This window comes from Centropristis striata, chromosome 21, assembly GCF_030273125.1.
Source record: "Centropristis striata isolate RG_2023a ecotype Rhode Island chromosome 21, C.striata_1.0, whole genome shotgun sequence".
Taxonomy (NCBI): domain Eukaryota; kingdom Metazoa; phylum Chordata; class Actinopteri; order Perciformes; family Serranidae; genus Centropristis; species Centropristis striata.
The window spans coordinates 13,815,680-13,959,858 of NC_081537.1; the positions used below are offsets into that span (position 1 = coordinate 13,815,680).

Here is a 144,179-nt window from a genome sequence, read left to right on the forward strand (position 1 = left end):
GACTTGTTCTTTGTATGTGCTGCTATTCTGCCAGGACTCCGTTGAAAAAGAGATTTTTAATCTCAATGGGAGCTTTCCTGGTTAAATAAAGGTTTTTAAAAAAAACAACAGACATTCTGCACGAATGCTTATACAACCACCCATTACCATCCAACTTATAATACACATTTTTGTGCAACCATCAGGTTTTCTGGTGCTGTTGTCTTAACCTAGAAACCATCATTCACTACAGAACGTGAAAACAATTGTCAAATACTTTAATCTTTATTATTCTCTATTTATTTATCTTTTGTTAAACAATATTTAAGTAATTATATTTAATGTGATTAAACTTCCACAGATAAGGGTGTAGATGTCTATTTTTCACCCAGGATGGGCTAGACTAAGCGATCAGAGAGAGCCAGAGACACAGGAGCTAAAAACACACAAGCACAGGTTTGACGACATAAAAAGTTATATGAGAAAAGTGATATATATGCCAAAACACCATATTTAATATGCTCTCCCCCGGTAAAGGTGGAGGCTCTTTACTCATCCCAATTTTCAGCAATATTTAGCTTTTTGAACGGTAGCACACCCACTAACGTCCCTAGCAAGTTGACCACCACTCACTGATACTACAGGGGCTTTATATTACTAGGAAACCAATTCTGGGTTTTTTCCTCTAAAGTTAAAATCACATTTTAATCAACACCAATCTCACTCATGGCCTCTCTGGAATCCAACTGAGGGAAATCCGTCGTAGTAATGGAGAACTTTAATCCCCCACTGATAGTTATAATAATAAGTGTATCAGTCCTGATGTAAATTGAGAAGAAATCAGGAATTATGCTCTCTATTGGTCAGTTGTAAATCATTTAGTGAGAACATTTCAATAAGTACTCCTTAAAGATTTCCAAAGTTGCTAACTGTTGCATTTAACAGTAAATAAAATAACTTTTCGCTTTTAAAGCTGCGCCCGTGTCTGTAAAAAGTAATTTTTTGTTTTAAATCTATTGACAACAAGCTTTAAAACACTGATTTCTTTAAAGATTATGTTCAAGATATAGTCTGCACCCACCTCAAATTTTCAAGTTGATGACGACAGCCAGACGGGACCACTGGTTTTAGGACATCCTCCATCTTATTTGGTCCAGTCTGCTTTGTTTTGTCCCCTGGAAGATAAAAGTTGGTCTTAAAGGTCCGCGTCCTGCCTTTGTCAGAGCTTCGACTGCTTCTTACGGTGATAAACAACTGTCTGAACCTTATCGACCGAAACAGGCATAAGTCACTCACACATTGATTCCCAAATGACATAGTAATTTTAAAAAGTATACTCAAAAAAGATATAGTTGTAGAGTATGTTGTAACAGTTGATCTTTGAGTTGAGATTATTTAATCACAAAAATTAAACTATTATGCAGGATTTTTTTAATGCCATTTAGGCCCGCTGATGTTAAATTAAATACTGTGTGTCTGTTAAGGGGCAATAATGTGAAACAGCACCAGCCTTCATATAGGAATGATCAAATTAAGTGATATGTCCCTTTAAGGCAAAAGCAACACAATACAAAGACAGAAAAACAATATTTGGCTTTTCATGAACTTTAAGTAAACCACATAACCCTGGGTATTTGTGATGTGAATCATACCTGATGGATTAGTACATTTTCTGAAGTGCACATATTGCACTGCTCCAAGTTAATCCCACTGAAACCCGTAAACAGTCTGGGAGAAGTGTGCGAGTTCACATCAGCAGCAGCAATACAGAGCCAAGGAGTTGCTGGGAGTGAAGCCAGAGTGCAACATTGATTAGCAACATTATCACCTTTATTCCTACTGATTCAGTGCACACACATACGAATAGACAGACATCCAAGGTTATTGCAGGGTTCTTTCAGTTCAATATTGGCTGCTGCACCCAGAGTGAACTAAATTTTTTCAAGGTGTTGGATTTCTCACATAAAAACAAGAGGCTTTTTTTTTTGTTTCCAAGTGAGTCAGGCACTATTGCTTTGTGTTATGAGAATCTGAAGGACTCACCTCAAAGCCAGGTTCATTTCTCCTGCTCCAGCTAATAAACACAGTGAAAGGAGTCTCCTAAAGAAGCAGGAGAATTGATTGACTCTCTCTGAAGCAATCAAATCTCCTAAAATATCTCATTTTTGATGTAGTGTTTATTAAATCTTTTGCTTTTGTTATCCTGCTGTTTTGTTGACGTTTTCGACTTGGTTATTATGACCTCGTCACATCTTTCAGCATAATAAGTAAACACACTCAAACAAAAAAAAAATCAAATTATGATGGCACTATTTGTCCTATTTGTCTTTTTTAAAGTTTTGATATCAGCAGAAAGAAGAGCTCCTTTTCACCAGGGAATAGTAGTGTAATTGTTGTGTTCAATACATTAGTAACACTTGCAGATGCCCTTCTCTAATTCACCATTTAGAAATAAATAATAAATAAATAATAACAGGAAATGTTTGACATTTCAAAAAATACATTATTTGCTTTCTGCCGGTAGTTATATAAAGTCAAATAAATGCATTTTCTAAAATGTCAAACTATTGATTTAATCTGTCTGTTAAAGGGATAATTATCCATAGTTACTGTATTGACAACAGTAGACGGCAGTTGATATACCTCCAGTTTGGAGACGCAGGCAAAAGTACTTCTGAAGTTTAAGAAGGAGCACTGAAGCAGTTAACTCTGCTCTCTTCAAAGCCACCAGACTCCTTTCACGATAACAGTAATTTTACCTTGCAGAACACAGGAGTTGTTGGTCTACAATTGCATCGATTGCTTGGTTTGTTTGTGTTACTGTGTTACTTTGGTGAATCCGAACTGAACCTTTTAAACACCAAAGTCAAACAATAGCAAAAAAAAATTCACTGATTGAAGCAGCTCCTCTGTGAGGTAAAAAATACAGTTTTTGTCAAAGGAGTTTTGTGGCTTTGAAGAGAGCACAGATAACGGTTTCAGTTCCCCCTGTGTAAACTTATACAGGGCTGTCTGACAGCAAGGTAAAGCAGTGAAAAAAGTAATAAATCAAACCTAAACTGATATTGATGTTTTTTAGGTGACTAAAGTTTATTTTCCGTGCCCGTACTCCTGCCTGCTTCTCCAAACTGGGGCTGTGCTGACAGCCATCTAGTTAATACAGTGACTATAGATAAGCACCTCATACAACCCTACTTGAAAAAAAAAAAGATGAAAACTTCAGTAAACCTGGCAACAAAGTAGACAAGCAACTTGATTTAAAAAAATGCAGCATATAACTTTTTTAATTAATTCTCTTGAGTTACATTTATCAATACTGAAGGCTGGGGAGAACATAAAACAGCATTTACCGCTACACTGGTGAAGATGAGATGATAAAATCAAGCTTTTTTAATTGGGTTTACTTCATAAAATATTGCTTAAGCATGAATTCAGGCTGAGTTGATGACGTCTTCCGGCTCACGCTCAGTCAAAACCTGGATCCTGATCAAAGCTCGGGACTGTTTTCCCTTCCAGAGCTGCCCATTCAGCGCCATCATCTCATATCCAGCTTGTTATTACTCAAGCTAATCTGCCCTGTATTAGCAGTTTCATTGTTTGCCTGCATGTCAGCCACATTGTGGGCTGCCGTGGCACCTGAGCCAGAAGGCAGGTGATTAATGCTCGCAGGACAGAGTGGATAATAAACAAACAAAGCAGCCCGTTTGCTGTTCGAGGAAGCGGTGGCTGGCTCCTGCCATCTGTCGTGGAAATAACTTTGCTGCTGTTTGGTGGCATCAATGTGACAGAAGGATTTATATGAAATGAGAAGTAGAGCTAGGTTACCTTTGAATAGGTGTGTGCTTTACATAATGCACAGCTACTCTCTGTGTGTTTATAGCATGTCAGTGACCCTGGGTGTGATGCACAGATGTGCTGCATCACAGCTACAAGTCAGGCAGATCATAACAGATATTCATGAATATTTTTGAAATTTCTCCACCAGCCAACTGAATCAGTTTCAAGGAGCTCCTTCAGTTTGTTTTTGTTTGTTTTAAATGTTTAATTTTCTACTCATCACTTATTGATTAGGTTTGGCCCGCAAGGCTCTACAGATTTAAGGGATAGTTTTACAGAATGTGAAGGCTGGACAGACAACGCCCCCTGGTGGTATGGGTGGTATACTATGAACACGACTGTCACTATTACTTTTTAACGTCTATTGCAGGGACGGGCAACTTAAATGCTGGAGGGGACCACAATTTTTTATTGACACTACCACAGGGCCACATATAGGACACTTAACCAGATATGATGAAACTGCAATTTTAAATATGTTTACAGTGCAGTAACTTAACATATTTTGTGCTGAAATGCATGTATAACAGTATAAATAGGAATACAAAAGGTGAGAACCAAATAAAAAATAACCACTTCCTGTGATTTTTTTTTTTTTTTTTTTTTCTGTGAAAGAACAGCAGACCAACATTAATTGCAAGAAGTAATTTTGTGCATTTTTACATTGCACTTTTAAGATTTCATGCTCAAATGCATGTAGTTGTACTGAGGGCCACTTCAAGTGAGGGTGCAGGCCGTATGCGGCCACCGGGCCTCCAGTTGCCCATCCCTGGTCTATTGTATTAGCTTAAAAAGAAGCATTGCCATAAGTAGGCTTCTAATTTTCTAAGGAATAAGATAACCTTTTCTTCCCAATTACACAGCAGTGCAATCAGGGATTGAAGAAGTACTACGATATTGAGGACCCTGAGGTCATGTCTGGAAATTTTGGGGGTAAATTTGTTGAAGGTTTCAGGAACTTTTAGAAGGGGTTATTCTATGATTAAAAAGGAACAAGCACTGAGTTATTACATTGACTAACTTTGGGGCATAATTATTTTCAGATCAGTGTGAAGGGTTTGAATCAGCATTCAGACTTTCGTGCCAGTAAAATGTAATTTAAAAGGTAATTTAAGTGATAAATAAAATGTTAAAACGATTATTTGAAGGTGATATGAAGGCTCTCCTTGGTACAAACTATGTTTCCAGCTTCCTATGGTCCCCAGTTCAATATTGTGTTAACATTTGGGTCAAACTAATCGGGAGGTGGGGAATGACCCCATACAATGGTCCTCTTGTTAATATGAAGTCTTTCAGCATCTTTTAACTCACCGTTTTCTTTTTTTCCCAGCTCACAACTATACTGTTTTGGTTTATTTAACAACTCAGAGCCTGAAGAAGCTGGACTGTGTTTCATTACTGGCTTGGGAAATCGTACACATCATTGTACTCTGTATGCCACGGCTGAAATGCCATCTTTGTATGTTCACAGGCAGTTAGGCCATAAGGTGAACCCGTTTTTCGTTTCATCTCGTTCCCATGTCTGGGCACTAAATAATTTTTGGTTCTTAAAAAAGATATTTTGGTTTTCAACGAGAAAAAAAAAGTTCTCCTCTTGATATCCTGCAGTATTTTTTTAATTCGTGTTTAAAGTCGGGACTATTTCTTGCTTAGCGTAACAATATTTTCGCTCCGAGAGGTGACGGTTTTGTAACGTGCGTCACATTCGACCAATCAGGTAGCCTGCGCAGATTTTATACATTTATGGCTCTTAAAAAAAAACTGCAGGATATTTTGAGGAGAACTTTTAACCTAATGTCCACAATGGCATTGTCTATGCAAAAATGCAAAAAAAAAAGAGTAGTGCCCAGACGTGGGAACGAAAATCACTTTCTAGCCACTTTTTCCTGGTTCACCTTATGGCCTAAGTCTCGTTGGTTAGTTTTTAATCTATAAATGTATTCTTGGGCTGCTTCCCTCTTACCTGTGAGCATACATGTGTCGAAACCAAACTAAACATAGTCTACGCTCACAAATAACTTCTCTTGGTCAGTGTGACTGCTCCATACAAGTCTCTACTGAGGCTCCTTCAGTGTGGTGGTAATGGCTGTATTTGTATTTAATTGTTTATGTTAACTGTGTTTAAATGTTGTAACTTGTCACTTTTTATGCTGCTTTCTTGGAAAAGAGATTTTTTTTAATCTCAACGAGTCTTTTCCTGGTTAAATAAAGGATATATGTATATACACAGTGAGAGTTAGCAACTATCTAACGAGCTGACCAGATATACTTATTAGCTGCTAACATTCAAAATTTTGCCCCCAGGAGTCGGTGGAAACGAAAAAGGGAGCTAAAAGAAGACATAATTATGACTTATATTTATTCAAGTGGACCCAAACACGACTCCAAATGATAATGTTGCTGCTCGGTGTCTTAATAAAGTAACCGTTCGCTAACAAATTGCCACCGAACTTCTTAACAGGTATGAAGTCACGTTACGTCAGTTACGGCTTGTTGACGTAACGTCACAGCTGATTCCAGCTGCCCCCATCTGGACAAAAAAAATATTGCAGCTTTAAATTATTAAAAATCCTGTTTTTTGTTTTATTTTAAATCTTGGCTCATGCAATGAGTCAGATATTGCTGCTGGAGTCATTGTATTCAAATTGTGTTCTAACATAATAGCTTTTCAAGCTTTTATTGAATTTTTATTTTATTTTTATGAGCAATCACACATTCCCACAGTGGACATTTTGACTCGTCTGACACAGATGTTACTCATAACATGGGCGCTCGCTGTGTGCAGTTCAGATGGACCGGTTCCAGGGCTCTGGTATTGTGCCCGCTGGCGCACTGGCACAGCTTTTAGGAGACCCCTGAATGAAATGGGGCCATCGTTTAGGTTATTAGTTCCACCTGTGCTTTACCTGCCAGGAAAAAGCTCTCAGAAGATGTTTGGAAAAAAATGCTCTGCCATGTTTTTTTTTTTTACTATTCTGCCAAACATTTCCATCTAAAAACAGGAGTAAAAACACACACCAATAAAAGAATGTGTTGTATTTCTACTGCAACAACTAGCAGCACTGGGAATATTTTTGTAATATTGACCCCAGTGGGCCTTTTTTCTTTTTACAGCAGGCATTTGGGATTCATGAAATTAGGACAAACACAGGTGTTACTAAGAACACTTAATGATGGCTATGCTCACTGAGCGCCCCAGTTAGTGATTGTTAATTTAATTATGTACACCTGTGCATCTCCAACTAGGTCACGTCTTCGGCGACAAAGCCCATGCTTACGATGTTTAAAAGAGACGTGAAACCAAACATTTTTCAAAATACTTTATTTAAAAGGGAATCCCGAGCGTTAATATCTCATCTCCCTACCACCGATGTTTACTGTTATGTGCCATGAATAATAAAAGCTGCAGATGCAGATCTTATGTATCACAAAAAAAGATGCATATTGCAACAAATTAATACACGATTGGTAAGCAAGATATTTTTGTGAACATCATGCAGAGAATTTCCTAATTCAGACATCACAGGCAGTCAAATTAACAGTATAGTTTACACATTACATACCATTACATCACATTTGTGGTATACATTTGTGATGCCTGCTACAGCTAAAAAGGCAGTTTATACTGCACAGATACTCTCTCATGCATACTCACACACACTTAATACTTTTAAAGTTGCACATTTAACCACTCACGCTCACACAGATGCACAAAAACATGTATGTCGAGACAAAAAGATTAGATTTGGTCCCTAACAACCAGTTTGATCAGAGGGCACACAGGCAGTTATTCATTAGAACCAGGAAGTATTCAGTACCAAACTTATTCATTTTTTCTGTTTGTTTTCTTTGGGATTTTGGAGTTTACTTTGTCACACCCACATCCACACATATCTACAATAAGAAATAAGAATACATTTGTTTTCATAATTATAGGAGTCAGATTCAAGAATACAATCTTTGTTTCAGATCTCCATGTTTCTTTTAAATGTCTACAAATTATAGGTATTGTTCTCTGAACTTAAACTTGTTTTTCTTCTTTTCTTTGTCAACCTCTAAGTGGAGACATTGTTGCTGCACAATTTAATCCCATTACACAGAGCTGGCTTTTTTCCCCCACATAAAAATCAATGAATAACTCCCTCAGTTTTAAAACCACAGGCAATTTTCATATACATACTCGCACAAAAATCGACACCGTCTGGTGTCCGACATAAAAACACATTCATTTATAGTATATTACATATTTATACTGTGAGGGTAACTGTTTTTACCATACAAGGAAAACATCTTGCCATCAAAAAGATTAACAATTGCACATAATGGTTGGCTAAAGTATTTCAGCAACACAGGGAAACATTAAAAATGGCATTGTTATTAAAATAGGTCAACATTTGAACAAAATTGTACATTTGCTTTTCTTTATCCTATACAAAATGAGGACACCATTTTCTTCTCGGAATACAAAATGTAAGAAAAGCTGTTGAGAACATAAAAACAGGCAGATTTGTGTACAAAAAGATTTGTTTTAAAACAGACCCTTGCTTTTCTTCAGATTCTTCTGCTTCCAGTTTGGCAGAGCGTTGAACTCCACTCGACTCATCTCAAGAAGTTTCTGGAAAAAATTGAGAAACATAAATGTTACACGAGGCCAAATATGTGGCAACGTTTTGGTCCAGGTGCTAAAGAATGGACTGCTTTTATATAGTGCTTTTCTAGCCAACCAGACAAAGCTCTTTACAATTTGCCTCTTATTCACCAACTCACACACATTCTTACACCTGTGGCAGCAGAGCTTCTATGCAAGGCCAACCTTGTGATTGATGAACAACCTTCTCTACGTCCTGAGCCAAGGCCATCATAACATGTTTTCCATTAAAAGTGCTGTATATTGTATTATAGACTGCATCTCTTAGTGTCCATGAAATGTTTGGCACTTTTAAAATCTGTGTATGTATATTTCTGCATTCATGTGGTGTCGGAATAATCTGAAAATTTAGTTCGCGGCTGGAAAAATTCAAAAGTCAGAATAACAACTTGGAGAGTTGAAAACGTTGGTTTAATTTGCAGACTTAACATCAAATTATACAGGAACATGGCAGACATAATAAATGCAGAGTTTATGTAAATTCCTGTATGGCATATACATTTTTGCTTGTAATTTTTAATATTGTATAAAGTTGTAACCGTGTTGCTGTCCACATGAATTAACCTACAATCCTGATTCCCCAAAAAGTTGGGACGCATTGGTTTGCAAATCCTTTGCAACTACATTCAATTGAATACAGTACAAAGACAAAACTGAGAGGCGGCAGTCCCACTAACAACACATAAACTTTAAGCCTTCAAGCAGTAAAGTGTCCCACCTTAAAGTCCGGCTCAGACAGGTAGTCCTCGAGGCGTAGAGGGTCCACTCCCTCTGGTGGAGGTTTCCTGGTCAGCTCCTCGATGGAGTACTGCTGCTTGCTGAGCTGAGACAGCGCCTCCTTTACTAACATCACCTTGTTCTTGGAGCTCTCCGTCTGTGCACACATATAATTTACAGCAGGTAAACAAATGACTTTATTATCATTAATGCTCACAGTTAACTGCATAAAAGCAGAATTTACATTGCTAAAAATAGAAATACAGTCATGGAAAAAAATATTAGACCATTGTTTTCTACAATTTCTTGTTCAATTTAATGCCTGGAACAACTAAAGGTACATTTTTTGGAGAAATATAATAATAACAACAAAAATAGCTCATAAGAGTGTAATTTAAGAGCTGATATCTAGCCATTTTCCATGGCTTTCTTGATAATAACCAAAATCATTATCAAGAAAAACATGGAAAATGGCTAGACATCAGTTAAATTAAACTCTTATGAGCTATTTTTGTTGTTATCATTATATTTGCCCAAACAAATGTACCTTTAGTTGTATCAGGCATTAACATGAACAAGAAATTCAAGAAAACAAGGGTGGACTAATCATTTTTTCCCATGACTGTATATCTTCACATATATGTTAACATTTAAAAATACAACAATGCTCTTACATACAACCATGTATACATTAACAAATGCCCTAAAACAACAATATACAACTCAAATACCCCCAAAATATGGACAAAAAAAACATACAAACAAAAATAACACAAAAATATCTACTCTATGTTTTTTTTATTCCCTGAATTCACACTAAATATGATTCTGCATGCCAGTTTTAAATAGACATATCTGTGCGATGGCATTTTAACTGAACAGATCTGGTTGAGTGAGATGATTTGGATTCTTTCTGAGTGGACACGGAGCGTACGTGTCTCCTCTCTATGCTGTGATACTGGGACAGCTCTCCCTACCCCAACACTGACTTTTATAGTAAAAACTGAGACATCACACTGACAAAAAAATAAGTAAGCACCTTTGAAGTGATACTGGTGTCCCTCTCCCAGTATGGGAAGATGTTGGTGAAGGTGAGAGGTTCACAGCCTGCGAGGACCAGGTACGCCAGCGGGGGGCGCCGAGGGTTTTTCTCTGTGTAAAAGATATGTAAAACAAGCATTTGAGTCCAGGTAAAAACAAGTTTTCCCTTAATTTGTGTGCAAAGTCAACACTTAAGGATACAGTGAAACTAGTTAGTTTGGTCCTAAAACTGTGTCAAAGTTAAGTTGGACCATGAAGACCTCAGGTTCATTTTACCTACTGTAGTGTAAAGTCCACACCAAAATAACCAAAATATTATTGTAGAAAAGTATATAAAAATAGCTAAAAGTTATGACCAAACTACAACAAAAAGGTTTATAAACTATGTCAAAGCATTATGATGAAGTGATAACTATCTGATCTTAATCAGTCGGTATAATTCACTCCTCATCCTTCAAGTTATTACATCTTGCAAAATGTTGTGCAACTGCTTTTATACAGAGGACTTTAACCTTATTAAGGGCTAGTTGTCAGATTTAAGTTGTAACTTAAAGGCCTACTGTGGAACTGTTTCAGCTGGTGATACTCTTAAAATGTTATTCGAGCATAAACCCAAGATAGAAATTACATTCCAACTAGTCTACATTTGAAGTTATGCTTTTGCAACCCATCTACTATATAATATTTATCTATTCCTGCTGTATGGGAACAGGTAATGTGTGCTCAAATGACTGATGGCATTATAACAAAAGCAACATTTTTGAAGACTACTTCAAAAAGTGTTTAGCGGCAAAATTGTCCTGATCAGTTACTGCAGACAAACTAGTGGTGCATTGGTTGTCTGTGACCTCTGACCTTTGCAGTACTGCAGCACAGTCTCCATGGCACACTTCCTCTCGTTGTTCCAGCGGATCTTTGCAGAGCCGGTGCACAGTGTGTCTTCAGGCTGCCAGCCCTGCCACAGGTACACCTCCATACGGTTATCCAGCAGGAACAGAGCTGCAGAAATAAAACAGCAGAGCATTTACATGTATCTTTAACTTGTTTTTTACAACGGCTATTTAAACTTTGTCGTGGCAACTTTGACAACTGCACTAAGTTAATGGGTGAGCTGGCCAAACACAAAGCACTCAATACTCAGTTCAGCAAGTTTTATTAGCACATTCTTATTCCATACACCGCACAATTCCGAATGGCTCTTTTACAATACAACAAAGTCCCGTACACCGCTCGACTTATATCTGTTGTATTTCCCAACATTGATTCTTCAGCAAGACTCAATGCGGCCCTATCTTCCTGCCCTATACAACACATCAGGACAGAGCCCCCTGATCTACATGTTCCCCTCAGTCATGGTGTTATCAGAGTCAAGGCCCTAGTGAGTTCCCATAAGGCCTTGTGTCTTGAATATCAAGTAGGTCGCCGCCTACTTCTTGTACCACCATGACAGGAAGAACCAAATTTCCTTCACAACTTATTCTAAAATAACATATCAGAAATAGTTTTACATTGACCTATGGTTTCATAGAAAGCATCAAACAAATAATAAACATACTGAACTGTAGCATTGCTACAGGTGTGTGTGGTACCTGGCTGCTGTGCGGAGTAGAGGTTGTCCTGCAGGAATGGCATGGCCATCACTCCCTCCGTCGCCCTGGCTGGATACAGCTTCTCCTCCCCTTCAAACACCCCCGAGCTGGCGCTCAGCCGGAACAGCCGGGGTGTGTAGTTGTACTTCCCTGGATCTGAAGACAACACACACACACACACACACATCTTGTCACACATCAGCTCATAAAACCGTCAATAATTAACTTTCGGTAACCCTTTATAAATACCATCATTAATACATGTAAATTTATAGTTTATTAAACTTGAGTTATTTTACTGTTAACAATCACATGATAATTCATTTTTACTTATCATCATAAATGCTATTATGTAGGTTATTTTACAGTTTGTTGTTGCACACATTGTAACATTTTATTTAAAGTTTTTAGTTTTTTTAGTTTAATTTTAGTTAAAGTCATAAAGTCACAAGTGATGATTTTAACACCTTTTTAAATGGTAAATAACAAGTTTGTAAAGAAGCTATAAATATTATTTAGGTAGATCAGTGCACAAATAATCACTTGTTTATAGATCACAAATATAATATAATAAGTGGTCTATAAAGCATCCCATTACATTATTTTTGCCCTAATAAATATTTTAAGTGTTTGTTGCAACTTTATAATAGCTGTCCAAATAATGTTTATAGATTATTTACAAACTAGTTATTAATAATAAACAAAGTGTTACACATATTATCCATATATCTATAATTTAATGTTTAAATGTCTAAGATTTCTTAAAGGGTTATACATAATTTGGTAAACATTAACAAATGCTTAACACAATATATAAAATGTTATAATGTGTGTAACAATACAACAAATTAGAGCTATTTATTACTAATAATGAGGAAACATCATTAATGAACATTTCATTGTTTGTTAACAGTAAAATAACTTTTAACACAAGTTGTATTAACTATAATTTAATTAACTTAATTTATTAATGTATACAGGATGATTATTATAAAGTGTTACTGATGTTTCTCTCCATTTCCAGCTGATATTTGGGAGGTTACTGAGTGTTTTCATGTGAATGTGAGGCCGTACCTTGCAGCATACAGTCGTACGCCTTCTTCTCCTGCGAGCCCAGAGCCTTCAAAAACTCTGCAGGTTCAGATCCTTCCTCCACCTCCTCAACTTTCACACTGCTGCTGCTGCTCAGACCCAACTCTGAAGGACACCTTGAAAAACAACACAACGTAGAAAAACTGTCGGTCCGCATACTGTATTTCCTTCTACTGCACCTATTTATCCTCCTGCCTATTCCTTACCTCTGGGTGAGTTTGTCAGCAGCTCTTTTGGCCACCTGCCTGGCACTGGCATGTGCTTTACAGCCTTGCCACAAGTACAAAACGCCTTTCTGAGCGTTAAGAAGCACCAAGTTACCACGAGAGCGCAGACTGGCACGCTGGCAATCCACCTCCACCAGTGAGGCCTCCACCTCCGCCTCGCCACGGACACAGAACAACCTCCAGCCCCCTGCAGAGGTGAACCAGACGTGTTTAACACCACAGTAATGTATTTATGTGACTTTACAAAGTGTGTGGTAATACTTAGTTTGAGTCAGCATGGTGTACAGTGAAGCCTCTTCATTTTATCAGCAACAATAAATTATTTTTTTTTACCTGTGTTTTTGGCACTGTCCTCTCTGCTGCCCTTGTGGATGATCAACCCTCCCTGGAAGAGCTGGAGGAAGCACGGAGGCTCTTTTCCCTGAGTCACCAACACCTGACAGCCAATCACATACAAACAGATGAAGAAAGACACTTTGAACACACAACCATTTATGTGTTCATATTAGGGTTGTCACGATACTAAAATGTTCAACTCGATACCGATACTCAGGAAAATATTCAATACTCGATACCATTTTCGATACCACAAGGATAAAAACAAAGACCCCAAAATTTAACAGAAACATTTTTATTAACAAGAAAAGTGTAACATGTAAAAATTAACAGAACCACAGGTTAAATATTTATAATAAAAAACTGTTGTGCAAAAAGAAACTGCAACTATGATAACAAGCTTCAGATACTCGATACTTTTGAAAATGAGTATCGTATCCGGATACAACGTTTTAGTATCGATACTTTTTTGAGTATCGATGATTGATTGGTGAATAGATAAGGAAACACTAGCTAAATATAACAGATGCCGTAAATTGCCAGTAATCAGAGTTTGACAGTTTTCAGCTTGATTGGCCAAGACTGGTGATGGCTGATCAGTCTCAGATACAGTAATAAACTACTGTCACAGCCACACAAAGAGTGAGGCCAACTTTACAGCTTTCTCGCTAGATTTTGAGACTTTTCAGCACCTCTTACTGTCTGAATTTCTAAAAAGAAACTAAGAAAATTTACGGACTGATTAGAGACTTAGAGGCTCCTCTTTCCCTCTCTTTTTGCACTATACACAGTCAGGAGTCAGTGAGGCAGGAAGGAGGATGCCACTTGCCGCTGGAGTAGGCGTTAAGATAAACACACCTTTTACATTCTTTTAAGTACATACAGTGCCTACATACACAGTTTAGTGTTTTATTTTATCTGATTCTTCTGATATGTAACTGGAAAACATTCGATGTAAATAAATGACATTAGGTGTGTTGTTATATAGCTCTGTTGCACCTGTTCTCTTTTGGGAAAGTCAAAGTAAAAGCATAACCATTCATTTATTCAAATTAATTTTTCCGGGAGAGGGTCGGGTAACCTGGTTTTGTTTGGGAGCAATGTATGTTTAATTGTCAATTTCAACTCTTAGAAAAAATGAAAATTGAAATCAGCAGGTCAGGAGTTTTAAAAAATGGGGGAAAAAATCAGCCTAGAAAATTCCCATTAAAATATGACATTTAACTTTGTGTGGCTGTGATGAACTGATACCCACTTGTGAGCCCCTGTGGCTGCCCAGCTCCACTGTCATTAGAGCCGACGTCCCTTTCTCACTGACGCTGGAGCGACCGCCTTGCCAGAAAAAACAAGCCGTCCTCTCTCTTCCTGGAGCTCCCGCACTCAGCTCCCCAGGTTTCTGTCTCTTCCCCACTGATAAAACAAGACAGAAGGCACAGATGCTGTGTTTCAGTTGCACTCCATCACGACTTACAAGTGAAGTCAGGCGGATACGAATGCCATTAATCTTCTCCTAGGTCTTACTACTTCTTTTACATGATACTTAAACCTCCCATTAACATGTGCACTGTTTATTCTTCAGGCTTCCCCTGTGCCAAACACATGACTCACCGAGTGTGGTGATAGAGTACTTCCAACGGATGATGTAGGCGTCGGCCTCGTGCAGTTGGCCCAGGCTCTCCTCAGGCAGTTCCTCCTCACCGTGCTCTTTGATGTGCCAGGCGTCCACAGCTACTGTGGCCAGCTCTGCCTGTCTTCCATCGTCCGCCCTCACGATGCCGTGACCCCGCTGGACATTCACCCCCTCCAGAACTGTCTTCACCGGCTCTGGCTCGTTGTCCAGCAGGGCCTTGGCGTCACATGGCTGCAGGTCCAAGTCAAATGAGGGGCGTTCAATGGAGTGGATAGGACTCTAAACCAAAAAAAAAATCAAAAAAATATTGGACAGTTTTGTTACTTTACAGAAGCGGTGTTCTTGTTTCCCTTGATGAGATTGTCAGATACCTACGGATCAACAACCAAAACAGACATATGATAGAGTCCCTGCTAAAAATAAAAATGTACAGGTGCATTTCAATAAATTAGAATATCATAGAAAAGTTTATTTATGTCAGTTATTAATTCAAAAAGTGGAAATAACACATTATATAGATCCATTACACACAGAATGAAACATTTCATGGCTTAATTTATTTAATTTCTTCTAACTATAATGATTGTGGCTTACATCTAATGAAGGCCTAAAATTCAATGTCTCAAAAAAATTGAATATTACAAAAGACCAATTTTAAAAAGTACATTTTAAAGTTAATATGTTCAATATGGAAATGTTGGCCTCTGAACAGTATGTCCATCTATATGACTCAATACTTGGTTGGGGCTATTTGACTTGAACTACTGAAAATGGACTTTTCCATCATATTCTAAAGTAATGAGATGCAGCTGTAAACACCCATAGTTTGATCTCATTTACCTTGCTTTCCTCTGCTTGAAGTGCCTCCTCCTTTTTCCTCTCAGCCCAGTCCAGGAACTTCTCTCTGAACAAGGACGTTTCATTGTGCTCAGACAGCCGGCCAAACAGAGTCCAGCTCGGACGACCCTCCCCCTGCCTGGAAATCACACACACAATCACACAGGGAAATCATGTAAAAACCTCTGTGCAGCTGTACTGGCAGCATAAAACCACTAGGGGCTACAATAACACAGCTAATAGTTGAACAACCTATACTTTCCATTCATGCCCACTTTAGATCAGATAAAACTGCATTTATCAGTGCCCAAAAGTGCAGCACAGTGTACTTGCATAATCGTGTTTAATGCTATGAAAAGGTGATAGTATTAACACATGATACTCACTGAGGCACCTCCGTATCTGTGCAGGAAGCATCTAAAGGGTTGACTCTGCAGTTGCTGTAGTCGTAGCTGCCGCTGTAAAGCTGTTTGCCCAGTTTCACAGCAACTTTTCTGTCACCCAAGGGCACGTCTTTTCCGTGCCATACGTACACTTCGCCGCCAAAATCAAACACTAAGACCTGGTGTGGCATTTTGACAACAGGGGAAGTGGGACAGAAGATGGATTACAGTTATTACAACATGCAGAACTACAGAAACAATATGTGTTTAAATGTCTGTTTGGACTGTTTAAGGTGCTTTATGAACTTCTCTAACTGTACCAGGTGAAAAATGGATCAAAATAGTTTTCCATTATTGTCAAAACTACCCAGACAGATGAGGTTATTACTCCATTAGTGGTGTCACCTCTTTAGAGTCGAGCAAGGAGACACTCGGGATGGAGGCCCAGGCATCTTCATGAGGTACAAGTTTGTCTCCCTGAAGTCTGTACACCCCGATAGAGTCTAACACCCCACTCTCATACAGCTCGTCCTCCTCCGGCTCTCCTGCCCCTGTAACACACACACACACACACACACACACACACACAGACACACCACACACACACACACACACACACACACACACACACAGACACAGACACAGAGCACAAAGAGCAGAGTAAGCATATGTGTAGGGTGCCAGGGGGGCTGAGTGGTAAAATCCCTGAAATGCTGAGGTGTTCTTGTGTATGGAAGTCCATTTAATGCCAATGTAATAAAAACCAGTATATTTTGAGAACGTTTCTCATTTTTCAAGATACTAAGACATTATTTTGAGATAGTGAATCATATTTTGAACTCATTATTTTAAGACAGTCAGTCATATTTCTTACTTGTTTATTTTGATATAGTAGGTCATATTTTAAACTCATTATTTTGAGGTAGTAAGTCATATTTTTTTGTCATTATTTTTTGATAGTAAGTCATATTTTTAACTCACCACATTGATAGTAAGTCATATTTTTAACTCATTATTTGGAGATAGTAAGTCATATTTTTAACTCATTATTTGGAGATAGCAAGCCGTGTTTTTTTTTGCAATATTAAGTTATTATTTTGAGAGTTGCTCAATATAATCACTTACAGGATCTTTTTTACCCATCTTATTTTTTTCTTTTACGGATAGAAATGGGCTTTTTATACTTAAGGAAAACAACAAATTTAAAAAGCACATTGTAAAAAAGTGTAAAGTGAAAGCTGCATTTGTCAGTGACTTTCAATAAAAATTCCCTAACAGCTAATTTTGTTTATACTGTATCAACCTGTGCTTGCGCTTGGTCTAAATAAAAACAGCTTGTGCTGATGTGACAGACAGAGGCTGCGTGTGTATGAACCTCTGTATTTGGTATGTCCTCCCAGGAGGCTCCAGAACTCTTTGGCCCATCTGCTGTCAGTGTTGATGCCCTCCTCCAGCACTGTCACCTGGGGCGCCTTACACCCGAGGTCCCTCTTGGCCTGAACAAACGCTGCCATCTCCGACGCCTGGTCACACAAAGAATACATGTCACATCTGTATTCAAGTGGAGAGATTATCATGCTGTTTTAAACCCTGTGTTGAGGATCTGTACCTTAGCTTTCTCAATGACGTTGGCGAACTCTCCGCTCCACATAAAGCAGTGCTTTGGTGTTATGAGGAGGAAGCAGTCGCCGCTGTTTAGCGAGTGGGCTGTGGGCTCCATCAGGCGCACCTGGACGTGCCTCCGACCTACAGACAATGGCAGAGCAGTTTATACTTCCAGATTACAGCAACCTTAATCTGAAACAGGAATAATCGCTGATAAAGATCTGTCTAGGGATGGGCGTTTGGAAGGATCTTGCCAACTCGATAATCTATCTAACATTAGCAATCAATTAATTGATTAATCACTGTGTTTTTATACATACTCCAGAATGTGTAATATACTAACTGTATACTGTATAACTGTACAAAAGCCTGTTTTGATAATGGACGCTTTTATTTTGAAAGGACAAATAGAGACTTCCTGTTGATTATAAAACTAACTCAAGTGAGATTAAACTGTAAAGATAACGTCAAGGAGTTCAATGTTTAACTTTTAGCCCCAGAAGAGGCCTGAGGTTAGTTTTCACACTAATCTTGCATATCAAAGTGTGTTTTGTGCTTAAATGAGTTTTGGATAAAATTAAACCTAATAATTAATGCCAGCAAGGTTTGATACAGTAAGCTAGTTTTGCTTTATCCAACTTAATTCTCAGCTCATTGGCTTATTCATGTACGGCCACAATTGAACGTTCGGCCATGTTTCAGTTGATTAATTACTGATAGTAAGTGAGTCATAGATAAAATAAAAAAAATACACAGATCGATTAAAAATTCCACGTGATCGACCAAATTCTTCATGACCATTAATCGATCATCGATTAATTATTCCCATCCCTAGGTCTGTCATTCTTAAGAAATTCACCTAAGAGTTTGCCTTAACAGTACTTTTAAAATTGAATTTGAATTATTTTTAAAACATTATATATATATTTAATAAAAGAAAGAAAGAGACATTTATGAAAGGGAGACAAATTAACAAGCCCTGGTAAGTGTAAATGCTTTTTTCTCTTCATCCTAAATGGCTATAGGTGAAAGATTGCCTCTCTCGCCTATATTCAACACATGTTTATGGAAAACAAACACAGTTCATTATGTGTTCTGACCTTTGATGCGAATGAGCATGAGCTTGTTGAAAGGCAGTGTACTGTTGTTGGTCACAACATCGGTGGATTTCACGCTGCGCAGGTTGACCTTGCGGAAGTTCTCCTTGCTGGCGAGACCCGCCAAGGCCACATCAGCCAGGTTGGTTTTGGAGTGTTTTGCCACTTTGAGGGAAAGGGGGAAAAAAAGACAGAATGAGACATGAAGACACAGTTGAACTGACACTGATGATTACTCTTCCTTAATCTAATCTTACATCTCACTAATTATAACAAATAAAGACAAAAATCTGATTCATAATATAGATCATAATATGTTTTATATGTTTAATGTTACTTGTGCTGCTGCAACACCTGAATTTCCCCCAATGGGAATCAAGAAAAGAAATATCTTATCTTGTCGTGAGAGAAAGGACATGTTTTCTAATTTTTTTGTGTGTGTGAGCCACACGAGACAGCCTTTATACAGCTGCGGTTCTCACTTCCTCTTCTTTGTCGCGTAACCTGTAAAAAGTCACTGAGGTCAGACTAGTCTGTGATGAGTATCTATAGAGAGGAACTGAATATAGGAAATACGTGAGCAGCAGATTAAAGTGAAAAGTGAAAATACAGTAAATGAATATCAAGTAAGTAACAAGTACAGCTGCTCGTCGCTTCAGAACAGTTTCAGTCCTTGAGTACAGCTGATTGGTATCCAGCTTCTGCCTTTGTTTTCATGCAAAGTGTTGACTGATAATAAACACCTTCATTTGTGTTTGAGGAAGGAAACCTGTTTTGTGGTAGATTGTTGTAGATTGGGACAGTTTTTTTTTTGTTTGCAATGTCCGCTAATGTCTGCTTTGGTGTCCTGAGAGTTCCTTCTGTCTGTATGTGCAGGACACAATAAATAAACAACATATATAACCACGTACTTGCAGTGGGTTAATAAGTGCGTAATCTGATGGGAAATTAAAGTGGCTTTATTTTTTTTTTAAATTTAAGTATTAAAATGGTAATGTTATTCTTTTGCAATTTTTTGCCTTTATGTTATTGTGAAAGACAGGAAGCACACTGCAACCTTCAGAAAACAAGTCTGCTTAAAAACAACAAAATCAGCCCATGAAGTTGGAATAAAATATTTTTTTACCTCTTTCCAGTGAATATCGACATATAATCGACATACTATGATATGACTTTTTTTCAGTTTTTGAACATCCCATAATATGTTTTTTTTCTGTAATTTCCGACCACATTATGCTTTAATATGTATCAACATACTATAATTGACACAACTGAAGCATTTTAAAATTTGACCATTGTCGACAAAAATCAACATGCTATAGTATGCCTTTTTTTCTCATTCATTTGGGACATCTCATAATTCTCAAAACTTTATTAATCAATCTCTTCCAAACAAATCTCAATAAAAATGAAACCGCAATTAACAGAGGATTGTGTCTGAAAACAAAGTTGTTCCAACTTTATGGGCAACCGTGTATTTTGATAGAGTCATCATACAGCGAAGTTTGGGGAAGGATGCTCCCGATTCAAGGCTGGTTTAAACAGATGATCTGACCAAATGAGTCTGTAGTGTGAGGTGTTTGATATTTATGACTAAATCTGGTGGTGTGAAAGGCAAAGTAATAGAATATTGAGCAGAAAACAGTAATTAAATAAATAAAAATCGGTTAAATCGTTAAGAAGTTCTAGTGTCCACCAGGCATAAGACTCTTAAGCCTAGCTATGGTGAGAACCACAGAGAGTCTGAGCAATCTTACTCCTCTCCACTTGGATCCTCTTGGTCTCCAGTGAGGCTACGTTGAGCCTCTGCTCGGTGTAGACCTGGCGGATGTCGTTGCGTGCAGCCAAAGCCCGCAGAGGGTTCCTGGAGCCCTGGTTCCTCCTGTTTGGTCGCACTGCTCGCTTGTGTTCTGCTACGGCCGAGGTGAGCCTGAAGACACACATACACAGCCGTTATTTCTAAGTCAAGTAACCACCTCAGAATGACATTAACACAAATTAGGACATTAATGACATAGGTCATTAAGATGGTCCAACTCATTTTATTATTATTATGATTATTATAAACTGACTTTGGTGTTTCGGTCTGGATCTGGCTGAGGTCCTCCTCCGTCAGAACCACGCCGGAGTCCTGGAGTGCCGACGGTGAAACGGATCTGTAGAAGTTGCCGAACGTCTCGTCATCATCCAGGGTCATCACCTCTTTCTCCATCTCTGCCGTCACCTCAACGGTGGATGTTTTGCTTTTGCTCACACCTGACACACCCACCGTGGCAGGAAACATGAAGGTTGGGACAGGAAGTGTTACACACAACGTTTCTCTTTCTAATGCTGATTTTGGAACAAGGTCAAATCTTTCTTTTAGAAAATGCATATCCATAATATTCAATATACACTTTGGTTATGGCAGAAAAAGGGAGTCAAGATTGAAATTAAACATGTGTGGAATAATAAATTGTAATGCATACATGTACAATAGATCCTGCATTTCACTATGTATGATTAAATATAATCTTATGTGTTAAACAAACAGGTACCTTTATTGTGGAGCTTGTCGAGGAAAGACTCAAGCTTGTCGAGTCTTTTATCTCCCTCTACCTTGACATCAGATCTGCTGGAGATTTCTGTGCAGCAAAAACAAATAGAGGCCTAGTTAATTGTGGTTCGCTTGTAAAAATACACGATTATTTTTGGGAATTAAAATAGCTTTTAAAAGACATTAAATGCTTTTGAAATTACTACAAATACAGAAATGAATCACCTGGACTTAGCAGGACATTGTAAAAACACACGGTCAAAAAAGTTCAAGCATCAAGATTGTTGTTCATAACATCTGCTGTCGTATCAGATTAATCACTTTATTGATTAACTGAATGACTCACACATAGACTGTAAGTTAAAGGGAATGTCTACTACCTTCATGAGGCTTCACAGGTGTGGCATTACATTTCTTTAGGTGTGTGAGAGGTGACTCTTCCTTTCCGGTATCTGTCACAAGACCTAGAGGAATAGAGATGGAAAATTATGGCGGCAACCTAATTGTCAAGAAATTATTTTGTCTAAAAAGTCAAGAGTTGCATGTTTAAAATGTCTTGATTTGTCTTCAGTCCAAAAGCGCAAAACATTCTGCTTACGTTCACGTATGAGGAAGACATTACAGAAACTAAAAATCTATTATAAAAGCATTTTGCAAGAAAAAAACTAGTATTACATTACATTTCTTACTGATTCATTTTCTTTCAATTGATCATTTTAGCTCTAAAGGGAATCATTCATCATGTGCATGACACACAGTATGTAACAACCCTGAAGATATCCTATCTCAGGTTGGCTGAGTGCCTCAAAGTGTATGCAAGATAAAAGTGACGCAATTGCTATATGTGGTGTTACAAGAGATCAATGATCATTTATCCATTTTCACAAAACTTGATTGGTTAGTTGCTGATTTTTTCCGAAGCAGAGACCTGAAAGGAACTTTAAGAAGTCATGTAGCAGCACAAAGAGTTTGCAAGACTGACTTGGCCTCTCACAGCAGAACAATAAGCATGCTCCACTCATGTCAAACCAAACTGAATAAACACACTGCAGCTTCACCTCTCTTGGCCATGCGTCCAGCCACGGTGAACTGGACCGAGTCGTTGGCTGCTCCTTTGCCTTTGTTCTTCCACTGCTCCTCCTTGTCTTTAAGGATCTTCATCCTGTCTGCCAGAGACACCTTGGGCGCCAAATCTACGTTGGATTTCTGTTGGAACAGTAATTCAAATGCATATTCAAATATATGCACTAATTTGCAGGACATAAATCTGAAAATTGGCTAAAGCAAATTGAAACGTCATCAATTTAGTTTGTTTGTATATTAGAACTGGGATATCTGCTTTTTTCATTTCATTAATCAGTAAATACTGTCAAAAGCCATTAAAAAAAATAATTTTCATCATGTTATTAGGAACAAAATGTTGTATAAATCAGGGTATAAATGATATATAGACAAAACAGTCTGCAAAAAACCTTCAGAATATAGTTAGGAATAAAACTGGTAAGTTTGGTGTCTGTTAGTGTAGCTTAAATTGAGATTTATGGTTCAGTTCTAATTTTGAGAAAACGGCCTTTAAAGACTTCATACATTCTTAATGGGAATTTCTGGTTGAAGACAAAATATTGAATCTAATTCATAGCAACAACAATATAAAACATGTAAAATACATAATATTGTGCAGGAAAGTGGGAGCTTTCTAATGGTGCCTGTGATGACGAGGTTTAGACTACGCTTGCGGTACTGTGCGCTGCAATAGAGCGGTAACTTTTAGTGTATTTAGGAGAAATCTGGTGCAAATCAGGTGCAAATGGATCAAATATAGTAAAATATACACCTAAATGTTTGTTTTGGATGTTTTCTTGCCACTATTCTGAGAGAAGACATGTTATGGGAGAAAAAATAGCCCAAAACCTCAAAATAGACCAGTGCATGAAAAAACAATGCTGCCTTAAGGAATGCAGGTCATGAACTCTACTGTTCATTTACTTCATAAAGGAACAGACAGTTACGAGGACACAGTGAAGTAATCAAGATAGAAGAGACTACTGGTGATTAATGAAAGATCCCATTGCTCTCTAAATATTCATACTACTACATCCAAAAAGTTCTAACAGTGTTATTCACACTCTATTTTTACAACAGCAAAAAAACATGAAGAATGTGAAGCCCTCACAATAAAACACCAAAACTGAACCAAGGTCATCCATCACCACTATCCATTAGTGTTTTCCTTACGTGATTTACTCCTGCTGCCATTTTTGCACCTGAACTCCACCATTAAAAATGAATTAGCAGCGGTTTACTGCCCCCCCTGGTCCCACTGGACCCCAGAGCTGTTTTTAAGTAATTAATGATATTCCACTCCTAAATATTTGAAGCGTTTTATGGCCCTTCCTGGGTTTTTACTGGCTGCCACCCCTTATTCCTTCGCTAATAATGAGCAATTCACTGTGTGTAATGTACCATGAGTTACACACAGTATCTCAACACTATGACTGCACAGGAGAAACACACAGAAAATACATTCTAAGCAGAAAGACTGCATGAAGAAAAGTTAGTGCACAAAACAAGCAGCAGATAACAGAAAAAACTCTACATAGTTGCTGCTTGCATGTATTTATGTGTATATTCTTGGATGTAACAACAAACAGCAGCAGGAGATGGAAGTAAATGACAAACAAATGATCTGGATTACCAAAAGCCAAACAGCTCGTTACAGTCAGAGAGGAATTTTCTTTGTGGATGAATGATGATCTGTGTGATCTGCTGACTGTCACACTGAAATTCAAAGCATCATCTTTACTGTAAGCTCTGCAGAGTCATCTTAAACATTCACAGATGTTGGCAGCTTTAAAGCAAAAAATATGTCTATGGTTAAAGCGGTGAACTGCAGCTGCACTGATGTCAATGTGGTATTAGAATGGGAGAATGCAAAATCAGCACTATATCCCCAAATTTATGACATTACATTAATAATAGCATAGGCTGAATGATTTGATGGGCTTCTCTGGCTTGGCTCTGTCCTGGTTTGATTCCTACCTGAAAGGAAGCTCATTCAGTGTATCCTGGCATGGACAGTTGTCAACTTCGCATTGCCTCACCACAGGGGTCCCCCACGGCTCAGTGCTGGGGCCCCTGCTATTCTCTATCTACACCACCTCTCTGGGTCAGATTATCTGCTCACACGGCTTTTCCTATCACTGCTATGCAGATGACACTCAGCTCTATCTGTCATTCCCTCCTGATGACCCCTTAGTCTCTGCACGGGTCTCTGACTGCCTCTCAGACATCGCCACATGGATGAAGGCACATCACCTCCACTGAACCTTTCAAAAACTGAACTGCTGGTCCTCCCTGCTAAACCTACAATCCACCATGACATCAACATCAAAATTTAGTCTTTGTGTCTTGCCCCCATCAAGGTGGTGAGAAACTTAGGGGTGATGATTGATGACCAATTCACCATTTCCTGTCATGTTGCCTCAGTTGCCCGGTCATGCCGCTTTGCAGTTTAGAACAGCAGAAATATCAGACCTTACCTAACTCAACATGCTACTCAACTCTTGACTAGGGATGGGTACCGAATTCGGTACTTTTATAGGTACCGACCGAATTCCGTCGGTACTACCGAGTACCGATTCATGTAAAATCAAACGGTACCATGTTTCGGTACCTAAACGGCGTTAACTTTAAACTGATCATTGATTTCAACCCGTTTTCATTTGACGTCTTTGATTAACAAGCGTGCTGACGATCGCACTATTTTTTTAAATGTATTTACCTCCTCGTCTGGTCCTGTCTGCTCACCGCGGCCACTAGCCACTAGCTGCTGCCCTCGTCCATCGTGGAACAGAGACCAACAGCCGGCTCTAGGTCTTCTAGCCGCCAGCTACTATCTCTCCAATGTCTCTACCCGGGCTTGGCCTTCGTCTGCCTCCAGATTAGACCTTCCTTACTCCGTTTGCTCTCTCCATTCATCCGTAGACTTTTCATTAGCAGCTAGCAGCTAGCTGCTGCATCTCTGGTCCTCCGCTAATACTCCGCTCTTCAACTCAGGAATATTACCTGCCACTTAACTCCAAACTGCCTCGCTGAAATTAAATCCCTCGGACTCCTGCGTCATCCTCGATATGTGCACAGAGCAGCCCGACTCAACTTTGTTTATTCCATCATGCTATGCCCTCAATACTGTCTGACCGGTGCTGCGCCGCACAGCTACGACGTCATCACAACAAATCACACGTGCACTTGCAACTTTTTTTTTTTCTCCTCCGTGCACCTGAGAGCGCTCCTCTGCATTCTTTGATAGCACTGCAACCTTCATGTTACAAAATGTACGTTCACTCAACAATAAAGCACTGCTCATCCTGGATTTTATATTGTTTTGATATATTTTTTAAAGTTTATATTTTGAGAAATAAATATGTTACGCAAAAGTACCGAAAATTGGTACCGTTGAGTACCGGTACCGATTCCCAGGTACCGGGTATCGGTACCGTATCGATTCAAATGTGAAAGGTACCCATCCCTACTCTTGACACAAGCTGTTGTCGTCTCAAAACGCGACTACTGCAACGCCCTCCTGGTGGGCCTGCCAGACTGCACAGTAAAACCCCTTCAGATGATCCAGAACGCGGTGGCGTGCCTGGTCTACAACCAGCCAAAAAGGTCACATGTCACACTGCTGCTCATCAAGCTCCACTACCTGTTGCGACCCGCATCAAATTCAAATCTCTAATGCTGGCCTACAAAGCTGTTTCCGGTACTGCACTCACCTACTTGAACACCCTGATTCAGACATACGCTCCCTCACGACTGTTGCGCTCTTCCAATGAACGGCGCCTACCAGTTCCTACCAGAGCAGGGGCGTCCCTCTCTACCTTTAAAAAACTCCTGAAGACCCAGCTCTTCAGAGAGCATTCTCTTGCATCCTCACCTTCTCTCATAGCACCACACGACAATTCTACTCCTTAAAGAATCGTCACTAGTACTCCCACCAGGGACGCTGTGGGTGTTGGAGGCCCGTGGGGCTGCTTGGGGTCGGCAAAAGGGCCTTTCTGTTTGCATGAGAAACACCAGTTTCTCTCAAACCCCTCCTACCTTTCTCTCTCTGTCTCTCACTCACGGCGCACACTTGGTTTGTACTTTAATGTCAAACATGGAGTGGTCAAACATAAGCTTGACATGAGATAAAAGTTCAAAGGGATTCTATACAGGAATAAGACAAAACTTTGTAATATATAACTGGGTAAATTCTTCTTCTTGTATCTTTAAACTACAAACATCACTCCTAATTGTTTGCAATAAGAAATTGCAGTCCATTCATGCTGGTACATGTACATAAACTACAATATCTGTAATCTCACACCGTCCTAAAGCCTTCTCACACACTTGCAGACTGACACGGGCCCCTCCAGCTAGCAGCCCATCTCTGGAGTCAATCAGCGAGGGGAAATACCTTGGCCTGACAGGACCCCAGAGAGAGCAGGAGGAGGGAGGAGAAGAGGAAAGGGCCTGGGCCTCAAACCCCCACAGGAAACCATTTTTCTCAGCCCTGTTGTACTGTACAGTGCAGGCAGCACCTCAGCCAAACCACTGACACAAATATCGACCAACCAAGGGCCAACAAACCACATTCAAGTACCAACAGCAAGTGCGATGACAGCTCTGATTTCTCAGCAGTAATTCTCAGAGAATGTGCGTGAAGTTGTCCAGAGCACAGGTAGAGAAATAAGGGCCAAAAATGTTATTTGTGATCAAGTCAAAGCAAATTGGCAAATACTGTGCAGTTCATATGTACACTCACCTGAAGGGGCTGGGAAAGGTTGTAAGGCAGGTGTCAAAGTCAAGGAAAAAGGTAGAGGCCGCAGGGGAGGACAGAAGAAACTGGAAGGAAGGCTTAAGGGAGGAGAACTAGTAGGAAGAAGAGAAAAGGAATGGGAAATGATCAGAGGAAGAGAGAGCATAGCAGGGCAACATTAGTAGCAGAGGTTTTAGCATGGAAGACTAAAGAAGAGATATGCGTCATTCAAAGCCTGGCATAAAGTTTGGGAGGATGAGAAGGAAAGGAAAAGGGAAATAAACTGTTTAAAACAGTCCATGCAGAGAGGGAAACGCCATAAACTGAAAGTTGTTAGTTGTAATCAAGGGAGAATGTCTCATCCTGTTGGTGGAGTTAACCTTCTAGATTCCAAATATTTAGGTTTGAAAGGCATGTTTAAAAAGAAGAAATACACTATTCATTTATTTATTTATCATTGGTTTTTAAGAATTTCTAATGGTTCTTCAATTTAACATGTGTGATAAATGCTTTCATTAGGAAAAGTAACCAAATCCAAGCTAAAAAATTACTGATATTTCATCAAAATCTCTTTATTCTACATTAATTTCTAATTTAGGCAAAAATAAACTATTTGCACTAACCAGATCCTGTAAAAAAAACCATTAAATTCTGCATTCATTGGTGCAGCTGAGAAGCTATGAATGATTCAGCTGAGACCGAGAGGCAAATGAGAAAAATTCAGTAAATGCTCAACTGAACTGCCTGTTGTTTACACAGGAATAAATGCCTGAAACTGTTTGGGGTTCAGAGGTTTAAGGCAACAAGTTTGATTCCTTTAAATGTATTAACTTGTGTTTTTAAATTGCTTATTTAAAGATGTCTTGTCAACACACACCATATATTAGAGATGATCCACTTGAGTGGATTACCTCTAATACATTTTCTGGAAATCAACACACCAGGGAGAATACTTCCAACTGATGATTAGTTTTAATGGACTGAATCTGACTTATTCAATGAGTCATTGCTGGAATATAAAACCTGATATTTAGAAAATCCTTTGGGATTTAAAAGCAAACTGTAGATTTCAAATGATTCTTTTAATGTCTGTTATTGAAAGTACACAGTTCATTTGTAGTTTAAAGCACTGTCAAAATTGAATTTAAAATAATAAAGCATCAGTTTCATAAAGTTCGTTTTTCAAGATACAAATCATCACTAACTAATGACATGGTGCAAGCAGTCAGTGTAATTTAGGATTAACAATCATTATTTAAAACAAGACTGACCCTCTTTAAATTTAATTTACAACAAAGCCTCACATTACAACACAGCCGTGTGGAGAGAACAGCTTAGCGGGCTTAACAGGAAACATCTGGAGCTGCTTGAAGATGTCCATGGTGTGTGTACCATGCATGTTACATTCCCTGGTCTCCCACATATCAACCAAAGAGCAACAACATCTGCTCCGGATTGGCATTGCATGAGATAAAATGACATGTCTAAACATGAAAACTATTGGCCTTTCGTCAAGAGAGAAAGGGAAATGTAACAAGAATAGTCACATGCTCGGAAAGACCCCATAGCTAATGCATGGCATCAATGCTAATAATTTAGCCAAACCATGTATTATCTGCATCTCTGATGTGAGTCAGTTTCCCAGAGCTGTACAGGAGCAGCCACAGAGCACAGCGTGTTCCAGACCAACTAACAGGCAATAACCTCAGACAGTATTAAAGGAAGAAATCTGCACTTTTGGATACCAGTTTGGCCCTCTTTCATGTATTAGTGTTAAGGATGCATTTTTTTAGACATGGTGTTGACTTATCATAATGAGACCACACAAATACAAAATCACATCAATTTTCAGTGTTTCGTTGAGTGAGGATTTGTTCCAATTGTTGGCTGTCTGCACTTACTTATTAAGTGGCTTTTTCCAGACTAAGAGTGGATTTATTCTAAGGTTAGCTCATCCTTGGATGAAGGATGAGCCCCAAACCAGAAATCCCCCAAGAGGATCATTGATCAAGCCAAGAGATGCTCCATATAAATAAACATGACATCACTTCAATCTTAGTGTCGAATCGACCCTTTTGGGGATATCCATGCGGCCCCTGTAGGGTTTTTCCATTGTTGTAATACCATTCTTCACTTGCATTGTCCATGGAGTGTGGTGTTGTTTTTCCACTTCAGCAAGGGTGGTCTTGTTTGTATAAGAGCATGTAGAAACATGCATGCACTTTTGTCACCACTTAAAATACGTCAGTTATCTTAGCATGTGTTAAACATTAACATCCGACCTGTGTTAAACTGTACGACCTGGACATTTCTATATTATATATTTCTATACAGTGAGACATGAGACTCTATAAAGGACACAAAGGCTTGCTTGTGGAGGGAATTATTTTCTTAACTTTGAGGACAGGAGGAGAGAAAAGAGTGCAAAGCCCAACAAAAGTAAGCAGGCATGAGCTTGGAAGGTTTGCAGGTGTTTGGTCATGGTGTAGGATTTTATTTTCACAAGGGGAAGAGGCGTGTCTCTCTTTCTCTTTGGGAGGCCAGCTAAACCCTGGATATCTGGGCTTTGGCGTCACCACTCCCAAATCTGCTGCACCCCCAAGCCCTCCTAACCTCACACCCTTTTGGCAGCAACTCAGGGAAATAAAGCTGATTCAGCAGAGGAAGAAATGTGTCCGCAGCCAAATCTTTCTTTCCCAGCACACAAAGCGGAGGGGAAGCTTCAACATGTGGCAGTATTTGCTTGTTACTGCCCGTCTACCCACCCCAAATAACAACTCACTCCAACTCCAGTCTTTAAACCTGTTACTCATACAAACCAACCACCTCTCTAAGTGACCACTAAACCCCACAACACAAAGAAAGAGCTGGCCTAAAAAGTAAAAACTTACTTTTTTCATCCAAGAATTTTCAGACTCTTGGAGCTGACTGAAGCGATCAGCCAGTGATGTCTGGATCGCCTCAGATGGTTTTGTCTTCCTCTTCACTCTATCTTTCTTCTCACTTTCACTGGTGAACTCTGAAAGTCTAAAAACGCAAAAAGACACATTAGTTATTTCCCTATTACAAAACACTGCAAGGATTTTTGGAAAGCCTTACAATGGACATTAAAGATATTTAAAAGTTGTTTATTGAGGGTGACCAGTGCTCGGTTTGATGACCTCTTATCTATTATCATAGGAACCAACTACAGGTTGTCAGTCTCAACTGTGACTCTCCAATGAGCGTCAGTCTATGATTTGTGTGTGAAGATCAATAAATATTCACTGTATCTAGCAAGTCACATGTTGGCGGAATTAATCTGCCTCACTACAGCGGTATGAACTCAAAATATTGAGATTCTGCAGTGATTAAATTGCAATTAAAGGGATCAAATGTATCCCGAAATTACTACAATATGATGCAGATTTTTAAAAAGTCTGAGTTCATGCTTTGTTAGGTCTGTCTGCAAGATGAGAAGAAAACAAGTTTTAAAATGTCTATTTTCTGATTGGAGTTCAGATCAATCTATGCAAGAGAATGATTTGCGAAACAGCATGATGCGATTTTTGTTGCATGTTTGAATTCACGCTGTTGCATTGACTTTGTATGTAATTGTGTTGCGTTTGGTGTGACAACAGTTATACACCGTCATAATGCATGCTGTGTTTGTGTACATCCAATGACCTCTGTTTGAGTGAAGAGCCCTGGCTTCCATCCAAGCTGCTCTCCAGCTCCTCAACATCTTCTGACACTGTGGACGTCTTCTCCAGGCTCTCGTCAGGCGAGGGGCTCCGCATCTCCTCAAAGCTCCCTCCACTGCTGCTGCTTCCCTCCCTCTGTTGTCCCTCGATGCTGAAGCACCCTCCGTCTGTGATGTCATCAGTAAATGACTCATCTTCTCTGTCATTTTCCCCGTTGACCTCGTCTTCCATCTCGTCGTCCTCCTCCATCTCCTCCATCTCCTCCTCGCTCTCAGGGTGGCTGAGGGTGACGCTGCTTTGTCGGGCCGTCGCGCAATCCGGCGTGGAGCCCTCGCTGTGGTCGGACTCCACGCTGGTGGAGCTGCTTTTCTTTAGGATTCCCTTGATGCCCCGAGGCCCAGAGTCTTGGCGCTGACGCTGGCAGGGAGGTGAAGAAGGGGGAGAGGCGTCTCTGGTCTTGTTGAGGGGGAGAGCTCTGTCGGAGAGGAGACTGGAAGGCTGCTGTAGAGGCAGAAAGAGAGAGAAAGCTTTATTTTACTACCAGTCATTATATTTATAATATCTGGACAAGACGATTAAAGTTGCAAGACTTCTTAAAGTGTATTCAATGGTCCTTGATCACAGCGGGTAACTCTCTGAACAGACCAGCATTTTCCAGTTTCAGCTCCTTTGCAGTTTCCACATAAACAGTGAAAACCCTCTTTCTTTCGTTCTGTGTTGACATACACAAAGAAATTTCAACATCTAATATTTTTGCTCCATCAAAAAAATCCAGCTTCATAGGTCAGATGAGAAAGTTGATGGGATTAAAAGGGACAGAAGTAAGACTAAAAGAAAACATCAACAGAAAGGATAAAGAGTTAATGGGTAAAACAAAGACACAAACAGCATGTCAAAAATGTTTGTGAAGGCTCAGCCCTTGGCAATAAGTCTCAGAGACTTGTTAGGGGCGTCACTTGTGTTTGTTGTTTTTCCAAGAAAAAAAAAGTTAACAAAAAGCACATGTTTTTGTGTTAAGTAATGTTATTGTATGACATAAGCTACCATAAAATATGAACCGTTTCAAGCAGTGTTTTCCTCGAGTTTGTAAAAGACTTGCATGAACATATTTGGTGGGATGTTCCCCCAAGTAAAGTTTAGGTTTTTCAATAGAAAATATGCAATTTCATTTTGGACCATTATTATTAACATATATCCAACATCTTGGAAAAGAGTTAATTATAAAAAACTATGATCAATTTGGATACTCTCCACCTTGATTTTAGATTCAATATGCTTAAGTGGTGCCAAAACAGCTTGGATGCTGCATCTCAGCATATAATGGTATAAGGGAAATCCTTGTTAAAGATGTCACTATGCATTTATAAAGCATTTTAAAGTTTTGTTTTCTTCAAGATGCAACAACACCACATACAGCAAACATGAAAAGGCAAATCTAAACACATCCTTTTGTGTGTATATAATGCTGCTGCATAGAAGACCCAACAGCAGCTGGAGCAACAGCAGACGTCCTACTGAGGGGTCAGAGATTACGAGGGAGGGCTGATTTAGGAGGAGATGAAGGACGAAGCAGACTGAGTGTGAAAGTGCAACACTGACCAGGTGGTCTTCTTAAATGAAAAACACCAGAGCCAAAGCTTGGGGGCACTTTGTTTGTGCTAGACTGTAAGATGTGTGATCAATTTAAGTTCAGGGTGACGTGATCGCAGTTTGAAACTGTACATTAGTCGCGTGATTTATAATCTACACATCAACTTCAAAAACAAAAACTAAACTAAACCAGACCCAGAGGTAAAGAGAGCCAAAGTTAAGGTGAGTAACAGTTTTGGAATTGGCTCGCATGCAGTGCAACAGCAGAGGTCAAAAAATATGATATTTCCAAAACACAATCCACAGGGATGGCTTTAACATTTCAGTCTACTGAGTTATGGAAACCATGTGGATTTTTTTTTTTTTTTTTTACATAAAAAACATACATGGAAAAAAATACTCACCTTTTCTTCAACAGTGGAGGAATATTCATGTTGCTCCTTCCATGACGTTTCATCTGTGGCCTCTTTATCATCCATTAACTTGCTTGTTGCAGTTTTAGGAAGGCTGAAATATGAGCGGAAAAAAAGATGATGGAAAATGGTGGAAACAGACAGAAAGAGGGAAAAAAATATATTTTGCATAAATGATGTAATGATGTGAAAACGTTTCAGGCATTACATAATAAAACAGCAGGAAAGAGCTGGCTGAAGGTGAATTTAAACCTCCAACTAAGAAATGTAGTATTCATTAGTCTGCTGTGCCACCATGACATCGTCTTGTTATAATAACAATAATCTTATTTATAAAGCACTTTTGGAGCTTAAGGACAAGTTTCCAAATTAAAAGATTTGTAGTATAACAGAAGCCCCCAATTATAACCCCCAGATTCAATAAAAGTTGGGACATTATGGAACAGAATTGGATAATTTGCTAATCCTTTTTGACATATATTCAATTGAAAATCGTACAAAGACAATATATTTTATGTTCAACCTGATGAACTATTCGAGCCCGACAGATATATTGCTTGACTGATATCATCGAGCCGATATTGGCCTATCAAAGGCATATCAGATATGTGCTGTTATAAAAAAAAAAATTTTTGCACAATATATAATGCAGAAAATGCTGCTTGGCACGATTTAGAAATGGTGTTAGCTTTTTTTTTTTTTTTTTAATAGTCAGCAATTGACAGACACTGAAGAGTAATAATTTAAATTTAGCTATTTATCTTATTCCTATTTATTCTTCATTTTCTCAGTTATCACTTGTACAATGTATTACACTGTTAAATATTATTTGATTGAAGCTTTATGTTTGAGTTTTATGTTGTTATTTTCAATCTGTACAGCACTTTAAATTACACTGGATTTGTTTGAAAAGTGCTATATAAATACAATTTGATCGACTGATTGATTGATGATTGGTTGATTTAGGAATGTTTGCAGAGTGGGGAAAAAACAGTGTACAATCCACTTAAAGGGTCTATTTTCATTCCAGCTCAAAAAAATGTCTATATCGGCCACCATATCAGTTATCGATGTATTTTTCCCCCTATAAAATCAGTATTTGCATCGGTCTCAAAAATCCCACATCAGTTGTGCTCCATTACTTGTGCTTTCTGTTTTTATAGGCCATATATAGACAAATGGTTGTGCAAGTGCAAATGTTGATAAGAGAAATAAACATATACATGATCTATTGCTGGTGGTTAAGAATGTAATCAGTTAGCATTTGTCTTTATTAGATTACACTAATGTACTGAGAATCAAGTAGATAACCACCCTCAAATGAATATATTAAATCCATTTGAGTAAAGCTTACAAAGTTGTATTCTACACAACTGCAGATCACTTAGGGTGTTGCCAATATCAATAAACAGTCACTGATATGGCACTTTGTAATCAATGTAGGCTCTAAGCCAGCAAAAATGATAAAGACACTGAACTTAGAATTTACTTAGACGCCACTCAGCTCATAATCACCCCATCTGATGTGAATGTTATGGCCTCTGGAAGGCAGCGATGCTGGGACACATTCACTTTTGCTTTGCTTCTAATCTCATGATCAATGTCTTAATCTGTCTGTATGAAATGTTTGATTGGTTGCCTGCAGTGCAAATGAGCTTTGCTGAAAATGTCAGTGATGACTAATGTTGCAAATGGGTCTGTTCAAACTCCATTTGAGGAAAAAAGGACAAGAATAAACTTACTTATGTCTTTAACCCATTTACACACACACACACACACGCACACACACACACACACACACACACACACAAGGATGTGGGACTTTTCTCATGATACGGATACACTCCTTCTCCAGACCTTTAACTCCAGTGGTTACAGTGCTAAGTACAGTTTGGCTCTCGCTGCTGAAGCTATTAACTTCAGTCTGCTTTGCATCACCATGACTACTACACAACCCTCAGTATTATGTGTTTATGTGTGTGTTTGTCTGTGTGCCTAAGAGAGCGTGAGTGGTATTAAAGGCAAGTTCTGCAGGTTCATCTGGTTTCTCTCTGCAGCTGTTCACATCATTAGACAACCTTTCAATTGGTCTGTAATTACCTCTGCGCTCTGTCTGCTCGGCCCGCGTGTGTGTGTGTGTGTATGTGTGTTTGTGTGTGTTTGTGTGTGTCTGTCAGTTGGTGAATCTGTTTGTTCTATCTGCTAGCGCTGCGGTATATGTCATACACCGCAAACCACAACATCTATTACTCAAATAGTGGAAGAAGACTCCATTCAAAGTTTAACTGTATTTAGTCTGACACTTAACAACAAATGAAGAAGTTTCAGTTTCAGATTCAACAAGAAGTTAACTCTGCTGTGACTTTACCTGGCAGAGGATTCCTCTTCGTCACTGCTCATTAGCTGACACTTCTCTCTATCGTTGGCACGCCGGTCGCTGCTGTCATCCTCTGTCCCCTCTAGTTCCTGCAGGTAGACACAAGCAATAAAGTGAGGATTGAGTTTCCAAAGAAATCCTGCTTACGTCCTACACGAGCAGTAAAAAACAAATCTCGATAAGGGGAGTGAATGAATGAGTGAAGCTCCACCCACACACTTGAACGAAGCAGTTAACCCTTCAAACAGCTCCAGTGCTGTATTGTGTGTGTGATTGTGAAGTGAACCGACCACCCTGAGTACATAGAGTAAAAACTCTATTGCTGGTTACGGCATTTTCCACATTAAAGTAAAGTGCCCTCAAGGGAGCCATTATGTCTTGTTTTTATTTTTATTTTTTTAGACCATCTTTTAAGGTTTAAGCCATTCCTGAGAATTGTGAATAATCATGTCCTACCATAAAAAAACTATTTAAAAAATAAATAAATACAAATAAAATAATAATTATATATAATTTAAAAGCAAAACAAAAAATATTTATAAACTGTTTTCATCTCTTTGCATTTTTTTATCACCCTTGACACAACTTCAAACAATTATCAAAAATATGTTTATAATTTATAAAATAAGTTTATGTCAATATAAAGTTTCTATGGTACACCTCATGTGTGTTATTTGTGTTATAATGGATATTGAATGTTGTTTTTCACAAAAATAAATTACAATATCAACGGAAATTCTAAGTGGACAACATAAAAATACTTTGTGTCCGTTATTGTGACTTTTGGGTGCAAGATTTCACATAAAACACACAAAGTGCAAAGTTGAAATCTGCCTCTTGATCCTACACTGTTTATTTTAGGTTATATCTGGCCACCCTCATAATTTAAAGGAATAAACAAATTCTTATGAACATGTGTTTACTCCGTGTGAAATGTTCCATCACCTTATCATGAAAGGATATTTAGAAGCCACAGGCTTATTTCTTTGTAATATGTACTTTGATATGATGATGTCATAATAAATCATGCTCGCTGGTTCAACTCAGATTTAAGTTGATCTCAGAGAAACTTTACCCTTTCAGCAGATGAATGTGAAAACAGCCACCTGGTGTCAAACTGTGCACATACATCATTCTGCACAGTGAGCGCAAACATCGCAGTGTAGTAAGAAGAAGCAAAATACATTTTATGAGTGGAGGGGAACTTCAAATATTTCTGAAATGGGTCACTGTCCATCTGTCCATCTGAGCCCTGATGGGTAGATACATTGTCATAGATACGTTGATGTAATTGTGAGACTTTTTAAAGCATGCGTACAGTGTGAACTATGCAGCTGTCTAATACCTGTGTCGGTAAACACTTTACCGAGGCCCCGGGGTGACCTGAAGATAAGTGGATCTCCAGCTGTGAGCCAAGCAACGGAAATCAAGTGCTCTTTTCTCACAAAATTACACAGCAAAGCTTACAGAATTAGAGGCCTCTTCCGAACTGACTGATTATAAAGAAGGAACTTATTTTCCACCCAGCGTGAATGCAATTCCTTCTGCAAAACAAGTTTTTATATACTCAGGAAAATCAGTCAGGATATTTAAAAAATAAATGAGCTGTATCTTTCTCCATGTATATGTTTTATTGCCTTAACTAGTGCTGGAGAGCAGACATACTGTAAGCTCACTGCTGCTGGAGACACTGACTCACTGGCTTTCAACAGGGACTGTGGAGGAGAAATGAGCGATAAGGAGAAAGTGGAGACAGCGAGGAGTATCTGTCACTGCTGATGATTTTCAAGTGAGACGCTTAAAATAACAGAGATCTAGGTCAGAATAGAGGACGGAGAGGGCAAAACAAAAAGCAAGTAAGATTGTAAGATAGCCTCTGTCTTCGTGGGGGCCTGTTTTCCCAGCAGGTTTTGCTGCCATCTGGGTTCACTTGACCAACCTTGGCACTGCTCCTGATCCGTGAAGGCCAAGTTAGAACAGCTATTTACATCCAATATCATGGAACCTAACCACTTCTGAAACTTAAGCAGCCTGGGAAAGACAGATACTGTCTTCATTTTTAAGCACACGTGCATGTCTTCCATAGAGTCGGGGGCATTATCAAGCTTTTGTTTCTTGGATGGATCTTTTAGCTCTCTGGACTTCTTGTTCCCATCATAGCTTTAAGACCTCCACAGACTGTGTAAGTGAAGTCATGAGTTTGGCCAAGTTTTCATCCAGGTGTGGGACAGCTCAGTGCTGTATGGAACAGCTCAATTTGTTATTAATGTAGCAAAGATCCTGGAGGGTTTGAAGCCTACAACAGCTGCATTGGAAATGGCTGGGAGTAAATCATGAGGGATATGAAAGAACTGTAACCTCAGACTGTAGAAAAATACAGATATAGCATCTGCAACATCACTCATGAGTTTATAAATGTGTTTTGACGCTTGGATTTGGTTTAGTGTGTGTTGTCATTTGGAGCTAAGAAGTTGAAATTTGGACAAAAGCTACATAAGTATAAAGACAATCACACACACAAAATCAATCAAACAATACTAAATATTTGGATGGAAGGAATTAGAGGACAAATCAAAACACAGTACCTTAAAAAGAGACATCTTGGAAGTGCTCTTGGCTGAGTCTTCAGGCTTCTCATCAACTGAAAAGAAACATACACACACATAAATATGGGTGACAATGAACACAACAGCGTGACTTTTGCCACCGCTTCCTGACAGTTAAGTATCATATGATCATTGTGGTGGAGGGGTAGAGTGAGGATTTAAGTGTGTGTTTGGTATCCACAACATGAGACATTGTTGATGGGTTATGGTGAGGTCAGACATGGTCAACATACACTAGCTTTTTGTTAATGCACGATACAATTGCATGCAAAGACAGAAATGAGCGCAGACACATTCATAAAGGCCGATTTAAATCAATATTCCACCTGAAAAATGACCATTTGTTTATCAAGAACTTCTCCTATGTTACCTTGAAATCATGAAGAAAACTTATTTGTTTAATCAAATGCAGCAAGGCTGTTTGTGTTTTCTGCACTGTGGGAATCATGAGTATAATGCAATTTATCCAGCTGAATGCTCAGTACCTCATAAACTCATGCATTGTCACTAAAATCTAACAATTTACAACATGTCTGTGGTGTCAAAAGAGAGTATAAACAAAGCTTGTGCAGGAATGCTACTTGTCCAGAATCGCACAGAAGAGCAGCGTGCCTGTGCAAGCACACGACGAAGTATTTAAAATACTACATTTTTAGTGGAAATGCATGTGTTTTAGAAGCACTGAGTATAGGATTGGATAAATGAGACTAGGATTATACTGCATGAGCTGTTCAAGAGTATGTAAACAGATGTTCTGATACAGTTTTGCTGTTGTTAAAAGCAGCTTCCATTAATTTCAGTTTAACAACAATTTATACACACACACACACACACACACACACACACACACAGCTTTTTAAGGTCAAGTGTAAGTAACCTTGCTGGTGATAACAGCCTGAAAAATGTAGACAGGAAACCTGACAGGATGTAATCTTATTGGCTTCACCTGTGCTTCTGAATTGTCTGTGGATCAGAAAAAGGAAATGAATGTAGTGATATTTCCCTCGCCTCAGGATGCATTTGAAAAGAGTCACTAGGCACAAGCGGACCACTCTGCTTCTATGAGTCACTCAAGAGTTTATAGTGAAATAATAGATTTCTTAAATAAGAGAATACTATTTTTGTGTGTGCATGTTAGAGAGAATTATGTAATGGGTCTAATCAGGAACAGCACTGATAATATAATCTTTTAATCCTCACAAAAGGAAACTATTAAATTTAATGATATTCTAAAACAACACAAATTTCTTATGTCAGCACACTTAAATCCATTCTCCCACCATGAATCAGTTTTTATTGCCTTTAAAATGAGACATTTGAAACTAAATTCCAAAGAAAACAAATAAAAAAAACATATCCAAATGATGTCTCTGACAAACTCCTCCTTTCCAGTGGAAAAAAAGCTGCTCTATTGGCCTAATACTCCAGATTTTTAATACTCTAGATTTATGTTTCCAAGCTCCCCTGCTGTCCAGAACTAAGCATGATTTAGTTCAGATGATGACACATTACGCATTGCAGACCGGTGATTCCCCGCAGACTGCGCTCTCTTAGTTTTGAATCCAGTCCAATCTTTTTCACATCATCATCCATCCAACGTCCGAGAGAGAGAAAGAAAAACTCAAGAGATGGGGAAAAAAACTCCACTTAAATTCACTGACTTTTCCGTAAGTGTTTTCATCCATCTCAAAGAACTGCTCAGTCAGAGCTGCTGAGAGCTTATCGGATGGGCCTTTGACCTTGTAATGGTCAGTAGAGTCTGCACATTCTGTACGTGAATCATAACCAATATGAGGAGCGGTGTTGAGTTCATCAAATCTGAGTAATGTTTTAGGGCTGAAATGTAATGGAGAGTATTTACTTAAACTGACCTGAAATCATTCTGAATGCACTCTGCATGTGTTAATATGAGCATGAACTGAAGGAGACCTACAGTATGTTCAATATGAACCAGTTGGATGTTGGTATGTTTGCCCTGCTGGCTTGTGGGAGAGCTCAAGCGTTGGGGAAACCCTTGATGTGACCACAAGAGGCGTTCTGGCTCAGATCACTGAATCCTCTGCCAGCTTGGACAGGAAGCTCATCAGCCGTGTGAATGCACCGCCGATGCTCTCACTCTCACGCACATATCTCATTTACAGACCAACACTGACCGGTCTTTGTTCCTCTTTCTGTATCTTTGGTTCTTTCTAGTACAGTTTTTACTCTTATCTTCCAAGCAGAGAGACAGAGAGACACACTGGCCTTGCTGACAGATAATCAATCATTCAAGGCAAAGTGAAGGAACCTCTCAGTATTCTGTAATTTTTTGTAATCAGACTCTTAATTGTTCAAGTCATTACATGTTTGCTTAGATTACCGACGTGGTTTAACAGGCTACATTTAACAAAAACGCGTCATGGGATTTGATCATACATATTTGAGAACATTCTTTTTTCTTTATATGGAACAAAACCATGAAACTTAACAATATTAACATAGGTTTTACCTAATACATTAAACCGGCCGATATGGGATTTTGAAATTAATGCCCATACTGATTTTAGAGGGGAAAATTTATCGATATAGTAATTTTCTGATATGGAATGAAAATAATTCAAAGTTTTTTATGCGGATTGTGCACCAATTTTTCACCACTCTGCAAATGTACCCAGAGAGCTACTTTCTCAAACTTAAAAATTTATTAAATAATATTTGCTATTATATATTATACAAACAATGTATAACATTGCAGTTCTATAAATATAGAGCTATATAAATATATAGATAAATGATAAAGAAAATAAAGAATAAGTAGGAATAAAATAAATAGCTAAATAAACATCATTACTGTTCAGTTTTAGTTAAATGTTGACAAAAAAAATTAAAAGCAAACACCATTTTCTAAATCACGTCAAGCTAATTTTTCTGCATCATATATCATGTATAAAAAGTTTCAATAACAGCATATGTTGGACAGCATAAACACAGATACTGATATGCCTTTGATAGGCCAATATCGGCCAATAATATCAGTCAACTGATATATCTGTCAGGCTTTACTTTACATAATGTTGTTTTGCATATAACTTAGTAACATTGTGTCCTCCCCAGTTTTACCCTCTCATTCAAATATGGCAAAATGCCAAGCTCATGGCCTCAAAACTGTAGCGACACAGTGACTACAACTTCTTTAATGCAGTCTACGTCACTGTCGCAGTCTTTTTGTCTCTTGTGCAGTCAAGCATTTTACAACATTTACACAATTTACACACACACACACACACACACACACACACACACACACACACACACTCACACACTCACACACACTCACACACACACACTCACACACACTCACACACACTCACACACACTCACACACACTCACACACACACACACACACACACACACACACACACACACACAACTGATTGGCAAGTCTGCAAGCACAAGGCAAGACAGCCAAATGAAATACATAAGCAGAGAAGCACACAGGGACAAAGCGACGACAGACAGACTCAGGCTGTGGGCTCAGGTGGCTGAATGTGAGTGGGAACAGCAGCCAGCGGACCATGTGTAAACTTAGCCATTTTCTCCTTTCTGCAACAGCAAGCTCCAAAATTAGTTCATAATGATTGCTGACTGAAACAAGCTTCCAGTGTACTTGCATATGATCAAACATTTGCACAGAAACACACACAAGTGTAAGCGCACGCCCACTAAGTCACGGTCTTTGAACAAAACTCTGCAGACACGTGCCAAACATTATCTACCTTAGTTTTTGAAAAAGAAAACCGCGCTTGGGGCAAAACATTCACTTTGAATTATACGGTGAACCAAATAGAGCCAAGTACATCAGTAGATCTGCTTTCTTTCACTTCTCCTCAGTGGCAGAGTATTAAACAGCCAACATCTATAAACCAGGTAGGTGATCTGACATCAGCAATGAGCTCAGTATTCCTTTAACGGTGAGTAATAGAGAGAGCTTGAATGAGTTCAGTCTGTGGAACAAAAGAGGATCTGAGTGCAGTGAAAGTGGAGAGTTCGTCTTACCCTTTGGCTCCTCTGTGTCATCGGTTTCCAGCAGCCTAGAAGAGACAGAGAGAGAGAGAGAGACAAATGAGGTCACTCCGTAACACGCTGAAGTGATGACAGAAATTATGTGTCGGATACAATTTAGGTTTGCAAACTAGGCAGAAAAACGTGAAAATAAAGTCTTACTTACACAACTATAATCCAAAAATGTACACTCAGGCCGCATGAAAAGGTGTAATATAAACCAAACTATCAACAGAGCTGCAGACAGCCACTTACTGTGCTGCGTGCAATATTCATCTGACAACATTTACTCATGTCGCTCCTCCACTTCCATGTTGGCAGTGATATAACAGCAATGCCTCTGAAGATGGCCACTCATCTCTAAGTAATGGGCGTTAAATATGGATGGGGACAGCAGCTGCCTGTGGGGTAGCAGCGATGATGTAACAGGAGGAGGGGAGAGGACTGCTTCTAACACAATAGAGAGTCGTGGTGGACATCTGGGAGGGGTCAAAGGTTATGGAAGAAGGGGAGCTGGCCCCAAGCCAATCTGCGGGTTCAGGACAAGGTCCAATGCAAAAAATATTTTTAAAGGATCAGTACTGGCTATATACAGTCAGAACCATTTCTGATCTGTACTCCATTAAAACTGCAAAAATGTAGCGTTACGAGGGGGCAATGATGACATATGTTGTAAAAACTATATTAAATTGTCTACTGTATATATTTTTCTTTTTCGTTTCTATCACAATGTTGAAAAGCCAGTTGCAGAACTGAGTCATGGCAATATTTACATCATTTGGACAACCCTTTATATCAGATTCCTGAGAAAATACTCATAGGAGTAAACAAAAATAGGCTTTTTTTCATGTGGTAATTTTATAAGGATCACTGAATCAAGGCGGTTGGACAGACTAGTCTAAAGAGCTGGTTCTGTGGTTGGAGCCAGGTTGGACACACTGGAGGAGGTGGTGGAGAGATGCACTGTCAACATGTTCCAGGCCATCTTGAAATACCCGGATCGTCTAGATTTAAAAGATCTTTTGCTTTTACAGACATCAGGCTGTCTAATTCTTCAATTATCTACAGAAGAGCTAACAGAATAACTGAATTTCCCCTCTGGGATAAATAAAGTAATTTTGATTTGATTGATTTGAATGGCGCTATTTTCTTACATTATATACAGGTATCCATTTACGGAGAATAGGGCTGGGTTATGCAAAAAGAACCAACTAGTTCATACAAGGTGTCATCCAACCTCGTAAGAAGGCTGAAGTGTTTATAGCTGTTCTGAAAGGCCACAGTGAAAAGCTGGCCATCATATTCTCTCCTTGGAGGCGTTTATAATGTAGTGGCTGTGAATGTCTGATTAAGAGTTTTGGAAAACTACAGAAATTGGCGTGCACAGCTCTCCCCAATTCTGTCATTGGAAAGATATTGGGGGAGGGGCTGCCTAAGCTATTCAGTCATTTGATAAGCACTTTTGATGGAGTATCCTGGGCCCTTTTAGTGTAATGTGCAGCTGGATTATGTAGGAAATAACAATAAATAAAAACTGGATCTGGGCGTCCCGGTGTCTCACTGGTAGAGTGCGTACCACTAAGTACTTGTCCCGGGTTCAAGTCTAGCTCCTTGTCCTTTGCTGCATGTCTTCCCCCTTCTGCTTTGTCTCTATCACTATGAATAAAGCACAAAATGCTTTTTAAAAAAACCTTAAAAAACTGGATCTGACTCAGTATCGTCTGACTTGTCTGCGGACTGGTGTCATGTTTAAATCCCAAAAACAGTGATGAAAAGTAATTTTTATAGAAGTATATTATTATGAGTAATTTTGGGCTTGGGTTTGGCTGCCACGGAAAGTTCTGTCAGTTTTGGGCTGGCATGCCTCAGTAAAGCGATATAGTGGGGAATCTAAAAATGCCACGCCAAGGTATTCTTAGCGTGTGAATATGGTGTGGTTGGAGATGGGAAATTCAATGGAAGATAACTAATTGATGTAGGTGTAACAATAATTTGAGTAATGAAATACATGATTGCGCAGTGTCAAACAGGGTTACCCTTTAAGGCTCGGCTTCTAAAGTCTGTTGCAGACTGTGGCCACCTAGTTCTCTAACTCTAACACCCTCTTCTGCAACCACAGGGCTCAGCGACACTTAATTAACCCCACCCACACTGCTGCATGAGCGGGTCCACACATTGTCATAAAACCTAACCAGAGAAGAAGAGTGCAGTGCAGAGAGGGGACAAAAACAGCAACAGCAACACAGACAGAAAAAAGAGGGGCGTTAAAGGGAGAAACAAAAATCTAATCAAGGCAGGAGACTCATTAATCAAACACAGTGAACTCCCTCACTCTTGTTCTGATGAATCATGTCATACACACAAAACATTAAGTGAGACAGTGAAGCAGCGAGAGACAGGATGAAGTTAGAGTACAGCAGGGATGTAATCATGACCGAGGCTTCACTGGCTTAGTGAAAAGATTTTATTTTAATGTCTGCAATTTGTGAGCTCAACTGCTGGGAAGCTCAGTTCTTCACATGGCAGGTACTGGAACTGTGTAATGGTTCAGCCATGTAAACAATAATTAGCTCAAATCCCATTCAGTGCTGTTTATAATCCAAGGTGTTTGGCTAACCCCAAAGTGCCAGTAGCACAATTACTGGTGTTTACTAAACGTAACGACACACAGACAGAACTTCAAACCCAAAATACTGCAATATACTCATTGCACTAATAAAATAACTGCATTTTTTTGTATTGCATATGTAGTGCATGTAAGCATGGTGTTCCCAATCCCACAAGATTATTCTCTTACTGTATATCATACTGTTATTGGATTATGTCACATGGTTCATGGTTATTTACTGATTAGTTTGCATGCAGACTGCTGCAAACTGTGATGCACGTACAGCACGTTTAGATAGAGAATCACATTTCTGTACAAACAGTGCACATATGTTTGTACTACAGCTCAGTTGCCAACATTAAGTACTTTGAATTTAGAAAATTAGATTACATTTGCATGAACAGGTTGTGCAAAAGCACACAGATCTGTATTTTCTTTCATTACTCAGGATGAGTTTGGAGTAACAGTTAATTGTAAATGTCAAGATGAAATGTTTTGGAATGTTGCCCTTCAACTATAACTTAGCGAGGGAAGGATTCTTGTTCTTGTCTGTGGCTGATAAGTCTGTTGACAGACAGTTTTCATTATCGCTGGGACAGCTGAGTTCCAGTTTCCTTTATGCTATTCCTGGAAGAGACACACGCCAACATGTTGCCTTCAATGTTTCAGTGAAAATGTGTCAAGCTCACGTAGTCAACCAGGTATCTGGGATATATGGTTTTAATATATCATTCTGAATTATCTACACAGACCCAATTATACACCCAAGAATTCTAGGTGAACATATGCAAAGTAACTACTAACATCTGTGGATCGTGTGACAAGTACTGGCTTATGTAACAATAGCTTCTATATAGCCTCCTTTGTGGGGTTCTGTATGTTGCCACACACCAGACTGCACAGCTGGACTGTGACATGCAGCAAACGTCATAACAAAACCAACAAGATTAGTAGCTAACGTGACAGGCATGCGAGACATGTCAAGATGTCAACCTGTTTCGTGCTCTCTAATTAAAAACGTAGTCCATAACTTTGTGTGTGACTTCACTCAGTATTTTGCCAAATATTCTTTCTGCTGTGGCAAGCTGGAAACAGTTCATTTCACACTGAATAATGTGCAAAATAAACAACTTTATTTAAATTCCTCCATGTTTGCAATTAAGCAACAACGTGACGCTTTAAAAGATTTAAACAGGATCAATTTCAATACTAACTTTTGCACTTTCACACAAATCACACTGAAATCTAAGATTTGCTGCAACATGTCGTGCTGCACAAAGTGTATTTGTTTTGCAAAACATGCATTTCCCAATCTTACAAAGCAACTGGTCCATCATATCAAATAGGCCATCACTCACAACTATCTAGATGTCTTGCTTCATTAAGCATAGGGCATGAAGTCTTGGCAGAGCCTTATAAATCTAGCCCCCCTTCAAGTCCTAATCTCTGACATTATCTCAGCACTATGTCCATCTCAGTTCTTCTCTCACCATCGTCATTCCCTCAGGCTGTTTTTCAAGCACAGACAAGTCTGGCTGTGTGTACACAGAAGAATTCCCAGCTTAATTACAGCTCAAACATCCCCAAACCAACGATTGGACATGTTTTCTACTCCATTTATGCACAAAAAACCTTAGAAAAACATTCCTGCCAACCAATGAGAAAAACTCTAAAAGTCTTTCAGGTCAAGCTGACAATACCGGTTTGTTTCTCCCAGATGTGTTAGACATGTGAGATCTCCCCTTTTGACTGCTAAGTGAACCAAAACAAGCAGCTTGCATGTCATCACAGCAAAACATGGCAAAATAAATGAGGCAGTCCTCTGCTTTGCACACATGGCCAATTTTGGAAATGTTAGCAGCCGTGTTTACTTCAAACAGAAGATAGATCTAAGTGTTCTCTCAATGTGCCGACTCATTGCCTCTACTTCACTCATTAGGAGCCAGCAAGCCCTTTTACAGAAATCTAAATAGACGTCTTTACTAGCTAAACTGATAATTTTTTCTAAACCAAGGGATGCCTCAGAAAGGAGCTACTGTACTTGATTTAATGGCAGTTAATGGGAACCTTATCATTTTGCTCCCAGCTAAAAATAGCAGGAAATCCTCAGAAATGATGAAGGTTGTTCTGCTTTTCCCTTTTCTCCGAATTTCACTGGTACTGTATTGGTATTGACAATTATATTTCTGGTATCCTGACATCCCTTACTATTATTAGAGTCAAATCTGAGGTAAACACAAGAAGAATATCTAAATAATAATCGATGCTTTTATTGCAATCCACTCCGGAGATGTCAGCCTGGGCTCTACTTGCTCTGGCCTGGACAGCTTTGTGTTTCATGTCTCACGGCCAAGTTTATGTCACATTGAGAACAACACTGTGGCTGGCCTTGCACAAACAACAGAAGTGTGTTTTGTCTTTAACTTGTGACAATGTTAATGAACTCACCTCAGATTAGAGGACATCTTCATGGTGGAGACAGCTTCTGATTTCGAGGATAAAACTGTGTCTGATTTGAGGTGAGTGGTGCTGATTTTTTCCTCGGCTGGCTTGTCATCAGTGTGCTCCACAGGTTCTGCGACTTTATTCCTGAGGCCCCTCCTGGTATACGTGTGCTCTGATCCATTATCCTCATATTTTTCCTTCTCTTTGGTATCTGATAAAACTGTTTCGGATGTGTCTCCAATTTTCCTGTCCCTACGGACGTATTTGGAGGTGAATTCGTCAGTGTTACCATATCGCTCAGCAAGCTCCCTCCTCCTCTCTGCCTTGTACCGGGCGATCCGCTCAGCCTTGGTCTCTGGAGCCGAGCTCTGCAAGGTGTCTATTCCATCCATTCTGAAGTTCAGCTTAGTTCAGGGTTCAAATGCAGGTGAGAAGTTTCCAAGTTGCTACTTCGAGTGTCCTAGCCCAGATATGTAGATCAGCTTTCTTGTAGATGTGCCTTGACAGCAGTGTCTCACTCTATCAAAATCATTGCAGTCCTGCAAACAAGAAAGGAAGACATCATTAGTGCGTCATGATTTCAGATGACAGGCACTCTAAACCTTGTGTAAAACTGGATGTGCCAAGGCAGCTTTCATTGGAAACTGGCTCAACTGTAGAGCTCTAAGCCAAGCCCTGCCCTGCCCCAGCTAACACCCCCAGCACCCCCACCACCCTGTGAGAATGATGTCAGCCAGCTTTACTCAAAGACAGCCGACCACCGCAGTGAGACTCTCATATAACCTCTATTCCATCGACTCACTTGGAGCCAGTTGAAAAGAGGGCGGAGAGAAAGTGAAAAGCACACATCAAAAAACATCTTCATCCCATTTTATTCCTTACTTAGCTGTGGCTTTGTGCCAGGCCCAATCACCTCTTGAACATTATCCCACCTCATAATGATTGTGTATTTACTAGCAACACAAAACATGAGAAACTCCAAATTGCCGCTAAGTGTGAATGTCTTTCTCTGTCTACATGTGTTAGACTTGCAACTTATCTACAGTGTACACACACCACAGCCTCCCAACTAATGCAGGCTGGGACAGGCTTAAGCCACTCAGAAAATGATAATCCCTTTAACATCTCCTTTCCACATCTAGCACAATAAAAATGCTGCACCATTTAATAACTTTTGACTTTTCAAATTAAATTTAGGAGGTACAAAATCAGGAGGTTGAGTTGAGCTCATTTTGTTCCATTAAGTATTTACAGAGCAAAAAACCACACATATGGCTTGGATGCAGAGGTCTGAAAACTGCGCTCGCTTAAACGCATCACCAGCTGACAGCAGCAATAAAAATTACGTGTGTGCAGTTTCTGATGTTCCAAAGCAAGCACAGGGGCTTTTCCATAGACATTTCTCACAGCGCAAGTGATGCTTTGGGGCTTCTGTCCGAAGACAGCCAAGGAGGAGAGAAATGATAGAAGGTGAATAAAAAAGGAGGTGTATATATATTAGAGAGGGGCAGGAGTTTTAAGTAGCCCCCTGGTATCCCTCAAATTACAGGGCATTCAGCGCTCACATTTATGGCCAGGAACAGGGGTAAGGGACAAATATAAATGAGAGTGCTGTGTCTGGACAATGTTAGCAATGAGAGAAGAGGGAAAGTGCGGAATGGGTCAAGGCAATAGGGAATAGAAAGGTGAGTCAAGTCATAAGGTGGAATAAATGAGCTGACTCCAAGAGCTTTTTCTTTAACGATGACAAGTTGAAACAATCTCAAGTGCCCCCCCTCTGACCCCCGACCACCTGCTGGGCCTTAAAACCTACCCAGAATCAGGGCTCTTGGTCAACTAATATGGCTTAGAAATATTACACAGGAAATAATTGTATATGTCAGGGGATGTGTGTGAGTGTGTGTGTGTGTGTGTGTGTTCTTGTACTTCCTACATAGTGAGGACCAGAACACGTTTTTAACCAACAGAGTGACGTCATTTTTGTGAAGTGAGGACCTCACTTCTTTAAAGGTTTGTTTGAGAGTTCTGACTTTGTTTTAGGGTTAAGGTTACAATTAGGTTTATGTTAGGGTTAGGGTTGGGCATTTAGTTGTGTGGTGAAGGTTAGGTTGAGAGGCTAGGGAATTCACTATTCCAATGATAGAAGTAGAAGAATGTGTGTGTGTGTGTGTGTCAGTCCTCACATTGACCTGTACTATCCCTCCTCCACCTAACATAACAGTGCATGGTTAAACAGCGCCTCCCTTGTGTAAATTTAAATTTAGTCGAACCATAAACTGTAGCTCTGCTGGACAATTACATGCTGTCTGCTCCTTCTTATAAGCCAGAGATGTCGAAGACACCTACACTCTGCACCGTGTAGAAATAAATTCACCATCTGTTTGTTACATTAACAAATCAGCACCAAGCACTTCTATTCCAGGTAGTCTGGGGACAAATACCCATGGCCAATTAAACTTAGCCTGAACAGAAACTAGAACATATTCTAGGAATGTAACCAGGATCAGATGTGGCTAAAGCTTTTTCAATGGAACTTACTGCATAATATGAAAACCAAATGGTTTATCAAATATGCAGGCAAAATCAATTGGTGTTGGTAAATCCCCTACTACCCAGCCTCAAGCCTTTAAAAGCTCCAAGACCTGATAAGAAAAGGATGTTACTGGAGTTGAATTACAATTCTGCTCTAGGGTTAAAAATAGAGATTTTGTTTATACCAATGGCATTATTATTTCTGCTTATTGGGCCTATTCTTTATTGATTCCTTTATGGATTCCAGATCAATGTTCAGTGTGGAAAAAGCAGGCCTACACTGGTTTTCAACATAAACACAACTGTATTATCTCTTCACAGTGAAAATGAAATGAAAGAATATTTAGGTTTTCTTATAGACAAAGAAAGCCTGCCAGACCAGCCAGCATGGGCCAAATGTTATTATAACAGGTTATTTACCCTCAGTAACAAATGTGCTGCTCAGTTGGGAAGCTGTGGCACTGCTGTGAGTGTCAAATACATTGCATTCTGGGAGTTTAAGCCCATGTTGCTTGGACATATGTTTCAGCACTACAAGCAGCACTATTTTCATCTTTCCCTGTGATATGATGACTATTTCTTACACTCTTCTATGACTCCTTGTTTCAAGTTTGACATCAATGTTTTGCAATGCGCAACTGTTAAATATGAAAAATGAAAAATATCCCAGCATCAAGAAAGGACATTTTTAAGCTCAGATGAATATGACTCCAATGGATCAATTTGTAAATGGTTCCAGTTGAGAGCTGGTTACCTCGATTCTTGATTTCCATCCCTAGTTAAAAGGTTCAGCATTTCAGGATAAGGGTTGTTTTAAGTCCATGAAATGTAATGGTAAAATAGAGTCAGGAGTAAATCGTGATGCTCCCTGACCTGTCTAAGCCAAACAGTCATTTTCCTCATCAAAACCTAAATCAGAAATCTTAAACTTGACTTGTTTTTAGGTTTTAAACTGAATGTCACTCCAAAGTCTGTGAATTGCCTTATGAAGGCAAAACGATCCTGCGTTTGGATGTTGATTTCTGGTCTGTGCACACGCTTACATAATTCAGCCAGGTCACTACCTATAAAAGGAGTGCTCAACAGCACACTAAAGCTTGTCCATGGAGACCCAGAACATCGAGGCTGCTTTGTTTGGAAGCTGCTGGTGTTATTTTAAGCTACAAGGGGGACTGAAAACAAAGTTGTGAGTCATACATGAAAAATCATCACCCCTATCAGCAAACGTGAACTCACCCAGGAATATTTGTTTTGGTAGGTGTTTTGCACTGCCAAAACACCCTAAGGTGTCTTTACCTATTTATGGTTATTTCTTCAGAAACAGAGGCTGCAAGCAGAGACGTGCAGGATGTGCAGAACGCTCTGAATTACATCTTATGTGCTATTGTGCGTTATTGATTCAGTACATAATGATAAAGGTGGAGTTGTTGATGGACAAATTACTAGCAAAATATCTCTGACGTCAGTGCATCAGTCTTGCTCAGTATGTAGTTATACCAGTCCTACCTGCTAATTCACACAGGCAATATTATTTCTGATCCTCCAGGGCATGTAAACAAACCAAGGCCTCCGTTTCCAATCACTGGAGTGTTCTCTGACCTTTTGTTTCCCACTGGGAGTTCTTACTGGCGACAAGAGGAAGATCTGTCTCAACAAAAAGCCAAGTGTGTCACTTCCTGACCGTGCCCTATATCCTCCTTCATAAATGCTCGATTAATCAGGAAATGTTACTCACAAGCTTGGCAAATGTCCAAAACTCTCTTGAGACGGGGATGGGTGAGGCCAGTGAGAGGACTTTAAAGGGTTCAACAGCCAGACATCCCCTTTGCACTCAAAACCGTATCGGATTTAATGTCATCATTTCCTCTTATAAGTCTAAGTGCTCTGTGATGGCCCAGTTTTTAAATATTTACTTCTCTGTAAAGACCTCAAGTCATTATGAGCGGTTACTTTAGATTGCATAATAAGTGTTCTAGGCCTACTGACAAATACACCACAAATGCAGAAGTTGCAAAAGCCAAGACCGTTTAAAGCCGATCTAAAACTGTGAGGAGCATCTTTGCTCTTTTTATCCTGTAGTTGTTTTTATCTGACATGCCCTCACAGCCCAGTCAAAAAGATTTGAGTTCACCAACACCATCCTGAATATTACAGATGTGTTTAACAGAGTATGCAGGAATGAGTCCTAAAACCCAAAAATTAGTTTGCATTTGCAGTTTGTTTTATCTTCCGGTTCAATGTTTTTATTGTTTTTTATAGCTAGATGCCTGATGGTATATGGTAAACACAAGCCAAAATTTCAGAATTTCATATTTTGTTCTACATCAGAAAATACAGTCATGTCATTGTTTTCTCCAATTTCGTGTTCATTTTAATGCCTGGTACAACTAAAGGTACATTTGTTTTGACAAATATAATGATAATAACAAAAACAGCTCATAAGAGTTTAATTTAAAAGCCGATATCTAGCCATTTCCCATGGTTTTCTTGATAATGATTTTGGTTATTATCAAGATAACCATGGAGATATCAGCTAGATATCGGCTTTTAAATAAAAAATAAATCTTAAGTCTTATGAGCTAATTATGTTGTTATCATTATATTTGTCCAAACAAATGTACCATTGGTTGTTAAAAGGCATTAAAATGAACAAGAAATTGAAGAAAACAATGGCCTTATATTTTTTCCATGACTGTATATCATTGAATACCCCACTTAAGAATTTTATAACTCCTAGGTGTATCAAACAAGGTGGTTGTATATATATATTTTAAGGCACTGGTATCAGATTGGTACTCAAGTTCAAGTATTGGTATTAGGAAGGGGAAAAAATGGTATCGCAACAGGTGAGTCAACGAAAGCACCTGAAAATGCCATTAAGTCATTATTACTCACATCCCCCTGATGTCATTGTCTGCATGAGTGAAGCCATGGGAAACAGGCCTTTTATAGTAAAAGAATACCTGTCATACAGATCCATAGGGAGCACATACACAATAACTTACTGATTCATTCCAAGACAAAGGCCAGACAGAAAGCTGCTTCACAGGCAAAACATGACCCGTAGCCCACCGGCCTGTGCATCTTTTCAGAATTTGCGTGTCCACACAAGAGGACAGAGCAGGAATGCAGGCTACACCCGACTCATAAACAATGGATTTGCATTGGAAAAAGTAGGGGATTTCGACTGTATAAAAATGCAGGGGCTTTCTCTTCAAGTGATTAAGCAAAGCAATGTGCATGCAAGCTCTGTTAAGCCAGTATTAAAGGTCTTATGTCTTATATTGTGTCAGTTCAGTTTTTTTGGAATTGCCCAATGAGTCTTTTATCTTGCCTTGAAACTTAGTCATCAACAGCGTTGTTTACACCTGAAATTGCTTGAATTTTGACAGTTATGCTAAAAACGTACACCTCTGTAAAGTTAGTACACAAGGCATCTGTTCAGCACCAGCGCTTGGTATTAAGAACATGTTGCCACTGTAAACCTTTAGGAATCCACATAAAGTTACAGCCAACATCAGAGAGACTTTCCTTCGCTGTACAAAAAGAGAGGAGGCAGTTAAAGACACAGCCAGCTCCTGACACACATTCTTCCTGAGGGAAGAGGGTGGAGACTGAAGAGTGGAAACTTTGCTCTGCTGAGAAAGCCAGGTGCCAGTGCTTGGATCGCAAAGACAGCAGGCAAAAAAAAGACTGGCAGCTCATTTCTAAGAAAAGTTCTTCGGCTGGTGCAGCTCTGGGGAATTTTCAGCCAAGCTCTGGGCCATCAAGGAGCAAAACAAAAGATGGAAGTATCTTCAATGCAGCGGAAATCTGGTTTCAAAAGTATCATTTCCTTGCTTTCAGGTTTAAGCACGTCATGCGTATTCCTAATAACACCAAAAGTACCAAAGGTGGAGTGTAAAGAAAGCCACAATAAAAATTAGGTTCATTAGTTCTGAATACAGTTTTTGGGGCTTTGAAGCTTCTGTGAGAATAAACTGCAGATGGATTGCACCGGGCACAGCTGCTCCACATTTTGGTGTTCACCGCTGCTGCATGTGGCTTCTTATGGTAGAAGCAAAAATATCAAAGAAAAATGGCTGAAACAACAAAATCTGCAGGTCAATAAAACAGGGAAATGCTTTGAAATGCTTGGTATGAAGCTGTGCAGAGGATAGACCAAATCCGGGTTGCAGATGGAGCACGACACAGCTGGGCCTGGTGGAATCCACGGTCCACATTTCATCTAAAACACTCAAAGTGACCACAATCAAATTTTGACCCGTCTTTCTAAAATGCCTTAAGTTCCTTCCCTGCTTTGACAATCACTTCTTGTTTGGATGCTGCTATATCGTTGTCCAAGGACAGAAAGAGCTCCATTAATAAATAATTTTAAAAAACAGTCAAATGAATTGAATGAAATGAAAATCAGATCTTATGTATATTCTTTTCAATATATGTCCACAAAGTAACATACCAGACTGCTATTGACTAAAAATTCAAATATTGCCAAGTAGTGTAAAAAAGGCATGTGTCCTATGATTTGTACAGTATACAGTATGTTGCATGATTGCGTGCATGGGTGTGTATGACTGCAACCAAGTCATGTGACCAACAATTGAAAGCAGATAGGCCTCAGTATGGGTCACCAGTCCCTAATCCAATAACTCCATATTGTGCATTAAGCATTGGCTTCTAACCGATCTATTGGACCAAACATATGCATCAGAAACCAGCCGGGGAGGGGGGCGGGTCCAGGGTGTGTCACACTTTTTAAGCCACCCTCACACAACAATCAACCACATACTGAGTGGCCAACGTGTTTCTCATTAAAAAGCAATCATTTAGCACATGAGGCGGTTTAAGTACCCTTAAACCACTGGAAGAGTGAAGTTTTAATTGCAATTGTAGAGGCTCACACAACACTTCATCCTGTTGAAACAGGCCCCCACTAATAGAGAGCTTCAAAGGTTGATTCTGACAAGAGGGGTGTGTTTGTCTAACATGGCTAAAGCCCTTCATTCACATGACTCAACTCTCCCCTGGCTCTGAGCTGCACTTAAAATAGGAAAGAGGGGAGAAAGGGATGAAGCAAAAGAGGAAAATAAGAAGAAGATGAGCATGCAGGGTGGAGCAGGATGCAAAAAAAGGAAAAGGGGATAAAGGAGAAGAGGGGGTCTAAAAAGAGAATGAAGAGAGATCAGAGGAGGGGGGAAGAGGAAAGAAGATGGAAAGGATTGAGGGGAGAATGAGCTTTTGTGGGGGTGGATGTGACAGCTTTGTGGGGCATGAGTCTCCAGGGTGCCAAGGGGCCCCAGTCTGGTGGTACGGGGGTGGAGGGAGGACAAGATCTGCTGCTGCAGAGAGGAGGAGGAGGAGGAGGATGGTGCAAAAACAGGGCCTGAGACTAATCCATCTCTCCCTCTCCCTCCCCTCTCTTTCTCACACAGACAAACTCCCTCAAATCCCTTTTACCAGAAGTCCTGCTGACTGTAGCCAGTCACCCGAGAGGCAGTTGACATAACAACCCCCTGGGTACTCATGCCTGCACTCTGCCTGCCTGAGTAACTGACACTGTAAAAACTGTACTGACCTGCTTGAGGCGGAGCTACCATTGTCACCAAGCAAAGAGAGTGTGCTGCTTGAAATCTTTCAAGCGGGACAACAGCATATGTCATTCAAACTTAATAAACCTATTAACTTTAAGACAGAAGAGCATCTGTGTTTTTTCTCCCTCTCTCTCTCTCTTTTTTTTTTTTTTTTTTTTTTTTTTACAGGCTAGCTCTTTGTCCCAGCCTTCCGGCTTTCTGTTTGCCACATTCAAAGGAACCATTAAAAGTGAGGTATGGGAAAGCAAACAAGCAAACTCACACAGAAACATACTGCTTTGCACACCGACATGCAAACTGAAGAATCACAAAAAAAAAAACACGCCGACAGAAATACACACTGGCTCTCCCAACAAGGCTGCAATCATGGAAGCTGGAGCGTGTGTGAGAGGGAAGGGTGGGGTTTATGGGGCTTTATCTAGCTAGGGGATCATATGCATGCAAACTCGCACATACACAACACACAATGTGCTTCGTTGGATTCCTTTCAGGGAGTTAATGTGGGCCAGAAACAAACACCCACACAGTTTTTTATGGGACAGATGTACTGTAGTAGCTACAGTTAAAGCACCTACCCTCACACCGATTGCTACCCTTTGTTGCACTCTGGAAGCATTGCCTCACTACAGCAACACTTCAAGCGCATCAAATTAGCCAACTTTTGATGGAAAGGGTGAAAAATGTGCAAATTGACCGAGGCTTTCATCAGTAAGCTGAAACAAAGCTGTTTCAGCTGTTTTAAAAGTTGCACCAGGCCACTTTGAGGAGAACAATGTCTTCAAATGTAATTTCTAGCATTTATTTACTGAAAAAAATTGCATAACAGTTACGCTACATATGATTCATGTATTATAATATATGATGCATCTATGTGTCAAAAGCATGCAACGCCAGCTATTTCTATACACATTTGGGCTGAACACAGAAATGACTGCTGTTTTCTGCTACTCTTGCAAAGTTCACAACTGAGTAACTCCAGAGCGGTCTCGCCTCAGAAAGCATTTAATGTGATTTCCCTGCTTGTCAACAACTTATCAACATGGACTTCATCCCCAGAACGGCCGCCTGTAAGATACAAATACAACTGAACAGAGAGGGCGAGGTCAGTGGGGTGGAATGTCTCATCCGGTGAATCCTGCTGGTGGGGTTTCTCTCCCGCTCTGCTCTCTGGTGTCCACTGTGCAGAGCAGACACCATCTGGCCAGCTGGAATGCCACTGAGCAGGGGGTGAAGGGGTTAAAGGGGGTCTTCTGACGTGCAGGGGGATGGGTTATGGCTGAGAGTATTAACAGTACTGAAGTGGTATTAACCATGTAATGCCAACTTAACTCGTATAAGTGGAAAAAACAGAAATGGAGGAACACTCTACTAACCAGTTGGTTTTCTGTGTCATGTCAATATCACCATGAAAAGCCTTCACTATACATTGAAATCTAAGTGTATACTTAATACAAAAACAGCAAATAAATATACATGTGTTAAGTTTACAGGAATAGTTCATCAATTGGCAATGGGAATGCGCTCATTTGCTTTCTTGCCAAAAGTCTTATGAGAAGATCGATACCGCTCTCATTCAGTATTCACAGTAAATAAGAAGCTACAGCCAGCAGCAGTTATCGTAGATTAGCATAAAGGCTGGAAATAAGGAGGAATAATACCTCTAAAGCTCACTAATTAACACGTTACATCTTCTTTGTTTAATCCATACAAAGTCTAAATTTGTGGTTTTAAAGGGGGTTATGTGCTGGAGGACATTGTCTGGCAACCGGCAAGTTTCCAGCCAAGAAAGACTCCGGCACATTACCCTGTAAAACCAAAACGTATAGTTTTTACACTCTTGTTTTAGTACAAATGAAACCAATAAATTTGCAATATGTAATGAGCTTTAGTGAGCTGAGATGTGGGTTTGGTACCTTTGAACAGAACTGTTTCTTAATACTCTTTTCACTCTTTATGCTAAGCTAAGCTACAGGGTGTGGGTGGTAGCTTTGTATTTAGCGTATTTAACGTTTTATGGTTTATTTGAACAACAGTAATAGATGTTTTGTGATTGATGTTGCAGTTGGCTGATACCATTTTCTTCAGGGATATTCAATAATAAAATACAACTGGTTCCTCAATTCATGTGAGGTTGATATTTATGGTGCCATACCAGTAACATGTTTGAATTTCAAAGTACAATACACATACTTATGCACACAATTTCCTGGCAATAAAACTCTAAGAATACATTGAACGAGGGCAGTAATCTCTAAATACTCTCTGCAAACTTTAACGCAAACTTTACAACCCCCTCTGTAGGTTGCATTAAAATGTTGCTATGTCTAAAACATTGCTTTGACTTGATACCTAGATATGGTTTACCAAGATACATGTGTTAGTGCATGTTTTTCTTAATGGATTTTTTATGGCAACATCTGTCACTCACATGGCCAAAAAAAGCTAATAAATCCCTGGTTAACATGCAAAGAAAAGATTTGCCCATAAACTTACTTGTTTTGAATGTAGATTCAAAACACTGGTATTTTATTCTCTTTATTCTCAGTTGATGCTGGTGTCAGATGAAATTCTGTTCTGGCACAGAGCTAAAACAAAGTGAAATAAAGTTTGGAGAGAAGCCTTGTGCTGCCCCTACACATGGAAACTATTATGTGTGTGCAAATTAAATGAATGTCTGAAGCATAACCATATGTTTATGTGCCATACAAATATTACGCTGGCTAAAGACGTCAATGAAGTGGGCCATGGCTGTGCAGTCGCTGACCAAATACAGTTAGCGTCTTGGTGACGAAGCTGGAAGCGGTCCACTCTAACTGCTAGCTAGGTTTATAAATATGTCTTAGAGGAGATTAGCCTAAGGGTAACCCCCGTAGCACTCTTCCCTGTGGAGTTCCTATTGCTCACGTTGTCACATCCCTTCTGCTTTATATAAATATTTGCACTGCAGAACTTCTTGGCTGTGCAGCAGGCATCAAACCCTACTGAGGGCTGAGGAGAGAGGATAGGTCAGACTGCAGAGGGGAGAGATGGGGTTGAGTGGGTGGATCTTGTGCTTGTCTTTTTGCAGCCAAGTTTTACAGTTCAGCTGCTGCATGTTTTTTAACTGTTAACTAACACATGCAGGTTCAGCGTAAGAACAAAAATGCACAATTGAATTATAATATCTTGCTGATCATGTGAAACTAAATCTGCAACAGCAAATAAATGCTTCCCCTCCTTGCCTAAAACGTCTTCATAGCTTATGTAGCGCTTTTACATTAGAGCTATTGATTCCTGATGACAAAATATGCGGCCGCAATTCTTAAGGTAAAATAAAACTGTTCAGATTTTTTGTTTTCTGTTTTAAAACCAGAACAGAAAAACAAAAAAATAGTGTTTTTTTGTTTTGGGTCAAGATTAATGTTGACTTACACATAGGAGAAAGATCCCAGTCACTTCAACACAGCTTATTAATGAAACACTGGTATCAGATCTGTACTCAGTATCAGCCAATACCTAAAGTATCGGCATCAGGACTTAAAAAGTTAGATCAGTGCATCTCTAAGAAGAAATTCAGAAACTGACTAGAGGGACATTCTTCTATAAAATGATGTAGGAAATAAATAGAGCATCAGATCCCAATCCAAAACAGACACAAAACTAAGTATTTGCTCATTTTTAACTAAACTGAGGCAATCTGGGGTGCACAAGTGTACTTATTCAGTTGCCTCCCTCTTAGAGCCTTGTTAAAACCCTTAATTACCTATTTACATCTAATTTACAATCCTAATTTAACAGGAGGTGTTTTTTTACATCGCCTTTTAATTACCATTACATTTCAGCTAAACAACACTCTGTGGGAGGTACAATCACTCTATGCACCAAACAAAATCTCAAAGTTACACCTTCATGACAGTAGTTTGGCAAAACAGCTGCAGAACCTGTAGAATAAAAGCCCAATGAAATACCATTAGCTGATCTGAAGCAGATGCCAAAAAAGAGCAATGCTGTGCTTCAACCCATTGCATTCTGTGCTATAGCTTTCTCACAATATTATTGACGCAGGAATTGAAACTTGATCTCCAGTTTCCCTCTTATCAATTTGCTCTGAGGAGAAACACATGAATAACAAGTTCCAGTGAAGAACAAGACAAGTCTCTGCAGCAGCATCCACAGCACCCTCCAAAAAGCACTCTCACCAATGTTGAGCAATAACATCCCTGCAGAGGCAACACAACACCACCCCTCAGAATGACACAAGGTGTTCAGGTGAATGAGAACCACAACCACATAACACCCACTCCTGCTCAACAACAATGGAGCGCCTGTCTCTTTGTTTGGGGTCTTAGATGGTCCAGAGAAGCGGCAGGTAAAGAGCAGCAGAATTATAAACGCATGACAAGAGCCACTCCCTGCTACCCTGACACATTCTGCTCTGGCTGGATACTGCTCAGTCAATGGCCATCAGCTTTCTGTTGTTTCCCAACACAACAACTATAACACAAAGCAGCTTGCTTGGTTATTAATGAGCAACACAAACATGTGCTGTCCTGCTCAGCGCCTGACACACAGACACTTTGTCTTATCAAGGCATCAGGGTTTTTTTCCCCTCCAAGTCTTGCTCAACACCAGCTGGCTGAGGTAGGTCCTGGTAAACCTGTTGTGACACAGGCCACTGCGATGTGCAGTTAATTGGGAAAATTACAGTCTGGCAAGCCTCAAATACCATAGCCCTCGGTTATGAAGCTTCAATGAGCTTCATTCTGTTCACCATTTAGGAGAAAAGTAATAGCTCCTCTTGAAATGACTGATAGAACTGTTGCTGAGTAAGTTTTGACATAAACGTGTGCTTTTTCTCCTTTAAATTACACTAATTTGATCATAAACATCTGAATTCCTAGTATAGGCCAAGTTGAAACCTTAAAAACAAGACTGCTGAAAGAAATGCACACTGGATAATCAAAGGTTAAACTTCACAAACAGTGCTGTCCCCATATCTCAAAGGAGATCAAACAAGTCTCATCCATCTCAATGTACACAGACATTACCCCAGCAGTTTGCAAGTGTTTGCATAGCCGTGGCAGTTTGACACAGATAAACATGACTTTGATTCCAAACTATATTGTGCCAACTTACATAATCTGGTCTGTGTTGACATTGCTGTAAGCATTTAAGCAAAGCAAAAAGTTGACAAATACAGAGTGACAGCCACTTGAGCTCTCTCACATTTTTTCTTATCACTTTGTTTTCACAGGTGGTTTTTGCAGAACTCAACCCCAACTGCTCACCCTTCTCTGTCAGTGTTTGCAAAGGGACTGCCTCCACTCAACAAGTCTCTGTTGACCAATTTGCCAAGTCCAAAGTAAGACAGTGGGTGAAAGGATAAACCCAGGCTGCTCGGACGTGCTGTCACTTGATATGTCACACAGGGACTGCCTTGACAAAAAAGCCTACATTCAGTGGAGTATTAAGTGTTGCTCTAAGGTACAGTTATGCAAAATGTACAAGTCTGGTGTTTTTATAGTGCAATATTAAACAGCAATAGCTTTCTATGTCACCGTGAGAATAATGTGATGATTAAGGAAGGAAACTGCACTGACAAATGCAATGACAGCTGTTGGGAGTGTGTTTGCAACAGCGTTTCAACACAAAACCACACATCATATCCTTCAATGTAACATTTTGTAACGTAAATATGACTGTCATGGTTATGAATTTCCTGAAGCACCTGCAAAATACTTAAAACAGTTCAGAGGAAGCTTCTAGTTTGTGGTAATGACTCCGCAGTGCTGCAACAACACACTCGTCGTTACAAAGTTACAACACTTCAAAGTGTGCAAAACATACCTGCAATCCTTTATGGAGGTCTGCTCAAGCGTCAGCGAAGACAACATCCACGGAAATATTACTGTGGGACTTGTGAGACACGTGTTCAAACAAAATACCACACTAAGGTTTTTAAAAAGCACATTAGCTAACGTTTTGTTTTGGAAAGTTCCTGACTATGCAAACTAACGTTTAACCGCAGCGCGTCACTGGTAGTGGACTAACGTTCAGCCGGCAAGAGCGAGTCCTCGACGAAAATGAAAGAAACAGAATGGAAGTAAGTCGATACCAGTCTTTAAAAAACAGTCTGACTTTCTCTACTCATCTTCCACCGAAACTGAGGGGAGACACGGCTGCGTCCTACCCGGGCAGGGTGCAGGGGCGGCAGTGATGAGAGCTGCTGGCAGCTCCAGTAACTTCAAACTTGAAATGCCTTCTCGCATCTGATTGGCTCAAACTCAGCGCGGTGGTGCATTCAGGTGAATCTCGTAAATGCGGAGTACATACTATTTATTGTTTATGTGTGTGTTTCTTTAAATACAGTAAACAAAAAAATAAATAAATAGATAGATAGATAGATAGATAGATAGATAGATAGATAGATAGATAGATAGATAGATAGATAGATAGATAGATAGATAGATAGATGAAGTGGAAAGTACACAGTTACAACATCTGACCGCTTCAGGTCATAACTTTATTTATTCAACAATTTATACAGCTGAAACGATTGCTTAATAAGTGCAACATTAATATTCACTATTTTTTAATAATGTTCGCTACATCTTCTTTAAAGCTTGTTTATATCCACCCACGTCATCTGTATATATATTTATTTTCTATACTTTTATATTCTCCCCCTTTTTAAGAATATATATATATAAACTTCCCTTTTAATTAACTATAATTTTGCTTGCTGGACATGTACTTTTAATGGGTGGTTTGCTTCTCTAACTTATTTTTGCTAATATGTAATTGCTATATTTTCGACAGGTCATGAAGGCCACAAAAAACTAGGTTTATCAGCATGTTATCTGTCTTTATGTCTGTTTTATTTATGACAGTCACGCAAATACACATTTGATTTATGGTATTGGTTTTTATTACACATCAAAGAATAAAATGCAAAGCAGCAGGTGATATCTGCAGCTACACTCCTTCTGCAGTTGATCACATAAAAGGCTCACTGTACTGTTAAGGTTGCAGTGCCCCCTACTGTTGAGATTTAGACAATGTATGTTATATAGTTGGTAATCAACTACGGTGGCTGTTGCATGGTGTTTTGTTTTTTTTAATTAAGAGACATGAGGAGGTGGGTAAAGTTAATAATATTGTGAAATAATTGTTATGATTACTTGTTTTCTTTTCTTCAGGACTGAATGTGGTGAAAGGGAAAATGGCATTTATTTTGAACTGTAAGGTATGGAATTTTAGATTTGTGAGTCAGAGGATTTCATTTGCAGAAATGTTGATTTATTTTGTTGTGCAGTCCGGGGAATATCAATCAAACATTTATTGGGTTGTTTATTTGTTTATTTTTCCTAAATTGTGTGTTTTTATTGTGCACTTGGGTAAATTAATCAACATGGTGTTTGTTTATTAATTTCAAGAATTGTATTGATCTGTTTTATGGAAACAAACTTTTATCTCTACTTTTTATTTCTCATCTGCAAGGGGTTAAAATGTAGAAACTGAAAAGCATGCATCTTGTATTCATATCATGTCGAGATGAGATTTAACTTAATTGCATTACGCCTGACATAATGTATCTGCTATGTGCACACTGAAATAGATTAAACAGGCAAGTATTAGACTGTGTGTGTGTGTGTGTGTGTGTGTGTCTGTGTCTGTGTGTGTCTGTGTCTGTGTGAGAGATAGAGAGAGAGTGCGTGTGTGTGTGTGTGTGTGTGTGTTCTTATATGTGTGTGAGTGAGAATGATCAATGACCTTGTCCTCTAATGAAATTAGTGTTTTGAAAATTTTGGTCGCTCTAATATTAAGTGTCATGTCGCCTGCGGTTATGTGAATTGCCTGTTCAAATACCCCGAGAATAATGTGAGGACTGACACACGCACGCACACACACACACACACACACACACACACACATACACACTGGCATTAGGATGTACATGGTGCATTTTCCGAACCGCTTGAGTTTGTTTACTCAATTCTCCATCATGTCAGAAACAATAATTTCCTGTCACACAAACGCTGAACCCAGATGATGAATGTTTTTACAAATGGAATTCTCTTTTTGTTTATTTCATTGATAGTTGCGACTGTGTTTGTATTTTGGTCTTTGTCAGTTTATATTTCAAACTTTAAACACCCTGGTGATGCAGCCAGATGTCCACCGTCAGAGCCAATCACTCTCTCGTCTTCATCACTCACACCGTCGTCTTTAGTGGCAGGTTACATGGGTAACACCAAGCCCACCTGAAAAACATCAAACACATTTGTCAGCCATAACGAGATCATTTCCACCAGCCTCGATGTATGGTGATGATTTCGGAAAAAAAGATTTCTGTGTACTCTTTTGGCAAATCTATGTGATTTAGTGTTTAAGGCCTTTACCCACTCGTCACACTTACATGAACTGCTTAAATTGCCAATAATTCAATATATATAGCATTCATCAATCCATTGATTTTATCATCCAATATTGGTCAATCACATACATATCATTATTTACCAGTATCGGTGTATAGTTTTCCCATATGAACTGATATAAAAAATCTTTTTTAGAATATAAAATGCAAAAAAATGATGTTTGGTTGATTTAGAAATGGTTTTATATGGCTAATTATTTTAATTTTTATTTATTCTTGATTTAAATTGTTAGCAATTGACTGATACTGAACATACAGTTCTATTTAGCTATACGTTAAGCTATTTATTTTTTAAATTCTTTATTTAAATGGTCTGCCATTGACTGATATTAATTAAATAAGTTAAATAGTGCGGTTTGTTCAGTATTATTTGTATTTATTTATCTACATGTTTACTATTTGAGTGATATTGAACATAGAGTACTTTTTAAATATTTATTTAATTTTTATTAATTCTTTATTTGAAAGGACAACAATTTACCAATATTGCATGTACAGTACTGATGTTTATTTTGCAATTTTATTTCTATTTATTCTTTAGTTTTGCTTTGAAGGACTTTGGGCTTTGAATATACAGAATGACAATGTTGTGTCTTGACAGGTGGAGATATCACAGCATTCAGTACCTTGTCTCGGCTCATAGGAGGACACATCCAGTTGTACAGGTAGTAATGAAGGCTCTTGTCACCGATGCTGAACTTGAGCTTTTCCAGGAAACTCTTGTTATCCATCACGTCGAGAGCAGAGAAGACGTCAAAACCTTTCTGTCGGAGATGTGAAAGAACATTGGGACAAACTATTAGGACAAAATGCATGTTTGAGGCTTCATTTGAAAGGTAACATCTTCTAGTTTCTTAATATGTAACATAAACTGCATCACCTGGATTGTCCTTTAACCCTTTATCAGGCAAAGAACTATATTTGGTAACTTCAGGTAATATTTCTAGAAAAAAGTTGCAAATTTACTAGATTAAAGTGGCAAATCTACAAGAAAAAAAGTCGCAGATTTAAGATATTTAAAGTGGCAAATCTGTGCGAAAAAAGTCGCAGATTTACAAGAAAAAAGTGGGGAAAAAGCAGCTTTTTTCCCCCAGATTCAACACTTTAAATGTCATAAATCCTCACATTTTTTTCTCATAGATTTGCCACTTTAATCTCGTGAACTTTTTTCTCAAAATATTATTTTTGTATGTTTTTTTTACACATTCTGGCAGTGTGTAAAATCCTCCAATATTCTCTAGGGTTGAAATTTGGAATTTGCAAGTATTTCAATGAGTGCCCTATTAAGGATCAACATAAAGGCGATTTTTATCCTGACGCACTCACAGATTTAGCAAGGACCAGTGTGTCCTCCATGAGGTCAACCGGGTCCGTGATGGTAAAGGCAGCGTAAAGGAGATGAGCTGCTCTCAGGTCAGTGTGGACGGGGTGATTTAACACTTTGGAGGAGACGCTGTAGAAACTGACCACGTCTGTCAGTGTGCCATCATTCCTCTGTGTGTGAGGAGGAGATGTGAATCAGTTACTGCACCATGTAATATAATAAGTCTGATCTAAACTGTGTTCTCTCTTGTGATTATGAATTAAAAACAGGTGAAAATAGGTTTTGGCTTTTGCTTTTAAGACGTTTTGGCAGGTGACTTTTTTCCTTTCGGTCAGGAACTTATTAATTTAAAAAAACTTTTCTTCACCCCCCCCCCTAAATTTCTCCATACACCAATGCACACTGGAGAAAAACATGGTTCAAACATGGGGCAGTGGTACATTTTGGCCTCTTGTGGATAGAATCAGTATTACATCATTAAAAAAATGTTTTTTACAAATGTTAAAAAAAGAGAGAAAACAATTTAGATCAGACTCACAAATTGATCACCAGAATATTTTTTTCAATTGCCTCCCATGGCTTCCGTACTCTCCCTTTGTCAAAGAAATAATATCTAAATGCAAAACTTGTAATATCAAACCTCCACAACGTAGGTATCAACCACATTCTCCCTCGGCATCAGCCAGTGCTCTACTTCCTGCAGAGACAACATGGGGCTGAGGTGAAACTGGCAGAGGTTTGCCTGCAGCAGTGAGTGTATCCCTGCAGCATCTGCTTTAGTCATAGGACGCAGACCTGCTGTCTTTGTCACCTGGGAGAGAGTAGGAAAGTGTAATGCATGTTACAAATTCCTGATGATTAAATGCTTATCTTCAACATTTTGTATGCCTTTTTTCCACAGTCCAACATTTTAGTGACTCCGTTGAAAATTCTGTATTGTCAGGCCAGTGGCACTAATTACTTTTTGCCTCTAGGTGGCAGCAGAAACTAACCTCAGGCAGACGGTTGAATTTGAGCGCTCTCTGCAGGCTCATGTTCTGTCTCAGAACCGGGTAGTCCAACTCCATTAGCTTTCGCACATTGAGGGGGCGATGCCAGTAACTAAAAGATTTAGTTTGATTATTTGTTAGAAAACAGTGAGAGAAAAAAACAAAGCTGTGACAAATAGGGTACCTACTGAAACTAATTTGTATTCCCATTTTAACATACTTACATTCATAACCAGATAAAGAAGTTTCACATTTTATTCAGTTATTCACTGTGCTCAAAGACCTTGAAAATTTCTCCATAACATGAAATATTCACCACTAAATAAGCCATTACCAAAGCTCAAAACCTAGCTTCTCTGCTTATCCGGGACTGGATGGGTGTGGTTTGATTGATTAATAGTAACCTGGCAGCTTAGAAATATCTTTATCTTATATCATCTTTCTCCAAATGCACTCTGGTACTTCAAATGAGTAAACAAACCTAAGATACAACATCTTGTGTTCAAGTGAAAAACCCATCCCTCATATTAAAGGAGTACTTCACACCCAAAATGAGCATCATGTACTTGGTTTTGCTGTGTTAAAGGTTGCCCTCATTTCAATTCATCACAGATTTTCTCTGTTTTTGTATTCTCTGTTCACAATGGAGGCATGTGAGAAAACCAATGTTTCGTTCAAGAATTCAAGGTAACATGGGGTGAGTAATTGGTATATAAATAGTCATTTTGGATGGTGAGATATTCCTTTAAAAAGTGTTTTAAAACTCCTTTAGATGCCTTTAATGTGCTAATTGTGACTTCCCCTTAAAATCTAAAATGAATCCAGATACTACCTGCAGGAGCTCAGTGGCGTGGGCAGCACTAAGTCAGCAGTGTAGACAGCCTGGTAGAGGCCCTGCTGGCTGACCCGTCTGGTGAGCTCTCGAATCAGAACTGGAGTCATCCGCTTGAGGCGCAGCTTCTTATGAACACACAGGAGTTTGACCTGCACCATCCGCTTCTCCCTGCAGGAGAGCACGTTTTGAACATTTGCTTTGAAACACTTGTAGGTAAAATTGCTACAGTTTTGTCAGCCAGTGCTCTGAATACTGATATAGCTCGTCAGATTTCACATAATCACATATCTCTGCATATATTTATGAGCTACTTACGTCTCATATACGCGGACATCTGCGGGAACAGCAGCGATGAATCCGACTAACTTGTTATTGGTGTCTACTCGCACACCACAGTGCCACTGGGCCAACCAGTTAGGAGGTTGTAAAGCCCTTAAGGGGAAGAAAAAGACATTGTCTGCAATATGACTCTGTGAATACATGCAGGGGTAGTTAAATAAAGTCTGATTAAGGACACTTTCTAATAAAAAAACTGAGCATGACTCAGCTGAATGAATACAGCAGCTTTCCTTAACCTTAGGGCCAAATACCTTTACCAGTTCCTAGAATGCTAATGTTAATTATTCGTATCAAAGTAAATGTTATTATGTTTTGATGTAAGTGTTCCCTGAAGGTGGAGATACAGTTTATGCAGATCAGAGAGGAAAAAGGCAGTTGTAAAGAGATTACAGTAGCCGGCTTGTTACTGATAACGGTGTGTCGGAGGGTCAGGCTGGAGACTCAAGTGCAAATAATGTTCTTTTAAAGACTCTCAACGCCATAATTCCTTCAGGGCAACTCAGAGGCTAAAAGAAATGTGCTGCGGTTCTCAGGTGTGAATGTTCTTATTTTCTGAAAGTAAGTCAGGAAGATTGATATCACTCATATACAGTATGTGGAATAAAGTAAAACATTTTTTACATGTATTAATCACTTTGTATTGCCAATTGGTGAACAGATTGTAATTTTAATTTTTCTGTGAAATATGGCAGCTACAGTAGCTTGAAAGATAGCCGTATGAGGCACTGAATTTGATGGATTCATCGTTTGCCAGACTACAAATCAGAGAAGGATTAGCTAGCAAGTTGTTTGCAAATTAGTTGTTTTTAAAAATCTAATGTCATGAAGCAACCAGGTCAGATCCATGCAACTTAGAGCTAGCGCGCTAACCTTAGCTTGCTTGCACGTTCGCGCTAACAAAATAATATCTCAGTTTGCTAGCTTGCTAAATTACTTCACCAATTAATGTTTTTACATGATACTAGCTTTTGTGCTATGACAAACAGTGTTGATTCATTTTAGGATTGATGCCTATAGGATGCTTGTCGTGTCGATGAAGTGTGAGCACTATAAAAACAAGAGCAGGATGCTGACTGCAGTTCATTTTAAAGCCACCAGTGTCATTAATACAAAGGATTTTTTTTCAGTGGCACACACAAAAACTTTAAAAGTAAAGCGACAACCAACAGCCACTTAGCTTAGCAGCTTAGCTTAACACAAATTGGGGCAAAGAGCTGGATTGCTTTCCCAGAGTCTCCTTTGGTTCTCTGGCAACTATCTAAAAATCATTTAACAGCTCCTATACGGTAAAAGAAAAAAATGCTGCTTAAACCTCTGAAGTCCAGGAGATTTTGGTTCAAATTTGTCAACTTCCTATGCATTCATTTCTGTCTCTGTTTAGCATCTTTCAGTCCGTCCTTACATCACATGCATGGCTCCTTTTTCTAGACACAAACTTGGCTAACAGTCAGATTTTTTATTTTATTTTAATTAACAAAGTATAAAGCTGCGAGGTACCGAAAATACAAGCAAAAGACACAGGTGTATATGGAAATGTACCATTTTTAAAACCATTTATACACACAAAAACAGCAGAAATAATAATAAATAAATAATAAAACTACAAAACAGTCTATTTGCATGTAAATTAAAAATAGTAATGTTTTCATTGTTGAAAGAAAATTCACATTTTAAAAATAGTCTAGAAACACAAATGGCACACAGGGAAAGCTCCTATGGTTGCACTTTCAACTGGCTTTCTCAGCTTGTCTACATGTCATATATAAATAAAGTTATTACTGTATATAAAACATGTTTATTTTCAATAAATAGATGGACTCCAGAGGGTTAAATAAAGAACATAAAAGCTCCGGACTGGCTGTTTCCCATTGTTCTAGTCTGTGTGCTAAGATAAGCTAAGCTAAGCTAAGCTAACTACTTGGTGCCTGAAGCTTTATATTTCTTATCTAACAAAAAGAGAATAGGGCCTAAGCATTACTCACTAAAGTTTTGATGACAGCTTTAATAAAGGGTACACAGTCTAATCTCCACTAGCTGAATAAAAGGTAAAACAACACCAACATTTTTTGCACTCAAAAAAATAAAATAAAATGACCAAATGCACCTGAATGAAGCTTACCATTGTAGATACTCCTGGGAGAACTCAAATCTGATTGTGTTGTCATCCTCCTCCATGTAGTTTTCATTTAGCAGAGTGCATAGCTCTCTCAGCTGCAATGATGGATGGAAAAGTGTTGTGAATTTGCCGAGATGTGAGTCAAATTTTCCCTGAACTTCACATTAAAAAACAGCCTACAGTTCCTTATTACTGAAAGAGCAGAATTTAACAGAAGTATGTGTGATGCAGTTTGTGATGATGTAACTTACAGTAAGTTACTTACCACCGAAGGGCTGCTCAAGTCCAGAGTGTCCCAGCAGAAACCTTGAGGTAGAGAGTAGGGCTCCTTACGCACACTGGCTTCACCCTCTACTATCGGGCCATGAGTCACAATACTGTCACCTGAGGACACGAGCATGAAGAACAAGTGAAGCACACCGTACATAACTCCATCCTCAATATAATAACTATAATAAATGATATATGGTCTTTGGCTAATGGCTTTTTAAAATGAATGCTCCGTAATAATGGTGATGCTAGAATAGGATTATAGAGCGTTTTCCTCTTACCATTTTGCATAAAAGCATACATTAAAGGGGAATTGAACATTAAAGTCTGTGCAACTGAAAAGTCCATTTATATTTATTTTAAAGCCTTAAAATTAGTATGCAAAGTCACACATAGAGACTGTAATCAGCAGTGGAGTTAAAGGTATCCAGATAAATGTTCTGATGAGTGTCTCTAGTGTTTGTTGGGTCATGTTCTCTACCACCACATCAGGTGCCAAACACAACCAGGGGCCATATGATAACACATCTGTGCATATATATTGGTGGTAGTGTGCTGTTAAAGGTAGGAGTGAGCCAGAAATGATGTACGTAGATTTTAAAAAAATAAATGGAAGGATTTGCAAAAAATAGACATTGTGCACAGTGAATATCGCATCATTTTATAATTAAAGGAAAAACAGTTCAACATTTTTGGTTGATACACTTATTAGCTTTCTGCAGGAGAATTAGTTGAGAAGATTGGTACCACTTTCGCAACTGTCTTTTAAACATAAAGCTGCAGTTGGCATCTGGTTAACTTACAGCAGCTTAGCATAAAGTTAGCCTGGCTCTGTCCAACATAACAAAATCCACCTACCATCGCCTCTAAAGCTTACTATTTGCAGTATATTTAGTGGAATAATGTGTTAATGGTAGCCATGTTCTCATCTAGATACCTAGAAAGTAAATACTTATAAATGTCTAAATGTCTAAAACTTTGCTTTAAAGGTGACCTGTTGTGCTAATTTTCAGGGTCGTACTTATATTTTGGGGTTCTAGATGAACACGTTTACATGTTTGAATGTACAAAAAACAATCGTTTTCTATCTTTTCTAAATGTATCTGTATTAACCCTCCGTCTGATTGGTCATTGTTTCCGTGTTTTTGCTAGATTGCTCCCTGTGTGTCTGCACTATCATTGCAGCCGGGGAATGACTGAAACATTGTAGCGGCATTTCCTACTTATAGTTGTGACATCACAACCTTACAGATGTCCTGACAGCTCGTTTAAAGGCACAGTGTCTGAATACGGGTTGTGTGCATTTCTCTGTGGATTTCATAGTATTTATATAGCACCTAGACCTGCTTTATCATAAAAAAAAACCAGACATATTTCTTTTCTTTTAAATTATGGGACCTTTAAGTAGAAGTCTGGACCCTTAAGTATATGTGGCTTCTTACCCAGTCTGGGGACAGGCTGTGTCTCCCAGAAACGGTACGTGTGTCTTTTGGCCTGCTGCAGGGTCTTGGGTGGATTTGAGCCCAAGGAGAAGAGGTGGAGGGCTCTTTGGATCTCCTGCTGCTTCGACTCAGGAAGGGAGTCCAGCTAGGGCAGAACAGGACAGACAAGGACAAGTTACCATATAATCTTTGCCAAGAACATTGACCATCAGACAGCAGCATAAGTAAGCTTGATTCCAACAGAAAAAAACTGACAATACAGCACACCCATGGGCACGTTTGTAAGTATTTACATTGTCACAAACATATACCAGCACACATACATCACTGCATGGATGCCCTCACACTCAGAGAAAGACACAAACCATAACAAATGGGTCCCTGGGTCCCTCAGGTCTCCAGGCATCTTCCTTCTTTTGCTTCTTTTTGCTCCTTTTTAGACTCTCGCCCTCTGCCAGCTTCTTATCACTAAAAGACATTTTCTTACACAGACTTTCTTGTATATTGCAAGGTTGAATTTTACCGAATGGGTTTTTTTTACTGAAGAATCAGAGAGGTGAAAACACTTTGGTACTTACGAGTTTGAGTCAGTCATCATGCACAAGCCCTTGAAACTGAGGGTGAATCGGGGTGTTTTCTGTAACTGCTGTGGTTTTTTCAGCTCTTATCTTGTTTAGCAGCGAGGGGAGGAGAGTGACCGCCTCAGTCACCCAACCCAACTCCCACCCAGTTGATAGATAACTGAGAGAAAAATACTAACAATTAAATGTAACTTCTCACGGTCTTCATATGTCAACCAGCTGCTGGATAGAGCGCTGCGGCAGATTAAAGCTTATAGCAGCTTGATCCAGCCGGCACATTTAATTGGCTGAAGTTGTCTAATTGCAGAGTTCCCATATAGTTTTCCATTTAAAAGTCAGCACTTTTTTCACAACTTTATATCTCTTTTGGACTCATTGTTTGTGTTCAATATTATGTGCAGTATGTTAACAATGAGTCAGCAATTTGGTCATGGAATTATTGGCAATTTGGTGTTTATTACTATATCTGACATATTAGTTAGTATTAGTAGTATATACATGGGTTTTATATTACTGTTATAATTATAATTCATTGTGTTTATTATACTTTATTGTGATTTATTATTTATATTATATGATGTTGTGTTATGTTTTTACATTTTTTTTTAGTTGTTTGTTTGTTTTGCTTTGTCCTTGTTTGATTTATGTTCTTTTTTTGTCTATTCCTATAACTAACTCAACAAACCAACAAACAAATCATGAACAAACAAAAAAATCAAGTAAAAATCATACAAATTGTCACTTTAAATTCATTTTCACAGAAAGAATCACAAAATAATCAGCTTTCAGGTCATACTGACAAAGCAAAGCAACATGGGATGAAAAATTTTAAAAATATTAGTGACAAAATAAAAATGTTTTTGCTTTCTTTCAAGTTGCAATATGGCTAAATTATAATATATTATTTATTCTATATTATTAAATATTTTAGCTTTATATTTAGTCATTTTCTCTGAAATATATTCTCAGCAGACCAACAATACTAATAGACTAACTATCTTTTAATTAAAAAAGAAAAACCAAAATGCATTCAGTAAACCTTATACAATAATAATCAAACTAAGCTGACTAATAAAAGTTAAAGGTTTATTCACTTCTGATGGTGGATAACAAGATTTGTTTATTATTATTATTATTATTATTATTATTATTATTATTATTATTATTATTATCAGCAGCACAAATCCACTGTCGAATCTGAATTTGAGAAAGACAGTTTCCTTTATTTAAATAAATAATAATAGTTGTTCTTCAAAATAAAAGCATCCCAAAGTGGTGAAAGGTGTTCGCCAAAATAAAACAGAGATAAGGCAAAGGGTGTTTTTACTTTTTCGCATCCTAAATTTGGATTGAATTTTATTCTTGTTCTTAAGACAATTTTTTTTAAATCTAATAGTTGGTTGTATTTATTGTTTATTAAGTAGCTCTTTGTTTAAAAATAGGGAGTGCCTCTCTTGCATAATGCATCGTGTATGTTCTCCTCTGTGTATCCCAAGAGAGGTTTACTGCAATCCCTGTGGAGTCTGTTACATGCTACTTGGATTCATCATTTACATAGCCCGATATAACAAATCACAAATTTCCCTCTAGGGTCTTTATAATCTGTACAGCATCCTCACGAGCACTGAGCCCTTCTGTATAACCATTTGTGTTCTGAATGGTCTGATCTCCTTTGATCTGAGTGTCTTTAACTGTAATATACATGTAAATAGATCTTTTTTTTTTTCATTTATAAAGCGCAGCCCGGAGCTATTTCTGTCTCTTCATGGTTCTACTGCGGTATAATCCTGCCACTGAAAGCTAAATGTCAGGAGAAGGATGTTGCTAACACCTGTCCCCATTCAGGGTGAAGGAGTGGAAATTGGTGCAGTCCTAAAAGTACTTAGAGAAAGCTCATAAACAACTACTGCAAGAGTCCAAGGCAGGGCAAAGGAGAATGTTCCTCTTGAGGCTCAGGAGTTTGAACATAAAGCAACATACTGCATGTTCTATTAATTACGTACTCGTGGTCGGTTCTTCCCGGCACTGTGCTAGAGAGGAATCACCAAGTGTGGGGATACAGGCAGGACAAGCAAACTGCGACACAGCTGGCTCAGCTGCACACCCTGGAGGCAGCAGTAAGGCAGAGAGGGTGAAGGCTAAATTAAAGTCCCTATTGAATCACACACAACACGGCTCTGGTGAGCCGATGCAGCCTCTAATACACTGAATGTTGATGTCTAACTCTATTTCTAGATTCCATTTTTGTTCCGTTTTATTGTATTTCTTGCTGTTTTTTCATTCTCAATGTCCCCCAAAGGTCATTAAAATGTAATCTCATGACTGTGCTGTTGCCCTCTTGAGGCACTTAGATTTATCATGGTGTAAAAAAAATAATGTGCCCATTTTATCAAGAATGGTAGGTAAAGCAGTTTGTGTGCATTAATGATTTCAGTCCATCTTGGTGATTACTGTCTCGCTCAACACATTGACAGCAAATTTACTATCTGGTCATGTCAGAGAAGCTGATTGCTACTGTGATTCACAGCACAAACATGTCTAAATGTATGTATCACAGCAAGATATGATCACTCTCCATTAGATATTTGTCTATTTGGACATTTCTTATTGATTTCTGCTGTGTAATTTTTCTTTTCTCTTGCCAGTGCAGTTCTTTTGCCCACTCAGAAGCCCTCCATATAAACTTTCCCTTCAGCCATGCAACTTATTTCTTCTATTTACTTTTAATAAATATATGTGGCTGCATTTCCCCACTTGCTTACCTTAATAGTTGTTCAATATTCAAATTGTTTCCAGTCTAATCCAATCTTAGCCTCTCAGAATGTGCTTGGTGACCAGTGTTTGTTTGCAAGAACTGCAGTTAGACAGTATTCAAATTTGCACCAAGATACTTGGGTATGTGATGGCAAGCCATTATGTTATGCAAATCATAGATTAAACTCCCCCATGGCATTTGGAGGTATTTAAAGCATTTCCCCATCCCCAGGAAGAGAGGACATTATGAACTAATGGATGAGCAGGGCAATCTCCTGGGTTTATACTTCACGTGAAAGAGCTACCTCGTTTCCTATGTTTTTTAAATGTTTTTTTTTCTTCTTCTTCTTCTGTTTCTGTGATGTTTCTGGTGGTTTCTTCTTCTATTTTTCATATAAAGACAAAACATTATACTACATAGTAAGTTGCTACACTTTGTGAAAACCCAAGCAACAATTCACGGGTCTGAAAAGTGAAGTCAATGCAGAAATGCCTTAATCCTGCATTCTTTCTAATGGTCAGCAATGGCCGACTCAACTGGCTGCAAAAAGAAGTCAGATTGTATCAAAGTCTATCAAAAAACCTTACTTTTCACTGAATTTATTACCTCAGTGAACATTTACTAATGAGTTTATGATCCCAATCTATGATTTCAGGTCTTCGTCAATACAGCATGATGATTATTTTGTAAATTATGGTCCCATTTAGAGTAAAATAGACATTATAGTAGGGTTTGCTTTAGGGCGTGACTACCATGTGGCTGACAGGTTGCTACCGCTTTAATTTCACAGTCTGATTTCAGATCATTAAAGTTAATTGTAGCATTTTTGTTGCCAAAAAATCTCTTGTTCAGCATTCGGTTGAACTAACAGACACTCTAAGATGTCTACTGTCTCTTTTGAATTACAAATGTGCTTTGCTAACCAAGCTAGCTACACCAAAATGCTAGTCCACAACACAACATCACGGTCCACTTCCTTGATACAGTCTATGGATAAAACCCTGTGTAACTGTGTGCTCAAGGTTTCGTCACTCCAAATCCTGTATTGTTTATTGATTTGTGCTCCCCTTATCCTTAAAAATAAAGTTTCAGTTGCCAGATGTGAGGAGGAGACTGAAAAGACATTCAGTACATATATGTATCATTGTTTTACTGGAATGATTTAGTTTAACCTTATTTTCTTACTTTATATATAAACATTTTCAGATTTACTTGTTTTAGATTGTTCTTAGAATATAAATGAACGTCACATATTCGGTCCTAGGCCTGTAGATGATACACATGTAATAACAGAATACACCGTTATTACAGGCAATCAACGACAAACTGCAGAGTGGCAATTTGTTGCTTTGTGCTCAGGGGATAGAAGGATAACCAGACAAAGGTGTGTTCGCTGTGTGTGTGTGTGTGTGTGTGTGTGTGTGTGTGTGAGCATGCAATGGTATGTGTGCATGTGTGACTGTGTTCTGCTGGTTCTTGCAGTATGTACACACACACACACACACACACACACAGTCAGAACCATTACTAATCTGTAAATAGATCTGTATTGCTGTGATCTCTCTGCTGAACAAGATCCTCCTCGCTTTGCCTCGCTTTCTCTTCTTCTTCCCCGTCTCCCTCGTCTGTCTCGGTGTCTGTAACTCTGTTGTTTGCGCTATTGGATGAATGAGCAACAATCTCTGCATCTCTCTTTCCCTCTGCTGACTTGTCTTTCAGTTTCTCTGACTCACTGTCTCTCAGATTTGTCTCTCAGCCTGTTGTTCCACCCTTTTCTCCTTCTCTCTCACTTATGCATTTTACTCAGTTCTATTCTTCTTGACAGCCGTGACTGCCAAATAAGTCACGATCTCCCAATATATAGTAAATATTTCTAATCAGTGCATAGGAATGACTAGGCCATGAGAAATCTGTTATCTTTTTTTATTCAGTCTAAATAATCGATAGCCAGCAAGCAGCAGAAGCTCTTTTCATTGCTATTTTACGTGTCTGTTTATTTCTGTTTATATTGTTCTTCCTCTAATTGTTTCTTTCATTGTCACTTAAACAGGATAAAGACAAATGGGAAAACCTGATGAGATGGTAACACAAGTAGAGAACAGTCAAACTGACTCAGTAATACCCATTATACAGCAATATCCACCAAAAGTTTGCTAGGATTAGTTACCAAACGCTAATGGCCAAGTGGATGAATGAAGCAACAATGCATTTTATTACCTATGAAATAAAATGTCTCCATGTGGAATAATGTGCTGTTTCTTCAAAACATATGCACTGAAACCATGAACTCATCTAGATTATCTGGAGGAGCTGTATGAAGGAGTGTCTGAATCCGTTGAACCAGATCAGTCGACCATTACTTGGACTTAGTACAGAGTTTGTGCAATGTCCGATTGAGCCTGTGTGTCAATAATCATTGTCCAGAAAATCCACAGCAAGCCTCTGATTGAGCAAGCAGATTGATGAGATTTCTATCATGGATATGGTGCAAAACCGAAATAATACAAAGATGCCAATGAAAATGTCTCTGAATCTGGAACTTCTGTTGGTAACGTCTCATTTACACAAAACTCTGTGTATGTACAGTCATGGAAAAAAATTATTAAATGACCCTTGCTTTCTTCAATTTCTTATCCATTTAAATGCCTGGTACAACTAAAGTTACTTGTTTGGACAAATATAATGATACCAACAAAAATAGCTCATAAGAGTTTAATTCAAGAGCTGATATCTAGACATTTCCATGGTTTTCTTGATAATGATTTTGGTTATTATCAAGAAAACCATGGAAAATGGCTAGTTATCAGCTCTTTAATTAAACTGGAATATCTTTCTAAATGTATGCTTGTTTGAAGGCAAAGGGTGGTGACAGGAAATATTGATTTGATTTAGATTTTTCTTCTGTTTACTCACTTTGCAATTTGCTAATTGATAAAAATGAACTATTAACGTTTCTATTTTTGAAAGCATTCTTATTTTACTGCATTTTTTCCACACCTGCCTAAGACTTTTGCACAGTACTGTAAATTGTATAAAATAAATTAAATTGAAATAAATAATTTGAAAAAAAAAAATGCATTTCTTGTTGTTGGACACTAGGTGGTGTGAAGAAAAAACACTGACGCCTAAAAATAAATCAGACAAATTGAAGGAACGCCAATAGACTCTGTTACTTATGACCTAATTATGAATCCATTACAGGATGAACAGGAGTTCCACATACACTGTAATAAATTATTCTGTAGTTATTTCATTTTACTTAATATATTTGATAAAATGTATTAAATATAAATGTGTCCTTGATTTTGAGGCAGTTGATTAAGTAACTTTAATATCAAAATGTTTGAGATAGAATCTACTTATTTTGATCACATTAAATATAATCTTTATGTGTATGTAATTCTAAATCAAGAGAATTTTGAATGAATCCAACACAATAGAATTAATCCGTTTTTAATTGACAGGCACTTCCTGTTAAGTTGTTATTAACTCAACTTGTAACGTAGTTAGATTTAATAAATAAAATTGCGTGCAATCTGTTGCCTCAATTTTATTGAGTAGCAATTGTTTATCTTTTTTTTTACAGTGTACGTCATTTCCTGCCTCCTGCACACTCTACCCAGCAGTCACAGCTCACCTCAACCAAACTGAGTATTTCCACTAAGTGAGAACGCGACTGAACTTCGTCTGGACCTGATTCTCCAGACATTACACCTGGTTCTTGTTACAAAACGACTTTAGTCTCACTTTAAGAATACATAATTAGTTCACTTTATTTAGCTTTACAATTACACAATACTGATGCTATTTTACACATAGCACCCAATGAAATGTGTACCCAGGGACGACTGTATATTTTATCTGTTTATTCTCACTCTACATTGTTTGTGCTGATTTTAGATAGATTGAAGTATAACATGCTCCTCCAGGGGTTGAAGAAATTCATCAGCCCCTCATAAAATGTTCCTCTCAGAATAGATAGTCACTCAGGTATAATGGGACCATTTACACTTAAATGAAAAAGGGGGTATTTTGCAGACGAACCTGAAAACAAAAGCCAGCCTTCCAAGAAATTGGACTCATGTTGAACAATTCTGCAAAGCAAGATTTACATTCAATGCCACTGCAGAGTGCTACTATGCAGCAAAGTGTGTGCAGTTTATGTCCCATGAAAAAAAAAGTGGGAGGTGGATGCATGTAGGTCGTGTGACCTCCAAACTGATTTTGTGTCCTGTGTGAGACCTTTTTTTAACCACGATGATGATCTTTTAATCATTAAAGCTACTATGTGTAGAATATGTACTAAACTAAAGCATCTTTAAAATCAGAATCAGATGACATTGGGGTTGTTTTTTTTAAAGGTCATTGATTGAAGTCAGGTTACAGCCACCAGCCAATAACAATTAACAAGTTTTCAACATTGGTCGTGTTTCGTTCAACAAATTTCTATGCACATTTTGAAGATTTGCATGAGGAAAGCTTGATGGAAACACCAAAATAAGATAAAATGGGCATAAAAGTTTTTATAATCACTTGAGGTGATTTTTGTCTTTTTCAAAAAAAATAGAAAATGTGCTAAATGGTCAAGATGAGCTGACTTGAAAGAACAATTATAAGTTGCCCAATTGAATCCAATTCCCTAAGACTTCTCTCCATTTCTCTCGTGGGTGGCCAAAGTTGTCTGATTAGCAACCTCTATTTTGTTGTTGTTTTTTCTATCTTGCGCAATCTCTACTTCTTCTACTGTTCACTGACAGATTAGCCTACAACAATGCATTACACTGCCACCTTCTGACCAAAGTACGTTTATGCAGCTTTGTTTATTTGCTCTTAACCAGTTGATGGACACATCCCTAATTCGTATTTTCTTTAATGTGACATTTCAAATTTCGCTTCAAAATTCGATTAGACTTTAATGGAAACATGGCGATTGTTTCATAAATAATCTAAAAAAAAAAGCATACAACAGATGGCCAATGTAAACAAGGTGTAGTTGTGGGGACATCTGTCGACATGGGAACTGTGGCAAATGACTAGAAAAGTTTTGCACATATGGTAGCCAAGGCTGATGTCACAAGGTCACATGATAGGAGTGTGAGGGTTGGGGGAAGGACACATCGTGACTGATAAGAACCATTCAAATGTGTGCATCTGCAGTCCAAAGGTCACTATTACCACCCAAACAGACTACAACGCAATCCTGGAGCTCTCAAACTAAAAAGGGGGCAAACGTCTTTATTTTAGGGGTTTGGAAAACACTCAAGAAGCGTGCCTAGCGTTAACATAGCCAAAGTTATGAGTTTTAATACCAAAATGTATTAGCATGGATGTAGTTTCAGTTTCCTTGGTGTGGATCTATGTTGGGAGTGAATGGGGTGCATTGGCATCTGTCACTGTGCCTTTTTCTGTTTTTACCACTGGGTGGCGCCAAAGTCAGAAATTCCCAAATTCAACTTTGTGGAGTTTCTCTGACTGATTGTTTTTGTTTCCAAACCATCAAAAACGTCAGCACTGAATGTATAAAAATTTAATCACAAATGGCATCTTCCAATATGAGACTTCTTATTTGGCGAAAAGGTTGTGGAAACAGTAACACAATCTCCTCTCAGGGCAGGAAATACACTATCCATTCCCTCCTTGTCACTCACCCTGATGGGCTGTCTGCCTTAAAAATTATGTCTGGCCTGAGGCTGAGCTACCTGCCTCCCCCCAAGGGTGAGGATAAAACACGAGCAGGAGACTTCTTTCACATGAACACACAGGCTGAAATTGATAAATAAAACATCCCTTGGACCTTTTTGTTGTCTTGACATCAAAGAAGTCCATGTTGTAACATTACAAGTGAGCAGAAGTGTGGGATCAACTCCTGGAAAGTTAAAACTTTTTCAGAATAAGCCATAAAACCAGAACGCTGAGTCTTACTCTGTGGTTAAATTGGAGAAGGCAGTCTCTTTCCAACCTGTGTTATTAGTGCTTTCTGGGTCATAATCAACATCTTTTCATCAAAGAGTCCAAGATGCTACTTTGATGTTTGCCAACAACTCAGAAAATGAAAAGCTTGGTTCAGCCCTGATTGGAGGATCCTCCCTCTTTAAATCATGCACCTTGTTTGTTGATATTATTTGGCCATGCTGCCGGCCATGATGAGTGGACCGGACAACAGAATTTGCATTCACCTTGAGCTCAGAGCTAAATACATTCTTTCTGTGCCAGATTGTGTCGTTGAAAAGGTCTAGCTCTCAATATGGAAGCTGGCCGGCTGTGTTATTGGCAACTTGTCATTTCTGTCCACCTTTGTCCGTCTTACATTTAAGCCATGTAGTTGGCATTATGGTGACAGCTAACAACAAGCGAGCAGGATTCACTGTCTTGTTCAAGGACACTGGGGATAACTCTTGGAGAAAATGGCTGTTGTGGGAGATCGAAACATTGACTTTACAATAATGAGCATTACATCTACAGCCATAGACAACCTCCATCTCACCTTTCCTTTCTTTTTACCTCTTTCTCTGTCTCCTTCTCGTGCTTTATCTATCCTGTCAAAGGAATACGACTGAAAAAGAAGACATGGATGTACTTCTGCTGTTCGACTCTGTACCTTTTAAACATTTAATTTGGCTTTGACCGAGAAAGAAAGAAATAATCTCAACAACTCAAGGGCAAACAAGGCACAATATTCAAAAGAAAAAGTTTACTACTGCACCATCCCTGAAAAGTTAGCTGCACTGGAAACTTAGTGACAAAAAGGTATAAACATACCATAAGTTTCGATGTAAAGACTTCATTCTTGTTTGTCCTCTTCAGCTATGTCTTGTTTACAGCGTGGATTTAATTAAATCTGGGATTTTTTTTTAACCATAGCTTTATTTCCTTTCTACTGTCTAAATGTGTGTTTGTAAAACAAATATAAGCTCACACATGAACATTATTACGCATCTTCCTCATGAACATCAAGGTTTAAACAGGGGAAAAAATATCATGATCAAGAATTCCACTATTTTATTTTCATGGCCTAGGAAAGTTCAATTAATATTTGTTTCTCAAAGCCAGAAACCAGAGAAGTAAATCTTGTGATCATCAGATACAAAGTTTGGAGTTGCTCCATAGACAACGATCCTAATGCCAGAACATTTTAGTATTCTTGCCTTAACTTTCTTATTTTCGCTCTAAAAGCAGTTACATAAAAATACATTTGTGAAATACTGCACATTCTGGACTACTCTTAAATTCTAAGAAAATTGGTGAACATGTTTGTCTCCCATTCACGTGAACACGTGAATGGGAGACAAATTCTGAAGACGCACAGAATGTTTTTTTCTTTGCACAAATGAGCTTCATTTTCTTTTTAGCATTCTCAGTTTGAAACATAAAAATGTACCCAAAGACATGTTGCTTGGTGCTTGCTGATGTGCTTTATAACATCTTTATAACAATTTTCACATCAATATGCTGTTTAGTACAGCAATTTTTTTCAAACCACTTGTGGACCCACAGTAGGGGAAGGGGAGCAACCGCCTCAGTTGGGTAGTGTGTTGGGTAGTGTATCCGAAACATACATACTATTTATTCACACAGAAGTATGTTTAATGATAATACACATTGTCTAGGAAGCAGACTGGTAACGCTTTATAATAAGGTCCTTAATAACCATTAATTAACAAGTAATAAGGCATTGTTCTCGCTTTAGATCCGGTAGTTGCAAAAAGCATAGTTAACTTATAGTTAACTTAGATGAGCAATAAAGTATATTTTAATATCAATAAGAAAACAAAATAAGATTAATAAAGGCATGGCAAAGACATAATGGGTGGGTCATGGGTGTTTGTAATGCCATTATTAACACTTATATAAGCTTATAAACACACAATAATGTTAATAAGCATCTTGTAAGGACTTACAAGGGCCTTATTACTTGTTAATTCATGGTTATTACAAGGACCTTAATATAAACGTTACCAGCAGACTTAATAATCATCGTTTCATCACTCTAGTTTTTGGATTTGAGAGTGGTGCTCATGTTCACAAATATTTTGGACTGTCTGCCTAATAACATTTATACATTTTGAAAATGGTTAAGGTTGGGTTTAGGCTAAAGTTAGATTGGTGTGATATATGTAGTGATGCCTTAAGTCAATACAATGCCTTCAAAAGTATGACTAACTTGCATTTGAGGCAGAAATTTCATTATTTGCAGCCTGAAGTGCCATTCAAATAGGCATCAAGTAAATTCTACATTATAGCATTTGACATGACAAATCCATCCGGTTAGGAGCTTAATTTACACACCACACGATGATGACATTCATGAAATAAGCTGATTAAGAAAGGCTATGATTAGAAACACAGCAGCTTTAATATGTTCCACCTATAGAGTGATCAGAAATATTGAGATGATAACTGGCATCCTGTGGGGAAAAGGCTCACAACAGGATACAAATATCCTCAGTACAATACCACGTACTGGGTCACACTTAGCATGTGGGGAACATGTGGAACTCTGAACACTGAATCAGATCCTCCATGTGTGAGCTCAGTGTTCAGATTATATAGGGTATGTGGCCTGTCACCATGATATTGCTTCTCTGACAGCAACAAAGCACAAGCATGTATTTTTTCCCCAAAAATCATGAGAGAAGAATGAGGTACAAGTACAATGGAAGTGCATCACTGTGTTTTTACAGTAAATTAATGTGTGGCTTACTTTTTTGACATCCAAACTCTTGTCAAGTTGAAAAGAAGACACTTGGAAAGAGCTCAGTGAGGATGTGATTCCTTTGAGCCGCAAAACAACCCAAATATTTGATCACTTACAAGTACAGTACATAGAAATACATTTCGCTGTGATTCAAAGTGCACATTTCACTTGAAACACATTTTACAATCCGCTGTTTAAAATGTATTCTCAGCTGTTACATCCTGTTAATCCTCATATCAGCTCAGCCAGTCAGCTTCAGACCTCGAGAATAATTTCAGTTCAGTAAATAAAAGCAAGCAGTGCACAATTCAATGCAGTGACTCAGGGCTGGGTCTTAAAAAGAAGCTGGACACATTGTACACCATAATTCCTATAATAACTCAACTCATCTCTTTGTCTCTTTGTCTTGTTGCAAGGTTAATCTTGAATGCATTTCATTACAACATAATCACAGGCATGAATAATACAAATGTATTAATGGTTTTACTTAACATTGGCTTTTTGGGAAATATTAATACTTTTTGCGTTCTTGCTAGAGTTGTATGAGGACAGTGATACCACTTTCGCTATCTAGATCCATATTGATGTTTGTTTTTGGTTGGCGACCTCTAGTGGCCATAGTAATTATGACGGGACGGAGAGAAAGTGAGGAAGTGAGGGAACTTAGGGCTGGGCCAAATCCCAGAATGTTTATCTGGTATTTAAAAAAATAAACAGTCTATATGAAATTACCACATGGCAAAGCCTATTTTTGTATACTCCATATTCAATGTTAGAAGTAAAATTGCACCTCTTTGTTTTACAGGGATCAGAACATAAAGCATCATCCAAACCAGCTGTTTCCTTCTTTTTCTTTTTACATTACAATAGCCATTAAATAAATAAAAAGATACACAATAGACATTTTCATATTTACTCATTCATTCATTATTCTTAACCCCAGCTGACATGGGGCGAGAGGCGGGGTACACCCTAAACAGGTCGCCAGACTATCACAGGGCTGACACATTTTCATGTTGTTTTGACGATATATATCTTTATATTTCCAAGCCCTAAGGTGATTTAGTATAAATCACCTTTAGTATACAGTACAGGCCAAAAGTTTGGACACACACCTTCTCATTCAATGCGTTTTCTTTATTTTCATGACTATTTACATTGTAGATTCTCACTGAAGGCATCAAAACTATGAATGAACACATATGGAATTATGTACTTAACAAAAAAGTGTGAAATAACTGAAAACATGTCTTGTATTTTAGATTCCTCAAAGTAACCACCCTTTGCTTACTAGAATATAAGACATGTTTTCAGTTATTTCACACTTTTTTGTTAAGTACATAATTCCACATGTGTTCATTAACAGTTTTGATGAATCTACAATGTAAATAGTCATGAAAATAAAGGAAACACATTGAATGAGAAGGTGTGTCCAAACTTTTGGCCTGTACTGTATATAAATCACCTGGGGAAAAAACACAAGATTTTGGTCCTGGTGACCAGTGTTCGAATTCCCTGTGAAACCAAAACTCAATGTTTGTTATATAGTCTTTATAGGGCACTCACTGAAGTACTGAAGTACTGAAGTACTGAAGAAATGGAAAATTTTAACCGAACCAAGTGTTACTGGAGGATATTACAAGACTTTTACTTTTGTGACTTTTTTGAAAATGTTCAATTTTATATATTGCAAATCAAGGTCGATTGAGTTATGATTATTATTATTATTATTATTTTTTAATTACATCACCTATGTAACTGTATCCATACAGAAGTAGTTGTTTTAACCCTCATCTTTTTCCTTATCTTAATCAAGTCATTTCCTTGCCCAAACTAAACCAAGTAGCTCAGTTCACAACGTTTAAAACGTTATTAAAACAGCAACCAACATTATTAAAACAGCAATAGTGCGACCGCTTTACAACGTAAAATAGATACATCATATTCATATAGGATATCATGAGAACCGTTCATCAGAGATGGATTGAAAAGTGTTGCGTTACTTTGTATGAGCCACTAGTTTTCAAAGTCCATTTAACTTTCCCGTCTGTGGAACAACTTTCTCAATGATATTTTCATTGTGAACATATTTGTCATCTGTAACTATGGAGACTAATCTATCAGCATGTAGTATACACTGTGTCTATTCATGCAACTATTTATACTCCCTACTCGATTATATTCTGGGCAGAAAACAAATCCTCTTTTGGATTTTGTCCACGGTGGTTTGTGCATCCCAAAATTCACTTCCATTATTTTAGCAGCCAAACTCATTTTGTGCTTTAAGTGAACCTCCACATGCTGGTTTGGGTACCTGCCAAAGTGGCTGGTAGAAGTAGACGAAGCTTAACAATCGCAGTCAGAATTTACTAGCATTTATTGACTGCTGGCTCATATTACTTTCCCACACTGTACTTTATGTTGGATGGAATTGGAAACACTATGAAAACAGACACTTCATACATTACTATGCAAACTAAAACCTGCCAACAATATCTTGCTATCACGTTTTCTGTGTGTTTTGTTCTATTTCTTGTCCTATCTATCTCCTCCTCCTACCTGCATGTATAATCCTTTGTTCTCCACAAAGAACTTTGTGACAAGCCTGTTTATGAAAAAGGCTTTATAAATAAATTTGTCTGACACCAATATCTCCAGAATAATTTAGCAACGCATTTAAATCAGCCAGTGACCTAACTTAGGATGCTGCACCAGTTTTTGAGGAAAGCCAAAGCAGAAAAGTAAAGGCTTGAAGGAAAACAATTTTCTCTCTGACAGCAGCAGCAGCAGCCGCCTTAGGGTCAGACAGATAACTCTGCGTTAGTTCATTCAGGAAACAGTTTGGCTCCATTTGGGACACTATTTCATCCAAATTTCATCACAAATCATCATGACAGAAGATGCAACACCAAGACATACCTTTTATGTCTTATTATTACCATGCGTTCGTTTCAGAAATCATCCCACAGATCACCACAATCAATCTTCTTCTTTCAAACATTTACTGTAATCCTATCAATCTATTACTTTCCGAAGTGTGTTATTACATCAACCTTCAGTTTCAGTTTAAAAACGAAGGATGATCGGAGTCTTCTGGATAACCCTCTGGGTCAAACGTACAAGTTTGTCGAAGATGATGATCTGGGTTTGATCGAGTCCAGGATGCTCTGTTCTTCCATCTGAAATTTCACCGCAAATCAACATGACAGAAGGCAGAATAGGAGGATGAAGTGAATAAATAAAAGGAGGAGTTGGTGGGAGACAGAAGGGGGAATTAATAAAAGAGGAGGTGGTGGTGGTGGCGAATGTCAGACTGGGAGTGACTCAGCTCCAGAGCCTCCCAAATCACTTTGCTTGGAAAAAGATAAGACAATAATACGATCATCTTGGTTTTGTTTGTGTGTGTAATGCTTGGATGATTGTGTGTACACTTGTGTTACACATTTTATTGTGGGTGTGGATGTGTACACCTAAATGTAAATTCATAAATTAGGTTTGTGTATTAGAGAGAGAAGTTTCTGTTATACCTCTAAGAAGAAAGTTAGCCCTAAGTCCACACTTCGTATGACCTGAAGGGAACTCTGTTGTGTGTTTGTGTGTATTTGTGTGTGTGTGTTTGTGTGTGTGTGTGTGTGTGTGTGTGTGTTTGTGTGTGTGTGTGTGTGTGTGTGTGTGTGTGTGTGTGTGTGTGTGCCCATATACTTCTCCTTCAATGTGAAACTCATGATTCTCCATAAAAGCCTGTTTTTATTGTTCATTTGTGCATGAACACGTACTTACTGTAATGGGGGAAAACATTTGTTAGAGTGTGAGCATGTGGTTTTTGCACAAAAGTGTGTGTGTGTGTATGTGTGTGTGTGTGTGTGTGTATGTGTGCAAGTGCGTGTGTGTTTTTCTGTGTGTGCGTGCCATACAGATTAGCTTCTGATCCCTGCGTAAACCAGAAATCAATAGGTCTGAGTCTGTATTCAGACGGTTAGACAGACAGTTCTGCTTCAAAACATCCAAACATCACCTCTACTCCACATTCAGAGCACACCAATGTATTTCTGACATCTATGAAAGACAGAGAGAGAGGAAAAGAGAGGCAAGAGTGGGCAAAAACAAAAAAGAGCAGGAGGGAACAGGTCTATTTTTGACATCGGTAAAAGATGTGGAGCACAACACAAAGACAGACAGACGGACGGAGAGTGACGGAGCAGGAGACATCAACTCTGTTTCTCTCATTGGATAATAGAAACAGAGAGGGAGAGAGAGAGAGAGAGAGAGAGAGAGAGAGGGAGAGTGGAGAAAGAGGCAGAAAAAACACAGATACATAGTGTCGAGCAGTTTTTGACATCTACAAAGACGAAGAGAGGCCTTTCAAGCTGTAACCCCTGTTGACAAAGACAGGAAGAGACAGAGGGGTCAGAGTCAAGACATCTGAACAATAATACAAAGCAGAAAACAGTTTCTAGTTTGTTGTGCTGCACAACTCTAATGCACGCCATGTAGCATTAATGGTAGCCTATACTTACTGGAACAATTTAATGGAGTTAATTGTTGTTATTGTCGGTATTGCCTTGACATATCACAATTTTACTTTATTTCACAAAAGCTTTTATTTTAGCTGCTCTTAGCGGGGTTTGGCCACACTAAGTGGTACAATGGAAATCATCTGCAGAATTTTATGAAACACAAAATAAAAAAGATAGAAGAGAATACAGCAATAGTTGGTAAATTATTGCAGCCTACAGTAGCTGGTGAGCCAATGCCTAGGAAGCATAGACTGTATAAATGATGAACGTAGTGATCGTGACGTCACCCGTTGGTTTGTGGACTGCCCGTTTGAGGCATCGAGTTCAGCATTTCACTGGTCGCCATATTGTTTTCGGAAATGGGGAGCCGACCATATTTGGACTGTGGAGGCGCGAGAGGGATCTGACGACACTGACTACACTCTACAACAACATGACTGAGTGAAGCCGCTGCTAATGCATATATATATATATATATATATATATATATATATATGCATTATGGATATGCATTATTCTGCCTCTCTTCTGATGACAGCTCACCTTGTTAACTGTGAACTGTCAATCAGAGGTAGCCACGCCCCAAATCATATGACTCTTTATCTTCTATTTTCTTCTAAATGGGGCCATTATTTACACTATTAACACTATAACAGTATTATCAAATGGTCTTGAATACATTTTTTTTTACTACCGATTGAAACCATAGAGGTAATAAATCAAGTGAGAAGCTTTCTCATTTTGTATTGAAATGAATGGACCAAAATGCTTCTGCAGCGTTCGTTAGTGCCCTCTGTTGGAATTTTCGGTAGAATGCAGCTTAAGGCACATAAGGTTGCCACTTGCTAGGAAGAAGCTACATGAACATTCTACCATAGTGGGGCGGATTAGCTCAATATTTTACAACAATCGTTCACTTTGTGATAAAAGCATGAAATTTGGTAGATGTGTTGGTGAATATGTTTCAAACAAATCTGGATATTGGGCCACCTCAAAAGCGCCCCCTAGTGGCCGTGGCAGGCATTTGTTATACGAATAAATCAATGATGAATAAAAACTGCCCTTTTAATAATACCAACTGGTGATGAATTGTATATTTTTGGAAAGCCTGATTAGTCACCTTTACAACGAGGTACAGCTTGTAAGGATCGTGCATTCATGGAATGAGCAACGGGGCTAAACGTGTGGGTAGCACCCCCCAAAAATGTGCATCCCCTGTGGGGCGGATTAGTTCAATAAATCACAAGAATTGTTTATTTTGTGATAGAAGCACACAATTTGGTGGATGTGTTGGTGGATTTGTTTCAAACAAATCTGTATATTAGGCCATCGCAAATTCCAAGATGGCGGCCATTTTTCAAGATGGCCGACACCTTAGTGGAGCAATTGAATGATATAATGGTTTATTTGGTGATACAAGCATACAAATTGGCATGAGCAGTATCTATGGGTCACTTGACAATAAGCCACCCACAGTTACTTGGGTTGACAAAAAAACACTCCCAGCCACTTGAAATTTCTATTTTCAAGATGGCCGCCCCCTGGATCCTCAAAAGATCAATTTTCTCATAGAAATGTATTGGGATTTAGATTATTCTGGAAAACAAGTTTTAAAACATCATAATACAGTTGTGTTGAGTTGTTGATCATAGACAGATTAGACAAGAGTGAGTATCTGCACTACCAGGGCACACTGGTGATATATGACTGCTGTTAAACTCAGAGTGGGGTTCAGTGTCAGCCAATTGTAAAGTTAGTCATAGAACAGACGACAACTCTCTGAGTAGTTTGAGTTAACCGGGTGGTGTACAGATCGTACAGGGTAAAAATGGCATTGGATCCAATCCAATCCAATCCACTTTATTTATATAGCACAATTTTAGCAAACACAAGGTTTCCAAAGTGCTGCACAAACAATAAATACATAACACAATACAAAGAGATGTAGTAAACAATAGATCAGTAAGATGCAATAAATTAAAAATGGGATAAAAATAAATAAAATAAAATGTAAAATGTACTGCCCGCACAAAATAAAATATGCATGAATACAATAAAAACAAAAAAAATCATAAAATCATAAAATCAACATAAAATCAACACTCTACGTGGTGTTAAAAGCCAACGAGAAGAGGTGGGTTTTAAGAAGAGATTTAAAATGAGACAGTGAGGAGGCCTGTCTGATGTGCAGCGGCAATTCATTCCACAGTTTTGGAGCTGCAATGGCAAAAGCTCGTTCCCCTCTGAGCTTCAGCCTAGCTCTTGGCACTCTCAGGAGAAGCTGGTCAGCTGACCTGAGAGAGCGGGTAGGAGAGTAGGGGTGCAGCAGCTCAGAGAGGTAAGGAGGAGCAAGACCATTTAAAGCTTTAAAAGCAAATAAAATAATTTTAAAATGAATCCTAAAATGAACGGGCAGCCAGTGCAGTGAAGCTAAAACAGGTGAAATGTGCTCATACTTTGGATGAACGATTGGACTAAGTGTAGGGTTAAGGCATGAACTTAGTTGTATCCCATACATCAAAGTGCTTATTAAAAGGTGGTAAAAGGATAAACCCTCGGCCTCTGCCTTTGAATTTGCTGCAGACATTGCAGAAGCCATCATAACAGCAGGACACCAAGATCATACTGGTTATAATACCATTGCAAGAAATCTTCCATTATTTCATAAAATAAATGCTCTGCCTATCTTACGTAGTCCAACCCGACTAGATGAAGGTGATGGCATAGAAAGCACATTGACAAGAAACAGAGCAAAATATCATTCAAGCTGTAAACTTATGTTCAACAACACACAGCTGGAAAGGGCCCAAAAGAGAGCATCTACTGCTGCTAAAGACACTAAAGATACCAAAGATATCCATGTCAAGAGGTCAAGAAGATCCCAGACCTCTTATGAGGCTGGATATGTGTGGGGACAGGCATTGAAAAGAGACATCCACAAATGCCGAGCCCGTCCGACTGGGGATGGGTAAACAGGACAAGGAGTGGAAAGTCTTCTGGACTCCACTTCCACCTATTGCGGAGAGTTGTTGGGAGTTGACAAAATGTGGGTGCACCAAGGCTTGTACTGGAAAGTGTAAGTGCTACAGATATGGACTCAGTTGCACATGCCTATGTATTGCCCCTGCTAGAACTTATTTGCTTGTTTCTTTTGCCGGTGTTATTCCTTGTTGTCCTTTGTGTTTTCAAGTGTAGGCCTATGGCTCGGCTTCCCCTCGCCTATTTTGTCACCAGCCTACTACTGTGACATGTTCAGTTTTTACTTTGTAACATTGCTTTCACATATTCAGTTTAGTTCCCTAGTATAGTTTCAGATACTGTTTGTCATGGGTCCGTGTCAGCCAGAGCTGCTGTTGCCTCTGGATCTGTCATCATTGCCATTCAGTATTAACCATTGCTCAATAATTATTTTGGAGCACTGTCCGTTCAGCACCACAACTGTGTTTCCCCACCCCTGAGTATTTATTTGGCATGTTTAATGGCAGTAGTAATGGTTAGTTATAAAAAAAGTAATTTAAAAAAGTATTTAAAAAAGCCCTCATGGTAAGGGAGCCTGTGTACCTCGGTGAACCCGGAGAGCTACGCCGGTGGGAGGGAACTCCTGTCAGGTTTTACCAAACTGGACAGGTCGTGGGCAAGGAGTCAGACAAAGCACAGTCAAACAACCTCTCTTGAGGAACCCAATACATTTCTATGAGGAAATTCATAATTTAAAGGTCCACATGGCAGGCGGCAGTCCTGAAAAAAAGAATTGCCGCCTTGAAATTTCCAGTAGCTGTGGCTGGCTTATTGTCAAGTGACCCACAGATACTGCTCATGCCAGTTTTTATGCGTATATCACCCAATAAACCATTGTATCACTTAACTGCTCCACTAAGGTGTCGGCCATCTTGAAAAACGGCCGCTATCTTGGAATTTCAAGTAACTGTGCGTTGCTTATTGTCAAGTGACCTACAGATACTGCTCATGCCAATTTTTATGCTTGTATCACCAAATAAACCATTATGTAATTGAATTGCGCCACTAAGGTGTCGGCCATCTTGAAAAATGGCCGCCATCTTACAATTTCAAATGTCTCGGACAATTTTTTTGTTAAGTGACCCACAGATACTGCTCATGCCAATTTTTATGCTTGTGTCACCAAATAAACCATTATATCATTCAATTGCTTCACTAAAGTGTCGGCCATCTTGAAAAATAGCTGCCATCTTGGAATTTCAAGTAACTGTGGGTGGGTTATTGTCAAGTGACCAACAGAGACTGCTCATGCCAATTTGTATGCTTGTATCACACAAATAAACCATTATATCACTTAACCGCTCCACTTGGGTGTCGGCCATCTTGAAAAATGGCCGCCATCTTAAAATTTTAAATGTCTCAGACAATTTTCTTGTCAAGTGACCCATGGAGAGTGTTCATGCCAATTTTCACGCTTGTATCATAAACTGAAAGATTATATCACTTAGCCGCTCCACTAACAGAAGAATACAAGCCAAAGAGGAGGCCGTAGCCTGTGAATGGGAATATCAAGACCTAATAAAATGTTATACAAAGTTAATGTTCTTTTCTATTAGACTGTAATAAAGCTTTTGTCACTTTAACATGTCTCTAAATTATATTTGTGGTGCAGAAAACATGAAACAGCAGCTGTAGGGTAGGCAAAGCATTCCACGGCAGTAACCACCGGCGGCCATTTTTAAAAATGGCCGCCACAGCCATCAGCATTTTTTTTTGCGATGGCCCAATATCCAGATTCATTAAACATGTATTCAGCAATGAGTGTACCAAATTTGATGCTTTTATCACAAAATGAACGATTGTTCAGCTAATCCGCCCCACTACCATTAGTTAATCCCTCTAAGTTTTTTAAATAGTAGCCTATTTATATCTTTTTTACTGAACCAATTTGGAATTATGGAATGCCATAATCTTCCATAATGGCCATTCAATTGCATACATGCTGCATTTCAAAAGCCAACAAAAGGAGTTAATCAAATTGTTATCAGCAAACTCCACTACATCTTTAAAAGAACAGGGCCTTTAGTTATCTTGCATTAAAGTGAATTGCTGGATAATAATTTGAATCAATGTATTCATGTCACACAAAAATATACATCTAATTCAATTCAGGTTTGAGTCAAATGGTTAAAAAATCATTTCACTCACAAAAAAGGGGCAAAAAAATTTCACCATGCCAGGACGGTTGAAGGCATTCGGGTTGGCCGGCTCTGTCAATGAGGTGTCCCTTATTCATTTTTCAGGGAGTTGGCAACCCTAGCAGCAATAGACCTACGCATAAAAATGGCCGCTGCTCTGACCATCCTGCTTTGATGATTTGAGTCCAGATGTCCATTCTACTCTTATTCCATTTCTGTGGTTCACAAAATAAATTATATAAACTCATTATTGTCTATAAACCATGGCACTTTTATGCAGCAATATATACTCCAGTAAAGCAGGTTTATAAAGAAGTGCATAATGCAACGCAGCTATTAAACTACAATATCACTCCATTTGCTCGCAGATCAGCACTAAGAAAGATTGCTATTAAGACCTGAAGTGAAACAGGAATTTCTGGGTTCTGTTCAAAAAGTAAGAAAACCTCCTTCAAAACCACATTGACATTTGTAACCATGCTAATAACTGACACTAAATGCTTAGAGCAGTGCTCTGTATGTTGAGTACAGAGAGAAGGACATGTCCATTAGGACCTCTACACCCAGTCCCACACCAGGGACAACTTCATCCCACAGGCCATAAGACTTCTAAACTATTGAGTTCATCACTTGACACTTAACCATGTATATACTTTTACATACTATTTTCCAACTGTTTACACCTCTGTTTATATATACATATATGTATTGTCATTAAGAATATACATGACTTAATTTGCAATTTAAATTACTTTATTATGCATAATATTGACATATTTTACCCCCTATCTTATCTTGTACTTTTTATGTTTAGATTCTCAGTTTGTTTTTAACTGTGTGACCTCCTTTTAATTTTTATATACATATTTATTTAGCATTGTTGGAGGCATCTTGAGATTTTCATTGCCAACGACAGCTTCTCTCTAATTCTTTAGCATATAATAAATAAAGAACTTGAACTTGAACCATTTCCCATAAGCCCTAGACATTCATGGGCTATAAACGTCTCGGCTTAACAGAAGAGGCGAGTCCATGACTGGGTTGAGGGGCATTGCAATATTAAAATGGTTCTTTCTGTGGGAGGCATTTACATTTGCTTAGCAAAAAAAGTTTGCATTTTTGCAGTATTACATATAATGTCATAAAAGCTTGCAGTTTGCACTGTGGTTGGTGCTAGAGGAGAGGTCATTGGGTCATTACAAATCCAATAGATGCATTTACACATATATTAAGCTATACGTGTTCTGTACAGCTGGGAGTTGCAGCCTGACAACATGCTAATGGAAAAAGTCAGTTAGATTAAACTTTAGCTTGGTATGATATACAGACTGTTTCATGGAATTTGTTTATGTTTAAGATGACTTGTTGTGAACTGAGTGGTAGCTCAAGATGAATTGTCACTAAGATCATCAGGATTCAAACTTTGGGGTTATGGATTTCTGTGCCACACTTTTATCACAATCCAGTTGTTGAGATATTTCCCTCTGGAACAAAGTGACTGATGGACTGACAGGCTGGCTGACTGACCAAGCAACATTGCCATCCCTCTAAAAAAAAAAAGGATGAAAAAACAGGCAGTATCATACTCTTGCCAAAATCTGCACTCACACACGCACACGCACGCAAACTCAAGGATAACAGGATGAGATGAAATGCACTCACATGCATGTACGCTGATCAGTCACAGACACAAAGACGTGTACTTGTTTGCATATGGATGTGAACAGGTACAGGACACGCACACACACACACACACACACACACACACACACACACACACACACACACACACACGCACACACACACACACACACACACACACACACACTGTGCAGGGATATGGTATGCTGAGCCAACACTGACTCAAAGGGACTGGCAACGCTTGGTTGACTGGCTGGCAGAGACAGTGGGATTGGCGTAAGGTGATTGAATGAATCCGTTGCTGTAACAATGAGAATGTGGTTTTCGGGCATTATTTTATGGGGAAAATGAAAATCACATTATGCTGTGAATCAGGTTGAACTGTTTCAACTCCAGCTGAACTAAACTCGCCCTGCAGAGCTTTCCTGCTGAGTATATGTAAAGTCCTCTGCATCACAATGAAGAACCACCAATTGGGACCTATTATCTACAAAATGAATATACATTATTGCTAGGCTGTCCACTTGTAGCTCTAATATTCTTAAAACTAGGGAATATATATTATGCAGATTTATAGAGAATGAAGGGAATGAAGAAACATCTTTGACTCTGATGCAGTGGAATGATGCAAGCCATTGATGATGGATTGAGTTTATGCAAAGACGCCCTCAGTGGAGAAGAATAGGTGAAGACGGTGTGGAGAGATGACTCTGGGACCTCCGACAGATGGCTGAACAGAAGAGATGAGCAGGGAAACGTTTGTGGTGCTGGCAAAGGGCAAGTTTGAATAGTTGTTGGACATGATTGGTTTTCCCCCCACGGGGTAAAATAGGTTTGGTGAGCTGTGTGTTAAAGCGTGCACTGCTGTGGGGGAAGTGTCAGTAGAGTATGTGAATCACTCTTCCCAAAAACTTTTGGTCATGAATTCCAAATGTGTTGCACACTCACTGTGTGTGTGCAGTTGTTGATGCAGAAAAAGGGGTCAGGCAGAGCTGATTCTTTCTCCCCTTTTCCTCAAGTCGTTCCTCTCCTCCTCGGTCCTCTCGCTCCTGAGATCTTACTTACAGAGCCACTTACACACACTAAAAAAAGAGTATATTTTTTAACCACGTTATTGTTGGATTCACATGTAACAACCGTCGCATCCCTCTGAAGTGACCCAAAAGGAACCAAGGCCTGTCTTCTGCCAAGTTCAGCTGGCAGTGGATCCAAAACCCATCACCGTTGCACCACCTGTGCACCCGTGGCTTTGTGCGTGGATCTGGCAGTTCTGACACTAAACCAACATCAAGACACATTAATGGGAAGAAAACTAGTTTCACTATAATGATGCAATTGCAGCTGCACAGATGATAGCTCCATAAGCACCAAGTGTCAGATTTACATGTAGTGTGGGGATCCTGACTATGAAAGGTATTATTAAGTGCCAATAAACAGACCCACAGAAATAAAAATAACTAACTAACTGAGCTGAACAGGAAAAACAGACATGGGTGCAAAACATGGAGGAAGATGTACATAGCAAAATATTTTTTACTGCAAGTATTTTACTTGAATAAATGCCTGTTTGACAACACACATAAAACAAAAAGCATTTTTTTCTAACACCACAAAAATGTCTTCATAGCATCAAGTAGCCTGACATACATTTTGACTATCCATTTGCACCAATTTGAACAAAAACGATTAACAGGAGTCTCTGTGCATCGTTGTGAATTTAAAAATAAACATACCAATAGCTTCAGTAAATTAAAAATGTATCTATTAAATAAATTTCAGCAATATACCAATTGACAATTGACATTTTAGATCTAAACAAAAATACACAGAGAACAAGTTACAAAGACTTGGAAAACAACAACAACAACAACAACAACAACAACAACAACAACAACAACAACAACAACAACAACAACAACCCTAAACAGAAGAGGCCCCAAAAGAAGAAAAAACAAAAACAAGAACAAGACACCTTTAATTGGAAATACTAACCTGTGCCAGTAATAGCCACAAATATGTAGTTACTTTTTACATTTAAAAAACCCAAACTTATCACATTCTTATATGATATAATGCTATAATATAGTAATCCCAAATATCTAAAAGAAGTGGCTACAACATTAAAATGCACGCACATTAAATAATATGAAATCATATAATAATGCTAATCTATACATTTAAAAAGGATCCATTCTGTCTAATTAGTGAACTACTTTTTAAATGTATATATTAGACATTTAGCTGATAACACTTCTGTACTGTTACTTGGGTAATATTTTGAGTTCATGACTTTTACTTGTAATGGAGTATTTTTTAATATTAGACTAGCATTTCTAGTCTACCTAGCTAATTAAAATGTTTTTCGTGTCTGATTCTTGTAGAAAACACTTTTCTTAGTTGCCATAGTAACATGTATTATAATCAGTCAGCAGGTGTGCCCATGATGCTCTCCTATCACTCAGTAATGGAGCCGGGAGGAGTGGAAAGCAAAGGCTAGCTAGCTACTTTTAATGGAGCTCAGGTTAAGCTGTTAACATGTGCAAAGTTTTCACAAAACAAGAAAACAAGAAAAAGGAAGTAAGTCCAATCGCCTTTCTCGACGCTTTCAGTAAGTAGACAAACGTAGTGTTAGCTGCTAATATAGCCCTGAAACAAGTTGTTGGCACCAGGAGGATGTGCACACCGGTGTTGCGGATTAACTAGTAACCAAATGATCTTGTCATTTTTGTTTTCTCTTCAGATCTTTATTAACAATGAAGGAAATACAGGCATTCAGTACATAAACAAGACATACAAAGAAAAATGTTAGTTAGATTGTCTGTAAAATAAAATAATAACATAATAAGGCACATAGGGCACAAGGTGCTCCCCTTTATATTATTCTGGGGTTTGCGAAAATACGTTTTTAAAGTGTATGAGAATGCGTTCACATTTCCTACTTGACAACAACTCCAAAGTTTCGATTTAAGAAATTATCTGGTAAAATTCAGCCGAATGTGACAGAGGCTGACGTACTATTGCCCAGGGTTACAGAAAGGGGGTGTGGTAATTAAAATCATTGTTCTCCAATGCTGCACTGTAAAAAATAATCTGTTTGATTTACGGAAAAGTACCAGCAGCTGTGGTTGCCAGAACTTTACCGTAAAAAATACAGTGAGTGGGTTTTCTATTCTAAATGTAATTGTAAATATCAGCAAAAACTGTAATTTAGACTGAATAATCCTGTTATTTTTAGGGTAATCATGTCATTCATTCACACATCATGGTATTTCTCCATACATTTTGCATGAAAATGTTATATTTTTACAGCAAAACTATGCGTTTCTTCCAGTTTATGACAGTAAGTAAGTAAAAGTTTTGTGCTATTCCTTGATCTACGGTAATTAAAAGTGTCTAATACGGTGATATACAATTTTTCATTTTACCCTATTTCTGATGTTTTTGACAGTGTTTTGTAGGGGTGCACCGATTGCAATTTTCTGGCCGATCACCGATCACCGATTTTTAAAAAGCCTGACCTGCCGATTCCGATTTTGGCCGATGCCGATTTTTTTACAACTCACAGCATACACCTTCAATGTTTGAATCTTATTATATTGAAAAACAATAACACAGCAGTATTTTTCTTTAACAAATAAAGGAAATCACGATGTCTGAGGTAGTTAATAAAATATTGAACTTAAAGTAAATAGCAACAATTTACAAGACAAACTAACACAAGAACTGCAACCATAAATAAAGTGGTTTTTGTTCTGTACAACATACAGACAACTAGGGAGGGCATCGATTTTCGAATATTCAAATAGCCATTTAATCCTAAAAAAATCGAATAGTTCATCATATCTGGAAGAAAAAAAAAGTTGTATTACTGGTGCCTTCCACACGGGGTCAGCGTAACATTTGATGAAACAGTGTGGCAGACTACATGCCAAGCCGTAGAAGAAGAAACAAACGGGAGAGGGTTTTCCACGGCAGTCTATGGGCGGGACAAGTTAGCCCCCAGAGGGATTTAGAGACTCTAGAGGTGACGTTTGGTTTTCGCCGTCGTTAACTGTGCACGACGTCACAAGCATGGCTAATTAAGCACAGAGTCTCCCCTCATCATAAACATAGTGATCGTGATTTAACCAGCGTTGCTAACCGCGCACAGAGTGTCTGGTGCTTGTTGTAAAGTTTACAACAAGCACCAGACACTCTGTGCACGGTTAGCAATGCTGGTAAACAACAGATCGCTCAGTGAACACCTGCGCAGCAGCACAAACACACTGTACTGCTACAGAGCTAACTGTAGCTAACAGCGGCTCTTCTTAACGAGCCGGCCTCCAGCTCGTTAGCGGCTCGTTAAGAAGAGTCACATGGAGTCGCTGGATTTGTCTCCAGTCACTTTCTTGAAAAATAGTTGCTAAGGGGGGGTCTGAAAAGTTGCTGAATTTAGCAACAAAGTTGGGAGCACTGCTTCGCTGGTGGTGGTGGTGGGGGGTTATTATCTAGGTAGATAAGATCGGTAGATCAGATCGGTTTGACTTAAAGGAATCGGCCGATCGCAGATCCCGCAAAATTAAGGAAATCGGCGCCGATCGATCGGTGCACCCCTAGACTGTTTTACTGTTATTTCTACAAACAATTTTTACAGTGTGGTAAAAGCTAAATCAGATCATGACTCTGTTTGTTAGATAGAAAAGGGGGGCCCAGTAGAACAACTTTGGGAACCACTGAGCTACGTGATAGGCTACATGCTTATTCAAACAGACCCCAGAGACCAAAGATTAAGTTTTACTATCTAATGAAAATCTAAACAAAAATGGAAGTTAAGTAATTGTAAAAGTTTTCAACATCCGGCTGGAAGTCGCCTCACCAGTTAAACCGTAACACCGGCTCATAAATGGACAGTTCAAAGAAGATCAAAGTGTTTTATCACTTGTTTTGGACTGGCATCAATGGAGCCTCTGTCAATATTCACCTGGCAGAACTGGCTCAACAATTGGACTATCCTACAACATTACCACTGAAGACATCAAAGGTAAGTAATTTAAGCTAGTTCACTGGCAGTCTTTGATGCTGCTAAACTTATGTTGTAATGTTGCTTTAGTTTGATGTTTGTGCTGTTGTTTGTTGGATAAGAAACAATGGATTTATGGTTGTCGTTGCCAGGTGTGTGTGGTGTTATTTGGCTGCTGTGCCACACTGTTGTTTCAAGTAGGCTTTTTAAACTGCTTGTCTTTGGTGCCTGTGTCGTGTTTATTGCTGTTGTGTGTGCCAGACTTCTGTCTGTGCAGATGATACAGGTGCCGCTGTGCCCTTTACCTGCTCTTACAAGCATTTATTTGTGTTTAGTCGTCTTGGTGCCTCACTAGATTTGAAATTGGAAAGTTTATTTGAAGCTACAAATTAAATGTAGAAATATATAAAATAAACCCTCAAGTAAACATTATAGTGTTTATTTCCATTATTAACTTTTAAATATATTTTATATTTGCAGTCTTTATATTTTACCTATTATTATTTTCAAAACTGCTGCTCAACAGGGTAAGTTATTTTATTTATTCTATTTTATCAAATCTTTTTTTCCTTCATTTATTGATTAACTAAGCATTGTGTCTAAAATCTTAACAAAATAATTGTCCAAAATGTCCATCACAATTTTTTCAAAACTGATGCTGTCAAATGACTATTATTTCCCAGCAAATGGGTCGTAATTTGATGACTTAAAAAAATAAATAAAAAAACAAAGTAATTATTAAGTAAATAAAGAAGTCTTGAAATAAACTGTATTGTTATGAAATTAAATAATTGATTATGAAATTATAAATATAAATATATAATAAATTAAATTAATGAGTAAACAGCAAATAGAATAATAAAAAAGCAATGAAATATCGGTTTATTTTAAAACTTAATTTCAACTTTAATACATTTTGAGTATTTAAATGTGATTTAAGTATTACTTATTTAATATATTACATCACAGGCTAATTTATTTCATTGTTTCACATTTTTATTAATGGAATTATTAGTGATCTAGTCTTAAATATTCCCCAACCAACAGGATAGTATCACTGAAAAATAAAAATATTTAGTCAAAAAAGCTAAAAAATAAAAAATAAATCCTATAATTGCATAAAAAGTTAATTAAACAATCAAACAATTATCAAAAATTATTCCTGACTTTTTTATTTTTTATTTTTATTAATCAGCTAGTCATTTCAGCACATTTCAGTTGCTGAAATAAAAGGCCATTCAAAGATTATTTGGCTGTAAGTACAGAGGAGTGCCCTGGACCCTTTCCCCAAATATAAAAGTCTGGTATTGTTCAGAGTGACGTGAGCTCAGAAGAGATGGGAACTGTCAGTCATTTTCAAATGCTGACAGACAACCAGCAGCTGCTCTTCAGGACATCCAGCCAGAAGCGAATGGAGCTGAAACTGCACACAGAGTTTAAAAATTCAACTGGCAGTCCTGGTTACAGCAGTCCATAGGTGCCATCAACTTTTCTGAACAGTAGAGAACCATCGATTAAAAGTATTTCCAAAGCAGCGGCATAAGATCCCAGCTGTGATGGTGTAACTAATGCATCTATCCTGGACTTAAATTCCTTGTATTACCTACCGTGCCTTTTTCCCAAAACCATGGTCATCAAATATGAAGCTCTGCCACAATCAGTTATGTCTTTAGGTAAGCCTCAAAAAAGAGAAAGTTCCATTATTGGGTCACACAAAGCCCTCTCTGGGGAAATTAGGGTGTTCATTGCCATGTTGGAGTGCAGTGACACACTGAACTCAGCCAGCAGAGAACTGAGCAGAATACCAGCTATGATCAGAGGAGGATCCAAAATTAATACTTAGTCCATAAAGAGTTTTAGCATGTAGAAACTAAGAGGATCAAATATTTAAGCCAGAAAGCCATTGCAAAGGCAGTAAGGAGATGTGGGTTTATCTTTAAATGAATCAGATTTACACTTTAATCCGTGTCCCGCTGCACATTTCCACTATATTATTACTGATCTTTTAGGAAAGTTGTTTTTAAATCTTTTCTCTAGAGGGGATGTCACAATATGATATATTGATATCATAATTATTATCAGAGAAATAGAAATGTTTTTCATATGATTATTAATCAAGGAATTTATTATACTATGGAATTTTTTTTAGATTTTTTTTTAGATAATTGCTGTAAACCATGTCAAAACAAAGGAGAAAGAAAGAGGGCTAAAGCAGACTTAGCAATTTTAGAGTTTTTCTAATAAATCTAATTAACTGAAATACTTATCAACTATAAAATGTTAAAGAATTGGAGAATAAATGCTGCCTTTAACTGAACTGAAAGACTTCTGACATGTAAATAGTTTAAACTTTACAGAAAGGACACATAGCAAAGGATCTTGAAGGCACAACAGGAACAGTGAAGACACTTCAATATGTTTAGTTTTAGATCTTTTTCTTTGCTGCTGCGGTTTTTCCTGAAGATCAATAAAGTTCATCTTATCTTATCAACACGGTTTTGGGACATTTAAGGGAACAAAATGAAACGAATGAAATATGAAATGGAACTGCAGAGGCAGAACAAAATTTAGCCAGTTGTGGCATGAAAACACACACACACACACACACACACACACACACACACTAAAATGGCAGCTTTGAGAATAGTTTATTGATTTGTGATCATGCCTGCAGTGGCATTTCAATCCTTTTTAACCAGCAGAGGAAATTCCATTAAGTCATTTATTACAAATGTCACGAACACTGCTGGGCGCTTGTGTGTTTGTATGTTGGTGCTCGCTGGCTGCTTCCTCAAAGTGTGTATGAGAGCATGAGCGTAGACCTGTTTTTTTTTGTGTATACTAGTAGTATGTACATATGAAGCATAGGTGGAAATGTGTGTGCGGACAGCGTGTGTTTGTGTGCACCCACCACCCATCCTGCAGGGAGTTTCAGAGAAGGTTCAGACAAGCGAAGAACAATCACAAAGAACAGAGGAGGTGAGCAGTCTCAGTGGGAAGAGGTAAAGAAAGTAGAGACAAAGAGAACAGGATAGACAGTTAAAGAGAAATAAAGAAACTGAAAGATTGGGGGAAAATATTAAGTTAAGTCAGACAAGAGAGAAACAGTTGGAGGATGCAGCAGACAAACAGAGATACATGTGTTTTTAAAGGTAAATTGCAACTTTTTGTATTAATTTGACTGGCGTAATGTAGTTGTATAGTGTAGTATGATCTATGCTACGTGCGTATGTGGTGTAGTAATGTGCAACCCTAATTTTTTCTCCATTCTGATTATTGTATTGACAGTAGCTGTGTTTCCATTAAAATCAAAGCGAATTTGAAGTGAAATTTTGGAATGTCATTATAGAAAATGTGTATTAGGGATGTTTCCATCAACTGGTTTAGTGCGAATAAACAAAGCTGCATACGCATACATTTGTCAGAAGATGGCAGTGTATTGTATTGCTGTAGGCTAATCCGTCAGTAAACAGTAGAAGAAGTAGAGAGTAGATTGTACAAGAGAGAAAAAACAGCAACAAAAAAGAGGTTAGAAATCAGACAAACTTTGGCCACCCACGAAAGAAAATAGAGAGAAATCCTCAGGAATTTGATTCAATTGTTATTTTGGGTTTTCCAGCAGAGTGGAAACAGCTGATCAGTCATGTAAATTAAATGTTCGCTACTTCAGAACTTATTTGGAAAAAGTGTTTCAAGCTCCCTTTTAGTGCATTAACTACGTCAAGCCAGCATACAACCTTTTATGCACACTTCTGAAAGTTTAATCAAAATTTTGGTGCTTCCATTGAACTTTTTTCATTCAAATCTTCAAAATGCGCATAGAAATGATTTGACGTTGGCATGACTATAAAAAACTTTGTAAATTACAATGCTGTGGAAATACTTTACCAAAGTCAAGCCAACAAAGGCCCTCTGTCTGTAGCCTTGTTCAACCAACAAAGGTGTTTTCAATTATGTTGACTGACCTTATTTAACAAGTGTGGCATGAAATCATTAACGTGAAATATGTAAGCTTGCTATGCCAGCGAAATTCACACAAATTCCATCAGTCCAAAGTGTGGATGTGTTTATTTGTGCTTTATAACAACTTTCGTTTCACTAATGCCGCTCCCTCTCTTCATTCACTACCTACCTCACTCTGCCACTGCTGCTCTCTTTCTCTCTCCCTGGCTTATCAGCTGAGAAGGAGGGGCCAACTTTGAAAGCGAATGAGTTTATAATCACTCATTTTCACTTTAATATGCAGTGATATGCTTGCACTGTAGAGCCTGGCTGTCATTAAGGAGAGCAGTGCTGCAACACTAGCAGGCTGAGGGAGACACTGAAGTCAAAGAGACAGAGGAATGAGAGGTAGACAGGAGACTGTGGCAGCAGTAAGAAAAGAGATTAAAAGAGTTAAAAAAAAGTGGAATGTGTGGCACCTTAAATTCAGTTTCTAGAACATAATTATATGAATAAATAAAAAAAAAAGTCACTGCTGAATTACTGATGTTGCAATCGAAGTCTTTTACATGCTGGCACTATGAGAAGACATCTAAGAAAAAGCCCCGATGTACAGTATGTTGCAACAACATCTGAGGCATGGGAAAAAAAGTTGTTCTTTGGTGAACTTCTTACTGCATCACATAGAAACATGGACATAGGAAGAGAAAGTAAGAGAAATAGTGTTAGGGGAACAGAGACCAGAGTGATTTTAAGGTTCTGTACATATTTAATTGGCTTGTTATGAAGTTTATTCTGTCAAGTTTCATCGGTGTAATTGCAACATGTTTGATGGCATGAGTAAAGTCAATACCACAAGTTTAAACACTCTTCTACTCGTTCTGAGTTTGCTTTTTCAAGTGAAGGATGAAAAGAAAACACTGACACATGGTGCTGGTGAACAGAAGGTTCATGCTGATAAAATGGAAGCCCTGTTTAACAATGGTTTTAGATTCACCCTCTGGTCACTGCCATAGCATCTGCCTCAACCCAAATCAAGCACATTCTCTGACAGCAATCTTCCTGATAAGGAGGATGATAAAAAAGAGAAAACAGCTCTCTACTCTTCTGCTGACGAGACTGATAAGGTCACGAAAAGTTTCAGTCTCCCCCCTAATTCCCCTGTTAAGGTTCTCTCTAACAAACTAAGATCAGATATTTTGGAACTGGATGTGATCTTAATGGTTGCTAATAATGTCTGTTTCACAGTACACAACTTTTGCTCTAATTTAAAAATGCAAGCTTAGGTGCTTTGCAGATTCTTTCCAGATATCAACTGTAGCAGGCTAAATATCTGGGCTTATTGGGCGTTCAGGATAAGAGCTGAAGAATGCAAGACACAGGTTGAGGAACTTTACAATTAGGTGTCATTTGCAAAATGGAGAAGTTAAGGGTATTGCAAAAACAGGCATGACTACAGGGAAAGTTCTGCAGATTGGACATCCATTTTTAGAACAAATAATAGGCGTGTTTCCACCGAGTACTTTTTCAAAAGCGACTGAGTGTTTTGGCTACGCCCACTAGCTAGTTCCCCTTGGCCTCTATTCCCATTAAAGATGTTCTGATACCATTTTTTTCCTCCCGATACCGATTCCGATACTTGTGCTGTGGGTATCGGCAGATACCGAGTGCCGATCTGATACCAGTATGTTATAAAAAAAATATCATCCTGCAAGGCGGGTCTAACACTCGAAGTCAGAACTTGAAATTCGAAAGTTGGAGCTCGGAACAACGTCGAAAATTCTGACAGTTGTGTAGACCTTGAACGCACCATTAGCCGCTTGACTTTCTATGTGCGCTGCAATGTAAATAGTCTAACTAACGGAAAAGTGGATAGACATTGTTCTGCTTCTGTCTTGATGATGGCTCGCCTTGTTAGCCACCTGTCAATCAAAGGGAGCCACGCCCCAAATCATATGATTCTTTATCTTCTATTTTCTTCTAAATGGGGCCATTATTCACACTATTAAAATCAAATTATCTTGACTTTTTTAAAGATTTTTTACTAGCGATTGAGACTATGATGTTGTCCTAAAAAATATTCTGAGGTAATAAATCAAGTGAGAAGTTTTCTTATTGAAATGAATGGACGAAAATGCTTCTTCAGCCGCCGTCAGCGCCCCCTGTTGGAATTTTCGGTTGTTACTCTGTTCAGTGACAATAAAGTTGAATCTCATCTCATCTCATCTCATCTCAGAATGCAGCTTAAGGCACTGGTTTGCCTCACTGCTCAGACCTGGAGGTTGTTGCTTGACCTAGACTGCTCTTGTTAAGGACTTCCACCAAGCTAAACTGGTTTAAACCCCATTCGAAGTAAGTTTGCTTTAGCCTCATTTATGCACCCTTTACTTACGAAAACAGATACGTCCATTTCAAGCGATTAAACTGCAGATGTCTGCATGAAGCTCAGCTTGGAGACTGACAAAGTTTCTGACAATGGCAAAATGGCAAAGGTGGAGGAAGGCGTTAAAATGTACCGCTTGAGGCAAAAGTGACTTTAGTGTTGTAGACGCCGATGGCTCAGAGGCTAGTAATATAACTCATGGATGTCTCCTCAAAAAGTTCCATCATTTTCTTTTCTTGTCACACTTGAACTATTAGTTACACACCCATGATTTACTGTACTGCTCTGTTTTGTCCGTGCTTGTACAATTTCAGAAAATGTGCACAAATATGGACAGAAGGCTTCATCTGTATCTAATATTGAGCATAAACTAGCCTTTACTGTCCCCCATCAAAACTAAATATGAAGAAGCTGCATTCAGTTTTTCTGAAACAAACTTTCAGATATTTTCAATGAATGCTTTAAACTTTTCCCCACGTTTTATCAAGTTCAGATTGGGACTATTCTTCCATATTTTGGAATGCACTTTGGCATCTTTTTTATTGAGTTTTGCTCTTTTAAATCCCTATGTTTTTATATTGCCTTGTTTCTTTTTAATCTTCTATTAAAGCCTGTCCCTGTTATGTGACACACTTTGAATAGGCTTGTTGTTGAAGGGTGCCTTACAAATAAACTTGCCTGGTTCAAGATAAATAACACAATTCAATGCAAAGTAACACATGCAACTTCACTGTATAAATGGTCTATTGCCTCCTTTCTGTTGCATTTTTCTCAGAAAATAAAAGATACAGGGTGTCAACAGTTTGTTTGTTCCTCTCCATCCGCTTTCCTCAGCGCCTCTCTCCTCCCTCTGTGTCTTCACTAACATAAATCATTGCTGACAGTCAATAAGCTCCTTGTCTAAAAGTTTTAAGTGGCCACCAAAAGGTCAGAACGTCTCAAATACCTCAGAGAGAGGTACAAGAGCCCAGATACAGACTATCTGCTGTCTAAGCACCCAGAGCATTGACAGTGATCCAGCGCTCTGCAGACTGCAGCTGGGTCCTTGCCTTCAAGATACAGAACGTATCTGGATCAAAACCTCAGACGATAAATGACAGAGTCAAAAATGTCTTCAATCCAATAAATCTCTAACCCAGATCCAGCTGGAACTCTACTCTGTAAGGCTTGCATAGATTTATGCTGTTTGTGTCCCCAAAAATTAAAGCTTTAATTATTTATTACATCCAACCAACTTCAGACATTTAATCAGCCATCTTTTCTGAATGTTTTGATATTACAGGATTGCTTCTCCTAAACTAAAAATGTTTATAATGTGATGGAGAGTCTACAGCCATGCTTACAGTTCTCTGAGCGCCTATAATGTTAACCATGTTCACCATCTTATTTTATTGTGTTAGCATTTAGAGCCTGACAGATATATGAGTTGACAGATATTATTGCCCAATATTGGCCTATAAGCCTATCAAAAGCTGTTTGGTGTTGCTGTATATGCTCTCTAATATGTGCAGTTATTTTATTTTATTTAGTTAGTTTATTACAATTTTACTTTTTTTTTTTAATAGTCTGACATTGATTGAAACTGTATAGTAATGATGTTTATTTAGCTATTTATTTTATTCCTATTTATTTTTTATTTTCCCAGTTATTATTTATAGATTTGGCTGACACAGTAATACATTGTTTGTATAATAATGTATAACAATGTTAAATGAAATAAATTTAAAAGTTTGAGAAAGTAGCCCAAAAATCGGTGTACAATCCACATAAAAAACCTCTATTTTCATTCCAACTCAATAAATTACTATATCCGCCACCATATCAGTTATCAATGAATTTTCCCCCTCTGAAATCAGCATCGGCATCAGTCTCAATAATCCCATATCGGTCGGCCTCTAGTTAGCTTGTTGCCCTTTGATAATTAGCTAACACTGAACACAAATTAAAATTTACCTGACAGCTATCTTCATGAAAAACACAAGTTTGAACAAGTGTTTAATTTATATAATTTTTGTTTCTGAATAAATAAACTCTGCAAATGTCAACCTCATTGAAGTACAAATCCAGGGATCACCAAAGTCATGATGATTCATCCTCTAAGGACAGTGAATGCCTCTTTTAAATGTAATTTAAATCCATTCAATATGAGATACTTTTTAGAGTGGTGAACCGATCAATTCGCTGACTGATGTTGTGGTTCTTGGGCCACAACACTTACAAACCATATTGGATTTTCCCTGGTGTTGGTGACATGACCAGCTGCAAGTTGTTTTGTGTTTGTTTTTGGCCAACAAAGTCTGACAACTGTCACACTGCAGCAGATGTCAGTGAGTCATAAAACTGTTCAGTTGAGTGCTTGATAAATTACTCAGAAGATGGAATTTGTGCCATATGATTTTTTTTCATTAATTGAGGACTTTTCTCTTGAACTCCCAGACAAAGTACTTACTACAATTGTAAGTTCTAGTGTGTGTGTGTGTGTTGGCACGCATGCTTGCACATGTGCTCCTTATATTTCTGAGACAGATGGCGCAGTCGAAGAAAATCTATAAACTCATCTTCTTTTGACTTTAAGGCAAACAGACTGATTTCATATGTTCCTTTTTGATTTTGTAGCCACTAGACACATGCACACCCTCATGCACACACACACACACACACACACACACACTCACAGTCTGGCAATACATCTGTCTGTCTCTGTTTTTATCTTTCACTCACACACACACACACACACACACACACACACACACACACACACACTCTGCTTGTCTGTCCAAAATGTCTGTGTGTATAATATCTTTTTTTATTCCAGTAGACCTCTAATCTGTCATGTGTATCATCTGTGTGATGCTTCCTTTTTATGCTTAAGTAACGTTGTATGGCTGATGTACTTGTTTTGATACTAACACTAGGAGTCGCCAAACGTGCACATTTTCAAATCCTACACATAAGGTTCTTAATACAAAAAATTGAAATTGTTATTTTGGATTAGTTCATTTGAAATCACAAATTTAAACAAGTTGGATTCTGCTCATATTATAAGAAAAAACATATTTTGTGACCTGCAGACTACAGAGGATAGGAGCCACATAACTCCAATGCAACTACTTCTAAAGGGCACTTCAATGAGGCACTCAGCAACTGAAGCTATAAATAAGATTCAGTTTGTAGCTTTGTCACATTTGGAGCTATTTCTCACTTATAAATGAATGAGCCAGTTTTAATATTTGCCAAAACCAGAGTAAGTCAAGGGATTAGAGCCAGATGGGCTTCTTCTACAATATATATCAAACAAAAGATTGTGATTAGATATATTTATTAGCGCATAGTACCTCATCATTGGTGTGTTAATATGACAACAATATCATCATCAAGCATATTTATAACTGTTGGGTATTAGGTCCGATTTTTATGTTTTGCTTCACTCATATAGTTCGCCAAAACCTTCTTACTTCTGGCTCTGAGCCCTCGAAACACTCACAGTCAACCTACCGGCGGTAAATAAAGGTGATGATGATAAATGATGTACAGTTACTGAGGGAATATTTTTTATTTAGCCTTTCTAGAGGAGCAGCATCAGTGTAAAAGCTGGCTGTCAACTTCAGAGAAACCACATCTTTGGGGGGATGCCATGTTTTCATTAGGGAACTCACAGCACACACACATAGACGTGTACCAAAGCACAAACACACTCACTTTCTCTTAAAGATGCTCTCTTTCCATTTTTTACTTTTCTATTGACTTTCTCTATCCATTACCACCACACACATGGAAACACACATTACCCATCAGGCCCACATGTGCACAAATGCTGCATGTGATGAATTTTTACATGTAACATCTGGACTCTCTCTGAATACTTAGCTGAATGGACTACTTGGAGAAGGTTCACTGAGATGGAAAAATGTCAAAAAGTTTAAAAGTCAAAGACTGGATACACACAGAAACACATCATTTATTTAAAAACCTTGTGTGTCATGTGATTGGACCCAGTGTGCTGTGTTTATTGCTGTAATAGTAAAGTCAGCTCATTTCTAGAATCATAGAAATAACTTGTATAATTGGGACAAAATGTGTAAAAAGTCATCATTTGAAGTATACACATTTTAAAGTTTCATTCATGCAAGATTGAATTGAACTTGACGGATGCTTGCAAACAAATCACCTTGATTACCTAAATGTGTGAAAATGAACATGATGTTGGAATCTGTCACCGCACTGCAAAGTTGTTTGGCAGAAATAACTTTGTCTTTTATGCTCTATGTAAGTTTTTTGTACCTTATTACAAATAGACTAAAGTAAAGTGAAACTAAAACCAACTGCCATCATTATTTCCAAATGAATGCATCGTAAATATGAGGATGTTAATTGACTTTCATCATGATTAGAATGGAGCGTGATGTAAACTTAGTGAAAATTAATTCCCACGGATAACATGCCTTACTCAATGTATCAAAACTCCGATCACCAAGACTTTTTCCCGGTTCATTTGACATAAAAATATCAACACACATCAGGCACACAGAGATCCATGAGGTGAGGTGCACAGAGCCATCTCCTCGGGGAGAGAAATGCAGACCACTTTTTCTTGACTACTGTCATCGTACAAGTCTCTAATCTGGATGTGTTCACAATTTTGGTGACACTAGTCATGTTTCCATCAACAAATTTCTACGTGCATTTTTAAGATTTGCATGAGAAAAGCTTGATAGAAACACCAAAAATCGATGAAACTTTTGAAAATGCTTTAGGTGTTTTTTGTCTTTTTGGAAAAAAATGTTAATGCACTAAATGGGTAGTTCGGACGTGGCATTTAACTCGCATGGCTGATCAGGTGTTTCTCTCCATTTTTTTTGTGGGTGTTGTCCAATTAGCAACCTCTTTTTTGTTTTGTTTTTTCTCTCTCACGCTATCTCTACTTCTTCTGTTTGCTGATGGATTAGCCCACAGCAATACATAACACTGCCATCTTCTGATGTTTATGCAGCTTTGTTCATTCGATCTAAGCGATATTTCAAAATTTCACTTCAAAATTCAGTTCGACTTTAATGGAAACGCAGCTACTAACATCCTGTGTGTTTCCACTTGTGGCTGATCCCAAAGCTGAGGCCACCAAAAAACATGTTTTCCTGGCAGTATCTTTGCTTACCTACTGTCCAGTTTGTGAGCCATCTTTTAGTAAGAAAGCTGCGCAATCATTGCTACGTGATGTCTCTGATGTGTATATATCTGCACATGTCCGTTCCACTGAGTGAAAAAGCTAATAAGTAAAAGGATGATTTTTAAAGAAAGGACCCTGAGGGAGACCCATTTCAACAGATCATTAAGTTTCATACAGTACCTTTTAAAATGCTATTACATTTGAAAAGGTGATGTAGGGTGACACAATTCCATTTGCCTTGAGCACTGTTTCACTTTCAGAAAATTTCGAGCACCAGAAATTTTAATATGAACAAGCAGTATTTGAGATCAGAAAAATTACATAAAAATTGTTAAGAATATTACTCTGATATGCTAATAAGCTTAAAGTTCTAAAACAGCTATGACATGCATTATTCTCCACAATTTGAGTGTCATCCAAGGTAGTGTAATTGCTGGATAGTAATAACGGTGCTTTTTGTTTTTATCATAAGCAGCAATGACAACTTGAGGTAGATATGTCTTGCATTAGTACAGAATTCTTTTCTAAGAAAATGTTGTCAAATTGGATATAAAATAAAGTGTTTCAAAATGATGCCCTGATATTGCATATGATCATTATGTTAAGATTATGTTCTTTCATGCTTCACTTTGTTCAGAGTCATTAGTCTGGAAGCCTATTTCCTCCACTGTTCAACTATCTTCATGTCAGACATGCTCAGACATATCATTTTGAGATTGGTAGTCTAGACTCTTAAATACTACTATACAGCTCCTCTCTTTGCACTTGTATCATCTGAGAAGCCACAAATTATATGGCATATATGCCAGAAGGAGACATGCACATAATAAGACCTAGAAGTCAGGGTCATTGAATCTTTTCAGACACAGTTTTTCTTATAAATATCTGTAGCATTAATTCAATATGTAATAAAAAGTTTGACACAGTTCACATTTACACCTGCAGCTTCTCTCCCGGTCTAGTGGTCTCGTGTTGACTTTCTACTACAGTTTTAGAGTTAGATCTGAAGATTCTCATGGGTTTGATTGACAATATGTTTGAAGTCAGTGTTTCCCATCAGTGACCATCCAATGTAACAAAAGCACACCAAATGCAGTTTTTATCACAGAGATTAAATGTTGCAACTAGTTGTGATCTTGCATGTTTTAAACAAGCGGCAACCTCCGGGACTGAGCAGTGAGGCAAACCAGGAAGTGCCTTAAGCCTGCTTTCTACTGAAAATTCACCTGCAGAAGCATTTGGGTCCATCCATTTCAATACAAAATTCATCAATCCATTTAAATACAAAATGAGAACTTCTCACTTGATTTATTATTATTATTATTATTATTATTATTTTTAGGCCAACACTATGGTCTCAATCACTCGTAAAAATTCTTCTTCAAGACAATATGATAATAGTCATCAGAAGAGAAGCAGAACAATGCGTATCCACGGCACTGTGTCAATTTAAAAAAAAGGTTAGGTCTCATAACTTCAAACCTTTTACACTGTATTTTCACTTAATGACATTTAAAAATGTCTTGTTCAGTGTTTGGTTGTACTAATAGACACTCTCTCTGTTCATTTTTCTTAGGTAAGTTACGTCCATTATTTAAACAGTCTTAAAGTATTTTAAAGTATTATATGTTGTGTATGTGTGCATGTTTCTATGTGTCTATCTGTTCTTCTATTCATTTTATGTATACTGGTTGTGTTTATGGACTCTCTCAGAATACCATCTATACTGTTAAATGTGTATTCCTAATAAACTGATAGTTCTGGTCCTTGATTATAATTGGCTTAGCTCAAAGCCATTATAAAATACTCTACAACACACAGCAGTGGTTGCATTACATCAGTTTTTTTTTGCATTAAACAAATTGAGGGAGAACAAGGATGATCAGTGACGGAGTGTTAGAAGGACAGGGGTGAAAAAATAAAATGGGCACATTCTGTACAACATGTGCAAAAAGCTATGAAGCATCACGTATGATAAAATATTAGCATTAGGTTAAAGGAGATCCAGATGAAAGTAATTAATGATATGGTACTGACACTTAAAACCATCGACCGAACCATCTAGGGGGGTCCGGGGTATGCCCCCCCGTGAGAGAATTTGTACATTTTTAAGTAAAATGCATCTATTTTGTGCACTTTGAGAGCTAAATGAGAGCACCTCACATAACATTTTTCACAGTTGGGTGATACCGTAATATAGAATCTCTAGAGGGCACATCATCATAATTTATTGTATGAAGGGGCACCCTAGAGGGCACCAAATCATTTTTTGCATGTGTAACTGGCAGCCAATAAGGCACTTTCTCTCGTTTTCCCCACCTAGAGGGCACTTTAGCGTGCTTTTTCAACCATGGAGGCATGATTGGGGGTGGTCTTACTTTCTTCTAACTTTAGGTGTAACGGAGAGGCCCATGGAGGTTCTTGGCTTCCTTCCTCCTTCCATGTTGCTACACATTTGTAAATCAGCCAGCACAAAGGCACACCGACCTGCAACAGCCACTGCTTACAAAGCACCACTGTACAAAAACTCAGATGCTGACCCAGAGGCAAGAGAAATCATGTCAGTGACGGGGCATAAATGTGAATCGCCCTCTGCAACCTTACTGGCTCCCAAACTACGGCGAGAGAAGATGCTGGAGCAGTGTCCTTGCTTCTGGCACCGTGCTGATTACATGCTTTCCACTGCATCTGAGCGCTGCTTGGCAATCATTCTGCTAAATGGTACTGAAAAACTACATTGCCTGGGCAGAAAATGATTATTTGTTATCAATAAATTTATTGCATTTGTTTTTGTTGCTCTGTGTTGATGTGTTATGTGTTTATTGCAAGGTATATTGTCATGTAGTATAAAAGCAATAATTAACTTGAGGCCGTAGTTTACAGTGATTTTAGAACAACTATGCCTAACAATTAGAGGTGGGGGAAAAATCAATAAAGCATAGTATCGCGATATCTTGCATAGCAATATTATATTGATTCATGGCCACCAAGTATCGATATTTAGCAATCCCACGGCCAGCTGGCCGGCAGTATTTTTGCTGTTTTTTTTTCCAGAGGCTGTAGCAGGCTCACTTTTAATACGGGTATCATATGATCTGAGGAATCTATAGACACCATGTGTCATCGTGTTGGGAAGTTGTCGAAATAATGCTGCAAATTTAGGCTTTTGTTGGGAATTAAGGATGCCTCTTTAATGAATAAATGATGACCTTGTACAGGGCGTCAAATATGTAAACAAAACGGCGTTATCATAAATGCTATCCCTCCCATAAGGATATCAAATATGTAAGGATGAACCTGAGCGACACAAAGTGTGGTAAGATAGCTATCAGAATTATTAATAATTATCATAAAAAATATTAATTATAATAAATAATATGACTTGAGCTGCTCTAGGTCATAGCTCATTGGGGCACCATCTGTAAAACTGAAAAATATAGCCAATTCACCTAAATCAGTCTCATAATGTTACTAAACTATCAATTTGGAACACTGGTTAATAATTATGAATATTATTATAATCAAATTACCTTATTCATATTTAGTAATGGGTGAAGGAATTGTGAATTCTTGTCACAGAAGAGGTTGGCATATCGTTCACAGTGTACAACATTAAATAGACAGCATTCGTTACATTTACATGTACAATTAGTCATTTAGCAGACGCTTTTATCCAAAGCGACTTACAGGAAAAAAGGCAAACAATATAGTGCAATAAGAGCCATTAGTGCAGCAATAAGTGCTAGTGACTATTCTTTAAGGAGTAGAGTTGTCGTGGGGTGCTAGGAGAGAAGGTGCTCTCTGAAGAGCTGGGTCTTCAGGAGTTTTTTAAAGGTAGAGACGGACGCCCCTGCTCTGGTAGGAACTGGTAGTGCGTTCCACCAACAGGGAACATTTGTAATCAAAAGGTATTCTAAATAACAAGTAAAGCAAATAAAAGCATACATCTATGGGGTATAGATTTCTACCAATCTAATCTAGGAAATCCGTTCTGATGCAGGGCGTGGAAGGAAGTTTAGTTTCAGGTTGAGTTTCAATATTTTGCTGTCTTGCAAATTTAGTTGCTGGTTCGTCCTTGTTGTCTGATGAAGCTTTCTCTGGCAGTTGCGTTCAACAAATTCAGAGTAGTGAAGTTCAAATTTTAAGGAAAGTTTGAGAAAATGCTGCAATTGTTGTCGTCTATACATGTTTGATATCAGTTCAGTTCAGTTTGACTGAATACCTTGTTGGTCAGTCTGTTGGTTTGACTCTCATTGTGGAGAAATAAAAAGTGAGACCGAAGACCGAAGTGAGATGAATAGACTGAGAATTTTCTCTTTTTAAAAAAAAAATTCTTGATATAATTTAATTTTGTGGACACAAATGCAGTTAAACAGTTAACTCACAATATACTGTATCGCAATACTCATCATATCACAAAATGCTCAAAATCGCGATAATATCGTTTCGGGATAAAATCGTATAGTGGGGCCTTTTGGTGATTCACACCTCTACTAACAATGCCCTTTAGCTGTTCTAAAATCACCGTAAACCATAGCCTCTTGGGGCTTATTGCTTTAATTGAACACCAGGTTGTGCAGCAATGACACTGATTAACTGAACATCTTTGAGAACACATAGTTATACATCTGACTACAATTCAGAATTTCTATTGATCTGTGGTTTGTGTAAACCAATATTACATTGGCACCAACAAGTAGAGAAGGCTTCATACTTTAACTTAAAATGAACATAAACAGAACTGTAAGCAACCAGTGAAAGTCTGGCACTGTAGTGTTTTTTATCTGGGTACTTGGCCTCTTTGGTAATTTCATAGTAACAATACATCTTCTTTGTACAGTTTAAAATTACTAGGGATAAAATAGTCATATTACATTTTTTTAATCAAATAAAAAGCAGGACAAAACTGCACTGAACTTCTGTTTAAGAACACAAAAAGTACAGCCTTGTCCTTGTTCTTGTAGGTTGGTTGTGTTTCTGTAATTCACTTTAAGCCCTCTGAATAGGAAATGTCACTGTGTTCAAACCATCTGCTATTCTATTTTGCTCTGTCACTCTCCTCTCTCTTTTTTTAGTTTTACTCCAGACTTCTTGTCAATCCCTCTGACTTTCACTCTGTCTTTCAAATCCCTCCCTGCATCCGTTCACTTCGCCCACTGAATTAAAGCTAGTTTTAAAGGAGAGGAATCAGCAGTGTTATAATCATCAGCAGCACTGACTAATGTCCCTCAACACAAGCATTGTAATTCCACAATCAATATGAGGCTTTAATTATTAAGTGGGTATTGGTGTGCAGTTTGCATTAGCAAAGCTGGAGACTCATAAATGATTAAACGTATTCAGTCTGAGCCAGCATTGTGTGTGTGTGTGTGTGTGTGTGTGTGTGTGTGTGTGTGTGTGTGTGTGTGTGTGTGTCTAAAAGAGAGGGCGAGGGAGATAGCAATATAAAGAAATATACTGCTTTGTCAACTCATAGAAAGCCTTTGACTTGGCATAAAGGACTGTTTATATATAGTGATTTAAAGTGGTATTGGTGGTACAACCTATGACTACATCAATGTGTAGTAAAAACATATTTTCATAATCACGAGGAGTGCACCAAACTGTAGTTGTACCTCAGCATTCTCAAACACCTACATAAATAAATCTGCCATAAACTAAAGCAGAGCAAAACACCGGGTCCTTGACAAGGAAATGAAATGTCTCCTTTGACAAAACAGTCCCAACTCAAGGCACTCTTACTAGCTTCTTGCATAGCTTTCCCTTTACATGGGCTTCATCTTCAGAAGGAGTTTGAGGCTAAGTTTAGAGGCTGTTGTTCCATTATTGATTAATTCATTGATTTTTTTTTTTCAGTTAAGGTTTTTATCGAAGGTTAAGTCATTCCTTTCTTTTAATGATTTTGAGAGGGTTATCCATGCATTTGTATCCACTACATTGGATTATTGTAATGCCCCCCTGTCTCTGAGTCTTCCATATCACGACTAGCTTGGGTATACTCATACTGCCTTGCACTCTCGATTTCATTTCAAACTGCGAAATGGTCTGGCAACTACGGCCGTTTCTTTGTTTTAGGGATCCAATCACAGAACGGGGCAAGACGATGACGCATACTACTCGACAGATGGAAGCTTGTAGTTTTGTAGTTTTCTTACGGATCCAACATGGCTGCAGCAGATGGAAAACTCTCTTTGGATCTAGCTGTAGGCGGCGTTTTAAATAGTTTAGAGCACGAAAGTTTATTTTAAAAGAAGAACAACGTTTGGCTTCACACTCCTTTACCACCACCAAAAAGGATGTTTTAGCCTTGCTTCCACAGGATTTGGCAAAAGCCTAATCTACCAACTAGCCCTGCTACTGCTCGCTGCTGTAACGCCGGTGATCTCGCTACGAGCTTGTCTATTGCCCATAAAATCAGTAGATTTGTGTGGCTGAATGACATGAGAGGGAAATAAGGCGTAAAAATAAATAATCTTGCAGAAAGCGAGAACTTATTTTAGTCTCAAAGTAGAGATGGGCTAATAACTAACTAAGCTGCTCGACTACTAACTGGAGCACGTAGGCGAGAGCACATTTCCCTGATCTTAAAGTCCCTACACTGGCTCCCTGTATCGTTTAGGATTCATTTTAAGATTCTATTATTCACTTTTCAGCCTCTTAACTGGGTTGGTCTTCTGCACCCCTGTGTTCAATCACGTTCGTTGAGGTCTGCTGAGAGATCACTCCTGACTTTCCCGAAAATTAGACTAAGCAGAGAGGTGACAGAGCCTTTGATGTTGTGGCCCCTAAACTCTGGAATGAGCTCCCCCTACAGATCACACTGGCCCCTACACTGCCTGTTTTTAAATCTGTTTTGAAAACCCTTCTGTTCTCCCTGGCCTGTTCCTCCCTTTTGTGGTCCGAATTCTTGTCTTTAAATCTATGTTAACTGTCTGTATTCTGTATTTTGTAATTCAGTGCTTATTGTTGTGCAGCGCTTCTGTCAATGCTGCACAAAATCTTATGTAAGATGCAAATTAGCCTTTTCAAAAGATGCACAGTTTTCCTTAAGAGGATGGTTTAGATTTATTGAAGTGGGGTTGTATGAGGTACTTATTTATAGTCTGTGTATTATCTACAGTAGATGGTTGGCATGCCCCCAGTTTGGAGATGCAGGCAGGAGGAGAGGCATGGAGGCTAGGCAATGTACTGCTGGGGCTGGGGCAGCAGCAAGTTGTATTTTAGCCACCACACAAAAAAATCATCAGTGTTCACTTTATTAAAAATACTTTCACCTTGCTGTCAGACGGCACTGTTTAAGTTTATATGGGGGGAACTGAATCCTTTATCTTCATCACCAGACTCCTTTGACAAAAACAGTAATTTTGCCTTTGCAGAACATGCATGTCGCTGGTCTACGGCTGACTTAATCGCCAAGTTTGTTTGCGTTACTGTGTGACTTTGGTGTTTTAAATAATTAGTTCAGATTAATCAAAGTCACACAATAACACAAACAAACTGATAGAGGCTGTGGTAGACCAGCAACTCTTGTGTCCTGCTAAAAATGTTTTACTGTTTTTGTCAAAGGAGCCTGGTGGCTTTGACAAGAGCATAAAACAGCATCAGTTCCCACATCTAAACCTCAATGAGGCTCTCTATTGGCAAGGTTAAGTAATGAAAACATTCTACATGCTGCCCTCATCCGCAGCAATACATTGCTTAGCTTCTTTTAACCGTACCATAAACTGTAGGTAAAACATTGACTATGGACATCATACAACCCCACTTAAATAATTTTTGTATGTATGCTACTATTTTTAATTGGCCAAGTCAAATAACCAAGCGAGTAACCAAGTTGGTTAGCCTGAGGTGGAGCTGTCCAGCACACTGTGGTGCTGATTCCAACTTACATACAGCAGTGCTCTTCCCTTCTCCCCCATATCTTATTGTTTGAAAAAAGACAACAACATTCTGCAATAATGTGTTAATTTGCACATGATGATTTGTAAAGCAGGACAAATGCGTTGAAATCCCACTGTGGCCCATTAGGGACTCTGGAAGCTTCTCCCAAATTTGTGCAGGGTTTAGTTAGTCCAATCCCGGCTTACACCTGATTTAGTGTGTGACAAGATGCACAATGTTGAAATAATTGGTCCTGACTGCATATATTTGGAATTAAATCATAGATTCTGTTTTGGTTAAGAGACTCCACATAGATCTTCATATGTTATTGCTTTCTCTGTGTGTATGTGGTTGACATACACATGTGTAGGTTTGTGGTTGTGTACAAGCATGTGTACAATGTGAACATACCTTGTAACATCTGCCTGCATGTGCATGTGTGTATTTGTAGACTGAAAAATATGTGTGACTTAATTGCACTTGTATGCCAGGATGTTTTTTTTCCTCCCATTTTTGAGCCTTTGAAATCCTATAATGTGAACCTTGTCACTCTGTGCCTACGGTCTTAGAAAATCAAGCTGAAAAGTGTGAACAGCATGGGTTGTTCAGGTGTAAGGCTTTGTAGTTATAAGGTCTTTGATATTTGGCAACTTTCTTAAAGCCCAGTCAGACAGACTGTGCAGGTGGGAGGGAGAGCAATTAACTGACTCATAGCTGAACTAGCATTCAGGCACTAAGAATTAATGTAAAACTCTTATGAAAAGTGATGAAATCTCTCTGCTTTGACGTCTCACATTTATTATTATATTCACAATACCTTTGTTGCATTGAGATTTCTTTCTTTTTCTTCATTACAACAGGGCACAAAACAATTACATTTCCTTCCTCATAACATATTTAGAAAGCCAAGTTTAAGTATTTCAAATCCAGCTGTGTTTATATCTTTGTTTACTTGCTTAAAGTAATTTTTCTGTACTTGTAACCCCACTCAGTGGTATGAAATGAGACAGGCATGAATTTTACCGTGTGGAAACATTGGGCAATACAATGAATATTTTATTGGATATTCTTTGACGTTTTTTCTTATGTTTGTCCCCTTGAATGTCTAAGTGACTATAGGGGTGTTTCCATTACAGTCCAATACCCGTAATGAGGCGGGTCTCACTCGCCAAAACGCCCCTGATTTGAATATATGAGCCATCCGGAGCAGTCGTTTGACCGGACTTTTTTTGGCCCTGTCGAAGAGCAGGGCTGTTTTTCTCCCCTGAAAAAAGCCTGGTTGTCGATTGGATAGAATGCTAAGCAGGATGTGACATAGCACTCAACGCCACAACACGCGCCATTTGTAAAAGCTGGCGTAGCAGTGTTGCCAACTTAGCAGCTTTGTTGATATATTTAGCGACTTTTCAGACCCCCCTAGCGACTATTTTTCAAAAAAGCAACTAGCGACAAATCTAGCTACTTTTTCTGGTATTATTGGAGACTTTTGGAGACTCCTTCGTACTCTTCTTAACAAGGCAGCTCCAGCACAGAACTGACTTTTCACTACAGTGAGCTAAAACTTACTGTAACATCTTGATATTATGATATATTATTGTATGTTTCACAATCACTGACGGTGTGTGAGCCACTGCCAGTTACAAGCTAACAAATGTCATAAAAGATGCCATCATTCTGATACATGTTCCAGTTTGCAATTTTGGAGCAGAACAGACTCGTATTCTCAATCTGGAGGCTCAAACATGCACAGTCCAATGCTGTGTCAGACAGTAAAACTGCCACTGCAGTCTGCAGACTACAAGCCACTGTCAGAGGCCAGATCCAGGATTTCTTAATGAGGGAGGAAGTAGTGATGGTATGTTCCTGAATGATTCGTTTGAAAGAACTGAAGCGAATCACTCCCTGAAAAGAGTTGTTAATTTCTCAACTCCAGATCAGCTCTCCTCTCTCCTGTCTAGTGTCTCTCTCTAGACTACAAGTGCATGTCCGTCTGTCCGCCCGCTCTTCTTCTTTTTCTTTTCCTTCTCCATTCCCTTCTTCTTGTGTTTTACCGGCGATTGGCAACCACACTGCAAAAAAAGAAAAGTTGGGTGAACTCAAAATTTCAAGGCAACAAACTTCGATAACATTTTAAGTTGGACAATTAAAATAAATATTTTAAGTTTTGTTTTTTGTTTTTGAATTACCACGATTGTAACGCCGCTATGAAATGTCAGCTAATGTTGCGACGACAATTTTGAGTTAGCATTGATACGCTAATGGCTACTCCTGTAGCTGTAACAAGCAGCGACGCTAGCATCAGTTAGCCGCTAGCATCAGTTAGCTGCTAGCATCAGTTAGCCGCTAGCTTTCGCTAATTACAGAATTTCACCGATTTCCCGCATTTCACAACAAAGAAATAAGAGTTATCAGAACTATTGTCCCTTGTTGTGAACCCCAACTTAAAGATATAAGTAACAACAACTCACCAACTTGTTTTTGAGCAGACAACTGGCTTCATTTGTTGTGCTAACTTACATTATTGCCCTAAATGTCAATAATTTATATTTCCAAGTTTTACCAACTTAAATCACTGTTTTAGGCCAAAAAATACAAGTTGGCTTTTTTTGCAGTGCAGCGTCAAAGGTGCATAACCACCTTCTGCTAAGGAGCTCCCTCTCTCCCTAAAATTTGAATGAATGCCATTCACTGTGTAGGGATGGCCAGTCATTGTTTCAGTTTGTGTACTGAACATACTAAAGTGAACTTGAGATTGGCTCTCTGCCTTGAGATCAGTTAGTCAGTGATATGTTCACTGACTGTACTAGTACAATGAACAGGAGCCCTGTGAGTCAGCTATTGTATTTAATAATTAGGTGTTGTGAAACTATGATTGTTATAGCAGATTTCAGTTTGCAAACTGTAGTTTTATCCAACTAAATTCTCGTCATTCACAGTTCACTTAGCAAGCAGAATTAAATGATCGTCCGTGTTTCAGTTCAGTGAGTTCTGATACGCAGTCAAAGCTCCGGTTAAGCATTGAACAATTCGGTGAACAAATCTTTTGTAAAAATCTTTTTAATTAACTGATTCGAGAGATTCAGTACACTGAACAGAACTGCTGTTGCCACCACTAGAAGGAAGAGAAGATGTGCTTCAAGCACCTTTTACTTTTTATTTAAGGAAGAACTGTGTTAAACTGTTTTCACATACTGTAAATGTGTCTAGAGGGGAACTTTATATTAAGATTTTTTTTATTTTTATTTTAGTAAACTAACACCTTTTTATGATAAATACAGTTCAGAAGATGATCACTGCAATATTAGGATATGTATAGAATTGAAAAGGTAATGTAAAAGAGTTTCAAATTATCCCTAGGAGTAAAATGATACATAAATCTTAACTATTAAGTAATACATAATTAATGTACCATGTTATGCTGTAGTCTGTACTTTTAAAATCCAATCTTCATCTGCATCTACTTTATATTATTAAATAAACACTGAAAGATTCCTGGGTGTTAAACTGAGCTGATAGCATCATGAATGTAGTAATAAAGCAGAATGAACATTAAAGACGTATCAGAAAGATTAAACTGCGAGTGGGTTTGTGGCTCAGTAAGCATATGTGATTATGAATGTTGGCAGGTGTAAGTGGATGGAGTATGGAATATGGAGTTTGACTGTGTGTGTGTGTGTGTGTGTGTGTGTGTGTGTGTGTGTGTGTGTGTGTGTGTGTGTGTGTGTGTGTGTGTGCATGCATGTGAGTGTTTAACTGCCCATTATAGTCCGATGTGAGTGCAGTCAGCGATTTCAAACATCTTTATCGTGACAATCAATAGGTACATTAACCATTGGGTTTATAGAGCGGCAGTTCGTGAATATTGAGCAGAGTTTGACGCAGGTGGAAATAAATTAAAGAGTCCCACAAACATACATGCTAAAGCAACACTGACTCATGCTGTCAGAAGAGATTAAAAGCATGTGGCTGCATGTTAAGAGCCCAACAGGTTTCCATCAACATTGCTGTGTCCCTGAGTTCAGATATCTAAGAGCTGGAATAGAAAACACGGTATTTAAACATTAAGCAGATGATTGCCAGCTTGGCCAGGTGTTTAATAGTTTCATTGAGACAGCAGTGCATGCCTAATAGTTGTCCCACCAGCTCCTTGATGATGCATTCTCCCTTTAACACCCCTCACTCAAACACCAGCGAACTCTGAAACGAGCTGTCACATTCTATCCGATCACCAAGCCCACTCCGTCAGTTAAGACATCACTCTGCACCCAAACAGTCATTCTGCTTTATCCGATTGGCCGCACGCTTCACTCCCTCCTCCTCACGCACAAACCGATTGTGTCATGCCGTACCTGCTCATTTACCTTTTTGATTTAATTGGCTGGATGTTTCCAAGAAGGTAGAATCAAGTTAGGCTGTCCACTGCTAAAGAGACAAAGGCAGCCGTAAAAAGAAACGGTTGGGTGTTATTAGGCTATTTACTGCTCCATTTGTGGTTTTATAGCTGATGTGATGCTCTCAGGAAATGAGTTTGAAAATGCTTTGTTGGCAGGCAGGGGATTATGAGATTGGGGTCCCAAAAATAGTTTGGCTGCACAGTGGGGCACTGGAACTCAGTAATTACTAAATCTCTCCTGTTTCCTACGTCGTAACTGTCTCTTTTTTCCTCTTGACTTGCAGCCTTTCTATCTGTTTCCAGTTGCTCCAGTTGCTCTTTTTTCTTACAGAGAGTGTATTTTATCTTGTCTCTTTCTTTTGCCATAAATTATTATTGTATTCATTATTCACTTTACATCCTATCAAGTAAATTCATCTCGAGTAACCACTATGTTTTAAAGACTTCAGTTCCCCATTTGTGTAGAAATGGCAAAACTTGAGGGATTATTTTTATGTCGGCATTCCAAATTGAGCATGAATGTTATGTGCCATAGTTCTCTCCTACAGGCTGTATTTTGATTATATTTTAATGGATGGTTAAGCCGAAAAAACTGACAGCTGAAGAAGCGGTAATAAAAAAGTAATAAAAAGAAGGATCAGACTAAGACAGAAAAAGGATTCCATCTGATATAAATCACGTTGAATTAACACTAGTGATTTTGCCCCACTGATTTGTCGTTTTACGTGAAATTAATATTGAACCATTTCTTGTTGGAACATTAAGTAAGCAATTGTTTAAACCATTACATTTGTCTGTTGCAAACAAGCTTATCATTTTGGCTCAGTTGGACAATGGTAGTCATGGTCCAACTGAGCCAACCTTTTCTGAATTAAAACATTACTCACTGACATCATAGTGTCACATTTACACTTCAGTTACTTAGCAACACATTATCTCTTTTTGTTCTTAAACATTTATACTGTTGCAAATCTGCTACTAATTAAAAATTGTACAACCTGTAATAGTTTTCATTAAAGTAAAGGTGGAAAAACACCCAGAGTGATATAATCACAGTTAAACCTTCACTGTCAATGTGCAAATCTCTACACTAGAGTGTAGTGTATGAAAAAATAATGAAAATTAATTATTTATCATTTTGCCTGGGGGCTTCTCAAAGCTCATCTAGGACCCCAATTTGGGTAAAAGCTGCACTAAGCCACCCTGGAGAACCAACAAAAGTAAAGTGGCAAAAAGAGAAAGTAATCAGTGCGTTTACACACTCTTATCTATTATGTGGACTGCTGTGAAATCTAGTGCAGACATTCATGTCCTCTTAGGATAAACTAAAATAACTTAAGTGACTTTGGTGATTTCACTTTAATTTAATGCCATCATCAGGACAATTTGCCTCTACTTATTGTTTAGTGCAAATTTGAAAAAGTCAGCATGCCAACACACTATACTAAGATGTTAAACAAGGCAAACAAAACTCACTTGTTTAGATTAGCCTTTTCTGTTTGACCTTACCATCCTCACTTCTGCTCTGTTTGTTTTTTTATGTAGTTGTTTGTATTTAGCTGATTGTGTTCTTGTATTATCTAATGTTTTTTGCTGTGTTTGTAAGGTGACCCTGAGGGACGTGAAAGTGAAATTATTATTTTTTATTTATTACATTTTTGACCATAACTCAAGCTAGTTATGACAACATTTTATAAATGATGAAGTTATGTCATGATATACCCTTAAAGGTCAAAGGTCAACTTACTGCTACATCAAAGTGTTCTTGCCATTATTCAACTCTATAACTTAGGAACAGAAGGGGAGACACTAATCTTGAAGCTGTGGTGACTTTATCGATCTTCTGTGCTGCCAGGTTGAAGATGACTGTTCTTCTAAACTTTAAAATTAATTCTGTCTGAGCAATGTCTGCTGTCATGGCTACAACTTTGAGCTCTGTCCTGTTACTCTGGTAGTCCACCAGAAGCTCAGTGGTAGGGGTGTGCCATATTATTTTGTTCACGATAATACCAGTATATTTTTTATATGGTTAAAAAAATTCATATCACGATATTGGCAACATTCTTACTTCTTGACGTGGTGGCAATAATTATGCAGACTGCGGCAAAGTGCTCAAGATTGATGCATTCTACTTAAAAAATTTACAAAATTTTCTCCCGGGGGCATGCCCCTGAACCCCCTAGATGATTTTTTTATTTGCTGATACTCAAGAGTCAAGAGTAATTTGTATTTGGCAACTGTTGAGATTTGTACTTTACACTACATTTTAGATTTATGGTTGATTTTTGTTTTTGTTGTACACTTTTTTATTTATTAATACAGACAAAAAAAATCATATATTTTTCAGTATTTTGTTATATTGTCAAGAATAGCGTTATCGCAAAAATACCCTGAAATATCATGATATTCTTTTAGGGCCATATTGCCCACCCCTACTCACTGGTTTTGCTGTTTTTTAGCTTGAGGTGATTGTTGTTGCACCATGTGACAAAGACTCTATGAGTCCTCTGTACTCATCTCTGAATGAAGACATTGTGTTTCTCACTGGAAATTATCCAGTGGAATTGTACATGTCAGTATAATGATAAAGTCCATTCGCCAATAAATACATCTAATACATCATCATTCTTTTAAAGTAAGTCCATGGATGTGAACTGCAACTTCACCAGTTAATGGACACATCAAACAGAGAGGCTGTGATTTTAGTTGTCATGATTCATGAAACTATTTGCATTTAAATGTATATTTTTCTACATAGGCACCATGCTGTTAGTCTAACACTTCATTGCCCTTTGTTTTATTGGGGTGTTGACACTCATCCAGAACTTTATACACTCGTACTGTACTTCAAATGTTCCACACAAGTTCAGATTAGAAACCTGATTTGCATTCAAATCACACTCAAAGTGGAGTCTGCGTATAATTTGACAGTTAAGCCATGACGTGAGTTAAAAAGAAAATTGCTGCACCATTTTATGCTGATTTCAACCAGCATGAAGCATTTCAATCTACATTATATCCTTATCACATAGTGCCACAGGGGCAGCTTGTCTCTGTCTCGCTTTCTTTCGTTTACCGTTCGTCTTCCTCGTTTCAGTCCTGCTCCTTCTTTGCATTTTGCACAGTCCGTGTTTCTTTTCTTTCTTCAAGTTTTTCTCACTTTTTCTCTTTCTGTGACCCGCTCCCTGACACAATGAAATATAGATGTAACCAACTGCTTATTGGAAAAGTTCATTTTACTAGAATGAACATCATAATAATGCTTTTCAGCAGTAAGGGAAACAGTGCGTGGTCAGATAGATAAGGAAATCATTCTTAAGATATCATGTGACCAGACACAAGTCCTACATATGTGTCTAATGCTGTTCTGTTCGTCTGTTTGTTTACATTTTCTTGACTCCGTACTCAATGTTCTTTCTCTCTTCCAAACAACTCAACAAATACAATAAAACGTGAGTATATACGATCATATCTCATTGACGTATGCACACAAACACACACTCCTGTTCCTCTCGTTTAGCTTTTTTTGACAGTGGCCACAGGATTTAATTGAGTTCCTGTCAGAAATATCAATTGTTCAATTTCTCATCTGTCACAGGGGTTGGGGGGAGAAGGAAGTGAGAGGTGGGAGGATTTTCACTCCCGTTGTATACACAAACCGACAGCTGGAAGTTTGAAAAGAAAGAGAATCAAGTTGAAACAGAGGGAACAAAATGGAATTGAAAAAGCTTAGATTACATACCACAAAAGAGATCTGTAATACTCTCCCATCTCCTTTGATAATGTCTGACTGACTCTCCCACCCTTTTCATTAATAGTAAGAGCCGTTAGACTTCCAGAGATAGAAATATGACGTTACTGGCAGTTTCTTTTCTTCTTTTCTTGTAATATTAAATAAACAAATCTCTGTCAGTTTGTGCACTTATCCATGGCTGCATCTTTAAAGGTCAAGAAATTAGCAGAGGGCTTGTTGTCAGCTCCTGACACCTGCTGTGCTGATCATTTCAACAACGCTTTAATCTTGTGTCTTAAACTAGATGTCTAATCTTCATTAAAATGATTAAATGATCACAAACCAGCTTCCAAAACCCCTAGGTGTATAGTGAAAATGTAGAAATGTGAGTCCCACAGTGTGATGAATTACTTCAGAGTGTGGTTTAGTATGCAGGAGCCTTTTTTCCCCTTTTCTTTACAAAAAGCTCTGATAATTCTAGGTTCCTTTTCACTGTTAGACTTTGGGAAACATAACTTGTTAGCTCCTCTTCTAATCATCGTATTGGCGCCTATCCAGAAAAGTGTGGAATATTTTAGTATTCTTTCCAACCGAGAAGTTAAGACTCCAGATCTTACCCTCTGACAGGTTTATGTCTCTGCTGATATTTCTACTGTGAGAAGCTGTTTTGAAGCCATTTTGACCCATTTCAATTTCTAGAGGTCACGACGTCTCACTTTAAGTCTACCACCTGTCTTGTAGATTTTTATGAATGAGGCATGAGTTTGTGGAAATGTTTCTGAGTAGTTGTTCCGGCTTCTCTAATCTCAAAGCTTGTTTGAAATGCAGGAGCTGAATCATAGCACTGATCAAGGTTTTAGCATCCTTATGTGTCACTTCAAGAATAATTCACATAAAAACTTTTTCTTCTGCTAACTTTTAAAAGGCATTCAAAAGGGCTTGAATTAAGCTACAGCACATACGTCTTTGACAGTATAAAAGAAGAGAGAAACAGAAAACAAGCTCTTTGAGTTTGGAACTGCTTACATGGCTTTAAGCTGTTGATATTTTTATTAAAACTAAATGTGCAGTAACTCAGCAAATAAAGTTTTGCTTTTATGTTTTTTTTCTAATGGTTTTATCTTGCTTTATGGGCACTGCCATCTTGTGCTGGTGACATCATTTGGAGCCAGAGTCTGCCAACTGGCCAATTGTGAGTTGATCATAATCATCAATCAGGATGATACACCTTATTTTTACAGCAATGTGTAGCTAATTACAACCAAACTTAACAGAAAAACACTTAGAAAATATCGTATTTGATGTGTACTAGCAAAAAAAAGGGCTAAAGGGTTGATGACCTATACTGCAGCCAGCCACTAGGGGGCAATTGAGATGTTTTGGTATCACTTTTGGGGTGCAGTCCATGTCAGCAGTCTGTTATATAGAATCTATGGTTCTCACCTTCAGAGACGAGTTATGTTATTTTGGGTTTCTACTTAAACATGTTTATATGCTTTAATGTAAAATAAAAAAAACACCATATTTTTTCTCCTACCGTCCATGTAAATATTCACCGTCTGTCTGAAACACTGCATTTTATCTCTATCTCAGTCCACTCTGATTTGCAAAAAAAAGGCACATCCTTACAAAGATAGTCCTCAAATTGGGCTGGAGAACCCAAAAAATCTGACTGGGTTGTCAGGAATCAACTGAAGATTTTTACTGGTTACTGGTTGCTTCCATCATTATATGCATCACTCCTTAAAGTTCACGGATTGGTTGTACCTGCTGCCAGATTCGATTGACTTGCATTGACTCTTTTTTCCAAATTATCATCTGGTGAGAATTGAGCTCACAGGCTCATCACTTCAGTGAGGATAATATTTTACAGGCTGTCCTAGTTAAGGTATGAGTGAAACATTGTCACAGCAGACGAGTTTCTGGATTTTTTTGGCCAGGACTGACTGTGGTGAGGCTTAGTGGTGGGCGTAGTGTTTGTGGTTTCTTCTTCTCCACAGCCAGAAAAAATCAGATTTACTTGTGATGAAAAATAAAGCACACCCTTACAAAGGTAGTCCTCAAATTGGGGTGGAGAACCAAGAAAAATCTGACTGCGTTGTCAGATGTGGGTGTAGGTCGGGACCCCAGATACCCAAATGTACATGCACAAGCATTGAAAATGTGATTGTCTCTCATGATCTGTCCTTAATTGATATCACTCTGGGTGTGTCACTTCGATTATTTAGAGAGTCAATGATTAGTTATTTATCTTTCCAACTGAAAACAAGCTACTTCAGCAAGTAACTTCGGCGAAAGGCCACACTGCTGTTCGCCTCCCTGCAACTGCTCTTTTATCTATTTTCTTATTCTCTGTTTCTGTCTTTTCTAGCCCAGCTTTTTAGGTCTCCTGTTGTGTCTCAGTGAGGTATAACAGAAATCTTTGACTCCTGATCTTTGATGCAACCGCTGCATGCGGGACAGAAAGGAAACTTTCTGGCCTTGAGTCTCCCAGCCAGCATGGAGACGTGTGTAAACAGCAGGGGCTTGAACCATTGAGATAAAAACTCCTATTCTTTTCTTCTTCTGTGGCAAGTAAGGTTCAAGTAAGGGGACGACCCAGGTCCTCATTCCAACCTGATTTATGTATAAAAGCTGTGATTTTCCTTTGAATAAAATATATACATGGTACTATAAGCAAAGAACTGGACATACTTTATACAAATGATTTTGAAGATAGGTGTAGAGCCATGGGTGCTACTTCATATTTTAACATTCACAATACTTCAGTGCCTCCAAACACTGACCTGCTCCTTCAGTCGCTTCACCAACCCTCTACCATGTGTGTTATTGGCTTTAAGAGATGCACAGTAGTTATTTGAGCCAAAGGGACTTCCTTTGATGTTTCTGTCACAATGTGAGCTCGGTGATGATAAGCTACGGACGGATTTCTGCTTTTATAGTTTCCCTTTGATTTTTAATGGTGTACAGTAGGACAGTAGTGAGTGTGTCTAATTGGCTGTGAGAAATATGAACGGAAATGCACACAGGCATAAGGACACGTGCTCATGCTTATCGACACTCTTTTATCCACACATGAATGTATACTGTATGTGCACACATGCATGTTACTGTGTGATAATGGAGGCACAGAAACAGGCTTTCTTTTTAAAGTAGGAGCTGCTCCTTTCACATTAATTCTATTCCTGCATCATGCACATTATATTGCAAATTAGTATCCCCATAAATATTCTTTATGACAGTATGAGTTTGCATATCACAAAGTACAGTGAATTACTCAAGCTGGGAAGTTTTGTGGGGTTTAAGTTACTTAAATCTAAATGAAATATGAGGCAAGAGTATATCAAGAAGCCAGACGCACACATACACCCAAACCTACTGAATTTGTGTGCACACTAAGTTTGCATTATAAGGCAATTTTCTCTCATTCTTTTACAGTTAATAACACATAAATATGCACAGACTCATTCACAGTTTTTGTCACACTTTATCACTCTCATTTTTTCATTTCACACTCATATTCACAGTTGATGTTGTGTGTTGTAATTCCTTATGTGCACTGTTGCGCAGATTTGTCATTTTTCTTTTCTTTTAATTTGCCGTGCTGTTGTCTTATAGGCCTGCAGAACGAGAAAAAACAAAGATTTTCAGTGTTCATTAGGATTCCTCCGGTATGCTTTCTGCAGGCCGGCTCAGTGAAAACTCTTGCAGTGAAGGTCATGCTACAGCTAAAGTCGTTTAAAACTGCTGGACTAACTTATAACGGCCATTCAGGTCCATGTTTTTCCATTAGATTTTGTGAACACTCAGACTACAAAGCAGAGGCCCCAACATAGCTCTTCTTCTGTCCCTTTCTCCTTTCGTTCTCACTGCTTTTCATTTAGCATTTCTGTCCATTCATCTGCCACATATTTTTCTTACCTTGTTTGTTCCTTTCCAAGTATTTCTTTCCTTCACATTCTCCCACATGAACAGTATGTCTGAAACTCAGCTGACTGCTTACAATGTGTCTGCATGGCTCAGTTTTGGACATTCTGACAGACACCCACAGTCACTTCTTGAGTTCAGCAGCCTGAACCCAAAAGTAACTCTATTATGAGTTTCTTTAGTGTTCCAGAGTTAATTTGCACTCCAAACGACAGTCGTAATAAGTTACTGGGGTAATAACTTTTAATGCTCACCTTTGTTTAGACCTCTGCCTTTAATTGCCAGGTTTAGACGAGTGCAGTTTAAAATCCATCTGGGGCTTGTATTTCAATGTCTGCTGTCTCTACAATGATGAGTACAATATTCTGTTTAGGCATACTGACCAAAACAAGAAGACTTAGATTCTAACAATGATTTTTTCCTTTAAGGCGAGTCATTAGATAATTTCTATTTTGCATATTTAAACATATAATTTCAGAATTGTTGTCTTCATGGACGTAATCAACTAAAGATGTTCATGATGGTGTCTATTAGTTTTTAACCCATACACCCTAATTTGCCACTCTTATAAACCAAATATGGTCAAACTCAATTAAAAACCTGGTTGGCTCCATCATTATCTAAATCACTCATCAAAGTTCACAGATTGGTTCTACCTGCTGCAGGGCTCGATTGATATGCAGTGACTCTTTTTTTCCTGACTAATATCCAGTGAAAATTGAGCTTGGAGGATCCACTTCTGTGAGTATAATAATAGTCCTGGAAATTTTGGTTAAGGCATGAGTGGAACATTGTCACAGCAGGCGAGTATCTGGATTGTTTTTTTGGCCAGGACTGACTGTGGTGAGGCTCTGTGGTGTGGCGTGGTGTGTGTGGTTTCTTCTCCACAGCTCCCAGCAGGCCTCAGGAGAGACCGACGGGGAATGCTTTCGGAGTTATGGGTGTCATGCAAAGTACAAGTATGGTGTGTCTCAAGCAATTGAAGCGAGGTTGTCAAAGTGTTAGCACCTGCTATCACATCTCTCATACAGGAGCAGGGTGCTGATAATAAACAACTTGGCAGCTGGCTGCTTGTGACATCATGCTTAATGCCCCTTGCAGCTTTCCTGGCAGGGATTCAGAAGAAGTTGGTGGACGTCTTCTGGTCTTTGGCTGAGAGCTGCTTTCCTGGCCAGGAGGGTGGTCACAGCTTGATGGACTGGAGAGTCAGGTGGCAGCCTTCCAGCTTCTGACCAAGCAGCAGAAATCTGCTGGAGGGACAGTAGAGGATACCACAGAGGCCAATTTTTATCACCACGCTCCCTGGATGCTGTTTACATCTGGCCTGGCATGTGGTTGGATTAAGAGAAATGGGATGTGGGCCTCTGTTACCCTGGATTTCCTCAGTGTCATGTGCCAGCTTGGCCGATAGACTGTACTGATCACTCTGAGAGTGCTGAAGAGGTTTATCCGGGAGGTGCTGGGGCTTCTGGAACATACAGTCAACAGGCAACATCCACATAGAATTGCAAGTTGACTTTGCTTTCAGTATGAGGCAGTTTAATACGTAGACACATTGCATACAGAAAAACCCTTTGATTGTCATCCAATTATGCAGAGTTATGTGTAACGACTTTTAGCCAGGCTTGCAGCATTGCTCTACGGATGCCAATGTCAGCTGGTCGGCCCACCAGTTGGTCGAGACCTTCTTGGTGCCCAGAGGATGAATTTTAATAACTTTGGTGATCCCTTGACTTTTTCTTTCATGCCAGCGGCAGACTGACATTTTTTTGGTTGAGAGTGAAATATCTTAACAAATGTTGGACGGAATAGAATGAGATTTGACACATTATTTTCTTACTGTGAATTTTAACTTCATGTTTTAATAAGAGCTCCCCATGCTTCTTCACAACATCACCTAACTCCTTCTTTCACATTTTATATTTAAGTATTTAAGTGATCCTTTAACTGTTCCTCTAGCCCCACCATCAGCTTACTTTGTCCAATAGTGTGGATAATGAACCCAATCATGCAAACCTAATAAGATTCTATCATCCTCAGCTCTTCTTCAGTTCAATTGCTTGTTATTGTTTATATTCTAACACGCTAAATTAAGATGGTGAACACGGTAAACATTGTACCTGCTACATGTCACCTTGTTACCATTGTCATTGTGAGCATGTTGCCATGCTGACATTAGTATTTCTGCCAAAGCTCTGCTGTGCTGAAGTAAAGCCTCACAGAGGTGCTGGCATGGCTCGAGGCTCTTAGTCTTGTTGTAAAGCACACTGCTAAGGGGAATTATTGTATGTTATGCTCCACAGAGCAGAAAGAGCTGTGCATAAGCATAAAAGAATTACAGACTATGCTCACCAGGCTTTTAGAGTCAAATAAACATTAATCAGCTGCATCAATCTGCTTCCAATTGGGTACTAGGAAACAGCTGACTGGTGATTGTTTTTTAAAACTTAATTTAGAATCTATATAGAACCTAAATAAACCATAAAACTGTTATGAGCGTCACTATGTTAAACAAACAGATAACAGGGGCTGTTGATGCAGTTCGGAGTTTTCAAGGATGTAGGTGAACACATTAAGCTTATGCTGTTTGTGAAGCTTGTCTGTCACTCCAGACTGTGATTGTATGGGCAAGTTTACCTCTCACTGGCAGATCTAAGGTGTGTGCTGTTGTTTTCCTGCTGGTTTGTTGCTTGTTTTAAGTTTGTATACAACCTACAGTAGCATGTGTTCTATTCACAATTAAACGGAGAGCTTACCTCTGGAGCTAACATTAGCCTCATGTGGAGCTGGGGCCCACACGCCAACGGCAACGGGATAACATGGCCACCCGCCCCACAGAAATGGCAGAGGGCGATTAGTTGATGGCTTCTAATCAATTAAACCAACTGTGACTGGACCCAAAGTTTGGTGTCCACCCCAGTTCCAGCTTCATTACAATCAATCAATCAATATCCTTTATTTAACCAGGTAAAAATTCATTGAGATTAAAATCTCTTTTTCAAGAATGACCTGGCCAAGAAGGCAGCACCATGATACATTAAGAACAATCAACCACAATTCTCATACACCACATTCAACATCAATTAAAGTACATACAAGATCAGGGACAAGACTATATGAAGATTGAAATGAGTACAGTTAAAAAGGAAATAAATAAACTGGTGACAGATGAATGAATAAACCCGGTCGTTATCAGAAAATAGCTTTACAAACAATTGCATTGACCAAGAGAACTATCTTCTCTGTCCTTCAGGATTCCTTTGAATTCTCCCAAGGTGACCAGCTCAGACAGCTTCAGCTGCTTTTGCATAATGTTCCAGGCAGAAGGCGCAGCATATTTAAAGGCCTTTTTCCCTAACTCAGTTCTAGCTCTGGGTACCAACATCTGTAACACATCCCTAGAACGCAAACCATAGCTACATTTGTTTGTGGACATGTAAACACATAGATATGAAGGGACCAGCCCAATAAGACACTTGTAAACAAAAAACAACCAGTGTGAGAGTCTGCGTACAGATAGTGATGGATATTTTGCAGTGGCATACAGGGTACAATGATGGACACGATTTCCACAGCCAGATAAAAATCGCAGAGCACAGTGGTAGACGGTATCCAATTTCTTGAGGTACTGGTCAGGGGCGTTTATGTACAGCAGGTCACCGTAATCTAACAACGGTAAAAAGGTCGCAGTGAACAAACGTTTCCTGGCCTGCAATGAGAAGCATGATTTATTTCTAAAAAAGAAACCTAATTTAATTTTTAATTTGGAGACCAGTTTTTCAATATGAAATTTAAAAGACAATTTTTCATCAATAATGAAACCCAGGTATTTGTACGAATTGACCCTTTCAATTTCGGTCCCATGACTAGTTATAAGCTTTGGCAAAACTTTTGGTAGAGGTTTTCCATTTGAAAAAAGCATGAATTTAGTTTTATCTGTATTTAAAACTAATTTCAATTTTGTCAGCTGTGACTGCAGAACGTCCAAAGCAGACTGCAGGAAATGAAAAGTGTCTGCCACTGACGGGGATGAACAATAAATAATAGTGTCATCTGCATAAAAATGACAGGCAGCATTGGTTATTGTGTCACAAAGATTGTTTACATAAATAGAGAACAACAATGGCCCTAATATGGAACCCTGGGGCACGCCCTTTGACACAGGGAGGGAGGAGGACGAGGACCCAGCAAACTGGACACATTGCGTTCTTACTGACAAATAATTAGAAAACCAGTGTACAGCCTGCCTAGATAAACCAATTTTGAGTAACCTATCTACCAAGGTGGCATGGTCTACAGTATCAAATGCCTTGGAAAGATCAATAAAAACAGCAGCACAATACTTTTTACAATCCAATGATTCAATTATATCATTAACAACTTTTAATGTTGCAGTAATTGTGCTGTGTCGTTTTCTAAAACCTGACTGGTGTTGGGATAAAATATTATTCACGTCTAAAAAGTCTTTCAGTTGGTCACTGACACATTTTTCAAGGACTTTAGCTAAAACACATTACATTATGCAGCTGCCATGTTGCTGCAGTGACAGAGAAATGTAAGGGTGGTTAAGTTACGTATTAACATAGTTAAGTATTCAGCTATGAAGTGTCTCGAATAACTTTGATTGTAGCATAATGGTAGTTCTTTAAAGCCCCCCGTTAAAGTACGTTATGTGGATGTCTTCCAGCTGTTCTCACCTTTCACAAAGACTGTTTAAAGCTAAGCTAGGTACCAGCTATGAGCTAAGCTAAAGCAACCAGATATCTCCCAATAGAGGTGGGGGAAAAAATCGATACATCATAATATTACGATATTTTGTGTGGTGATATTATATCGATTTATAGCCGCCAAGTATCGATAGCATTTCCATAAGTATTTTTCGTCGTATTACTGGAGGTAATGCTATCATATAAAACTATAAGATCTAAGGAATCTATAGGCACCATGTGTATCGTATCGGGAAGTTATCAAAATAACACTGCAAAGCTGGGCTATTTTTTGATGTTTCATGGTGATTTTCACAGTGGTCATATGACCTCTGACAAAATGCTCAAAATCACAATAATATCATATTGTGACTCAAGTATCGGGAATAAATTGTTTTGTGGGGCCTCTGGTGAGTCCAAACTCTATCACCCAGCTATGTTTGGGAGTTAAGGGCCAGAAGGCTCTTTAGAGGTAACACTGTTTAAATATGATAACAAATGTGATAACATTACCATTTAATTTAACGGTAAAAACAAACCAGTCAAATGTCTATGACCAGTCAAAAGGAGGGCCCACCTGCGAAAACCCTGTCCCCCCTTGCTAATAATTATCTGTCGCTGCTTCCAGATATGATCTTTTTTATCAAACTCTTGGTAAGAAAGCAAATAAAGTTGATTTACTATACTTGCCTGAACTTCACTGTTAATCACCAGACTGTAGAATCAATATGACAAACGGGGAAATCAAAATGTCTAGTGTCACACATAATCCAGTCGGAGGTGGAAAAACATGACAAAATGTGTTTCAGAGTTCAAGCTCATTTCACACATCCTAATGAGACACTGTTGGTGGAGTCCATTAATGTTTCTCAGAAATTATATTGACACATTTATGGATGTTTGGGGACTGTGACACAATATTTACAGTGAGAGAGGAGGATCCAGTGCTTTGAATTTCAATATCACTTCCATCTGTCGAGGCTGTCAGCACTGTAGATGGTGATGCATTGAGTCCTGCAGTTGGGTTTGAGTGTGGGTGGATACTGGTGATTTTCACCCCATTGCCTCTGAGTGCACAGCCGTGGAAGATGTTCAAAAGTGGGGTGAAGAGAAAGAGTGAGAATTTGGCTGTGATTTGTGGCAGATCACCTACCCCCTTCTGAAAACACTAAAACATTTCTGGTAGCAAAATGATTTATGGTGCCAGAAGGGAAATACATGCTGTGACAACACTGATTGTGTTCAGAAAAACAACATGGCTGGTTTAAGTTGTAACCCTATATTAGAATGATCTCTGTATATAATCAGAAAAAAAGAAAGCTTTGTCAGTAAATATGTTGTATCTAATATATGTATTATAATTTATTATATAAATATGTATCTTGAGCCAATAAATGAGGTTAGACATCCTGTTAGAGCGAATGGCTTGCTAATGATACTGGAAGAGAACATAACACACTGTGGTCAGTCAGACTCCACTTGTTTTCTTGGTGCTTGTATTTACTAAGCGTTACGATAAAAACGTGTTCGGCCTTCAAAATAAAAGCAGACAAAATAAGAGTACATGGATGTGTCGCTCTTTGACCCTCTTAGTTCACTTTTGATTTCCAAGCGGTGTATTAATTGAGCCTCAGAACAGACCTACAACCAGTTGGATCAAGAGTATTGGTTTCAGCAAAACTAGCTTACTGTATCAAACCTTGCTAGCATGAATTACCAGGTTTCATTTTATACAAAATTTATTTAAACACAAAACACAATTAAATATGCAAGATTACTGTGAAAACTAACCTCATACCTCGTGGAGAGCTAAAACATAAAACACTGAACTCCTTGACTTTATCTTTACAGTATAATCTCACTTGATTTAGTATTAAGATCGACAGGAAGTCTCTTTTTTGTTCTTTCAAAATAAAAGCGTCCAGTATCAAAACAGGCTTTTGCATGGTACTGTATGCATATCTTTTATTTTGCCCATGTATGTAGCGATTTATCAATTAATTGAGCGTTAACATTTTGCTTGAGTTGGCAGGTTTCTTCCAAACGCCCATCCCTAATATTAACATATGACTTGCTCAATGTCTGCAGGATTTTTTTTGTTGCCTCATGTGGCAATAGGGAGTGAAAGAAAAGTTTCCAGATTCAGCAAGTCCAGGTTATGAAATCTGATGTCAACTGTAGTCATTGGGGATGCTCGGTGGTTTACGAGAATATGGTCAGGTCTGGTTCAAAGAGATCCAGTTTTATATTTTTATTTTATTCTCTGAAAAAACAGTGTGTCATCATCATGACATCATGACTTTTGGCATCTCCCAGGCTTCCTCTTGTCGAGGACAAAACCTCAACCTTCATTATAATTCAGTTCACACACACATGCACACGGATGTACTTTATTCTTGGGGAAAAAAATAACTGTTTCGCTTTTTCCCCATACAGGAACAGGAAATGGAGGCAATGATGAAACCTCTGTGTAATGTTCAGGGCTCAAAAGGACTGACAAACGTCAATCACCCCCTCAAAACAGATTATCATCCCTATTTCAGTCCAGATTAGTTTGTCTGTGTGTGTGTGTGTGTGTGTGTGTGTGTGTGTGTGTGTGTGTGTGTGTGTGTGTGTGTGCGCGCATCACACAAAAAAAGGACCCACTGATATCTGAAATTGAATCACAAGATTAAAAGACCAGAGTACTTTGCTGTTGTACACACATTGGGTGCAAGAACAAATGTTAAAAGACGAATAACACTTTATCTCTTAACAATGGCAACCAACAATTCTGTGTGTATGTGTGTGTGCTGTAGATGTTCATAAAACAAACATAAATGAGATAAATGTTTCAAATATAGTTTGATAGTTACAAGAGCAGGGAATGTTGTGTCTTTTGAGCACCTCTGACATATCTGAAAATCAATACACATAGTAAACAAATTCTAAAGTGATTGATAGTCTCTGGCTGTGGCTCAAGAAGAGTGGCGTCCAATTTGGGTGACCTCAGGACTGCATCAAAGGTTTTTGCTGATGAGGTAGTTTCACTTGCTTCACTGGACCATGACCTGAAGCACACAGTTGGGTGGGGTGGGGTGGTGGTGAGCTGCAGCTGAGTGTAAAGCTAGGATGAGGGTCACTATTCTGCTCTATTGGATTTTGGTTGATAATGCAGGCTTTGCACCAGACTGACATGGTGAAGAGGGAGCTGAGCCTGAAGATAAACCTCTTGATATATTAGTAAAAGACTCATCAATGTCATGAACTTTTCTGGTTAGACAATACCTGTATCTGATCTTTTTGTACACAGATCTAGAAAAAAATATATATCATTCAGTAGAAGTAGAAAAAAATTAAAGGTAGGGCTGGGTGATATGGACCAAAAGTCATATCCCGATATATTTAGGCTGAATATTGATATACAATATATATTCCGATATTTTTTTTTTACAAAGTGAGAGCAAATGTTCAGTCAAAGTCAAATCCAAATGACATATCACTAGTAGTTTTATTGACACTTTTTATTTAAGTGAACATAAATACTGTATAACAACAGGAGTACCAAAGCTCCATAAAGTGCACATTTAAACAAAAAAATAATAAAAATAGCCTATGAAATAAAATAGGCCAATCTTTTTCTGAAATAAATATATTCATATGAGAAAAGAATAATGAACATTACAAAAGAACTAAATATGACAACCCAGAGTAAGAGCAGCATTTATATATAATGAAAGAAAAATGTTTTAAGTATATGGATAAATGCAATATGGTTTAATTCCATATCACATTTAAAAATATAATAGGTATTATTATTTATTATAATAATAATCTATATATGTTTTATGTAGCCCAGCCCTAATAAAAGGTATCAAATGAAATATGGTATTGGTAAAGAACTGGTACTGTTTTTTTAAATGATACCCAGACCTAGGAGTGACCAAAAAAGTCTTCTTTGCTGGGTGTCTGGATAACCTTGTTTCATCCTCTGCTACCTCCTCTATCATAACTTCTTTGTACTTTTTAAATCCAGGAACATAAATAACATAAAGAAGAATTATTTTGGACATTTGTTGGCAACAGGTCAAAAGGTTCAAAAAACGCTTTCATGTCTGCCATTAGAAACGTTGTCTAGAAAAACAAGAAATGTTTTAAAATGCAAACTTGGAGCCAATTTTTTAAACAGTTCTAAACATATGGATGAAACAGATGATCACAAAGAAAAATCACTGCAAACCATGCATGAAATTGAGTTTGTTCTATCAGGACCATTATTAAACAAAACTGGTATTTAATTCATGCTGTTAGTTGCCATGAGTACACAGAAGTGTTGTGGCCCTTTGAACACTGTTTTTGTTAATTTATTCTTAGCCTCAGCTTTCTTCATGTTCATATAAAAAAAGAAAAGAAAAGAAAAAGCAAATTAAAATACCCAACATTTGACAAAGTGGCCACACATGAATTCCTAATAAAAAACAAAATAGGGCTGCAAAAAAACAAATATTTTAATTATCTGTTCATCTGCTGATTCTTTTACAAAGTTATCAAGTCAGCCTCTTGGCTATGTCACTATTTCCCAGAGCAGAAAGTAACACATTCAAATGTTTTTTTTTAATTGTCCCCAAATCCCAAAATATTCAGTTTGACTATTTATTTTGATTTTAAAAAAAGCCACAAATTCTTAACATTTGCACAATGTAACCAGCAAAAGCTTCATTTCAGCTTAAAATATGACTAAAATGTTTAAGTGCTTATGAAATACTTGCCTATTTAATTGTATACCAATCGAGTAACTAATTAATGTACCATTTTAGCTCCGTAGCAGACCAATATCAAAAACACATAAGGTCTGTTTGGAGAACGCTCTCCTATTTCCTGAAAAAGTAGGATAATATTTCCCACTAAACGTTTCTTGTCACAAAAATGATGGTGCTACTTGGCTCCTCTGAAAGCCAGCGTTGTGCATGAATGCACCATGTTTTTAGTGAACTGATCTTATCAGTTTGCAACTAATGAATGTTAACTGTTGTTTACTGTCACGACAGTTAACGGCGCTCATGCACTGTTTTACAGCACCCTGGGATTTATGGCACCTGGCATGCTGGTGTTGTGTTGAAGTCTGTTCCCCGTTCGAATCATGTTTACCTCTTGTTAAAGAGTGAACCGCTTCCCTGATTAAGTTTGGTTAGGTAAGGAGAAGCACATATCAACACAACAGCTGTTCCAATACTGCTGAAGCCTTTCTGAAGGAGCGCCATGAACAAATGAGTACAGGTTCCAAGAAAATGATATTTTTAAGCAATTTGTGCCAGCAGTCTAAAAAACACTTTCAGTAAAAATGGAAATAAATAAACGTGAATTAGTTCATTTTTTGGGTGTTAACTTCGTAAAAAAATCCAAATAGTCAAGGATGAAGGTGAACTAGTTCTTTGTTCTTTGTTTTTATATTCTCTTTTTATTGTAAATAAATAAGTAATACATATCTTTTGTCACACAGAGACAGATGATAAAGTATAATGTCTGCATTCATACATACCTCAGACATGTATTACTCTCATTTTTTGCATACAGAATAATAAATGTTGTTAAGAAAGTAATACGATTAGTTAAGGATGAGATCTGTGCTAAATTACGCACTCAGCTCAGCTGTTCAGCTCTTGGTAATGAAAGTTGATACCAAAACAATAACTGAAAGGTTTCATTCCAACGCTGTCACACCTGCGCATGAATATAATATCGCCTGACATACAGTTTGTGACTCACTTTCTCCAAAAATACTTTGAGAAAATCCTGAAATGTAAATGTGTAAATCTGGGGAAAGAAAAAAACACCCAAAAGACTTTGTCAGATTTCTCAGTAAATGATTCAGGAAGGAGCTTGTATTAAGTTTCTCAGCACTTCAATCATTTTCAGGAACACACAGTCTGGTATGAGCGTCACATTGTCTGCCTCTTGTTTTCTCCTTGTCATTTTCTCCACTAATAACCAATCTCATCTCCTCCGCACACTCTGCCTGTTTGAATTTTAAGTAATCTATGCACCTCTCTCTCTCTTTCTTTCTGTTTCTATCCCTCCATCTCGGTGTCCCTCTGTCCTGTATCTCACTGATTTGATCCTGTAGTCTCCAGCCTGTTTGGGCGGCAGCACAAGCTTATGATGCAGTGAAAATGTCAGGTACCTTTGGGAAGACAAGATTAGAGAGCTCAGAGCTATCCGTCTGTCTCCGTCTCACCCTCTTCTAATCATTTGCTCCTCTCTTCCGGTCTTCCACGTCTTCCCCTCGCTCTCCATCTGTCTCTCTTCCCGTCTCCCTCTCCTCTCCTTGTTATTACTCTTTCCCTCTGCTCTCTGTCTGCCTAATCCTCTCAAGTGCTCGTTTTTCCTAAACCATATTAACACAGGGATCATCTTTGTCTCGTCGAATTAAAATGGAACCGAGAAGATCTGAGTAGCTGCTGTCAGGTTAAAACCTTGTATCTGCAGAGGAATTAAGATCAACAGCTTAATTTTTGTTGTTTTTTTTTTTTACTCGGCTGACCTTTATATTCTATAGGTCATGAACTTTGTTTGACGCACGCTAGGGTCACCGGGAGATTTGATTTCTATCAAAACATGACAGATACAAACAACACTTACAAGGTTTGTCAGGGAAACGCTGAGACGATGTGAGGTAAAAGTCGGACGGAGCTTGATCCTCTTTATTCTCTTCTCCTCTAATTAAACAGTGAATGGATGGGGGAGCTTCTGGGTGAGGATATATGGAGGATAAAGGAGATCTGCAGGCCGGCCTGAGGGGCATTAGTTCTGCTCATATTGAGAGTGAACTGACTGTTCTTTTTAACATTATTAGAATGCCATAATTAAATACATATATAAAGACAATACAATATAAGCTAACCTTATGCTTGAACAAGGAAACGGTCTCACTGAAAAATAAAATAATGTACTGTACCAGTTGTACTCCTTACATTCATATCCCACTTTATTATTCGTATTAATTTGTGGCATTTTTCACTTTTTCAGCCTGACTTCAGTGTTTTTTTGTTTTGTTTTTTTTTTGTGTTTTTTTTTTTTTTTTGGGGGGGGGGGGGGGGGGGGGGGGATTTCATTTATTGTAATTTCTTCAGTAAACAAACAACATTCTTTACAGTATACAACTCCAGATAATGATTAGGTAAATACAATTAAAATAATAATAATAAAAATGATAAAATAAAAATATAAATGATAATAATTCAATGATATTTAATTTAAATTGATGAGAAGAAAAAAAAACAATTTTGTTCAGCAGGATAATATTCAAGCTATATTCAACAAGCTAGCTGTTGCCTGATAAATTATTTAGTAACATAATTTACAATCTACAAGAGTTTGCAAGAGCTCTGAAAAACACGACTAGAGGCTGTGAGGCGGACTAATGAGAGAGTTTCCGTTCGTGTTCGGCGTGATGATGTTTAATGTCCCCGACAACCACTGTAGCCTCATTTAGCCACTTGTTAGCAACCACCTTTTTAAGGACACGTAAAAACTTAAAAATTTACAAGTTGGAGTATTAAGTATTTTATGTCGTACAACAATTCACGAACATCTCTTCAGCTTGTGTTAACCACAGACCTTATTTCAGGCATCTAACCACCAACCCATTCAAACCCTCATTGAGTTTGAACGGATAGACGACAAGGCGCAAACATGCTAACTTACTTCCTGGTTTAAGAGCTTCCTCTGCTTTGCTCTGTTTTTTCCTGCCTTTTTCTTTCTTTTCGTGCATTATCGCTACCAACTACAGAGTCACTTCACTCTAAATCTAACGGCTGCTGAGTAAAGTGTGACACCTAGTGGTCAAATCTGGTATACCGGTCTGATCCTGCGTTTGGCTTCCAATCAAACCAGTTTGAAAACTTTTCCACTGGCCCAGCCCTACTGGCCACATTATTAGGTACAGGTTTACAATCTAATGCAGTTCAGGTCTGCAGTTCTGCAATCAGACACTTGATTGAGATATGAGATAAGTATTATTGATTGTTTTTGTCATCTTTGGCATCCACTATACTTCATTTCCTATTTGTAATAAGAAAATAAATTGACAGTTGTGTTGAAGGCGAGGCAGCTGCCCTATCAACATTAATAAAAGTAATAAAATATGTGTGAGTCACTTTCTGTCTATCTCTCACTTCCTTGGAGAAAGAGAGAGACTTGCTCACAACACACACAAATTGCCTCTGGCCTCTTGCTCGACAACTTAAATAAAAAATAAAAGTTAAAAAAACAAAACTCTTTTTTTCAGCAGCTGAAAAATAGTTGTCAAAACAAAGTCCCGAGCTGCAAAAACAAAAAATGATTTAATTCATACCTTAATACAAAGCCACCTGTCAAAAGAATTAAGACAAAATAAATACACAAATGTGCCGCAACCTTGTAGCAATGAGCTGAACAAAAGAAAAATAAATAAAACTCAGTTTCACTGGCTGTTAACAAGAAAGGAGAAAAAGTTCATCAGGGTCACAGGCTTGTTTACAAATGAGGGAACAGGCAGAACAAAGATAGTTGTGTGTAGAAAAAGACCAAGAGGAAAATAGAATAGAGATCCACAAGGGAGCAAGCTTTTCCAGGTGAATTACATGATGTTCTCGTCGTTTTTTCCCTGTAGGACGATTAAAGGGTCATTGTCACCATAAAAAAGAAAAACACACCACATGCTGCATAAATATTGGGTAATATTCCATACAATAAGCTTATTTGCGGCTATTTAAAG

General features: G+C 38.4%; 2 protein-coding genes and 1 long non-coding RNA gene across 3 annotated transcripts; all 3 read right to left on the bottom strand.

Moving 5' to 3' along the window:
• Positions 1-261: 261 nt before the first annotated feature.
• On the bottom strand, positions 262-2,078 carry LOC131958978 (uncharacterized). The gene is made up of 4 exons (XR_009389369.1): positions 2,023-2,078; positions 1,632-1,762; positions 1,061-1,154; positions 262-415 (listed from the first exon to the last, which is right to left on the bottom strand). It is a non-coding gene; the product is annotated as an uncharacterized LOC131958978 (long non-coding RNA).
• Positions 2,079-7,121: 5,043 nt separating this feature from the next.
• Positions 7,122-61,417, bottom strand: svild (supervillin d). Its single transcript, XM_059324055.1, has 29 exons — positions 61,068-61,417; positions 47,122-47,657; positions 42,060-42,094; positions 38,003-38,058; positions 35,409-35,506; positions 33,032-33,134; positions 31,021-31,538; positions 30,246-30,381; positions 22,613-22,760; positions 21,935-22,018; positions 21,556-21,642; positions 21,091-21,274; positions 20,776-20,948; positions 19,022-19,183; positions 17,926-18,062; positions 17,692-17,839; positions 16,722-16,867; positions 16,320-16,495; positions 15,937-16,072; positions 15,075-15,375; positions 14,722-14,876; positions 13,464-13,566; positions 13,110-13,317; positions 12,886-13,019; positions 11,812-11,967; positions 11,078-11,221; positions 10,221-10,333; positions 9,183-9,338; positions 7,122-8,431 (listed from the first exon to the last, which is right to left on the bottom strand). The coding sequence occupies exons 2-29, from the start codon at positions 47,508-47,510 to the stop codon at positions 8,345-8,347; spliced, it is 4,473 nt and encodes a 1,490-aa protein (XP_059180038.1). The 5' UTR covers positions 47,511-47,657; positions 61,068-61,417; the 3' UTR covers positions 7,122-8,344.
• A 1,541-nt stretch (positions 61,418-62,958) lies between these two features.
• LOC131959718 (glycylpeptide N-tetradecanoyltransferase 1-like) lies at positions 62,959-71,551 on the bottom strand. Its single transcript, XM_059324931.1, has 11 exons — positions 71,338-71,551; positions 70,973-71,117; positions 69,526-69,644; positions 69,264-69,355; positions 67,121-67,237; positions 66,803-66,973; positions 65,974-66,082; positions 65,622-65,792; positions 64,984-65,151; positions 64,284-64,421; positions 62,959-63,484 (listed from the first exon to the last, which is right to left on the bottom strand). Exons 1-11 carry the CDS (start codon positions 71,449-71,451, stop codon positions 63,461-63,463), a joined length of 1,368 nt encoding a protein of 455 aa, XP_059180914.1. The 5' UTR covers positions 71,452-71,551; the 3' UTR covers positions 62,959-63,460.
• Positions 71,552-144,179: the final 72,628 nt, after the last annotated feature.

Excerpts from the sequence above, each read along its gene's own strand:
- svild (XM_059324055.1), bottom strand. The coding sequence starts at position 47,510 with ATGGATGGAATAGACACCTTGCAGAGCTCGGCTCCAGAGACCAAGGCT. Across the intron at positions 22,019-22,612 it reads TGGACGCATGGCCAAGAGAG|GTCTTGTGACAGATACCGGA; the intron begins GTGAAGCTGCAG and ends CTATTCCTCTAG. Across the intron at positions 15,376-15,936 it reads TTCAAGCAGAGGAAAGCAAG|AGTCCTATCCACTCCATTGA; the intron begins GTAAATGAGATC and ends TTTTTGGTTTAG.
- LOC131959718 (XM_059324931.1), bottom strand. The coding sequence starts at position 71,451 with ATGTCTTTTAGTGATAAGAAGCTGGCAGAGGGCGAGAGTCTAAAAAGG. Across the intron at positions 71,118-71,337 it reads CCAGGGACCCATTTGTTATG|CTGGACTCCCTTCCTGAGTC; the intron begins GTTTGTGTCTTT and ends GTTCTGCCCTAG. Across the intron at positions 64,422-64,983 it reads CACTGGTCCTTGCTAAATCT|AAAGGTTTTGACGTCTTCTC; the intron begins GTGAGTGCGTCA and ends CATCTCCGACAG.